Source organism: Pteronotus mesoamericanus, unplaced genomic scaffold (assembly GCF_021234165.1).
Source record: "Pteronotus mesoamericanus isolate MK-2021 breed Mesoamerican mustached bat unplaced genomic scaffold, CSHL_Meso_final contig_935, whole genome shotgun sequence".
NCBI classification, from domain to species: domain Eukaryota; kingdom Metazoa; phylum Chordata; class Mammalia; order Chiroptera; family Mormoopidae; genus Pteronotus; species Pteronotus mesoamericanus.
In genome coordinates, this window is record NW_026555283.1 from 34931 (window position 1) to 179109 (window position 144179).

Consider the following 144179-nt stretch of genomic DNA (forward strand, 5'->3'; position numbering starts at 1 on the left):
TTCCAGACTCAAGCCTGCGGCTCTCACAGGAGAGTCCTCAGAATTCTCCACTCTGCCCTGCCCTCTGCTTGAGAGCTGTGCTGGGATGGGTCTTCCCATTTTTTCCCACGAATTCTCTGCTTCTGAGTTGTTTGGTTAGCAAAGCTGCCGCGTCCCACCCACATGCACAAGCTTGCATGCCCAGCGTCCCTGCCAAGCGTTCAGTATGTCTCAGCTCCCCTTTTCAAAGAGTTTCTGTATGGCCCCCACACTGCAGCGTGGATCCCTGGGGGTCCTGTTCTCCACTCGCTCCTCTCCCCAAAAATCACATAGTCTCTCACAGTCAGGGCTGGGCACCTCCTTACAGGGCCTCCACCAATTTTAGGTAAAGTTTCTCTGTGAATGTTTCCCGGATGGCATTGGGCAGATCCCCTCAGCTCTGCTATAACACGGGGCGGTGACAGGGTGCTGGCCCTGCTCCCTCCAGAGGTCTTCAGCATCAGGCGGGCCTGCCTCTTCCTGCCCTGCTGTTTCTGAGACCCTCACCTCCCGGGCCTTCTCTTGCCACCCAGGTAGCTCGCGGGTCCTGAGTCAATCTGCAAGGCACCCCAACTCTGTGCAGCCAGCAGTGCTGGGCTGGGCCACAGTGGTGATCCGCCTGAAGAGCCTGGGCGTAGGCCCCGGGTGCTGCGGTTCCTGGGACTCCTGCATACTCCCCACTCTCTCCTCCTCCTGTGCTCTCACTCACAGACGCTTTCAGTCACTCTCCTCTCTGAGTTCTGACTGCAAATCCAGGCTGTGTCTGAGAGCTTCAAGGAACTTACTGTGAACCACACCAGCATGAAAAAAGACATAGAAAATGTCAATAAGAGACAGGAGGAAATGAAAAATATAATAAATGAAGAACACAGTAGAAGGAATTAAAGGCAGGGTAGATGAAGCAGACAATCAAATTGGCCAGCTGGGGAACAAGGTAGAAACAAAATTCCCAGAAGAGCAAAACAATGAAAAAAGACCCAAAAAGAATGAAGAGGGGATGTGGAAAATGCATGACAACATGAAATGTAATAATCCATATAATAAGGGTACTAGAAAGAGAAGAAGAAGAGCAAGAGAGAGACAACTTGTTTAAAAAAGTAACAACAAAAAACTTCCTTAACTTGATGAGAGATAAAGTCATGCAAGTCAAGGAAGCACAGAGGATCCCAATCAAAATGAACCCAAACAGACCTACAGAAGACACATCATAACTAAGAAGGCAAAATTCAAAGACAAACAGAGAATCTTAAAGGCAGTAAGGGACAAACAGGAAGTAAATTACAAGGGAGCTCCAATACAGGTAGCATCTGACTTCTCAACAAAAACACTACAAGCCAGAAGGATATAGCAAGAAACATTCCAGGTATTGAAAAGCAAAAGCCTGAAACCAAGACTACTCTACTCAGCAAGGCTCTTAATTAAAATGGAAGGCGTTTCCCAGACAAAAGAAGTCTAAAAGAATACATCTTCACCAAACCAGCTTCGCAAGACATGCTAAAGGGACTGCTTTAAGAAGATGAAGAAAAAGAGTGAGAAGAACACAGGTACAAAGGAGAAAATGGCTATGAATAAGTACCTATCAATAATAACCTTAAATATAAATGGATTAATATTCCAATCAAAAGACATAGAGTAACTGAATGGATAAGAAAACATGACCCAGTGGGGAAAGATTGAAGGAGGGAGCGGGGGGTAGGGTGGGACGGGGAAAGTGGTGGCAGGAAAATGAAGACAAATGTATTTGAACAATAAAAAAAAATTAAAAAGAAAAAGAAAAAGAAAACATGACCCATACATATGTTGCCTACAAGGGACCCACGTCAGAACAAAGGACCTACACAGACTGAAAGTGAAGGGATGGGAAAAAATATACCAAGCAACTGGACAGGAAAAAAAAATCTGGCATAGCATACTTATATCAAACAAAATAGATTTCAAAACAAAGGCCATAAAAAGAAAAAGAGAAGGACACTTCATTAAGCTTAAGGGAAGAATCTATGAAGAAGACAAAAACATTGTAAACATATATGCACCCAAGCTAGGGACACCCAAATATATAAGGAAAATCTTGGAGGGCTTCAAGAAAGACATCAACAGCAACACAGTCATTGTAGGGGATTTTAACACCCCTGGTCAATAATGGACAGATCTTCCAAACAAAACATCAACAAGGATATTGTGGCATTCAACAACACTCTAGCTCATATTGACTTAACTGATATATACAGAACCTTTCACTCCAAAGAAGCTAAATATACATTCTTTTCAAATGCATATGGAACATTCTCAAAGATAGACCACATGGTAGGACACAAAACAAGCCTCAACAAATTCAAGAAAATTGAAATCACATCAATCAGTTTCTCAGATTACAATGGCTTGAAATTAGAAACCAAGTTAAAGGAAAAAAAAACTCAAAACAGTCAAATTCATGGAGACTGAATAACTTGTTATTAAACAATGAATGGGTTAACAACAAGATCAAGGAAGAAATCAAAACGTTTCTGGAAACAAGTGAAACACAACCCCAAACCTATGGAACACAGTGAAGGTACTACTGAGAGGGAAGTTCATAGCAATACAGGTATACCTAAAAAAGATAGAAAAATTTAAAATAAACAACCTAAACCTACATCTACAAGAACTGGAGGAACAACAACAAAGCCCAGAGCAAGTAGAAGGAAGGGAATAACCAAGATCAGAGCACAATTAAATGATATAGAGACTAAAAGAATAATTCAAAAGATCAATAAATCCAGGAGGTGGTTCTTTGAAAAGATAAACAAAATTGACAAGCCTTTAACCAACTCATCAAGAAAAAAAGAGAGAGGATCCAAATAAATAAAATGAGAAATGAAAGAGGAGAAATTACAACTGATAACACAGAAATAAAAATTGTAAGAAATAACTAAGAACAACTATATGCCAAGAAATTTGAAAACCTGGGTGAAATGGACAAATTTCTAGAAACATAATATTCCAAAACTGAATCACGTAGAAGCAGAAGGCCTGTATAGACAGTTAACAGCTAGTGAAATTGAAAAAATAATCAAAAAACTCCCAGCACACAAAAGCCCTGGACTGCATGGCTTCACAGGAGATTTTTACAAAACATTTAGAGAAGAGCTAACCCCTAGGCTGCTCAAACTATTCAAAAAAAAAAAAAATCCAAGAAGGAAGACTCCAAACTCTTTTTATGAGGCCAGCATCATCCTAAACCCCAAACCAGATAAAGACACAACAAAGAAAGAAAACTACAGGCCAATATCGCTGATGAACATAGATGATAAAATCATCAACAAAATATTGGCAAACTCATCCAGCAATATATTAAAAAGATCATACGTCATGATCAAGGGGGATTCAGCCCAGAGATGCAAGGATGGTACAATATTCACAAATCAATAAATGCAACACATCATATAAACAAAATGAAAAACAAAAATCACACGATCAAACAAACAGAAGCATATACCATGTTCATGGATTGGAAGAATTAACATCATTAAAATGTCCATACTACCCCAAGTAATCTATAGATTCAACACAATCCTTATTAATATACCACTGATATATTTCACAGATATAGAACAAATGTTTCAAAAATTTATATGCAACCATAAATGACCCCAAGTAGCCTCAGAAATTTTGAGAAAGAAGAACAAAATAGGAGAACAATACCTGATATCAAACTATATTACAAGGCCACTGTAATCAAAATAGTCTGGTACTGGCATAAGAACAGACACATAGACTAATGGAACAGAACAGAGAACCCAGAAATAAACCCAAGTCTCTATGGTCAATTAATATTTGACAAAGGGGGCAGGAGCATAAAATGGAGTAAAAATAGCCTCTTCAATGAATGGTGTTGGAAGATCTGGACAGCTACATTCAAAAAATGAAACTTGACCACCAACTTACACCATACACCAAAAGAAACTCAAGGTGGATTAAAGACTAAATATAGGAAGTGACACCATGAAAGTCCTAGAGGAGAACATAGGCAGGAAAGTTTGAGATATTCCACACAGCAATATTTTCACTGATGTGTTCCCTAGGGAAAGGGGTATAAAGGAAAGAATAAACAAATGGGACTTGATCAAATTAAAAAGCTTCTGCAACGCTAAAGAAAACATCAGCAAAATAAATAGGGAACCAATCATATGGGAAATCATATTTGCCAATGATACTTCGGAGAAGGGTTCGATCTCCAAAATATATAAAGAACTCACACAACTCCACACCAGGAAGACAAACAACACAATTAAAAAATGGGTAAAGGACCTGAACAGACATTTCTCCAAGGAGGACATAGAGAGGATACATAGACATATGAAAACATGCTCAACGTCTCTACGCATGAGGGAGATGCAAATTAAAACCACAATGAGATACCGCATTATACTGGTCAGAATGGCCATCGTTAAGAAATCGAGAAAACAAGTTCTGGTGAGGTTGTGGAGAAAAGGGAACCCTAGTACACTTGGTAGGAATGCAAACTGGTGCAGCCACTGTGGAAAACAGTGTGGGATTGTAACAGGGCACAGCCAGGGCCCCCCAAAGTGTGTTTGTAACAGGGTCCAGAGATTGGGGTGTCCAAGAAAAATATATTCCCCACCCCAGGGCGGGCCCCCATGGGGGATGGGAGCCTTGAGCAGGGCCATTGAGAAGTCAGTTTGCATGTCAATAACAGGATAGCTTCGTTCCTCCTTTGCAAAGAGGATTATTGGGCATATCACCAAAGCTAATCAGGAAGGTTTAAAAGACTTAAGAGAGAGAGAGAGAGAGAGAGAGAGAAGAGACGGAGTCTTGCAGGAGAGACAAAGGGACACAGACTCTGGGGAACAGTGTGAAGACCACGCAGGAAGAAAGAGGGGAGAAAGGACTCTTGCTAGTGGGCCATGAGAAGGTGCCCAACATGGTTTTGGATTAAGAGCTGGAGATCGCGGTGATGCAGTGGATGGTGCTGAGACCCGTGTAAGGCCTGCCTAGCTGAGCCCCAGACTTCTGTTCTTTTCTTTCTTCTGGACAGTACCCTGACTGGCCTGACTGGCCTAACTGGGCAAAGGGGAGAAGGCAGGACGGTGTGTGTGCTGGTGTTTGTTTTGAAGGGATTTTGAGGTTTAAGGGTGACATTTAGCCATTAATCAAACCTGTATAACTTTTGAATAAATAGTTCCTTTCCTTTTCACCAAACTCTGCCATTCAAAGCCATAATTCCAAGGGCGGTGGGCAAAGGACCCACAACTGAGGGGTCCCGGGGAAGGAGGGTGTCGTTTCAGTAATAGCATCTGGCCAACCCCCCCAACCCCCGCCATGGGTCCTTTTGTTCGGTAACAGAATTTCCTCAAAAAACTAAAGATGGAACTGCCTTTTGATCCAGTGATTCCACTGCTGGTATTATACCCTAAGGATCCTGAAACACCAATTTAAAAGAACCTATGCACCCCTATGTTCATAGCAGTGTTATTTACAATAACCAAGTGCTGGAAAGAGCCTAAGTGCCCATCAGTAAATGAGTGGATCTAAAAACTGTGTTACATTTACACAATGAAATACTAAGCAGCAGAAAGAAAGGAGGAACTCCTACCTTTCCCGACAGCATGGATAGAACTGGAGAACATGATGCTAAGTGAAACAAGCCAGGCAGTGAAACACAAATGACATATGATCTCACGTATAAGTGGAACCTAATCAACAAAACAAACAAATGAGCAAAAAAGAATCAGAGACATGGAAATAAAGAACAATTTGACAGTGACCAGAGGGGAGGGAGGAGGAGATTAATAGGGGAAAGGAAGGGAAGGGTCAAGCTAAGGAACATGTACAAAGGACCCATGGACAAGAACAATGAGGTGGGGATTACCTTTGGGAGTGGTGGTTTGGACTGGGCAGGGGAAAGCAACAGGAGGGAAAATTGGGACAACTGTAACTGAACAACAATAAAAGAAATAATAAAAGTGTCTCCCAGTGTACACTTAACACTAAGTATTGTGTATCAATTGTAAGTAGAAAATAATCTAAGTTTTTAAAAAAGAACCAATACAGAACAATTCCTCTAAGAAGGGGGGAGGGCTCTCCATTGTCTTAAATACACAGGATAAATTAATGTATGGCAAATCCCTGTAAGCCTATCCATATAAAATATAATACCCAAGTTGGGGTAAACTGTATTGGTAGTATAAGTATCATTTATTACAACAGGAATAGCCAGTTTGATGTCCTTCATGGTAAATTTGTTGCGTGAAGCTAAAAATTCAGCAAAACAGGATGATATGTTTGCAGAAGAGAATGAGTTGACTATTGTGGTCAGGAAAGCCTCAATGTTATTGTCTACTTTTGATTGGCTAGGTCTTGCAGATGGTAATGGCCTTAAAAGAAGCATTCTGATAATCTGAGGACAAATTCCACTTTTACAATGCCGAAGGTCAGGATTAATGATATGAGGGAAGTTTAAGTACCAGAAAGGGCCTATAAAAGGTATTCTGCCTTCTGAGATGTTTAAAGGAATTGATACTAAGTTACTGTCAGCAGGATCTGGTGGAGGGTGTGAGATCCAGCAATCAGTGAAATTCAGAGCAGTAGCTATGGCCTGGGAAAAAACATACAGTAGAATTTTGTTTTCCCTTAAATGGCAGAAGAGGACCACAGCAGTTAAAAAATAATAGGATGAAGATAAGGGAGATCACATTACTGTTATCTAAGGTGTAGATAGGAAGGTGTAAAAGCGTAGTGCTAGGTAATATTAGAAGGGCAAAGAAACAAGAATGTTGAAAAAAAAACCTTGCCCTGGCTGGTGTGGCTGATTGAGTTCTGGCCTGAGAACCAAAGGGTCACCAGTTCAATTCCCAGTCAGGGCACATGCCTGCGTTGCGGGCCAGGTTCCCAGTGGGGGGTGCTTGAGAGGCAACCACACAGTGATGTCTTTCTCTGTCCCTTCCCCTCTCTAAAAAGAAATAAAAAATTGTAATAATCTCATTCTGTTATCTTAGGTGGCACTTAGGCACTTCTGAAGTCAGCAGCTTGTCTTGCTGTCTTGGGCAGGAACTGTCCACTTCTGGTGTCAGTGGCTTCTGGTGGATTCCTAAGAATTCTCAGTTTAAGGTCTAATATAATGGATGTTTAGTAGTGTGGGAGGAAGTGATGGTATCTTTTAAGTAAAAAGTTTTATATACTTAAAAAAAACCCCATGTATTAGTATCTTGGAATTTTACTAATATGTCAGTTTTTAAAGGTACCGAGTAACAAGATATTTTTTAATCGGGTCTCAAGAGCAGTTTTATTTGTGTTGCATGGTTCAGAAGACCACATCTCAAGGTGGCAGATCATGGACACGATCTTTAGGTGCAGATTTTCAAAATGTACTGTTTCTGATGTTCATATAACTGGAGATATTTTATGAGTCTCCTGAAATATTCAGTAACATTAATCTGTAATAAAGTAGATTCTGGGATTGAAATGAAGTTCCCAAATTCATGAGGCAACCTTTTATTAACATATAAGGAGATAATTTATGCCTCACCAAGAGGTTTGATTTGTCATCAGCGCTAATGTCAGTACTTTGGGCCTGAGAAGTTCAAAGATTTTTGAGAGCTCTGATAATTATAATTTTAGAATTCTATTAATTTCCTTTATTTTTTCTGAATCTGACTTGTTATAAAAATTTATTCTTATTGTCCTTTCTTTTATAGAATTGAAGAGCAAATCTTTATTCCCTAATAGCCATTTCAGGAAACCCAAAGATAGTTTAGGCATTAGAAAAATCCTTAATATTGGCTTGGTCAAAAAGTTCATGCTTTTTTCTGTAAAATAAGACATTTTTCATTTTCACCAATAACTCTATTGATTTGGATATTTTGAATATGTCGGCTATCTCCCATGTGGTATAATGCTGATTGTTCTCAATTAATGTCTTGATTACTCACTATCAACTTCGACTGGTCTACCCAACTGTGGAGCATCATCCAGTGAGAAATCTCCAGTAACAAACTTCGCAAACCTCTTTTGGCACAGTGGGTCAGTCACAGCACCTTCTCCATACACTGCACAAATCTTTTTCTGCATTTCAGTTGTGTTTTTACCTTTCTTGAAATAATGAAGCATAATATACCGAAAGTGTTGCATATTTTCTTCCATCTTCAATATTAAAATGGCTACACAAAAATTCACCAATTTTGATAACTTTTTAAAAAATACACACTGATATGACAGCTGTCACAATACAATGTAAGAAAATTGTTTCAAATGAAGTTAAGGACAATTAAGCACTACTAGAGCTATCTTACGGGAAAGACCAAACAAACTTTTGGGCCAACCCAATAGTTTTATTCTGAATTTGGAGCCTGGGTTTGGGATAGGCAAAATCAATAATAGTTATTAGAGGAAACAACAGATAAGTATCTAAAGACAAGATATATTTACAATCAACTCTGTAGATAATACCCAGGCTAAAGCTGTTGGGGGTGGGGTGGGGGAAAGTAGCAGCTGTTCCTCATCTTAGCCAGAAGAGGGGAATATTTGTTCATTTCTGAGCCTTGGACAACATTCATGTTTTGTCTGTATTCATACAAGATAATGTGGTGATCTTGTTTTTGTCTTACTTTATAACTATCACAGAGGAATCTTGTTGCATGTTGGTGTTCTGTGAATTTGTTTATAACAGGAGAACTAGAACTAGCTGTCAGTGCTAGGCCAGCTCTCACGTCTGGCCATTTGCCTCTTTCTCACCATGAATATTGGACTGTGAGAGGGGAAATTGGCAATGCTGTTTAAATGTCTTACATATATTTTATCTATCTATCTATCTATCTATCTATCTATCTATCTATCTATCTATCTATCCATCCATCCCCCGAGGATAATTTTTTCATTTTTTTATGAGAGAGAGGGAGAGAAGCATCGATGTGAGAGAGAAGCATCAATTGGTTGCCTCATATATGCGCCCCTACTGGGGACTGACCAGGGACTGAACCCACAAGCCTTCGGTTACTGGGGGATGCTCCAACCAACTGAGCCACACAGGCCAGGGCAGATGTCTTACATATATTTTAGGTCTAAGCTGTCAAGCTTTACAAGGAGCGCCATCCATGAAATCTAATGAGCATAGCACAGTTTTGAAATAGGAACCAGACAGCAAGTATAGATCAAATCTGGACCTCAAGAAGACACCTGCAAGATTTTAAAATATCTACCTGGGCCCTTTTAACTCCAGTCAAACTTGTAAGAAAGTAATCACCAGCTAAAGCATCACTTCACATTGGGGGTTTTGGGGGTTTTGCTGACTATGCTCCACCAACTAACACACAGTCAGTCTACCACTGTTCAATTTACCCTTTCTGACTTTGTGCCCCTACTAGACACAAACTTCCACTATTACACATTATTTTATGAGTATTTGTCTCCCAGATACACAACCATAGAGCTCAAGGAAAAGGATGCCTCATACATCTTATTCAGGACTTAAACAGAAGCCTGGGACAAAGCAGGTACTCAATATGGTTTAATTGATTAATTAATTATTAATGAAAACCATTTAACAGAAGACTCAACAGAAACTCTAATTCGAAAACTCCAAAGGAAGTATGTTGAACAAAAAGTGAGGAGAGGAAGACTAAAGTCCTAAGTTCTTCACTGAAGGGCATTTCACAAAGTGAGCAAAATCTGATAAATTCCTTATCATGAGTCACTGCAAGTCCCTATATCTGTTTTTATATAAAAATGTTTGACAGATACTGTTTCCCAGTAAGTGACTGTCATCTCCATTTTGTTGGGCCTTTAAGTATATCTTCCCATGCAGTGTTCCAAGGAAGGTATATACAGATATATAAAGACAGAGGTCCACTTTCCATTAAATTCACAGTGATTATTTTTGTCTTTTTTTAAAAAATGATTTTACTGTGGTAAGAACATTTAACATGAGCTCTAACCACAACACATTTTTTTAGATTGGAAGGGAAGAGAAAAACTGTCTTTATTTGCAGATGACTTAACTAATGTAGACAATCTCAAGGAATTTATAAAGAAACAAACAAAACAAAACTCCAGATAAAATGAAATACTTAGGTATAAACTTTAAAAAAGTATACCGACTCTGAATACTTAGAAGTTTAAAATACAGATTAAAGAAATAAAAAATCTACATAAGTGGGGAGATATACCATGCTCATGTATTAGAAGAGTTAACATAGTAATGATATCAGTTCTCAAATTAATCCATAGATTTTACACAATTCCTATAAAAATTTCTACAAAAATTTTTGTAGACAACAAAAAAGGACCTAGGACAGCTAAAACAACTTTGAAAAAGAAAAATAAAGTGGGAGGAAGCACTCAGCCTGAAGTTGAGGCTTATTAAATAGTTATAGTAATAAATACAGAATGCAATTGGCACAGGGATTGCTGGACTCATAGGGCAATGGAACATAATAAAGAATCCGTAAGTACACCCAGGGGTTAAGGATGAAGGGTGGTAGGTGTGGCTGTAAACAGAGCCACTAGGGAGCATGAATTGTGGTTATTGTTCCATGAAGCTACACATTACAGTTGCACAGAAATACACACGCACATAAATGAGTGCAGAGTGCATGTAAAACTGGTGAAATATGAATAAGCACTGTGGCTTGTACCAATGTCAATTTCCTGGGTTTTTCTGAAAGTAAAAGTACATTTTTCACACTGGTCCACTTTTTAAATTTTATTTTTTCATTACAGCTTACATTCAATATTACTTTGTGTTAGTTTCATGTGTACAGCATAGTGGTCAGACAATCATATACTCTGCACAGTGGTCCCCTCTCATATTTTAAGCACCCACCGGGAACCACAGTTACTGCAATATTATTGACTATATTCCTTATGCTGTATTTTATATCCACATGACTGTTTATTAACTAACAATCTGTACTTCTTAATCCCTTCCACTTTCACCCAGTCTCTCAAACCCCCTCTGTTCTGGCAACCATCAGTCTGTTCTATCTATGAATCTGTTTATATTGTTCTTTCGATTCCATATTTGAGTGAAGTCATATGGTATTTGTCTTTCTTTGACTGACTTATTTCACTTAATATAATACCCTCTTGGTCCATCCATGTTGTCATGAATGGTAAAATTTCATTCTTTTTTATGGCCAAGTAATATGCCACTTTATATATGTACCACTTACTTATCCATTCATCTATTAATGGGCCTTGGGATGCTTCCATATCTTTGCTATTGAAAACAACTCTGTGATGAACATAGGGGTGGATATATTCTTTTGAATTAGTGTTTTGAGTTTCTTTGGATATATTCCAAGAAGTGGAGTTGCTAAGTCATTAGGCAGTTCTATTTTTAATTTTTTGAGGAAATTCCGTACCATTTTCCACATTGGCTGCACCAGTCTGCATTCCCACCAACAGTGTACTAGGGTTCCCTTTTCTCCACAGCCTTGCTGGCACCTGTTGCTTGTCGATCTGTTTATGATGGCCATTCTGACCGGTGTGAGGTGGTACCTCATGGTGGTTTTGATCTGCATTTCTCTGATGGCTAGTGATGCTGAGCATCCTTTCAAATGTCTCTGGACCCTCTGTATCTCTTCCTTGGAAAAGCATCTGCCCAGGTCCTTTGCCCATTTTTTGATTGGATTGTTTGTCTTCTGGGAGTGGAGTCGTGTGAGTTCTCTATGTATTTTGGATATCAAACCTCTATCTGATGTATCATTAGCAAATATATTTTCCCATACGGTTGGCTCCCTTTTCATTTTTCTGATGTTTTCTTTAGCCATGCAGAAGCTTCTTATTTTGATGAGGTCCCCCTTGTTTATTCTTTCCTTTATGTCCCTTGCTTTAGGAGACATATCGGTGAAAAAATTGCTGCGTTGGGATATCTGAGAGTTTCCTGCCAATGTTCTACTCTAGGACTTGTATGGTGTTGCAACTTCTATTTAAGTCTTTTATCCATCTTGAGTTTATTTTTGTGTATGGTGTCAGTGGATGATCCAGTTTCAATTTTTTGCATGTAGCCGTCCAGCTCTCCCAACACCATTTGTTGAAGAGGCTATTATTACTCCACTTTATGCTTCTGCCCCCTTTGTCAAATATTAGTTGCCCATATAGACCTGAGCTTATTTCTGGGCTTTCTATTCTGTGCCACTGGTCTATGGATCTGTTCTTGTGCCAGTACTAGATTGTTTTGAGTATAGTGGCTTTGTAGTAGAGTTTGATGTCTGGTATTTTGATCCTTCCTACCTTGTTTTTCTTTCTCAAAATTGCTGCGGCCATTGGGGGTCATTTATGGTTCCATATAAATTTTCGAAATGTCTGTTCTATTTCTGTGAAATACATCATTGGCATAATAGGGATTGCATTGAATTTATAAATTGCTTTGGATAGTATGGGCATTTTGATGATATCAATTCTTCCAATCCATGAACACAGTATATGCTTTCATTTATTTATGTCTTCCTTAATTTCTTTCTTCAATGTTGTATGGTTTTCTGCATAGAGGGCTTTTACCTCCTTGGTTAAATTTATTTCTAGGTACTTTATTTTTCTTGTTGCTATAGCAAATGGTATTTTTTTTTTCTGATTTCTTCTTCTATTTCATTGCTGGTGTACAAAGATGCCTTTGATTTCTGAATATTGACTTTGTATCCTGCTGTTTTGTGAAATTCACTTATTAGGTTGGAGAGTTTTTTGGTGGAGTCTACAGGGTTTTCTATGTACACTATCATGTCATCTGCAAACAATGATAGTTTTGCTTCCTCCTTTCCAATTTGATTGCTTTTTATTTCTTTTTCTTGTCTGATCGCTGTGGCTAGGACTTCCAATACTATGTTGAAGAGAAGTGATGAAAGCGGACATCCTAGTCTTATTCCCTATCTTAGTGGGAAGGCTTTTAGTTTTTGCCCGTTTAGTATGATGGCTGTACGTTTTTCATATATGGCCTTTATTACGTTAAGAAATGCCCCATTTATTCCCTTTTGGCTGAGTGTTTTGATGATAAATAACTGCTGTACCTTGTCGAATGGTTTTTCTGCATCTATCGAGATGATCATGTGGTTTTTGTCTTTCCTTTTGTTTGTGATGTATTACAGTTACTGATTTGCGTATATTGACCCATCCTTGCATCCCTGGGATGAATCCTACTTAATCATGATGGATAATCTTTTTAATGAATTGCTGGATGCGGTTTGCCAATATTTTGTTAGGGATTTTAGCGTCTATGTTCATCAGTGATATTGGCCTGTAGTTTTCTTTCTTTGTAGGGTCTTTATCTGGCTTTGGGATTAGGGTGATGCTGGCCTCATGAAAAGAGTCTGGTAGTTTTCCCTCCCCTTGGATTTTTTTGGAATAGTCTGAGAAGGACAGAGGTTATCTCTTCCTTAAATGTTTTGTAAAATTCTCCTGTGAAAGTGTCCCCCAGGGCTTCTCTGTGCCGAGAGTTTCTTGATTACTGCTTCAATTCCCCCAGCTGTTATCGGCATGTTCAGGCTTTCTGCTTCTTCTTCATTCAGTGTTGGTAGGTTATACTTTACTAGAAATTCGTCCATTACTTCGAGGTTTTCAAATTTCTTGGCATATAATTGTTCATAGTAGTTTCTGACAATCCTTTGTATTTCTGTGGTATCAGTTGTTATTTCTCCTCTTTCATTGCTGATATTATTTATTTGGGTCCTCTCCCTTTTTTCTTGATGAGTCTGCTTAAAGCCTTGTTGATTTTATTTCTTTTCAAAGAACCAGCCCCTGGATTGGTTGATCCTTTGAATTATTCTTTTCATCTCTATGTCATTCAGTTCTGCTCTGATCTTCATTATTTCCTTCCTTCTACTTGCTCTGGGATTTATTTGTTTTTGTTTCTCCAGTTCTTGAAGGTGTAGTGTTAGGGCATTTATTTGAAATGCTTCTATCTTTTTTAGGTAGGACCGTATCGCTATGAACTTCCCTCTCAGGACTGCCTTTGCTGTGTCCCATAGGTTTTGGACTGTTGTATGTTCATTTTCATTTGTTTCCAGAAACTTTTTTATTTCTGTTCTTATCTCATTATTGACCCATTCATTGTTTAATAGTGTGCTGTTCAGTCTCCATGAGTTTGCAAGTTTTTGAGGTTTCTCCTTGAGGTTGATTTCCAGTTTCATGCCCTTGTGGTCTGAGAAAATGCTTGGCATTATTTAAATTTTCCTGAATTTGTTGAGCCTTTCTTTGTGTCTTATCATGTGTCTATCTTTGAAAAAGGTCGATGTGCATTTGAAAAGAACGTGTATTTCGCTTCTGTGGGATGTAAAGTTCTATATATGTCCGTTAAGTCCATTTTATTTAATGCGTCATTCAGCTCCACAATATCTTTGTTTATGTTTTGTTTAGAAGATCTGTCCATTTTTGATAGCGGGGTGTTAAAATCCCCTACTATCAGTGTGTTGCTGACTATATCTTTTTTGAAGTTGTCCAAGATTTTCCTTATATATTTGGGTGCCCCTATGTTGGGTGCATGTAAGTTTACAATGTTTATGTCTTCTTGATGGATTCTTCCTTTCAGTATTATAAGGTGTCCCTCTGGGTCTCTTTTTATAGCCTTTGTTTTGAAGTCTATTTTGTCTGATATAACTATTGCAACCCATGCTTTCTTCTCTTGCCCATTTGCCTGGAATATTTTGTTTCCATCCCTTTACTTTCAATCTGTGTAGGTCTTTTGCTCTGAAGTGGGTCTCTTGTAGGCAGCATATGTGTGGGTCATGTTTTCTTATCCATTCAGCTATCCTGTGTCTTTTGATTGGGGCATTTAGTCCATTTACATTGAGAGTTATTATTGATAGAAACTTATTCATTTTTTTCCCTTTGTACCTGTGTTTTTCTTCTTTTTTTCTTCTTCTTAAACCAGTCCCTTTAGCATATCTTGTAGTGCTGGTTTGGTGGAGATGTATTCTTTTAGCCTTTTTTTTGTTGGGAAACTCCTTATTTCCCCTTCTATTTTAATTGAGAGCCTTGCTGGGTAGAGCAGCCTTGGTTGTAGGCCCTAGCTTTTCATTACTTGGAATATTTCTTCCCATTCCCTTCTGGCTTGCAATGTTTCTGTTGAGAAGTCAGCTGCTAGCCGTATCGAGGCTTCCTTGTATGTTACTCCCTGTTTCTCCTTTTCTGCCTTTAGGATTCTCTCTTTGTCTTTGATATTTGCCATTTTAATGATGATATGTCTTGGAGTGGGCCTCCTTGGGTCCCTCTTCCGTGGTTCCCTCTGTGCTTCCTGGATCCATGAGACAGTTTTTCTCCTCAAATTGGGGAAATTTTCCATCATTACTTTTTCGAAGAGGTTCTCTATCCCTTGCTCTTCTCCTTCTCCTTCTGGTATCCCTGTTATGCGGTTATTATTCCTTTTCAGGTTGTCCTGCATTTCCTAAATGCCTCTTCATTCTTTTTGAGTCTTTTTCCATTTATTGTTCTTTCTGGGAGACTTTTTCTACCTTATCCTCCATCTCGCTGATTCGATCCTCTGCTTCATCTAGTCTGCTTTTGATTCCTTCTAGTGTGCTCCTCAATTCAGAAATGGTATTCTTCATATCCTCCTGTGTCTTCTTGATAGTTTCTATGTCCTTTTCCAGGTTGATATAGTTTGCTGTAAGTTCCTGATAGTTTCCCTGTAGTTTCTCATAGTTGTCTTTGAGCGCGGCATGCTCATTGAGCTCCTTGGAGCCATTGTTTTGAATTCAATATCTGATAGTTCACTTGCATGTATTTCATTTAGCTCTGTCTGTGGGGATTCTTCTTTCCCCTCATTTGCGGGGTATTTCTTTTCCTTCCCAGTATTTGTGAGTCTTTTTTATTTTCCCTTTTGCTTCAGTTGATCCGTCTAGATTTCTTGACTTTGTGGATGAAACTTCTATGGTAATAGGTGGGTTATTTATTTATTCATTCATTCATTCATTTTCTTTTCTTTTCTTTCTGGGTCTACCTCTGATGATGTTAGTTATTGACCCTGTCTGACCTTGGGCCGTTTGTTTGAGCCTTCTGGGAATCTAATGTCTATGTCTACTGCAATTGTCAACTTAGTCACTCTGCCCTCAGCTGTCAGACTTAGGCACCACAGGGCGAGGCAGTGCCTCTCGATGGCGGGACTATTGTGTCTTTACAGGCTGCTGTCACTCAGGGGAATGGTCTGCCTGAGCAAGATGGAGACCGTGGAATGGGGAAGGAGTCAGCACTGGGATCCCGCTTGGCTACTCACTTAGTTCTCTCCCCAACACCTCTGCTTCCAGTGTCTCCTCAAGTCTCTAGGAAGCTTTGTGTCCCTTTTAGCCTGGGGTCTACTATCTCTGCAGGCAGCTCTGCACTCAGCATCAAGTCCCACATGCAACTCCTGTCTGGGTGGACTGTCCTGAGGGCAGGGCTATTATTTCTGCTACTACTGCTGCTTCTTTGGGGGATGGCCTGCCTGAGCAAAATGGAGCCTACAGAAAGGGGGAGTCAGATCCGGGAATCCCGGCTACTTATCCCGTTCCTGCCCCAATGCCTGTGTCTCCAGTCTCTCCTCAAGGGTCTCTAGGCAGCTCTGTGTCCCCTTTGGCCAGGGATTCTCTATTTCTTGCAGCCAGTTTGCACTCAGCCCCCAGCCCACGTGTGCGGAAGGTCTGGGTGGAGCACGCAGAAGGGAGGTTTATTGATTCCCTTATGACTTAGCGAGATGGTAGCTGCAGAGTAGGTGGTGAGTTATTACTGGGGCTCCGCTGGCCACTGTCTCAGTTCTCTTCACAAAGTTTTCCTCACCAATCTTTCCTCAGGCATCAGCCCACTCTGCTTCCACCTCTACCCAGAGATCAAGGAAGGCAGCTGCCACTGCAAATTTCTGCATTGGTCCTTTAAACGTCTCTGCGTTTCCAGCCACCTGTCTCTAGCAGAGAGCACTGCTAAGCTTTTCCCGGTTGTGTTTTTGTCTGTGCTTTTCTGGTTAAAGATGCTGTAGTCTAGGGGTCCCTGCGTATGATTCAGACCCTGTTCTTCTCAGGGCGCTCCAACTGGCTGTTTCAATGTCCCTCTGGTGCTGGTGTCCGTGGGCACCCAGCCCACCCTCTCGAGCCTCCACCACACTTCTTACCTGTTGGGATGTGTGAGAGTCGAATCCACTGTCCGCAGCTCCAAGGCTCCTCTCCCACTATAGTTCCATTGTTTTCCAGGTGATTTCTCCACAATTTAGTCATAATTCCAGTTTGTTCTTGGGAGGAGGTCAGCGTGACTTCCACTCACTCCTCTGCCATCTTCCTAATCCCCTCCTTTGCCCATTTTTATAATGGAACTTTCTCTTTTATAGATTTGCTAAACCTCTTATTATTAATTTTAGTCTATTATTTGGAGGAAGGGAGAAATGGTGTGTTTAAGCTGATTGCTTTATACAAACAATTATCTTGTACACAAACATTTAAAGTACAGCTCTATAGACTGTAGGCCTTGTACAGTGAGCCACCAAAGGAATCAGATCCCTTTTAGAAGAAAGGGGAAGATGGAACAACCTTTTCATATCTTGCTTCAAAGGCATTAGCTTGAAAGCAACAAATGAACAAGAGAAACAAACAAAAATTTATGGGCACAGACAACAATATGGTGGTTACTAGAGGGAAAGGGGGACGGGGAGAGGCAGTAAAGGGTAAAGGGGTTTGAATATATGGTGATGGAAGATTTGACTTTGGGTGGTAAACACAAGGCAATATACAGGTGATATATTATAGAATCATATACTTGAAACCTATATAATTTTATCAACCAATGTCACCCCAATAAATTTAATTAAAAAATTTAAAAAGGCATTAGGCCCTAGTTAGTTGTAGAGAAGAATCTTTGTACTTGGAAAGGGACAAATGTAGATGAGCACAGACAATACAAGGTAGAAGACAGGTCATAAAATGTGATTGCCCTCCCCTCATCAGCTTCCCTGGTATGTGTATGTTTGCAGAAGACTTGTCTTTTATTTATTTATGAACTGTTTTTATATTAGGAAAAGTAGTCCATTATATAGGTACTATGGACCATATGTTTCTATCTTCTCCAAAATTTCTATGTTGAAACCTAATTTCCCATGTGATGGTGTTAGGAGGTGGGGCCTTTAGGTGATTGGGTCATGAGGATGGAGCCCTTATGAAGGGGGTTAGTGACCTTATTCAAGAATCCCCAAAGAGTTCCCTTGCCCTTCTGATATGCTGGGTTATAGCTGGAAGACAGCCATTTATGAATCAGGAAGTAGGCCTTTACCAGACACTGAACCTGCCAGCACCTTGATCTTAGACTGCAAAACTGTGATAAATACATTTTTCTTGTTTATAAGCTACCTAGTCAATAATATTTTATTATAGCGCCCAAATGGACTTAGACAATGGTACTAAACTTTTGTCTTGGTCATCTATATTTTTACTTTATTTATTGTATTTATATGCATCTTTGCAAAAGCAAAATTGTCAAATTTATCATTCTCTTATTATGTCTTTGGGGTTTCTACCATACTTACAAAGGTCTTTCTTACTCAGATTATAAATACAAAATATTCTATAACATCATCATGCTCATAGGACTGCATTTCATATTACTCATTCACAAAAGCCTTAAAATGGTACCATAAACCACTGGTTGTCAAGTAGGGATGCTTTTGCCTGCCATGGGACATTTTGGCCATGTATGGAGACTTATTTGGTTTACACTCTGAGGGTTGCGTACTGACACCTAGTGGGTTTAGAGGCCAGGGATGCAGCTAAATCTCCTGCAATGCACAGAATAACCCCCCACGCCCACTAACAAAAAATTATCCAGCTCAAAATGACAGTAGTGATAAAGTTGAAAAAAACTGCTATATACCATTTCTCTTCCCTGGTTGTTCAGCATCGTTTTTGTCTTCTGAATATCACAGAACATTAAAAAGGGTGAGTGAGATGGGAAAGAAAGAAAAAGGGAAGAACTGGATAGATTTTTGTAAGTAGGAGAAAACCATCTTTCCTCATTGGTATTATCTTTAATGCAGTCCCTGTAATTCAGCTTCAAAAGCTTAAATCTAACAAACATTATTTTATACAGCACTCCAGAAAAGAGTCAAAATATTAGAGGAAAAAAAGCCTGGCAAATATTATTGGCATAGCGCTAAGGGACAGAAGCATGAAGAGACTATTTATTGTGTAAATGCCTTTATTTGAACTAATACACTGCTATCAGATTACATCATTTTTCAGATTACAGTAATATTATCATCTTGAAAGCTATAGCAAACAGCTTGACAAAGCAAGAGTACATAAGTCCTACATACGTATTTTTATTTTTTAGTGACCTATTTCCTTGTCTTAGGTGTAAAATTAGAAAATCTATTGTACACTTAGCATACTTGGCCTACTGTATCCCACCTCAGTTCTGAGCATACTCTCTCTTTGAAAGTGTCATATGCAATAGCATTTTACATCGAAAGAGAGAGTTTGATGATACAGGTTTTAAAGCAAATATGCAGATATTGAACTAAGTTTTAAGACAAAATATGTCAACTGTTTACAGCTTGCGTGTGAGGGGGGAAGATGCAAATTTAAGGTATATTTTCCTCTACCTATAATGTAAATTTTTTACTTACTTGAAGACCCCTTTAAAAAAGTAGCAAAATCAGCAGTCTTATTTAATGTAATCAAAATATTCTTGAATGTACAAAAAAGGATCACGTAGAAAGAATACTGTAAAAAGATACTGATTTTAAGAATAAAGGAATATGAAAAGCTTCTATTACATTCTGCACAGCCAGTAACTCCGCAAATTTTCAGTACTAGAAAGATAAGCAAAGGATACTCGTAACCAAATACCCTCAGACAACAGTTCTCAATTAAGAACTAGCATACTGGATAGAAAGCAAAATTATTGTCTAATAATACTCATATCCAATCGTCTAAGCAAGTCCCGAGAGGGGGACAGTCTAAGAGGGAAAAAGATACATAGAGAGAAATAACATATAGCAATGGGAAATATGGGCAGCAATCTAGAAGAAGAGTAAATGATTTGGCTATGAGCACATTTTAGGTGTGCCTGATACATCCAACTACGACTATGGGAAAGAGTTGTTTTTATGAAAACTCTTTCCCCTGAGGGCTCTCATGAGGAGCTAGTCTTGTTAATCAAAACTGAAAGTCTTTTAAATGACCAACAGTTCCTTAAACCGTAAGCACTTCACCTGGAAATAGCTGACCTGCTAATCATGCACCTGGGAGCAAGGCTGTTTTTATTCAAATTGGTTCTTTTACACTCTCTTCATTCCCCTACCCATCAAGCATGCAAACACAGTCATGACCATCTTGGGCTTTACTTCCACAAGGTCTTCAGGGAGAGCGTACACCCTGGCTCCAATTCTTCTAGCCATTGACACTGCATACCTATTTTTTGAGGAAACAAAAATAAAGAAGAAAGTCTTGTCAGTCAAGCACACAATACAATGTATTTATTTTCTCTTATATAATCATTTGGCTGGGATATAAAGCTTACATATTGTAAGTTCAAATCGAAACAATTTCACTTTTCGTTGTTTTATTTTGTTTTTGCGGTTACTCTTAAAAGACACTAGGTTTTCAAAGCTCTACTATTTGGGACTGATAGTGTTTATTCACTCCTTTTATCCAAAATAACATGAGAATTCATTTCGGAACAAGGACTTGATATGAAAATGAAAAAAAATTATGTATACATATAATCACCCAGATTGGCTATACAATCAATGTTGATATTCTTGTTGAGCATGACACTCATGAGTAATAAACACATGACACTCTCATGTGATCTTAGAGATATGGGGTAGAAAATTATGCCAGATGCAAAATCCAAATTGCTTTGGTAGATGAGATGAATACTTCCAAATATTTAAGGGAGGGGAGAGTGACTACATGGCACATGGCCAGAGTGGCCAGAGCAAGGAACAGAAAGGATACACAGAGAAAGAAAAGAAAGAACTGACATGTCCAGCTAGGGAAATTTACAGGAGCACACTTCAATTAATACATGAAGAATTTCTAGGTGTTTCACTAACATAATTTTTTTTGCAGTGATGCTCCTTAGTTATCCTATGAAGCCCTGCTCTGGGTGGATTTTCAGTGTGTACTAGGTTGTCCACAAAACCAGGTCACAGTCAAAGATTTTGGTGGAGAAGGGAAGAGATAGGTTGAAAAGACGTACTCGATATTGTTCAAATGGAAGATGCTTCCAAAGCATATGTTCAGCTGAGGGTAAAGCATCCTGCCCATGTAAGGACCAAGGTAATAAGCTCAGCATAGGTAGTCAGAGTGATCTACAGTAGAAAAGCCATCAGAGAATAATGTGCTTAAAAAATAGAGCCAGAAGAATACTCTCGTCTAAGGCATGATTATCCTTAACTCATTTTCCTCTAGCTGTATTGTAAGTTTGTCAGTGAGTTGCATTAAAGTATGCACTGCATTATATCTGTAATCCACTAAAGGAACAACTGATTGAGCATTTACTAGGTCAGGCACAATGCTAAGCTCTTAGATATTTTATTCATTTCAAAATCTCTAAGGTAGTTATTATTGTTCCCATTTTACTGATGAGGACTCTTGGGCTCAAAGAGGTTTCCCCCGGGTGACACGATTTTTAAGTGGTAGAACCTGAATGAGAATGATATCATGCAGTATCCCTTACTTGGCATTATTGTGCTTGTCATCTTCTGTTAGATTGCCACTCTTAACAAGGTCATAATTTATGCAGCCTGGCTGGATGGCGTCAATTAAATCCACAACTGCCAAACTGGAGCTGATCGTCTTATCCTAGTGTAAAAGGAGAACAAGTCTGAGAATTTTATTATGTACAAATTTCAACATGTAAAACATGTGATTGCGTACTTATGTAAAGTTGCCACAACAAAAGCCCACAGAATTAAAACAGAATCTTGCCATTAGCCCATGATAATTCTCACTAACAAAGAAACTGAAGGCTGTCCTTCCAAAACTCTAGATACTTTCTAGTGAACATAATGTTTAATAATTACACAAATGCAAATTGTTACCTTAAAACTCTGAATGGAAGTTGATTTGCCAGCTTCACTCAATGTTCTGTTCACCCAGCTTACAATGATGTCGTCATTAGCTTTCTGACCATCTCCAAGATCTTCCAGGACATTGAGGGTGTATCTAAAAGAAGAAACAGAAGAAAACGTCCCAATCTATCCCATGAAAAAAAATGTAAACATTAGGAAGATGCTTTATCTTCCATTTCTTTTATTCCTTAGGTTTGAAAATCTAAAGATTTCATGGAAAGAGAGTCACGCTGTATGAAAAAAAATATTTCAAGTAGAAGTGGCTTGCTACTGATTTACCGTTTGCAGTAGTGGTGGTGCTGGCGGTGCGGTTTAAGATGTTCAAGCCCAGCAGTCTACAGCAGGCATATTTTGTACTAGCCCAACAGTGGTAATGTCTTCAAACGGTTCAGTGGTAAACTGTGCTTTGGCTGATACCCAATCATAATAAATGCTTTTTAGTATGATAGTTTTAAGAGATCTTTTCCAAATGGATACATGGGATGTTCATAATTTTTGCTGATTTTTTAAAATTCACCGACACTAAATGAGGCTCAAGTCTATGGGTTTGGTTTCATATGAGAAACGGAAATATTCACAGTTCTGTTGCCTACCTTTCAAGGAGGCATCATCTCCCACAGAACATCCAACATGTATTCATTACTTAAGCTCATTTCAAAGTCTAAATACAAAAATTTCAAAGATGCAGTCATTGACGTGGTTGCTTAGAAATAGTAAGGACAAGATCACAGACCTGTATAGAGTTGAGCTTAAACAGGAGAATTGTGTATCATACCTTCTCATGAGCTGCCAGACTAAAGCTAAAGTCAGGGTTTGATTCCCATCATTCAGGTCTTGCCCTCCAATGCCAACCAGGGAGAATTTGGCAGGATGCTTCCCCAATTCAACAGCATAGTTGCAGTTTTCTAGCTGCAAACACACAAAAGTAAATGGTTAAAGATTTTCATTTGTTTAATCTGTATATGTGTATGATGCCAGATGTTTAGCACACAAGAATAATAAGACAGAATTTCTGTCCACAAGAAGCTCAGAGTGAAGAGATTTTCAAAGAAAAGAAACAAATTTAGACAAGGAACAGTCTGTAGGAGAGATATGTGGCAACTTAATTATCTACCTTTTTCATGTTGGCTCCAAGTTTTGGGTATGGAGGTTTATTAACCTTACTCCAGTCAACAGGGACTTTAATTCGTTCATACAACTGTAAGATTACCAGGGCGTCTTGCAGGTCACTAATGATTTAAAAATAATTTAATTAGTGTTTTCAGACAGCTTGGCTTTTGTTTCCTTAAAAACAATAACATGACAGTGTCAAACAAGATATATAAAACCATAGATAATACCCAAAACATGTATTCTATCACTCTATGCTGAAAACAGAGCTAAGACCATCTGATTCACTTAAAAGTATTTATTGAGCGTAAGGCACTGTTTAGAAGCTAGGCACAGAGGAGAAAAATCCCTGGCTTAACATTAGAGTCAGAGAGAGAGACATTAAACAAGTACGTGGATAAGTGGATATGATTTGGGGGTGCCTATAAGTAATACGAAGAAAATAAGAGCTAAGGTTAGGGGTCAGAGAGTGGCAGGTGGTGGTCAACACCTGAATCAGTGTTGATCTGAATCTGTGGTTTGAATGTAGTGAGGAAGTAAGGCATGAGATGTGGAAAAGAACATCCCAGCCTGAGAGCATAGTGAGCACAAAGGCTCCCGGACATCATGGGTGGTCTGCTTAAAGTGTTTCCTGATCTTTGTCTCAAATTCTCCTCCCCAGAAAGGCATTTATGCATTCTATCACTTATAGTTGATGATAGTGTAAAGAGATAATGTGGGCTTTTGTGTATTTGGAAAATGATAACACAAGTCATGACTCAACATTTTGTAATATAAATAATCACTACAAACTAACACTTAGAAAATGTTTAGAGCTCTAATTATTTGTGTAGCCCTCATTCATGATGTTCATTACTGTTTACAATAGCAGTAGGAAGACTTACGCATAGAGATGGTTTACGTGGGGATTAACACCAAGAGAGTTCATCCAGTTACGGAAGGTTCTTTCTTCACGAGTTTCTCCTATTAAGAATATTCACAAATTTTATATATTCATTAGAAACCTTGTATATGTGCATATAATGTCAATGAATATGTAAGATTATTTCCTCTCTACAGATCTAGAAGTGTTCTTCGATATGGATTTCCAAGCAGTCTCTCTAAATACATTTTCTCTGGACATATGCTTACTTTTGCAATTTGTTAATTTACTTTAAAATTAAAGAATATAACCTTATTATAACCAGTTAAGCAATTTTGACCTTTAGTAGCTTTGTATAATTTCCTACCCCCCTCTAATTCTTCTCCAATATCTCCCCAAGTCCCTATACTTCAAAGGAACTGATGTTATCAATTTGCTCTGGTCATACAAACATACCCATTTTTATTTTTTAATTTTTATTGAATTTATTGGGGTTACATTAATTAATGAAATCATATAGGTTTTAGGTATGCAATTCTACAATATACCATCTGTATATTGTATTTGTGTTCACAAAACTACACAAGTTCTGCTTTTACATGCCTATATTAAAGCAACAAATTACTTGAAACTTCAAAAGTATACAATTAAAAAATTTTATAGTAATGCCAATGGATATTCAACTACTATTTATATTTGTTAATTTCTAAGTACTACACTTTATACATATATAACTTGGAAAAGGTAAACTGCCTTCCTCAAACTTAAATAAATAATTATCACACATTATTACTACTGTTTGAGTAAGTAAGTGTGAAAGGAACGGGGGGCCAGTTCCAGTTAGTCTGACTATGGAAGAATGAAACAAATACTGTACATTTATAGGTCAAATTTTACACAGATGTGCACTTTTCTGGTGAGAGGTCTAAAAATTGATCTAACATAAAATATTAAAACAAAACATTGGTTTACTAAGGGTCCTTAAACTTTAAAAGTTCCCTTGTATCATCCCTTTCTTTAGCTGCCATTTTTCACTCAGTCCTTGAGTCTACTTCTAGTAGGTGTTTGCTAAAGGAAAGTGGATAAGAAAACTTACTAAGTCAAGATTATGAAATCATTGTGGCCTGTATATTATTTCTTCTCTGTAGTCCTACTCATTCAAATTCGAAAAATCTTTAGTTACCTTCTAATAGAGTCCAGTCAATATCCTGGTTCTCTGGCTTGGTTAGTGCTGGATACTTATTAAACAGGTTAGCCACAAAGGCTAAGTTCAATTTGGGGTTTCCACTGACAACATCAGCAGGAGTAACAAACTGTCTGCAACCTAATTTGTCTGCTTGTTGAAGCATACTCTCAGCTCTCTTCAAATCATCTGTTTCCTGTTGAATTAAAAGAAGACATTTTTAAAGAGACCATACTAAAAGTATAGAAATGTTTCCTTACAATGATAGGCTGGATATACAATTCTACCTTCTCTTAGCCAACATAGATACTTATAAAATTGTGTTGAATAAAAAAAAGTTGGCTGTGCTGGATTTGCAGTACCTTGAAAATACCATAGATGGCACCAGACAACAGCTCTAAGGGCAGTACAGTAAGCTTCAAGGGGCAGCTAAACCCTAAGTTAAAAGCTAGAACTGCTTAGATTTTTAAATTAGGTCCTAAAGAAGATGTAAGGCTAAAAGATGAAGGGCACTGAAAAACCAGGGGGAAGTGTGAGCAAAGGCTCCTAGATAAATAAAATGAGCATTTGCGGGGTACAGACCAGTGTGAAATAACACTGTCTAGGAAAGATAAAGTAGCCTTAAAATGCTCTAAGCACATTTCAGACAGAACTCTAGAGTCAATGGGAATCATAGAAGGATTCTGAGGAGGGAAGAAAGAAAGGAGTGTTTTAAGAGGACCAATCAGGGAGAACTGACAGAAGAGCTTTATCAGAATCAGAATCAGTCGGTAGACTGGTGCTGTTTACCGAGGCACCTGACTCCCTTAGTGCACAGGATGATGCTTATTTGTACCAAGAGTGACCTGAGCCGAAGAGTTTCATATTTAACATACAGACAGAAATATAAGCAAACAAGTCTGTTACAAATTCATTTCTAGTAAGAGCAGTATAAACAGTTTAGCTAGTGTAATCCACTCAATCCTATTGCATAATAGGGTAGAAATATCAATTACTAAGGTTAGTAGAAAGCATTCCATATCTAATGGGTATAAAGAATGACAGGATCCTAGAAAGTTGATGCTGATCAATCTAGTCCAACTCCTTACTTTGTGGATGAACAGTGATTACCAATTTTGGGCAGGAACTAGCCCCAGATCAATGAACAAATTAATAATATAACTAGGGTACATAGTCCATGAGAGTAATTCCCCAAATTATTATTTCATGGATCATGAGTGTGTAAACATAACCACATTATTATTAACACAGGAGTAACAGATGCATGTATAAATATGTAGTCATTATATCTATCACTGTGATTATAATCTAAGTATTCAAAGGTCAGTCTCTAGTACTTATTTACTCATGCTTGCTTTGAATATTTTATGCCATCATTATAAGCCAATACCACCATAACTATGGAACTCATTAATGAACTCAAAATAAATCAAAGCTAGTCTTTCTGCCTCTGAATGACAAGTAGACCAATTTTAAAATAATTTTAAAGTAATACTTAAAACTGTCAATTCCACTACATATAATTATGAAGATTCCTGTAGTTATAAGAAATTGACAATAATTTTGTAAGATTGTAAAATTTAAAAGAAACACTTATACTTACATTGAAACCTGACATGTTAATATCTATCCTTGGTTCACCTTCCTTTTGTCCTTTTGGTGCAATTTGATTGAGAAGATGGAAATAGGCTTTGGAATCCTACAAATGAATTGAAAATGTTAGTGAGATCACATTTACAAAGAATGAATGTATCCTATTGTCCCCATTTTTGGAAGGATATTTGCATTGAATTTTATGAGAATACATGACACAAATCTCTGTCTTTTAACAGATCCTTTCCCCAGAAAAATTCATCTATCTGGTCTTATGTCTGCCTCGACAATGGATAAATTGGATTTTGTCATAATTTTACAATTTATTAAAGTTATCAATACAATAATGCTAGTAAACACATAACTAGTTCTGTACCTTTACTGAATTACTGAAGTCAATAAGCTTGGTAGATAAAACAAACAAGAAAAATCAGTGGGAGAGTAGGTATCCAGGAAGCACAGGAAAAAGAAAAAAAAAACCACAGGTTATATCATTACACAGCACAATACATAACACACCCTAAGGAAAAGAGATTAGCTGTGTTAAAAATGTATGTAATTGTAAATCTAAATGAAAAAAAATGTTTAACTAAGCAACACTTCAGCTGGTGAAATAACATTTAACCTTTTATGATCTGAATACACTTAACCAAAAATAAGCTGCTCTTTTTGTTTTGAGCTCCTAAAGTCTTTCAGCTCTTGAACATTTTTATTTTTTAATTGTTTTTAAATTTTTTTTAGTGTTATAAATAAAATTTATTCTTTCAAATTAGAGATGAGAAATCTAAACCACAAAGAGACTGCATAATGAACAAATGCCCAGTTTATTTCAGGAATCAATAGTACCAAGATTTAATCTGACTTATTCTCTTAAACGTTATGAAAGTCAATGAAACAGAAACTTATTTCCCTTCGTAGACATATGATTTTAAATAATCTAACAATATTTTAGGAGTTTTCTTTTTTTTTGAACATTTTTAATTGTAATCCCAATTCCTGAAACAAAGTGGCACTGCTCATATAGGGGGCAGGCTGGGTGAATTCAGGCTGTGTGGATACTGTACAGAACACAGCTTGAAATCCATATACTAGCACAAACACTTAATAGGGGCCTTCAAACACACATATCAAGTAAACTCTGCCTCCCTGGAATACAAGATGCCTTAATCCTGCTATGTCTGAAGACTACTTCCCAACTATGACAGTTTGTTATTACTGGGCTTTGACAGTCCAGACAGCCTATGAAGGACTACCTCACAGTAAACTCTGCAGATCATGTGCATCCTGATCCTCTGGGATGTTATTTAAAATGCAGATTACTGGATCCAACCCCATACCTACAAAACAGGATGACTCTCTGGGAGCTACTCAGAAAAGCTTCATCTTAAGCAAGCTACCCAAGTGAGTTTGCAACCCAGTTCCCCAAATTACTCTAAGCATGGGGATAATCAGGTGAGTCAAAGCCATTTCAAAGCAATTCATGAAAAGCAAACCCAGATCCTACCATTAATGGGCACAGGATTTTCCTCTTTCTGGTTGTCTATGATAGTTATAGTGCTTTCATTTATAGTTACCTACTGTGGGTGCAGAAAGAATAAAGAATCTAATCCTATGCATTTGAGAAGAACAGATAAAGAATAGACCCAGCAGAGTCTGTATTTACTATACTGAAAAGTGCTTTGCAGGTGAAGATGGATAAATTGTCAATTCCTTTTCACATTACTGAACAATTCTTTGCTTTTAAAAATATTCAATGCAGGCCTCATTTTTAAATAAGATTTCCTTTTGTACATTTAAAATACATCCCAGAACATAACATGTACTTACAAATGGTCTTTAGAAATGCATCTAATGCATAAAGCATCATATACTGGGCCAACATATTGTGTGAGTTAAAAGAAGGGGTGGAGCTTACTGGTCTGATAATTTGGGGGCCATCTGTAATTTTCACTTATAAAATCCGTAGTACAAATAGCCCATGACTTCCTCTCATCACTGAACAAATTGATATGATCATAGCCTATTGTTTTCATAGCCCTGTTGGTAAGTGACACCTGGTAAAGATCCTTGAGGTTTTCCTTGTGTCCCAACATCTGGATTTGGGAGAGAGTCCAGTGAGTTAATGAGAACTCTATGATATTTGCTATGACAATTTCTGCCCTCTCTCCTTGAGAAACCAAGGACACCATGCTACCAAGGTCTCCTTCCCTTGCTAGTTTCCTCCTACTGCTCATGGTGAACAGTGAGCTCCAGAATTCTGTTCAACACAAGGAATCTTTGTGGGCCGTTTATGTGCCAGGCCTTACGTCAGAGGTAGACTTAGTAGGAGCGCACTGGGGCAGGGGCTGAGGTAGAAGACAGAGACATATATATATAAGAACTCATCAGTACACTCAAGAACTCAATGTCTATTTTGACTGAGAGCACAAAACAGGAGAGGAGGTAAATAAGAAAGGGGAAGGGTAATCTTGAGGCCCTCTCTCTTCTAGGTCTTTACTAACAGGTGCACTGATGCCCGGGAAAGGCAGTTAAGAATAGAATAGTCGTGGCCCATTTGTTTTAATACTCGATGTTTAACAGTAAGCAGGATCTAAAATACTAGGACTGTAATACTTTTACCTTTTCCCACAAAAGAGAAGCTAGATTTGGTGCTCGTGCTCCTTACTTGGCTCCATCCCTCTACTGGAATCTCCCAGTGGGGCCAAGAGGCAAGAAGACTTGGTGATAAACTGGGAGGATTTTCCCTCTGTTAACCTGGGGTGAAATCTCTCATCATTGTATCTCCCCAGTGTGTTATGGTTCTTGGCACATTACCTTGATGTCAGCACTAAAGTTGTTGATTTTTTGCCAGCCCGAGTTTTCCAAATGAAAGTTTGCCCATCTAAGCAGAAGCTCTTCTGGAGACAATTTCATAAGTTCCTCCAAAGTCTCACCATCTCGAAGTAAAGCAGCCAAAGCTGTAAGAAACAAAAACAAACACATGGCCAATATATCATATGATAATGGTCATTACAAGCTCATTTTGTTAAATAATAGAGGTCCAAAATCCAGCATGACCTACTTTCAGATTTTCAGGTACTCAGAGTCTAATAAAAGATAAGTATACAAGCAGATAATTACAAGATGATACAGGTAAAGACACTGTCTTCTGAGAATACACAGCAAATAAACAATATAATTCTCCCATCTTTATTATTCTTCACACTCCAAATACCAAATAAATTATAGCTTTTAAGATTAGTATTTTCACATTATATCACATATTTACATAAATTGTCTTTGTTTAATAATATTAAAATCACAGATTTGGGGGATGATATTTAAAACAGTGGGAACTTTTTACCTAACTTTTTATTTAATGGAGCATAGAAACATTATGGTATTTATATTTAAGTATAAGTAATTAGCTCTTGAAGGGTTAAACCTATTTTTAATGGAATATAATTCAACTTTACATTTTCTATAGCATCTAATATGTAAAGGCTGCTCAATAGTTTTTGTTGTTGAATGTATGGAAGAGGCAGAGGGGTGGTTTTTTGGTAAATATTCCTACAGAAAATAAAGAGAGCTTGGATGTTTGCAAAGACCAGTGACTTTCAACCTTTTTCATCTCCTGGCACACATAAACTAATTACTAAAATTCTGTGGCACACCAAAAAATAGTTTTGACCAATTTGACAAAAAAAATAGGTATAATTTTGACTCATTCATACCAGATGGCTACTGTTGTGTTGGCTGTGGTCATTATTTTTATTTGACAATCTAAGAGACAAGAAGTCATTGCTCCTTACGAAATAGGTATTGCATGTTTTAAAGATTCTTGTTACACACTGGTTGCAAATTGCTGGCATACAGGACTGTTTAAATTTAAGCATTGTTTTATGAAGAAGTTGTGCAATCCTTATGCAATATTAACTTCCAATAAAGGAGATTTATATTGAACAAGATTGAAAGTGCCTGATTTCTGAAGAGGTATAAATGGTACGTATATCAGGGAAATTTCATCTCTCATGGACTCCACCTCATGCCATACCATTTGGGCACTGGGATTTAAACAAGGAGAGAGATGGCATGATCACTTGTATAGAACCCCCCTTCTGTTCCTCATCTCAGCCAAGTCAAAGGCTAGAAAGGATCAAACGGCCTGATGTCTATGCACCTGAGACGTTGTCCAAGATAAATCATTTGATTTATTATATGAGCCAATGTAATTTTATTTTGTTGTCTCCTTTTCCTTTCTCAATAGACTTCAACTCCTTTAACAAGACAAACACCACTGTGGAGAGGGCCAACACTGAGAAAAACTGTATTTGTTCAAATATAGGTATCTCTGAGTCGACTGAAAGTGCAATAAGTTCTTGAAGTGCCAAAGTCTTATAATGGATAAAAATGTACAAAATAAGACTCTTGACAGACATTATGATACCTTGAAATACTGAGAACCCCAAATATATATTCTTTCCCAAAAGTAACTGAGGATTGAAATGGTGATTTCTGGAGTAAAATATGAATATTTGCAGTGGTGCTTACAGGGAAAGGACAATGCAGTACTTCCTAGAACCCTATGACAATTGTATTGCATATGCTTATACAGTCTACAAATCCATGATGTGATTTAAAAACTTATGCTATAAGAAGGATGATGCTTCTGCTGGTGCAGGAAATATGAGACCATCAAGGGCAGGTTAGAATATTTTTAAGAGGTTTAAAGCTATGAAAGAATATAAAAGGAATTAAAAATGACAGGACATGATGCACAGTGGAAGAACTGAGTGTGAAGGGGTGAGGTCTGTGTGGGCAAAGGAGAAAAGAATACATATTAAGTTTGGGGACCTTAGGAAAGTTCCTTAAACTCTCTGTGCTTTTGTGTCTTTATGGCAAAATGAATTCTAAAGTGCCAAATGTTAAAGAAGAAAGTTACAATCAGGCTGTTTTCCTGAATAACACTATAGCATTACCTTATATTAAATTCTACTAATCATCTAATCACCTCAATTAAGTGAAAGTATGACAGTCTACATGACTAGAAAAAAACTCCATTAAACAACTTTCAAAATAATGAGTATGGTCCATTACCTTCATTTCTGCTTAATTCAATGTCAGCGAACAAACCGATCTTAATGATCTGCCAAAGCAGTCCCAAAACCAGATGAGGTTTCCCAGCCCGCAAATCCTCTGCACCGATGTTCACAACGTGACACCCAATGGCAGAAGCGGAGTTCAGTGCCAAGTTCAAGTTTTCCTGCAAGATAGCCAATTTACACACTTGCTTCTTGACCTTTCCTTTTTAGGAGTCTACCTCTCTTTTCACTAAAAATAACACTCAACACAGAAATTAAAATCCTATATTAGTTTCAGCCACACGTGATCAACAGAAAACAAATTCCAGACATTGGTATTAAAGGCAAACCTAAAACAAATCTCAGCCTTATTGCTATTGTCTTTTCTAGAATCCCATGGGAAGTTAACTTGGTATTTTTATTTGGTCACTTTGGAAATACTAAAGAAAAAGGCTGAGTGACTAAGGTAAGTATATCCATATAGGTTAAGTGTAATATTTCTAAAAATGTCTAATGAGAGGTCTATTGCATGTAGTTGAAAGAGTTCTAGAAATTCTCAACCTCCACATCCTAAGAGGTGTTCTTGCCTGAGGAAATTTTGCTATCTAATAGTTTAATACCCACTTAATGGAAAAGACATATGTTCCATTCCTTAAATATACTAAGAGTCTAAATAGAGGGTGGGACAAAAGTATACTTACAGTTGTATGTTTACAGTTTATTCCTGTATTAATTAATTAATTAATTACTTAATTTATTCAAAAGATTTTATTTATTTTTTTAGAGAGGGGAAGGGAGGAAGAGGGGGGAAATATCAAAATGTGGTTGCCGCTCGCGTGCTCCCTAGTGGGGACCTGGCCTGGAACTCAGGAATGTGCCCTGACTGGGAATCCAACCCTGGACACTTTGGTTCACAGGCAGGCACTCAATCCATTGAGCCACGCCAGCCAGAGCTATTCTTGTATTATTGTTTACCGTATTTTGCTGTGCATAATGTGCTTCTGTGTATAATGCGCATCCACGTTTTTGCGTTCACCATACACGGGATTATTATACCTATGTATAATGCATACCCTTATTTTTCCCTAAAAAATTTGGGCAAAAAAGTGTGCGCATTATACACAGCAATATATGGTAATAATTGTATTATTTTCCATAAGAACAACTGTAAACCTACTTTTGCCCCACCCTGCAGGCTTGCTGATTTTTGCATATTTGAACCACAATATGTAATGAAAAGAACATAGGGCTTTGGAATTAGACCTGGATTTGAACTTCAGTTTCAATGTTAACCTCAAGCAAGCTCAAAAACCTTGCTGAGTCCCAGCTGTCTTCTCTGTAAAATCTGGATAGCAATCCTGAACTCAGGGTAGTTGTAAGAATTACACGAGAAGATACAAGTACAGAGCCTATGGTCTGCAGAACAGGTCCTCAAATAGTAGTTTCATAGAAGACAGTGGGGAGAACAATGCATACCTGAATGATGAAGGGTGTAAGTTTCTTCTTGTTGATTGCTCTTTCATCAATTGTATCAGGAACTGAAAGGTTGATCATTTTACTGAAACAAAATTTTAAAATGAGTGGATTTCTTTTTTCTTTTTTTTATTGAATTTATTGGTGTGACATTGGTTAGTAAAATAATATAGGTTTCAAATGTACAATTCTATGATATAGAGTTGATTTAGTTTTGAAGAGTCTGTAAATATTTACAAATATTTTAAGGCTTATTATATCACTCATATAATCTGAAAAATACAATATATGGATGGCTTTTATCATGTTTATCACCAAATATATATATATGTGTATATATATAGTAGAAATTTAAAAAAGACCAAAATGTTTACAGTAGTTGGGTAACTTCTGAGTTGGGGATTGGAGTGTATTTTCTCATTTTATTTTATTTTTGTATTTTCCATATTCTTTTATAAAAATGAATGTGGATATTGAAAAAAACTTTATTGAATAAATGTTAAAAACAGATACGATCCCAGTGAAATTGAGTCTCTTCTAGATTATATAATTCATAATTAAAAATTCCATTTATCCACAAAGAGGCAAAGTTAGTTAAGCGTGAGATTCCTTCATCTACCAAATATTTCTTGAGTGCCTAGACGATGAGCTAAGAACACTATATTTGATGCTGGTAATGCAGTGGTGAGAGAGAGAAAAGTTATGTTAATTAGGCTAGAATCTATAACTTATTAGGAAGAATCTCATTTGGTAAAATTTGGAGTTATACTCTAAAATTTTAGCCGTTTATAACATTGTCCTAAAACATGTTTTTCTGCATAAGAAAAGTGATGTTGCTTTCCATGCAAAATTTAAGTATTAAATAAATGGTACCATATTATTAGTTCTCCCTATTAAAACACATGGGGAATTACTTCTTTAGCACTTCTAAAGGACCAAATAGGGAATATCTTACATTTTTAAAATCATTTTTCAAACAAGCAAAATGACCTTATTACAAAAAAGAAATTTATGTATTGTATAATGTCATATAAAATGTATCTATTGCACTGTTCTAAGCACTCTATATGAATGTAATCACTTAATGCTCACGACACCCCTGTGAGGAAAATACAGTAATAGAGATCATAATAGATGAAAAGTGAAATACAAAAGGGTTGCAATCTTGATTATAGCTCCACAGCTACTGAGTGGCAGAGCCTGACTATGACTCCAGGAAGACTGATTATATAGGGTATGCTTTTAACCCCTATGCTACACTGCCTTTATAAATAGGAGCATCATCTCACAAGGTGTTGATAATCTTATTTCTACCAAGATACTACTGGATCAGGGGCAGCAGCAGTGACAAATGCATTTTGCAGAAATAAGTAATTGGAGAGTGAGAACTGAAAAGTAGCTTTTGTTTTTTCTTTTGGAAGCTATAGTGCTTTAGAATAAAAAGATACTGGCATACTCAAATTCAACAAAGTCGTCATGCTCTACTTGCTCAATAATGAGAAGAAATCTGAAGGTGAGCGCTCCCCTATAAAAAGGCTCCCAGGCTAAATGACTGCATTTTAGATTCATGTTTTGATGGTACTTTCATGGATAGACCTAGAGATGAAATGAAATAGGCAGAACCGAGATAATTTTCAATTCTAACTATTTCCCAAGATGACGCTGTCAAGCATCCAGAAACAAATAAATCAATTACATGGAAAGTAACTTAGGAGACTTGTATATAAAATAAGCCAACATTTTACCAAAGCACAATTCCATCACCAACAGCTTTGAACAGGTCATCGGTATTTGGGTTCATTGGTATAACATGTCGGCAATCGGGATCATTTTCCAAAGCTTTGTTGATCCAGTTAACAAAAGCATATTTTTCTTCCTCTAAAATTATGTTGAATAACAAGAAATTAGTTCATACTCTAGGTTAAATATGACCTTAAAGCCTAAAATAGTTGTTTAGTAATGCTGAATACTAATGTGTCACAAGCATGTAGTTACCCTCTTTGGAAACCCAGACATTTGAATACAACCCAGTGGTTATTAGGAATTATAAAGTTAACCACAACAATAATTACAAAAAAAAAAAAAAAACCCAACAAAAAAACAGCAGAGTTAACTGACTCTTAGAGAATTTAGTCACAAAACTTAAAAAAATATTTTTATATTACTGTAGAACTCTATTATAATAAAGCTTGTCATTGTACATACTGTATCATGTCTCTTGCAAGCTACCAAAGCCATACAATAAATATTTACAAATGCCTTTAAGGCAAATATTAGTTGCAAGTCCAAATACATGTCACAAAGGACTTGTGTGTTCTTGATTAGGAGGCGATGTTTTTCTAGTGACCCTCCTTGACATTATAGCATGCACCCTACTTAATTCATTGTGTTAACTTAGTGCACATGAAACTCTTACCTGAGTAAGAATGCTGTGTTCCTTCACTGGAGAGCTCTGAAGTTCCTCCCAGAGCACAAATCCCTTCTTTCCTGTTAATTGCTTTGCGGAAGGTTTTAGCAATATCACTGCTTTTTACCTCTTGGAAAATCTAGTAATTAAAATATGTTGTCAATTCACAATTAATTTTACATCAGGCCGAACAATAAGCATGTTTATCTTCTTTTATACTCTGATCACTTAAGTTCCCCGCCCCCCTTTGTGATGAGCATTAAAAAAATATGGAGCACTGGGTTTGAGTTTTTCAAATGGCAAACAAGTGCTATTGGTAAACAATAAATGGTAAACAATACTGCTACTGAAAATGAAGTGCCAGAAAGTCAACTGCACACACTTGTCAAAAACATTAAGTGCCACATGCAGTGAATCTGCTTTAAGCTGAAAACTAGTGTGGTTCAAAGGCATAGGTAAATCTGTTAATTTTCTATGAACAAGGGAAGCTTTGTTCTTTTCTGGGGAGAAGAGGTTGAAAGATCCCCCTTCTTTAACCACAATTCTTAGTGCAAAGAAAGATGAAAATTTATGACTCAACAAAAAAACCCCCATTTATTGGTATAACAGGGGCTCAGTAAGAGTTTGTTCAATCAAAATGTATAGAATAAGGTGAAAAAATGTGTTAAGTTGGCAGTAATCAATGACTATTGAGAATAAACACAGAAAAGAGGCTTTTCAGTGATTGTCTTGTTTGTGCATTTATGAAGTTCAGCCTCTCTGCACAACAAGGAACATGGCTAACTAAATTAACTCGCAAATTTTAATTGTCCAAGAGCAGGCTGTAGCAAAGCAAATGTCGCACCCTACTCTAACCACTTGGTTGAATGAATTGACATTCTAAACGTCTTCCTAAACACTGGAATTTGCCTAACCCTAAATTTGTTCCCGATCTACTAATGTTCATGGCTAAATTAACCACTGCCAGTAAAACGAGAGCAGGATGTAGCATCTCCATAAACATTTATTTAAAAGGTGTTTAGAACACTTAAGTGCACTTATCAAAAGAAACTTGCAGGCCTAATGAAAAAATTGCTGAACCCATAAAAAATAACTTGAAGGCCTTTAGCGTTACTGATAAGTACATTCTCTTACATATACTCATTCCAGAAGTGCAGCCTTCGTTTGAAATTCATAGAACAGGGTCAGTTCAGGTTGTATCTGGGAAGGCAAGCATGAAATCCAGGCCATGCTCCACTAAACCAGGCCTGCCTTACATCTTCTGCTAGCCTGTGGAAGGCAGAAAGCGGGAGTGCCTTTTCACATTTAGTTTTTCCAGGGGGGCACCTTTTTGAAATTAATCCACCCAGGGAGCAACTTTTTATAACAGAAAAGTTGCTACTGGTGTTATCAGTGGCCCTATCACAAAGTCATCTTTTGCTGTTACCTTTCTTGTATCTTGACTTTCCTTGGATTTATAAACCCAATTTTATATAGGAAAATAGTAAGTTTTACAAAATCAAGCTTACTCAATTTCTATAGCTGGAATTTTGTGCTATACCTGTAATTTCGAAGGCAGAATTTTAGAATGGATGTGGGTGTGTATGTAGGGGTCTATATCTGTACATGTATGTCGATACCCCCAGACACACTGACTACTCTAAATACTGCACACAGCCAGTGAAATCTCTCTCCTTTCTCTCTGGATTCCTTGACTCCTGTAGTGTGAAGCTGCCTCATGCACTCTGGGTAACTTTCAAATTATTAAAATTATTTTTACTTATATTCTGATTTTTTAGTCCTTTAATTTTATTCAATTTACCATACTTCCAGTATTATAAAACAAAATGGTTACCTGGGAATGTACCATTCTTAACTGTGATGCATTTTGTTCCCATAATTCCTCTTTTTACAACTATTATTTTGGTTCAGTGAAAAACAATATTCAGCCCTGACTGATGTGGTTCAGTGGGTTGAGCATCACCCTGTGAACTGAAAGGTCCCCGGTTCAATTCCTGGTTGGGGCACATGCTTGGGTTGTGGGCCAAGTCCCCAGTTGGGGGCATGCAAGAGGCAACCGACTGATATTTCTCTCATGCATCAAATCGATGTTTCTCTCTGTCCCTTTTTCCCTCCCTTCCCCTCTCTTTAAAAATAAATAAATAAAATCTTTTAAAATATTTAAAAAAACAATATTCACTATTCTACCTCATTCTGAACTTTATTTCATTTAGTGAACACATTGTCCAGTAAATTAAAATCTAAAATGTGTACATTTCCTCATCACTAACATACCATCAATCACTGGAATGACAAAAAGTGTCCAAATTGTTACTGCTTCAGAATGGCATCTGAAAAGTTATTTTTCTTAGTACAAACACTTTTACATCAAGGATCACTTTGTTTTAAAAATTAGGAAACAACCTAATTTTTCCATGATCACAATTTCAGCTGAAAAATCTAAATTTATATACATCATGGAAAAGAGGAGTGATATATATATAGTGGCAGTGGTCATAATAATAATAAATGCTGTTCAATATTGTAATGCTATTACTTAACACAGGTCTAGTTAAATTCCCGATGCTCAGGAATGACATTCAAGCTTGTGATGAAATTAGTTAATTTTTAATTGTCTTAGAAAAGTTACATGACCTTCATTTTCTTTTTTTTTAAAAGATATTTATTCATTTTTAGAGAGAGGGGAAGAGACGGAGAAAGAGCGAGAAAGAAACATCTATCGGTTGCCTCTCACACACCCCCAACTGGGCACGTGGCCTGCAACCCAGGCACGTGCTCTGACTGGGAATCAAACCTGCAACCTTCCAGTTTGCAGGCTGGCACACAATCCACTGAGCTCATTTTCTAAATATTTTTTAAAAATTATTACAGCCAAGCTCATTTTTTCATTTCTATAGTATTTTCCTCTGTTCTTTAGATTTAAAACATTAAAAGATGTAAATGAATTGCAGATTTACACATGTCAAATTGATTCACTACGCGAGAATCTGTATTTTGTTTTGCTATTTTAGAAAAGAAATTGCTGGAGTAGGTGACAAAGCTATTTGAATATAAGCCTAGGCTAAAAAGAATCTCTGAAATCAGAGATAACACAGGTCCAACTACTGTGCTAGACTTCTCAGTGAGTATTTTCAAAGCTGCCCATTGTGATTCTAATGAGCTCACTGTTTTGTGCTATTTTCCCTGAAGAGGAAGAACTTGTTTTATCATGTGTGAACAAACTCTTGGTGTGCACTGCTCACTCTGAGTCTATACATCTTTTCCAGTCTCTTTTATGGAATATACAGGGTCTGGCACAAATAATGCCCCTTCTATTTCAAAATCTTTTATTACAAAATCATAAGCATGTAATTCTGTAACATAACAATATCACACTCAAGCACACCATATGACATTTTAGGTGACACGTTCAAATTAAAACTATGCATTATTACACCCATATTATTACCCTACCAACCACACTCAAGCAGGCATTACTTCAGCTGGACCCTGTATATGTTTCTTATTCCTTTTAAAAGTTTCATCTCCTTTCTAGTTTAGCACAGAGCTAGTGGCCAAACCAAAAAAAAAAAAAAATCCAGAGGCACAGAACTTAAGAAGGAAGTATTTCAGAAAGACTTGCAAAATAACATTGACTGGCTTCCAGTGTTTGAGGCTTGTTTTCAAAGTAGGTTTAAATGTGTACTTTTGGTGTATGTGGGGGTGGGGTGGGGGTGTAATCTGTTGTAGGCCTAAACTTAGTAATAACATGAAAAGAACACTGCTCTTAAAAAAAAAAAACTACCAACAACTAACACCTATATAGCATTTGATATATGCCTGGCACTGTTCTAAGCACTTTATTTGCTGTTGGTACTATTAGTAAAAGTTCTCAAACAGGTCAACGACTTGTTACCATTAAGCAAAAGCAAGCTTCTCACTGTGAAAATAAGAGTTTAATGCACACGTCTCTGTTGGAAGAACTTATTGCCAAACCAGTCTTTTCACAGATGCAAGAAAAAAACCCCCAATATTATCTTCTTAAAAGTAACTTTTTAAGTATAAAAGCCTAGTAATTTAATTTTGAAATACGAGAAACAAAATCAGCGCATCAAATTTAATTTTAACATTTGAAGTTTACATATACTTTAGGGACTCTGCCTCATATATATTCTCCAAAATAATATGGGCTATATTGTTTGTAGCCTGGTTTGCAATTAACACCCCTTAAGCAGCAATTTAAATGAAAAACAAAATGCTAATATGCAACAACAAGTTTATTTCTATTTCCTTATGTTAATACCTGACAAGAATAGCTTCCTCTTTCTCAGATACCTAAGATCTACCCATATGATGACTTGTGAGCTGTTTCATTGATGACAAAGCAGATGAGAGTGAACAAACATTTGGTTAAACGCCCATCTTTTTTTCAGTACAGTCATGGTGGTATCATTCTGAAACTTCAGGCAGGTTATTTTTACTGTCCTTCACATTTCAAATCTCTTGAACAGAAGAAAGACAACTGGAAAAAGCCACTAATTCCCTGTGTAATGTTGGGCATGTCACTTCCTTCTTCAGGAACCCAGGTTATTTCTTTTATTTGAAAAATAGAGTATAAATAGATTGTTTCCTTCCTATTCTAAAATGTACATTTAAACAAAAATGTCCTTATTAATATTTTACTTTAAAAATCCTTGGTGATGTCAAAATTATTATGCATGTTACTTTTTAGGAATGTTAAAGTAATTAATCACACATCCTCTCTGAAAGGCCACAAACAGCTGTGCAGAATGTGCAGCATTTCAAAATCTATAAAATTGTTTCCCTAAGATCATTTTTCTCAAAGACACTTTTCATAATTTTATCTTTAACAATACTGGCATACTGTAAAGCTTAATGACTTAAGTCTGTTCTTTCTAGATTCAAAAATTCTAAGCAGCAAATTATATTTTTTTAAAAACCCAATCACAGTTATCTACCACTTTAAACTGCTTTAAATTCACAATTAAACATGCAGTTACAAGGTGAGCAAGTTATACATCAAAGAACATGCAAGTGCTCATACTGCAAGTCAACTGCAACTTACTATTGAACACAGAATTCAAAACAAAAGGCTTTGGCAATAACTGGAGACAAAAACTGTGGGGAGGAAATCAGTATTTCAAAAGAAGATGGCAAGAACTATATCATTATATTTATGACACATGTTTGCATTTTTAAACAGTAACAACACCCCTCCCCAAAATGCTGTCAGCTGAGTAGACATCATTCCTTAATCCATTTGCGTCTTGAACTCTTACGGTGCTCTTAAAAGGGGTTAATTCTGATTGGAGAGAACTTATCAGAATTTCAGTTACCGATGGGATATATATTATCATTTCAGGTGTCTTGGGGCAAAAATAAACCATGAAAAAAGGAGGACAGGAAAGCTAGGAATTTTGTGATAAGTATTAGGCACTAATTAGCTGTTTGCAAATATTGTAAGGGATGCCCAATTAGATCTAGTCAAATTCAGTCTTAAATTAATAATAAAGACAAAATCCCTAAGAGTGTTCTTTTCTGATATTCAATATTGTTTTATATTAGTTTCAGATGTACAGCATAGTGGTTAGACAATTACAGAATTTACAAAGTGATCCCCTGATAATTCAAGTACCCACCTGGTATCATGCATAATTATTACAATATTCCTGATTATTCTTAAGGATGTTATTAATTGAGGAAAGAGGCAAAAGCTATTCTTTTTTTATTTTAGAGAGAGAGAGGAAGACAGGTGAGAGAGAGGAATGGAGAGGGAGAGAGACAGAGAGACAGAAACATCGATCTGTTGTCCCACTTATTTATGCACTCATTGGTTGATTCTTGTATGGGCCCTGACCAGGGATTGGCTGTAACTTTGGTGTATCTGGATGATGCTCTAACCGAGTCCCCAGCCAGGCAACAGCTATTCTTGGCCCCATATCTCAAATACTTCGTCAGTGAATATGGACCGAAAACTAGCACATGTCCAAAAATCTAGAACTCACTTGCTAGCACGTAAAATCATTAAGCTTCAATAGTGAGTGCTGCCCTGATCTATTGGTCTGGCTCAGTTGGCTGGGCATCTTCCCGCAAAGTGAAAGGTCAGTGGTTTGATTCCTGATCAAGGCACATGCCTGGATGCCTAGGAGAGGCAACCCAGTGGATGTTTCTTTCTCGCATCGATGTTTCTTTCCCTCTCTCCCTCCCTCCCCTTTTCTCTAAATACAAGTACACAAAACCTTTTAAAAAAATAGTGAGTGCTACACATAACTCTCCAAACACTGGGTATAGAACAAGAAACCAGGTGCTCAGGGGGCAAAAAATTTAGAAACCAGGCCCTAACCTTGAAGAATATCATTCTATGATACTAAAGAACAGAAACTTTTTAATTTATTTTTTAAAAAGATTTTTAAAATTTATTTTTAGAGAGAGGGGGAGGGAGGGAGAAAGAGATGGGAAAGAAACATTGATATGTGGTTGCCTCTCACATGCCCCCCCACACTGGAAACCTGGCCGGTGACCCAGGGGTTGCCCTGACTGGGAATCGACCTTTAGGTTTGCAGGCCGGCACTGAATCCACTGAGCCACACCAGCCAGGGCAAGAACAGAAGAATTGTTAAATGCCTCTTCCAATGAACTAAAAAGATATGCTTCTAACTTTTAATTATCAAAATTATCATCCTAGAGAAAATAGTACAGCTAAATACTACTGCAAGAGTAGCAAACATCTTTTTAATCAGAATGTTCAACTCAGGAAACTTCCAAGACTGTGAGTCAGGGTGTATCATTAAAATTTGGGAGCATACCGTTCACCGACGGAGAGAGAAAGGGCACTTCAAGGATTTCATTTAGCACTTTGAAATATGCCCTTTAATGAAGCCCCAAAGGAGATTGTTCACCTTGCAAAGTGAGCAGTGTGTTATATCTTTAAGTCAGTACTCTTTTTTTCTCAATTCTTTTGTTAAGATAGTCTAATGGCTAAAAGAACTAACTAAATTTAGTGGATAGGATGAGATAAATTTTATTAGTTGTAACAGTACTAATACGATATATTTAGGAACTTAAGATGGTACCATGACTATATGATCCCACTAGACAAAGGAACAATCATTACTTGTAAAAATGGTGGATTTCCACATACTTACATAAACAAATTCATCAAAACTTATCTTTCCATCTTTATTTCTGTCACCATCCAGCATGAGTTTCTGAATAATTTCTCTCACTTTATATCCTGGTAACGGCATATTAGCTTCCTTGAAAAGCTCATGAAGTTCATAGTCACAAATGAATCCATTGCTGTTGAGATCTTTGTAAAAGGGAAGAGCAAACAAAAAAGGATAAAAGTTTTAAAAGAAATAAATTAACTTATTATTTTTCTTCATTTGAGGCTCAGTTCGTGACCTCACCTAAATACAATTTTCCCCCCTCTTACTGTTTGGTATCTAAGGTTGTTTGAAAGGGAAAACAAATTTTAACAGAAAGAGCAAGGTTTTACATCATGTGTCCTGTATGTTAAACAAACAGTGTATAAGTAGCTTTGTTTAAAATAGCAACCCAAATATTAAGAAAGCATAGTTGTTTAATAAAATCAGTATTAGTCTTGGCTGGTGTGGCTCAGTGGATTCAGCGCCAGCCTGCGAACCGAGGGGTTGCCAGTTCAATTCCTGGTCGATCGGGGCATGTGCCTGGGTTGCAGGCCAGGTCCCCAGTGGGGGGAGCACAAGAGGCAACCACACATTAATGTTTCTCTCTCCTCCTCTTCCTCCCTCCCTTCCTCTCTCTCTAGAAATAAATAAATAATCTTAAAATAATAAAATCAATATTAAATCACGAAGCTAATAGAACTTTTTAAAAGAATTAATAGATTGGCTCTGGCTGATGTGGTTCAGTGGATTCAGTGCCGGCCTGTGAACCGAAAGGTTAACGGTTTGGTTCCTGGTCAGGGCACATGTCTAGGTAGTGATGGGCCAGGTCCCCAGTTGGGGGCGTGCAAGAGGCAGCCAATCGATGTATCTCTCGGACATCGAGGTATCTATCTCTCCTTCTCTTTCTCCTTCCCTTACCTTCTCTCTAAGAAAATAAATAAAGCCTTTTAAAAAAAGAATTAATAGATTGTACACCAATAAAACAGTGACATGGTGTTTAAACAATTTCTAATGTAGCTATTTGGGTCTCTTATGTTCCTTATTCCTCCATTAGTCTAATAGAATAGTTTTATGAATTAATGCTGACTGTATTACAAAGCATACCTGAAATTAAGCTACCATCTTTAATGTCAATTTCTTACGAGTTAATGTGAGTAAACATTAGTCCAAGACAAATATAGAGTTCATAAAAATAATTGGAGTTCTGAGTAATGCAAGTGCTTAATATGACTCTATAAATAACCTTTTGTGTGTGCGTGCACTACTAGAGTTTTAGCAGAGTATGTATATCTCAGTACTGATGATGCTTAATCTGAAACTGTTAAATGAAAAAAAAACTGATCAATGATGAAAAGTTAGTTTTATGGGAAAGAGGGCTAATGTACTGAGGGTTGTACTCACTTAAGAATATTTTTTTTTAGTAAAGGAAGTTGGACTTTCACCAGCAATTTCAAATACCTACTCTTCAACAATGCTTTTTATTCCTTATTTTCCCAGTCATTTTCATATATAAATTTAATTATTATAATAAAAGGAAACTATCTGAATAGAGAAATGACCCGAGATGATCATGGCACTGTTCAAAAAAAAAAGTTTTGTGAATAGTTAATTTATTTGATACATTACTTTAAAACTCTGTACCATGTGCTATTAGGATTGGGGATACTGCAACCAATGAAAATCTTGCTGTCAAAGAGCTCACATTCTAAAGACAATAGGCAAAAATAACATGAGGTATGACTATAAAATATAATATAAGCGCTACAAAGAAAAACAAAGCCAGGGATTAGACTGGGGGCTAATTTGCACCCCCCCTCCAGGGGGCATTCAGAAACTTCTGGAGACACTTTTATTTGCTACTTTGAGGAAGCTGTATTTGAATGAAGACTTACATGAGGTAAGGGAGCAAATCATGTGGCTATCTGGGGAAGAAATTGCAGGAGGAGGAAATAGCAAATGCAAAGTCTGTGATATAGAACAGTATCTGGTGTATTTAGGGAACAGAAAGATCTAGTATGACTTGAGCAGAGTGAGCAAAGGGGAAAGTGAGAGATGAGATTAGGGAGGTGATCATAAAAGCTCTTAAAGGCCCTGAAATATACTTTGGACTTCATTCTAAGTATTATCTAAGTGTAATTCATATTTGCTAAATTTTTGCCAATTATTAAAATATTAAATATCCTATATGAAACTTTTTCGCCAATGCTTTGAAGGCTGAAGAAATTCTGTTTAATTTTAATGATATATATTTAGAGTAAAAAAAACATTCTTACAGATGATTACATTTCAAATCTATCAGTTAAAATCTCTATGCTTTTAAAGCATCATCCTAAACTACTCAACACTTCTGAAAATCACTCACATTTCCTTCAAGGTAAAACACTTAATTCCCCTAGGGCACATCTTCACTTTCTTTGATTTGAATTTATACAAAGGTGATATATCAAACACTACATTAGTAAAGTGTTTATGTGTAGAAATCAGTCCAGCAACATCTGCAGTTTCTAAAAAGAACAAAGTAATCCACAGGGCACTGTGGCAGGATTTTAGCAACTTTTGATGAATGAAATTCTTGGGTTTTAGTACACCTTCTCCCATGCATATACTGATCTGTTTCTCCCATTTCTTTCAACAGTTAACACCGAGTTCACTGTTAGTGCATCACAGTGAAAGATACATAACATAGTTGAAAGGACACAGCAGTGGGAGAAATGCGGTCCAGGACAGAATTTCATCTTGGCTACTAATTTGCACAATTTATCTCTCCATGTCTTAGTTTTCTCATCTGTAAAAGGAGTGCTTTGGATCAAATGAGCTCTTTTTGGCTCTAACACACTCTGGTTCTAAATTCAATATACATAGGACTTCACAGACCACAGACACACACACACTTTTTGAAAAAATGAGGTAAAATCCTAATACATATTAAAAACAAATAAAGAGTAATATTCTGGTCATTGCTATACCTCATTATCTAGATAAATAGTCTTTTATTTTTCTGACACCATTATTTAAGGAGATAGCTTATTCCTTGCAACTATGAACACCTTGTCCACTGTAACAATTTCTTATAGAAAATATTTTAAAATGTAGTTTATTTTTCTCTGACTTCTGTAATGACATATCTGAGCATAATTTAATCTTGTTATTGACTCCAGTTTAGACCTAGGATGTAACAGGTACTTAATTGTTCTTTTTGTATTCTCAGTGATATAATAGAAGTAGAAGGTAGAGATGTTTAAGAATAAATATTGGAGAACTACAATGAATTCAAAGCTACATGAAAACCAAGGCCCTGAGAGCCTAGTCTATCTGGCAGTTTATTTGCAATAGAGGGGTAGGCAATGGGGAGAACCACCACTTGTGTGAATCCCCCCTGAAATAACCTCTCATGGGCATTAATTAGAAGCTCACTGATGTGATTAAAAGATGCTAGGAAGTAGCCACCTGAAAATATAACTGACATAAAATAACCACATGTGGAAACTTCATTTTGAAGGAAGAGTAGTAATAACAAATGCTTTTAGTAACTGACAGGAACATTTTAAAGGGGGGGTAGGGTTGGTGGAACAGGGATTTGTCATTACATGACAATCTTACTAGGTTGCAAATCCCTTGATAAAGGTTCTTCTAAATATTTTTAATCTCCCACCCCCAGTATGTCACACAGTACCTTGCATATAATAAGCAATGGGGAAAATTCTTTTTGCAGAATCATTGATTCTCTAGTATTAAGGAAAAGAATGTTTTAATCTAATGAACATTTTAAAAACAAAATTAAACAATGACCAAAAAAACCAGAAATAACACTACAAAACTGAATGGCAATTCCATCAGGAAACCATAACGACAGAAATATCCCTTAAATAACATTCAATCTCATTCACTTTGTTCTAATCCTGTCCCCACCCAGCAGCCTTCAGATCTGTAATTTGGTTTTCTAAGTGAACACACCCACCCAGGAGTACCCGAGCAGATGACCAGTGATGGTTGTCAGGTCAGGACCTCTTTCGTGTTCTTAATGTAAAAACCAGCTTTACTGTATAAGAAAGGCCAAGTGACAAATTGAGTAATGTATTTTGCAGTGTATAATGCATACTATTTTGCCCAAATTTTTGAGGGAAAAATAAGGATGGGCATTATACATGGGCAGTTCCTGAAATACCTTGAATCTGTTCTTGTGTTTTGTAATATTTGTCACATAAAATTTCTTGTACCATAATATGTTAAAAAATAAATGCTGAAATTCCTTTACAAAAAACAAGTATCTAAATATAAATAAATAAATAATTGAATTAAATAATTAAAACAAAAGATCCTCCCCCCCGACAGTTTGGGCCAAAACCATGGGTGCGCATTATACATGGGAGTGCATTATATAGGGCAAAATAGGGTACCTACTCTGTGGCACGCACTGGGCTAGATACAAGATACAGAAATTAATTAGATAGAACATCCTGGTTTTTACCTGAAACCATGGCTTTAAAATGCAAAATTTTTGAGTCACCTGGAATACCTATCCTATTATTTTTCCTGAGATAAGAACCATTGAACATGTGTCATTTAGTTTTACAGATATTAACAGTTTTACCTATTCTGCTATTTTTCTCCTATTTTATCAGCAGATCTAGCTTTTACTACATCCTGTGAAAGTATTTTTTTCTGTTCATATTTTAGTTTTTTAATTGAATTTATTGGGGTGGCATTGGTTCATAAAACCATACAGGTTTCAAGTGTACAACTCAAGAAAATATCACCTGCCCACCATATTGTGCACCACTGGATCAAAGGCATTTTAGTGTTAGTCCTAGTTAATTATAGCAAGCTTTTTTGGGCTTTAAATTGTTTTATTTATTCATTCATTTATTTCTTTACTTTTAATTAAATTTATTGGGGTGACATTGGTTAATAAGATCATATAGGTTTCAAGCATGCATTTTTATGATACAGGATCTGTACATTGCATTGTGTGCTTAAGCTCTTAAATCGTATCTTTTGAAGAAAACGATTTCAGTAAGAAGGCAGAGGGAGACTAAAAAGGCAGCTTCCAATTAATTCTACAGTCTCCCAGCTGGGAAAGTACTTGAAAGACAAAATTGGGTGCAATTATTTTTAAAGAGTTTTATGCTAATTTTATTTCCAATCTCCAGCCAACGCATGCACGCGTGCACACACACACACACCCTTAAACAATATCTCAGATCTAGTGTGCTGTGCTTTGAAAGGACAGAAAATGAGATAGCACAGAGACATTTTAGAAAGCTTCCATCTCATAAGTGACATTATTAAGCAGGATCACAAAACTATGTTTGATGATGAGCTTTTCCTTTCCTGAGTTTGACATAAACGTAAGAATTAAATAAACTGACCCAAAACACAGAGACCTAGATTGAAAACAGTTTTAACAACTGGAAACTCAAATCACAACCTCCTGTCAGGATGGCAGTCCTTGATTTTCTCAAGGTGCAAATATTCTGGAATCCCTTTCTGACTAATTTGCCACTTCTTCATTAACTATACATTGGCATGGGGTGGGACAGGTTCTGCATTTTGAAGACTTTTGTTCCAGCAATATATATTCAACCACCTGATAAAGAAGATATTATCATACAAGCTGAATTCTCTAGAGCGTTCTCAATGTTTCTGCAAGCACATGTCTTAACTTACTGGTCCAAAAAATAGGAGCAGTATGGGTAGACATTAATGGGAGACAGGAAAAAAGAAACTCCGGCCCATCTGCTGAACAAAGTTTCCACAGAAAGTGGAGCTAAATTTCAATAAATTGACTGTGTTCTTATTTTTAAAGAAAAATCACTATCCTTAAAAAATGATCCCTAAGAGGCTTCCAACGCTGCACCAGAGAGGCCCCGTTTCTCACCCTGGTTACTGCATTATCGGGAGGGAACCAACTGTAACAACAGGTTCTCTCCCAGGCGTCTCTTCTTGCTCTCATGACACATGTAGGTTCACATCTGCATTCTGTTTTAAAAGAAACGTCATTATGCTCTTCTACCGAGTATTATTTTAAATGCCAGTCAACCCTCCCAACGCCCTCCCCCAAGTAACCTTAAAGTAAATAAACTTATTATGCAGCCATGTTCCTGCAGAAGTTTGAATCACACCAAGAATGCATATCCTTAAAAGGAAATGTTTTCCCTCCCCTTGCATCCTGTTATTTAAGCTATTTTAAGTACTTGTCTGGAGAAAGCTGAGCCAGAATTCAAGTGGTTTTGATTTTAGCTGCTGTTTTACACTGCCCATGTCCAGGTGGCATGTGGAGCAATCTATCACTTCAAAAGCATCTTTTGGGGTGCTACTTGCTCTTACAGATCTGATAGTAAGAAAGGCTGGGATTTCCTTTGACCCCCCAGGTTGTGTGTGTTTGTGTGTGTTTTGCTTTAACCACCCTTCAATCTGTCTAAATCTAGTATTTTTCTTTATACAGAGGTTGCGTATGTTGTGTCCTCATCTGCAACACAGATGCAACCTCTTTACTAACCCACTCTGGACAGTGCTCATTAGGACCTTAAAGAAGAAAACAATCAAGTGCAGATGCACTTCCTTTCAGAAACTGTGGTTTAAAAGTTCCATTTAGTTTAATCAATATATTCCGCAAAATTTTTGCCCTAAAAAAGACAAAAGGAATTAACAATAATGGATTTACACACATACACATATGATCTTGAATGCCCATGAAAGCACACAATATACTGATTTTTAAATACTTGGCCAAAAGACTTCTGCAGAAGAATTTAGATTATATTCCATCCTAAGAACTAAGCAGTAAAGTCAAGCTTTCACTGGCATTAAAACTTTAGAAAAGGCAGCTGCTAAACACCTCCAGATGCTTAGCTCAACATGGATTTTGCCTTTCCCAGTTTATACCTTTTGAGGTAGCTCATTCTAGCATATATTAGATGCACTTTAATAGGTCCCAGATAAAGGTAGAGTGAAGGTTGCTAAGAGTTCATACTAATAGTGGATCCCCTGAGGTGGAGGTCAAGTACAGCTGTAACAGCTGAACAAGGTTAGAGAGCTGAGACCAGGCAATCAAAAATGTCTAGCAACCCGTTTCCAACTCAAAATTTCCAGCAGTTGGACAATCATTTTCCACCTGCTGCTGTTTTTCCCACCTTAAAAATACAGGTACACACATGCTCACATGAACGCATTCTCATACACATGTGTGCTCTTGCTGTCCCCTGACACACCCACACTTACTCCATCTTCCACCCCATCAATACATGGTTTTCATACTATTTCAAGACTTCCATTTCTAGTATTCCATCCATAATTAACCAGATGGCACAGTGAAAGGGCGCTGGTCAGTGTATTTTCTGGGGCTAGAGTTTTTATTTTTAAGTCATAATTAAACAAATACACACTAAACCACCATGCTTCTTGTGGCATCACCCTGATGTGGTTTTTTATATACTACAGAATATCAAGTAATTTGAAACAACTCAACTTCCTGAGATGAGAAAATCTGGTACAGCTGCAATTATCATAACCAACATTTTTTGGCTTAGTTTGGCAGGCAACCTCAAAGGAATATACTCACACCATTCCTAGTCATTTGAAAAACTCTGTTATTCTTTCATTTCAAAACTGCTGGATTTGTGTTAAAAAAATAAGGGAGGGGATGGTGGAAAGAAGGGGAATGGAATAGTCAAAGAACATGTATGAATGACCCATGGACATGGACAACAGAGGGGGAATAGACTGTGGGAGTGGGGGGTGGGGTAGATGGAGGAGGGAAAAGGGAGAAAAATTGGGACAACTGTAGCAGAATAAATGAGAATAAAAATAATAAAAATAAAAATATAAAGTACAGTAGTGATTGCTTAGGAGAGAAAAAAGTCAGATATGCTTGCAGGACTAAAGACCAATCTGAAAAGACTTATGTTACATAAATTTATCTTTATTACAAGTAATCATCCAAATGATCACTAGTTTCCATAACCAAGATTAGAATGTAAAAGTTATATTCTAGTTGGTAGATATTTACTTCCTAAGTTTTCTGAAAGTTTCATTTATTCTACTTTAGACAGAACTCATGAAGCATTGCAGCATTTAAATGAAAAGAGAAACATTATGAAGTAAGGAAAAAAAATGAGAGCCAAGGCTTCTGCTTTCCCAGTGGAAAATACTGGAAACAAATGTTAAGAAAATTAAAATAATTAAACAAAAAAATATTGCTTTGAGCTTAACATTAAGCAGGTGCAGAAAGTGAGTGAAGGAGAACTTTTAAATCTTAATACTCATTTATTGCTAGTAAAAGAGAGTTTCAAAGCACTATTAATTGATTGAACAAAACCTATGATTAGTGGTAATTACAGAGATTTCTCTCCACATACTATGATTTTGCTGAATTTTTAAAGAGAAAAATCTAGGCTATCATTGTTAATAGATGGGAAAAATCCTATACTGATTTCTATATTTTGTCACAATTGAATTGGGACCAAGTAGTCCTCACTACCCCCCAAATAAGAAACAATTGTCCTTGACAGGAAAATAAGTTATGGAGCTTGTTTCAAAAATCAAGTTTCCCAGAATGAAGAAAAAAATTTAAAAGGATTTCCATAACACCTCTGACAGTTGCCTGAGGGCTCTGTAACTAATAACAAGTAAAAACTACAAAGATTTTAAAAGAAAATTAAAAGATTCAACTGGGTCTTTAAACACTTTTCTAAAGACTACACATTAGCCTTTGTTACGCTGAAAAAAATATATAAATTTTATGTGCTATAATGTAATGGCCAAAACCTTTAGTAATAAATTCCACCATGATGAAAATCTTTGTAACAAAGGCCTTTTTGTGTTTATAGTTGATAATGACAAAGTCCTAGTACATGAAAAAGCTATATAATTCCTTGGGATTCAATCAATCAAATACCTATTGAAAACCTAACATGCATGTAACACTGAGCTAGATACTGAGGGAGGAATACAAAAGAGCAAAATGCAGAACAGAAAGAAATTTTGTATTAACAGAATTCCTATGTACAGGATATAGAGTAATAGGAACCTGCATGCGTTAGTAATATATGCCTGATTGGGACTCCAGTATGTCACAGGTCCAATCTACTGCCTTTGGGAAGCCTTTTACCAACCCTAAACCCTCCAAAATGTATGGTTTAAAATAAGACAGCAGTTCTAACAATGATCCTTTCTCGTAGTCCAAGCTCCAATCAATCCCTCACTTAGTGCAATTTAACCCTGTTCCCTCCATGGAGGTAACTGGTGAACCCTCTTTGTATCATTAAGCTTTTAAGGAGCAATTAACCTCTCCTACTGATAAAAGTATTCCAGTCCTATCAGGTAAACATATTTCAATTATCTTTAAGTTAAAAAAATATTATTCACACAAATATTTCCAAGATGGTGCACATGAGAACAGGGCCTGTATTCAACAATAAACATTTACTTGAGAAAGCAAGACTTTGAAGATTAAAAAATAGCAGTAATAAGTCATGGTCTCTACCCCAAAATTCTATTCATAAAGAAACAAACTAAGCTGTCCGCAACAGTGAAAGATGAATTTAAATAAAACAGAAGGTTCAAAGGAAATGTAATCCTTAAACAATTATAAGGCTATTTCTACAGAATGAGATTTAAAAAATCTCACAGCCAAGAATTCACCTGCTCTTTTTTCATAACCATTCTAATATTAGACTGGGTAGCAGTCTCACAGTAAGTGTAATCTATGGACTGCGTTTTTACACACACACACACACACACACACACACACACATACACACACACACACAAAATATCATGTTAGATTCTGGAGTATTTGCTTTTTTTTTCCTAGTTAGAATTCTGATGGGATTATGAATAGTCACTCTAGCTGGGACTCATTATTCTTTCCAAGGCATGCCATTATTTATAAAGCCTTCATAGAAAATGTTGATCAAAAATGTATGGGAATAAGGATGTACACGTTCTCACTTTTCACTAATGGGATTTTCAAAATAGGTCAAAGACTAGATTCTGATTTAAATAACAAATCATTATGATCTAAATTTATATCCTTTAATCAAGGAGATATCAAATAGTAATACTTGACTTCCCTAAGCACATGTTGACTCAGGTGAGCACATATATCAATAATCAGCTCTTAACCGTTTTCTCATTATCTCTGCTGACTTGACCTGAGCACTGAAATTTGGAATGTAAATACTGTAAACTGCCCCGGTAGCTGCTAAACTCTAAGACTTGTTATATAATATTAAGGATAAACCAAATGGCATGTTATACCTTCCCATCTTATGCTGATGCTATAATTTAATGTGAAGGTTGAACAGTCTGCATTATGCAAAGACAGTAAACATAAATGAAAAAAAACCGAATAAAGCCAAGCTAATGAGGGAAAGCAAAAACAGCATCTACTAGTTCTTAACATTTTCAGGGATCACACATCCCTTTGATAATATGGTAAAAGCTCCAAATCTTCTCAGAAAAACGATTCACCAAATACGGTAACATCATAAAATTTGTCTAAAAATTTCAGGAGCCACAGCAATACCAGTTATGGACTGAGTCCCTTAACCAAAAACCTTTGATCACATTAAATATTAGATATAATTAGAAACAATACGGTTTAAGTGTAGCTTTTAAAACTTTATCCCATCAATTTTAACTGTCTCACCCTAAGGTTTGTAATTAACCACTCATATGATTTTTAAGAGAAATAACTTTGGTTAGGGCCGGATAAGGGTTGCTTTACTATAGTTATATTGCAAAAAAATACTTACCAACTTTTGCAAAGGCCTCTTTGAGTTCATCAAGCTCATCTTTGGAAATCTGAGTGGTGGCCATCTCATCCATTTAAAGAAGATCTGAGGAGAAACCCAAAAGGTTTCAGACCTTAAAAACATTTTGTGATAAATATACTATAAGCACTCCTGTGAAATTCTCATCTTAGGAATAATTTAAATAGAAAACCAATGTCATCTGAATAGGTTCCTGTATTAGTAGCTACAGCCAAAATAAAGAAAACAAATAAATGAGAAGTCATCATTTACCAAGTTACTCAGAAAAAAATATTCCTGAATCTTATTTTCAGAGTATAAGAGCCTAAGTATCTAGCAATGACAGGAAACAGATACATTAATAGAAATTCTTAGTTGTATGTGACCAAAGATTCACGTAAAATATAACTTTCCTAATGATTCACTTATTTTTTAAATTTATCTTACTGTTTATTTCCATTTTCCAGCTGTACTGAGATATAATTGGCATATAATATTATGTAAGTTTAAGATCTACAACTTGATGATTTCATATGTGTACATATTTGCATTATGATGGTCGGATTAGCTAACATGTCTTTTACCTCACATTCACTGTGAAAACACAAATTTTTAAAAATTTTACTGATTTTAGAGAGAGGAAGGAAGAGAGAGAAACGTTGATCTGTTGTTCCACTTATTTATGCACTCATTGGTTGATTCTTGTATGTGCCCTGACTAGGGACTGAGCCTGCAACCTTGGTGTATTGGGACGGGACCGGGAAGGTGCTATAACCAACTGAGCTGATCAGCCATGAAAACACTGATTTTTAAATAGCACACTAATACCTACCAGTCACTTTCATTAAAGGAAGAATCAATTAAAACAAATTATATTTGCCCTTGACATAGAAATATACAATTGTGTGCTAATAAACATATCTTTATGCACATAACATTTGAATTTATACCTTTTCAGATTTGGCTCTATTTTACCTATTTCATCAATACAGCAAGGGTTGGCAAATTATATGACCTTGGGCCCAATCTGGGCCAAGTATAGTTTTTGTAGATAAACATTTGCAGTCAATTCTGATGATAAGGCAAATTAACTTTGAACCCCTATTAAGTGAAATGTTATCCCTCACAAAACCCATTCCTCTCAGTTTCTACCATAATAATGCAATACACATTTATAATCACTAATTTTTAAAAATTAAACAAAAACAAACTTTTTAAGAACATAAAACAGAACTTGCCTATTCATAAACTTTTCTTACCTGTGATGTTAAGATGTTACAAAAGACAGACAACTTCTCTGTAGATAATAAGTTGGGTAAAAACACTTTTCAGAGTGGTCTCAGGATCTATAAGTTAAAGAAAGATCTTTAGTTAGACATGAAGTCAAGCATTTTAAAGATTAAGAGTAAAAAGCAATTTTTCATAGGTTAAGCTGCAATCCAATGATAGTACTTTTTAAAAGTATTTTATACTTTAGTAACATGGTGTTCAGTGCTTCTGATTACAAAAATACTATATAAGATTTATTCTAATTTCCTTTACACACATTTTAAGTAATCATGTTTTCAATACAGAATTACTACCCATCACCATGAATTGCACCTTAAAAAACAATGGCACAGAAAGTCTGAAAGTAAAACTGCCTCAGAAAATCCCAAACATGTGGCCTCTCCTTTTCCTCCAAAACTTTTCCAGTTTGGGCAGCTTGTGAGTCAGGAGTAATCTAAAGTATGTGAGTTAAAAAAAGACATTTGATTTTATTCTCATACTACCATGTCACTTCTATACAAAAGAAAATTAGACAAAGATGTTCACATAACCTTGCCTGTCCCACCCTTCATTCCTGCTGACCAATGGGTTCTGACTAAATCCTTCTATTTCTTGCCTTTGCAGGCAAGACTGAAGGAGGCAGAAATCTCTTCCCCTCTTTTTCATACCCGTTCCCAACACACATAGACCTCTATCCTCACAACATTTTAGGCATCCGTTAGATGCCTGGTTCCTACCCTCAACGTATTTACAATCTAGGGAAGGCAAGGATGTAAATAATTATAAATCAACACAAAGTGAATTAGTGGCAACAATAAAAGATCTAGAAGGAGAGAGGCTCAGGAAACTGTAATGATTATTAACTCCTCACATAGGCCAGGAGAGCAGTACTTTTGTTAGGAAATCAGGGATATTTAGACCTCATAGAAATGATTTGAAGGCAGTCATATACTTAAAAATACATCAATACAATGCAGCATTTAAATACCCTAAATATACTTTCAACTTTTCTAACTTCTTATTCCTGTCTAATTGTCTTCATGAAAGCCTAAAGTGACTTCTTACATCTGTAACTCAGATTTTTTTCTACAGGAGACATTAAGAGGCACACCTGAATAAGAATAAAAAAGAGAACTGAAACATCTATACATTCTCCAAAGAACATTTCCAGGCAAATTTGGTACAGAATAACAAAATACTTTAATTTAGTAGACTCTCACATAAATATACTCAATTTCATTTATTTATAATTATTTTAAAGTAAATAAATAAATGCTACTCTGAAGTATGTGAGCTAAAACTAAAAAATACAAAGTCAAATTTAAAGGCTCCTAGTATATGCGTTAGTTGATAAAAATTAGTTTTTAAATTAGGTGTTTAATTCGGGTGTCCCCCCTATGATTTTTTTTAAAAAAGGCTTATCCTTTAGACTACTCATAGGTATTTGATGGTATCTTTAAGGAAACTGAGTAACTATCTTGAGAGAAAACATCACATTACAATAATTGAGTAAAGACTGCCAGGTAGGTAGCATCAACAAATTCTTAAAAATTAAAATCTCAGAAATTACAGAAGCTCTGTTGCTTTTCTTGGGGCATTGTAGTTCTGGGTCTTTTCCTCTCAAAGCAACGAAAACATTCCAGACTGGGGCTTAGAAACAAGACATGATTTGACATGGTTATTGCCCTTTAGACACTTCATTCAATCTTAAGCCCCTTAGTAAGCTGTTGTTCCTCACCCAAGGATGTAGTATGTTTTCATGAAAAGACAAGTGGTTGTGAGATCAGAAGACTTCAGTAGTGCCCTGGCATTATTTCCTATCAGTGTGTCTATGAGCAAATTTGTTTAATCTCTCTGAGCTTTAGTTTGCTCATTTGAAAATAGTGATAAACAATATCTACTTCCCCAGGGTCCTTGTGAACATTAAAGATGACATACGTGAAGGCACATTGTAAATGATAAAGTATTATACAGCAACTGCATGTCTTTAATGAAAGAAAATGGAGAATAAATGAATTTTAAGAGGCTATATAAATACAGGGTGGGGCAAAAGTAGGTTTACAGTTGTGAATATGCAAAACACAAAGTTTATGCTTATATTATTATTGATTAATCATTGTATTATTTGCCACACAAACAACTGTAAACCTACTTTTGTCCCACCTTTTATAAGTCATAAGTTCTAGTAAGACCCTTTTAAATGGAATATATGAAGTTATCTCATTTGCTCTATGATTATTGACTACAGAGTATAACAGATCTCCTTCATATATATAAATTATAAACCTTTTTTGTCAAAGTAATTTAAGAAAGATGGGCCTAACGAAAACCTGTTAGCTACTTTTTACTCATGACTCAATTTGGCTCCTTCATCAAGTGTTTCTACACACAACTTGAAGAGCAGCCAGGAGAGAGTAAAAAATGTATAAATTTTACTTTAAATATTTCAAGACTACTTTTAAAAATAGCTAATAGCTTGTCAACATTGTCACACTCCTCGTAATTTGCACATTTTTCCATGAGCTATGAAAAATAAAAGATGAAGAGGTAAAAAGTAAATATTACTCGCCGAATTAAAAAGTTCAACTTCAGCCCTGGCTGGTGTAGCTCAGTGGATTGATTACCGGCCTGCGAACCAAAGGGTCGCTGGTTTGATTCCCAGTCTAGGGCACATGCCTGGGTTGCAGGCCAGGTCTCCAGTAATGGGCACGAGAGGCAACCACACATTGATGTTTCTCCCTCCCTTCTCCTTCCCTTCCCCTCTCTATAAAAATAAACAGATAAAATCTTTTTAAAAAACTTAAAAAAAAAGTTCAACCTCAAATTCACAGTATGTGATTTACAAGCAAAAAGAAAGTCTGATTTTCGCCCTGTCTTCCCATAAAAGTGAACTTTATTTATATTTACATGGAGAGAGAGGCACACACACAGAGAACTGATATTAAAAAAAACCAGAAACATATTTTTCCTCCATTTAAATGTACCAAACGAAATAGTAATCAAAAGTAAAAGCTCTCAGGGTCTCTGCATTTTTCTGAATTCTCTCATCTACAAAGCACTTTAGTCTGTCTCTAGCTCCTAAGCCTAGCTCCTCCCTAAAGGGAAAAGCAGCAGGGAAAGAGCAAACCCTCTCTCTCCTAACCGTCTGCGGCACAGGATAAGAGATTTTCAAATAAGGGAATAAAACAAAAGCAAACAAAACCTTGTTTGTTTTTTTCATAAAAGGATATGGTGTACAACAGGGTCTGAATTCAGGGCGTCACCCATAGAGGAATCTTATGCCTATGAAGTCATCCCTAATTACGGAGTTTGACTAACAATATGGCAATTATGAAACCACTCCACTGCCTCATTTGACTGCGCTTAACCCTGAACACGAATCTTTGTTGAGAAAGGTGTACCTGCAAATAACTATCTGAAACTATTACTCAAATTCTGAAAGGTATTTGTCGGGGATGAGGAGGGTGCCTGTTTTCATCCCTTAAGATGCTTCACTTTAGGAATGGAGCTGACTGAAGAATGTTTACCAGTCCGTGTCACTCAATACCATGTGAGCCACGAGGCAGGGCACACACATTGGAAACGTAATCTGTGGGTAATCAAGAGTTGATAATGAACTTTATATATTTTTTTGCTAGAAATTGAAAGGCAACCAAAAGAAAATAGCAGGGGATGTATCACCATAGACTATCCCAGCCATCAGTATGCCAGATAAGTAGAATTGGGAAAGCAAGGCTGACTACTTAAATCAGAGATTTGGCAACACATACTTAAGCCAGTATAGTGAAGAGAACAAAAAAGTGGACAAAACATGGAAGAATATATTATTTTATACTGTAATGAAAAGAAAAACCACCAGAGTCACTGCTGTGTGTGAAAATCCAACAGTGATCAACAAAAAAAGGTGTGTCTTTATCCCCTTGCTCCATCCAAAACAGGCAGGGTTTTGGAACGCCTACACTTCACATACCTACCTGTACAACAGAAACTGCCACCCTGCCTCCTCCCTAGTTAGGCAACTCAACAGCACTAGTCTCCAGGTCAGATGGGTGTGCAACACTCTGTGAGCTACAGCTCACCTACTCGTACTAGGCTTACTAAAGCTCCAATCCGATGTTTCCGAATGACTTTAGAACTAGATTTCAACTTGAATGTTTACTGCATTCATTCGCCCACTTATTTATTTATAGTCAAGCCTTAATTACGGGCTTAGTATGTACCAGGCAGTGTTGGGTGCTACAGATACAGAAAGTTAGGACCCAAAGTCCCCTTTTCTCAAAGAGCTTACTGTCTAGTGGGGGAAACAAGGAAAAACAAGACAGAGTGTTAGTGCTATCTGCTGTTACAGTCTTATTTACTGAGTGGTAGGTGTCAGAGAAGGTAACTTGTGAACTTTATCTTCGAAAGTAAGTGAGACTATCTCAGACAGATATCACTAGTAAAGGCATTCTAGGCACAGAGACATAAAAAGAAGAATATATTCGGGAGCTAGAGAAAGACAGTGTGGTTGGAGCATTGTGCCTAGGGCTTGTGAGAGACAAAACTGGAGCAGAAGGTCAGGGTCCAATTCAGAAGGACTACAATCAAAATCTGGACTTGAGACCTGACTGGTGTGACTCAGTGGGTTGGGAATCGTCCAGCAAACCAAAAGGTCACTGGTTCAATTCCCAGTCAGAGCACATGCCTGGGTTGTGGGCCAGGTTCCTGGTTGAGGGTGTGCGACAGGCAACCAAGGTTGATGATTCTCTCACATATCCATGCTTCCCTCCCTTTCTCTTACCCTTCCCCTTTCTCTAAGAATAAATAAATAAAATCTTACAAAAAATCTGGACTCGGCCCTCTGGCCAAGGGAGAAGGAAGCTTAGTGAGCAGGATTCTGGTCAGGAAAGTCTGAGTGTTTGCAACTGAACTTATTGCTACATTATTTCCTCCCCATTCAAATATCTCTCCTGGTAAATCAGGTCTTCTTTTCAACTTCCTCATCTTCCTTAGTCTTCAGGTTTACAAATTTGGGACTGAAATTTGGCCACAAGAAACAGATGGAGAGGTGAAGTCAATCACTAAGCATTCTGGATCATACCTTTTATCATCTCGTGTCTGGCCTCCTCCAAAAGCCTTTTATAGCTCATCTATCTAGTTTTGTCTCCCCCTCCAATGCATTCTTTACACTGCTAATTTCCTGAACAGCAGACCTATGATATAGTCCATAGAAAAGAAAGCCCCAACTTTCTTTTTCCTAGAAAAGGACATTACAGTTTTTAATCACCACTGTATTCCCGTTGTGAACTAAGAGTAGCAGATAAAGTTTTTTTAAAAATATTTATTTATTTACTTTGTTTTAAAATTGCCTATATTTTTATTTTTTAAAATTTTTTATTGTTCCAATACATTTGTCTCCATTTCCCTGCCACCACTTTCCCCTGCCCTACCCACCTCCACCTCCTCGCCTCAATCCTTCCCCACATTGGCTTTGTCCATGTGTCCTTCACACTTGTTCCTTGATCTGATTCTTCCCCTTTCCCTCCCTTTTACCCCCCTCCCTCCTGTCCTTGTCAGTTTCTTCTTTCTTTCAATGTTGGTAGTCATATTTTCCTTGCCAGCTTGGAAAGCCCCAACTTTTAAGCACGACATTCAAGGCTCTGCACTCTTCTACATTGAATTGATACCTGCCTTTCTGATGTTACTTCCCATTACATGCAATGCACCCTTAAATTACACTCCACAAAGATACACTATTCCCCAAGCAGGCCATGTATTTACTTACTTCTAGTCCTCTGTGTAATGTTCCTCATCCACCTCCTATCTATTCTTCAAGGGTGTTAAAAAAAAAGATTTTATTTATTTATTTGTAGAGAGAGGGGAAGGGAAAGAGAAAGAAAGAGAAACATTGATCTGTTGCCTCTCACACATGGTCCGACCAGGGACTGAACCTGCAACCAAGGCATGTGCCTTGACTAGGAATCAAACCGTTGACCTTTAGCTTTGCAGGATGATGCCCAACCAACTGAGCAACACTGGTCAGGGCTTCAAGAGCATTTTTCAAAAAGTCTCTTCAGGCTGTCCCCATCTGAGACAAAAATTCTCTCCTCTCAGTACTGTCACAGAACTGTGTGTTTTCTTCTACTACTGTCTGGTAATAGAGTAACTTGTATAAAGTCACATAGTGAGAGAGAGGTAGAACCTGGTCTCAAACTTAGATCTGCCTGACACCGAAAGCAGTATTCTTAATCATTAATGCTATTATATAGCCTCCTCAACAAAGACTTACTGAATGAATTTTCTTCACCAACAAAACTATAAACTTTATTAGAGTAGAAACAGCTTACTCATCTCTGTTCACCTTGGCACTTGGTATACCACATGGACATAGTGCATTCTCAATAAACATCTTTTGAATTAAAAATAACCTACAACTATTTTGATCATGTCAGGCCCCTTTTAGAAAGCTACAATTGCTTATGCCTAAACAGATTTCTAATCTCTGCCTGATATTCCAAGTTCCTCTAAGGTGGTCCTATTAGTCACATCTAACCAATTTTACCTTTCAACAACACTCAGTACCTTTTGTTTCATCATACCCCTCCTTATTTCCCTCTCTCCTAGAAAGAACTCCTTCTGTGTATCTAACTCTCACATTTATAATGCTTTCTCCCCTCTTCTCTTCCTATCCAAATTCTACTTAATCTTCAAGGTTTAGCAGAAGCCTCATCCTCTCCCAAACCATGTTTCCCAATGACTCCACCTCTGCTCTTTTTCTTCAACTCCCACAGCGTTTAAAATCTTGCCACAAAACTTAGCAATTTAATTACAGACTCCTGCCTATAGTTATATAAGTGGACGTGAGGACAGTTGAGCTGGGACATCCACCGTCCTATCTGATTCAGTTCATCTGCCTCCTCCACACAGATCCTCAAACTTGGTCAAAGAGAATCATCTTCCCCAATAAAAGAGAACCATTTTTTATTAACAGCTCACAGATATTTGTCTAACCACTTTATCTGTAAGTCTTACTTCAAAAATGTTTCTCAAGAACAGAGTCTAAACTTAATTCTCCTCTCTTGCACTCCCATAATAATCCATTGCTGGATGCTGAGTACAGAGGCATAGCTCAAAAAAATATTCCAACTACCTGCCACATTTTGAAAGTAGGAATAATTCCCAACATGCCCAATATCCAATGATTATTGAAATTGTATTAGGGAAGAAAGAGCCTAGGGTAGTTAAGGGAGTTTGCCCAGGACAGAGCTGTGTAGCATATGTAAAATTAAGAGTGTGTGTGTGAGATGGCAATTAACTACTCTTACCATAAAAACAAAGAGGCTACCTATATATTGCTTTGTAGAAAGAAGGGTCATGCCTATGAGGGCCTTTGGAAGGTCACTTCAAAGCTCCTAACAAATGTGACCATGCTGTTTAGAAGTATGAATGGTTGCTGGAAAATAGAATGACCTCTCTCTAGCTAATACTAACCTGTTCTCATTAAAGGATAAGGGATTCACTTAATCCATGAACTGAAATCACCAAAATTATAGTTGTGCAAAACAGACCAAATGTAGGCAACAGATTCAGTAAAGATTATACGAGATCTGTCTGGGAAAGATCCAGCCATTACTAATATAATGAGAATGGTTTGCGTGACACTGATGTAACCTGGCATCCAAGGAGACTGGACTGGAAGTATGCATGTGTGAACAATGACGACTTCACTGTACTAGTCAGTGGGGGCAGTAGATGTCATTGAGTGAAGATGTATACTGTGTGGCTGTTGCATTCAAAAGATCTGAGTGAGTAGATTAACGAATATGCATCAATTTTTGCATTAAGCTTGAACATTCCTCCATGGAAACTATTCAAATGATTCAGAAGGCCGCAGCTATGGGCAACTGGTGATTGGCAGCTTCATCATGTCTTATGCATCAAGTCTCGTGCAGAGTTTTTTGGTGGAACATCAAATCACCCAGGCGATTCAGCCCTCTATAGCCCAGATTTGGTGCCCTGTGACTTCCAGCTTTTCCTAAAACTAAAATCACCTTTGAAAGGGAAGAGATTGCAGATCATCACCTGAAGAGATTCAGAAAAATATGATGGGACAGCTGATGGCGATTGGGAGAACTGCGTGAGGTCCCAAGGTACCTAATTTGAAGGGCACTAAGTCGCCTTTGTCCAATGTACAATGTTTCTTGTATCTACTTCAATAAATGCCTCTTTTTTCATATTACATGGCTGGGTACCTTCTGGACAGACCATATATATATTTTATACACACACACACACATTTCAAAAATTCTTTCTTTAAAACACTGGTGTTAAGTGGGTACTGACAATAAAACAGGCCATACTTCTTAAAAATTAGGACACAAATGCTTACCTTCCCTTGTTGCACATTCATTCCTATATATGACATGCTTCTGCTTCACTGTATTTAATATTGCTTCATCAGACTCTTAAATGCTAAGTACCATGAATAACCACTCCCGCTGTATCAGAGTAAGTAATTTAGTATAAACATAACCAAACACTCAGGTATCTATGTGGTTTGCTTTTTATTTTAGAATTTTTCTCATGCATAAGCCATCGCTATGATACCTGTAGTTTTTTAGCCATTAGTTACGTATCTTTCTCCATTTAACGATTTGTTATTCCAAGTCAAAACAAGTTAGTCAAACTCCAAATGCCTTCAAATGTGCCACAGGTTCCTAGTCCTGAAAGTTTAGGAAAGGTTAAAGCAGGAGGAAGAAGTGGTAAAGGATTTTACTGTTCACTACTCTAGCACCTCAGCACTATTAAAAATTGCTTGTTTTCAATGTAGGCATCAAACCTCTATGAAATCAATATTCAATACGTACAGCACACTTTACTTAGCAAGGTTGTTTTTCAAGCCTAGATCTGGTCATTCTACTTGACATTTGAGCTGGAAATTGGTAAAAGTAAACAGGGGACACTGCTAGATACTCCCAAATAAAACTAACAGTATTTTCCCAAGAGGCACTGTTATATATGATGTTAGATTATACAGTATCATGACTGAAAAAATAAAGCAACTGGCCCTGATTGGTGTGGCTCAGTGGATTGGGCATCGTCTCGCAAGCCGAAAGGTCACTCAGGTTGATTCCTGGTCAGGGCACATGTCTGGGTTTTGGGCCAGGTCCTCAGTTGGGGGTGTGCAAAAGGCAACCGATGGATGTTTCTCTCATGCATCAGTGTTTCTTTCCCTCTCTCTAAAAATACATTCATGCATACATATATAAAATCTTAAAAAAAAAGAATAAAGCAACTGGCTGATGAAACATAAATCTAGATATATTTAGCAACAGTGCTTCTTCTACAATGAGATTAAAAGAACACAAACACAAAAACATTTCAAATTAACATAGCATACCATTTGAGAGATATTTGTGAAGTGACCTGAAAAACCTTAGGTACTATTTCCATGATAAAATATGTTTCAAATTCCAAATCAATTGAGAAATAAACATTGGAAGACTCTATCCATGAGTGAAGGCTAACTCTGTCCTTTATCCAAACACAAGTAGCAGCCTATCTAAAACTGTAATTTTGCCCTGGGTTCATCTAAGAACTTGAAGGAGACTCAAACACTAGCTTGCTATTGAATGTGAAGAGGAGATTCCCATCTCCTGCATGTATGCTGCTAACAACCCGAGAGGATGCATGAGAGAAGGATGAACAGTCATAATTGTAAGAAGGGCAGGGGAGCAGAGATGGCTGTTATTTGTAAAGTCATACGTAGGGGACTATGTTGAGTTAAACCAAGCTATGTTAGTCCTCTTCCTACCTCTCTAATATCTACAGTTAAGTCACCTCAAATTTTCTGTTTGTATTGTTTACAAGGAGATGCACCATAAAGTCACAGTTGCTAACCAGTAACTCCCCTTCCCCAATTCCTATAGCCTCTTTCAGTGCACGAAGACCATCTCTTTCTCTATCTCCTCCATTAGTCTCTGAGCCCCTTGAAAGCAGGGTTGGTACCTTATTTGACTTTGTATCTTGGCTCACAATAAGCACCTATGAAATGTTTCTGATGGAAGCAAGTAGAGAAAGTGAACTTAAACATAATGCAGGCTAAATAGTTGTCCATGTGGTTTTAAAAATGCATGCTCTATAAGAGAAAGCTATGAACAAAATAGTCAAGAGATTATAATGTTCCCACATTCTTCACATGCAATTGGCCTGTTAGTGTGCTTTAACTATCTACTCTTGATTAATACTTCAAGATACTACAAAACTCTTCAAGATGTTTGCAACCTGTCCTTTGAATTTAGTTGAAAGTCAAACAAAGGTTGTTTACAGAAACAGTTTTTATGTGCGACAATTTTGGCAATCAAGCAGCAGCTTTCACCTTTACAATACACATCATATACAAATTATGTTTTGACAAACCTGCAATTCATAGATAAAAGTAACATTTAGAAATAAATGTAAATTTCCTCAAACTGAAGTTATACTTAAATTTTTTATATGAAAATTTTTAATATATACAAAGGTAAGAGAAAATATTACAACAAACGCCCATAAACCCATCGTCCCGAGTCTGCATTTATCAGGAATTTCCCACAACTGTTTAATTTCTACTCCTTCCTGTTCCTTCTCTTATTTTCCCCTTCCTTCCTCCCACTTCTCTATCCTGAAGTATTTTAAAGCAAACCCCAAAGACCCCAGGATTTCATTTTCTAGAAATACCTCTATTCTAGTCCAGACTCTATCATAAGCTAGATTCTAGCTAATCTTTTCTTTTTTTTTCCAAGCACTGATACCTGTGAGTCACTTAAATCCCAAAGGGTGCCTAAGTCTGTGTCATTTCCTGGAGGAATATCCAGTATCTCCATTTTAAGTAAAAGTTTCCTTTCCTTTTTTTTGTACTTTATTAAAAAAAAGATAAGATCTTAAAGCAATGGCTATTTAAAAATAAGTTAGTAACTCTTCCAATAATAGAAACATTCAATTCACTTTAGTCAGATTGAAGACATTCTTCAAATTCTTAGCAGACAATTATTTTGTAGATATTTAATGTATGTCTTAATTACATTCTAAAAGCCCCTTTGCTTGTGATAAAGAATACTGTATCAAATGCAAAGACAACAAAATAACACCACTCCTTCCCCCTTGTTTACAAAGCTAAGGTGTATTAAGTGCTTGGATTGAAATAGCGCACTTTCTTTTTTAAAAGGTCTAATCCCTTCCGTATTTGGTAAGTAAACCTGGACATGTTACAAAAATATCAGAATAACTTATGAAAAAAACATCTGCTGCTAATGAAATTAATTAATCTTCACACCTGACTGGTATTTCCATTCTCTTTTCCTTAGAAAATTAACATTGAAGCTAAAGGCAACCTATACACACCCCCCCCCACAAGGCAAGATCAGACTAGTTAACATGCTTCAACTCAAACTAAATATTATGATGTACAACAAATGGTTCAGTAGAGATACCATTTCAGCTTAGACTTGGAGTTAAGTTGAGAGATTATTTATTAGGCAGTAAAAGTATGTTCTGCAGTGTTACAAACCCTGCTAATATGGTTCTCAAATATAGTACTTGTTAATTGAAAACTAGATTCTCTTGTTTCATACTTCATTTTTTACTTCATACGGGTGTACCAAGTGCAACCACTCCAAGACATTATCCTTAACTCAGAGTCAGGATTTATATAACTAGCTATACTGAAGTATGGAGAAATAAAATTTATAGGATTGTCATATAATGGAAAACCCTGGTGATTTTGTGAGCAAAAAAAATCACTTATCACCACTATATTCTTACAAAACAACACTACCAAAATTTCATCACCAATGGTTTTCATTTATTTTGTAAAGTATAAATAAACATTAGGACAACAGTTTGGCATAGGTCATTTTGTAAGAGTAGAATACCAATCTAATAGGACATGTTGTCTTGACAGCTACCTCACCTTTTATTTCACAGAATATAGAAAAACCACTTAACGAGGTTCGAAGGCATTTGAAATTCTACCCTACCCTACCCCACTACACCCCCCCCAACAAATATAGAGTAATAGTTTCTGTTATTTAAACCTTTGGTCACCTAACTCAGTACATATGGCTATATAATTAGGATTTCAAAACCAATTTTTAAAAAGTACAAAGTTCCTAAAATATTCTCCCAAATAAAGAAAAGACAGACTATATAGAGAACAGGTTAGATCTTAACTTCGAAAATTTCTCTTAAATTAGATTCTACCAGAATAAATAGTCTCTAAATGTTTAACTACTTTTGAAGTAAATTTCTGCTTAAATATTCAGTAACCTAAAAGTTAGAGCCTAACGAAATAATATTAAAATAGTTACCCTTCTGCGAAGACGAGAGCAAACCTGTTTCTTTCTGGCAGCACTAACAGACGGAACCTCCCACGCTCAGAATGCCAATCTGGAAACCCAACATTCTTCTTACAATTGCAACTTTAGAGAGCAAGTCATAACACTTCCTGCTAGAAAAAGAGAACACCCTGACAAAAGAATGATATAATACTTACAAATCCCCTTCCTGTCTGCCTCACAGTGTTTTTGCCAAGTATTAATGAATTCTATCTTCGCAACATTTAGAGAAAAGTTAATTTTTTCATTTTGGCACCACTGAAATCATGCAAGAACACTAGGGAATTTAAACTTGGTTCAGGTCAAATAGCTACAACCCACATACCTATTTAGAGTTTGAACATTAGCCAAGTAACCTGCTTATTTTAGAAGACATGGATGGAACCAGCTTCTCCCCAGTGCCCAAGTCACTAGTACATTACTTAGAAAGGAGATCTAACTCTCAGACTGTTTATGTTCTCTATTATTCAGTTTGACCCAAACTCATTCATACTTTTGTACATTTACCCGCCATGAGCTAGGTTGCAGCATTTATTGCGAGTATCTACTTCACCTGTTTTCTGTTGACATGTAACTGTTAAGTGCAGGAACTCTCTTTTCTACCAATGTTGTGTATGGGAACTAGGCTGATACTTCAACTGAATTTTCTATTGAGAGGCAAGACTGTAGAGCAGATAAGAGCTCTAGAACCAGGTTGTGTTCAAATCCCGGTTTGACAACTTCCTAGCTGTGCGTGTTCTTAGGCAAGTGGCTTAAACTCCTGTGCCTGTTTTCTCATCCAGGAATGATAATAGTAACTACTTCACATAACAGTAAACTACTTTGTACATTGTTGTGATGCTTAAATGATTTAATGTCTGTTCAAAATTTAGATCATAGCCTGGTACAAAGTAAGCACTTGATATGTGATCACTGCTATTTTTATTATTATTATTATTTTTTTCGGTTTTAACATTTATTTTTTAAAAGGTAACAAGTGCATATAATAGGAGACTGAAAAACACAAGAAGCAAAAGACAAAGTCATCCATAACCACAAGCAGTTTACAGTTTCACATGTCCTAAATCCCCTGTGTATTAACACAATGAAGCTTCCATTTTGGTGTAATTAAGATCCTAAAGTTATTAATCATGCTTTTTCACACATCATGAATATTTACCATTTCAATGTTTCAAAACTATGAGTGTTCTGATAACCAAGAATACACTACACCAACTGAATCTGGAAGAAAATAATGTAATCCTCCCTTTCTGTTGACAAGAATTTCATAAAGGACAAAAATAGCAAAAGACCCCTAGATAAAAGCTATTGGCAAAGTTACCATTAAAATACGGCATTCTCTTAATGTTCAATTAAAAATGAGACAAAGTAATGGAGTACACAAAATACAATGCTTCTAAGAGAATTCATTATTATCTGTACTTTTAAAATATTAGCAAGGAGGCAAAGTTTTGACTGACTTTATAATGTATTCTTACAGTACAACCAAAAGAGATGTATACACATGAATGGCTATCACAATGTAACTAGGAACACATCCACATACAGCCCTCCCTCCATCCTTCTTCCTGCCCCTCTGCTGCCAGCCCAGTGAAAGTCCTGATGTCCGTTTCTGAGATGGTTTAACCATTCCTTGTCCAAGATGCCTCTTTTCTATCAATTGTAACAAAAAGCTATTTACAAATTGGTTAATTCACTAGCTCTACTTTTTATCATATATTGTCACCTCAGGACATCTAAAAAGCTCAAGATGTTGCAAAATAATGAAGCTTGTCCACAAAAAGCACAGGTAGTTTACAAAAATGCACATATAGACCTATGGTTATAATCTAAAACTTTCTTCTAGATATAGATACTAGCAAAGAGCCCTTCCCTTCACCCTTCCTCTTTCCCCCTCCACCACGTCAATGACTAAATACAGGACAGTCCTTCCTAAAAACTAACAAATGGGCATTTTTAAAGGGATTATTTTACTACCTCTACTTTTAATATACTTTGGGCATTAAGACTTGTTTATCCTTGAATACATAGCAATATTAACTAAAATGCACACATATAGCTATGGTTAAGACAATCTGAATTTGTCAAAAGACTCGGGCACAGAACCCTTCTCTGTACTTTCTTACCCCCCCTATGAACAGTCAGCATACTCTCCAAGACATCCAACTTTGACAATTTCATTCCCTAAATACAATCATTCCTATGAATTAACAGAAAAAAAATACTTAAAAGATGTTACTTTACCTTTTAACACATGTTGTATACTTTCTAACATCTAGAAAGGCCAGATGTTTCAAATAAGGATCTAAGTTTGTTCACTATACACATAGTAGCATTGAATAAGATGCACAGAGGCTCTAATCTGAATGTCTTCTAAGTAGGAAGGAATATTTTCACCTAGAACTCTCTCCTTTCTCATCTCAATCAATCTGTGGTCAAGTACAAGAAGCATCTATAATGCTTAGAGGGTATTTTAACAATTTCACTTCAAGTTTTCAGAAGTCTTCCCTAGGAATTTAACACAAACTGTACACAATGTATTTGTTTACTAACTACTTCTGTCATACACTGGCAACCTCTATAACATCTAGAAATACTAGATGTAATTAGGACGTTTGTCCTTCATATACACTATATACCCAGCCAAGTAAAACAAAATTCACAGGCACACGGGAAGATGGCTAACCTTGTCTAACTATAAACATATTAGTATAAAGTCCTTGGACTTTCTTCTCCTTCCTCCCTAAACCAGCACAAATATAATAATGTGTACTGCTCAGAGGTGGCTTGATCAATTTTGATCATCCCTATTTTTATTATTGAAATTGTCTTTTTAACTGCTGTAGCAATTGCATTCACTTGATTGCTAGATTAAGCAACTAGTGTGTGGGGAGTGCCCTTTATGGGAAAGAACAGAAAATCAACAGAAGTGATGCACTGGACTCAGGAGACTATGTCTAATACCAGAAAAAAAATTATTTGGAAGGAAAAGGAGTGCAATGGAAGCACTGGAATCTTAGAAAGCTGACAAATCTAAAGTCTGTGTGACCCTGAACAAATTACTTACCTTCTTTGAGCCCCGTGTTCATATCTATGAATGTGGAGCTAATTCCACATCCTTGACAAGATTGCTATGATGATTAAATGAGAGAATACAAGAATAGAAGAGGATCTGGCACCAGCAAGGTGCTCAGTAAGTGGCAGCCATTATTATAATCTACGTGGGATGTAACACGCATAATATCATCTGCTCTATCTGCCTAATAGGAATGAAAGTGAGATAATAGCTACTCCAGTCCTTTATAAATAATATAAAGCAAACACAGTGAAACATTTTATGGTAATATATCGATTTCCCAGAATAAGGAGGCGACTCACACTGCATCCACTTGTAAAAAGGATCTGATAGTCCATGTTAGGAGGCAGAGTGTTCTCCTGTCCTCATCATTAACCACCATCAGCAGAGACTGGATTACATTTTATCTCCTTAACAGAACAACTTTAACTTATTTCATCAATCACAGAAACCCCATAAAATATCAAAAGGCAACACAATCCAGAACAGAAGGAATACAGCAGCAGGAGCCAGAGGACGTGTTTTTCCATGTCTTTGCTGCTGACTCATTCACTGCGTGAAGCCTGTTCAACTTTCCCAAGTCTCAATTTCACCATTTCTAAAACAAGCATAGCAGTATCTGACTGAGGCCTATCAGGGAATATATGAGATAATAAGTAATTCCCAAGCACTTGAGCTACCTGGAAGCATATACATGTATGTATTATCATGCATTTTACAGAGGAAACTGGGGCACAGGCAATTGCCCCAGGTAAGAAGGCAGCATCAGCATTAGACCAGAGTCTTTGGGTTTTTCCAGACTTATTTTTTCTTTTACACACACACACACACACACACACACACACACACACACACACACACACACCCCTGATTATGCTGTTACAGTTGTTCCATTTTTTTCTCCCCTTTATTCCCCTCCGCCCCCCAGCCCTTCCCACCAGCATTCCTCCCCACCTTAGTTCATGTCCATAGGTCATACATATAAGTTCTTTGGCTTCACCATTTCCTATACTATTCTTAACCTCCCCTGTGTATTTTGTACTTACTATTTATTCTTATTCCCTGTACCTTTTCCTCCATTCTCCACCCTTGCCCTCCTCTGATCTCTGTTTCTGTTCCTGTTCTAGTTGTTTGCATAGTTTGCTTTTTTTGTTTTTTAGGTTCAGTTGTTGATAGTTGTGAGTTTGTTGTCATTTTACTGTTCACAGTTTTTGATCTTCTTCTTTTTCTTAGATAAGTCCCTTTAAGATTTCAAATAATAAGGGCTTGGTGATGATGAACTCCTTTAACTTGACCTTATCTGGGAAGCCCTTTATCTGCCCTTCCATTCTAAATGATAGCTTTGCTGCATAGAGTGATCTTGGATGCAGGTCCTTGCCTTTCATAACTTTGAAGACTTCTTTCCAGCCCCTTCTTGCCTGAAAGGTTTCTTTGGAGAAATCAGCTGACAGTCTGATGAGAACTCCTTTGGAGAGAACTGTCTCCTTTTCTCTTGCTGCTCTCCTCATCTTTAATCTTGGGTAATGTAATTATGATGTGCCTTGGTGTGTGCTTCCTTGGGTCCGACTTCTTTGGGACTCTCTGAGCTTCCTGGACTTCCTAGAAGTCTATTTCCACCGCTAGACTGGAGAAGTTCTCCACTATTTTTTCAAATAAGTTTTCAATTTCTTGCTCTTCTTCTTCTCCCTCTGGCACCCTTAAGATTAGGATGTTAGATGGTTTAAAGTGGTCCCAGAGGTTCCTAAGCCGCTCCTCATTTTTTTGAATTCTTGTTTCTTTATTTTGTTCTGGTTGAATGATTATCTCTTCCTTTTGCTCCAAATCATTGATTCGAATCCCATTTTCCTTCCCTTTATTGTTGGTTCCCTGTATATTTTTCTTTATTTCACTTTGCATAGCCTTCACTTTTTCCTCCATTTTGCGACCATACTCAACCATTTCTGTGAGCATCCTGATTACCAGTGTTTTGAACTGCGTATCCGACAGGTTGACTATCTGTTCATCGCTTTGTTCTATTTTTGGAGCTTTGATCTGTTCTTTCATTTGGGCCATATTTCTTTGTCTCAGCACGCCTGTTATGTTGGAGGGGGCGAAGCCTTAGGTATTCGCTAGGGCGGGGCAACCCAGGTTGCTGGGTTGTGATGCTCTATGTGGGGGAGGGGTCAGAGAGGGAACAGTGCCACTTGCTCAGCTCTCACTGCACTTTCAGTCACTTTCCCCACTACCCACAAGCAGATTGGGACCTTCTAGTGCTGATTCCTGGGTGGGTGGGTTTTTGTACATTCGAGGACCCTGAGGGTCTCTCCAATGGACTTTCCTGTGACGCTGGGAGTTTCTCCTGCTGCCACATCACCCACAGATTTTTATAGCCAGAGGTTTTGAGACTTTCTTTTCCCATGCTGGAACCCTGGATTGAGTGGCCTGTCTTGCTCCCCAGCTGTTCCTCCTAGTTTATCCACAAGCAAATGTGGGACTTCCCAGCCCACCAGCCTCCACCTCGCCCTCCTAGTCCTCTAGCCGCTGCCTTGCCTCATGTCCTCTCTGCCCCAGCTGCCCATCTCTGCCCCTCCTACCAGCCTGGATGAATGTTTCTTCAACTCCTTGGTTGTCTGACTTCCACACAGTTTGATTTTCTGGCAATCCTGGTTAATTTTTGTTTTTAAATTTGTTGTTGTCCTTCTTTTCATTGTGCAAGGAGGCACAGTGTATCTATCTATGCCTCTATCTTGGCTGGAAGTTCAGCCTTACTTTTTCTTCAGCCACACTTGTCACTTCAAACCACTTAGATAGGTATGTCTCAAGTGCCGTTAACTTCCTCAATGATAAGGCTACCTAGAAACGGCTTCCCTGACTTTCCCTTTCTTGTTTCTCTGGAATATATATGTTTTCTAGCTTTCTGAACTTGAAGGCTCATCTTTGATTATAATGAAACCTGTCAACACCATGTCACTGATTTTAAAATCTATTCACCATAACATTGAATTCATTTAAACTACAAAACATTGTGGTCAAATTTCTAGGAATGTATACCCCTTCAAAAACACATAGCTTCTACTTATTAACCTTCTTCATTTCCTAAAAGACTGTTCTGTCACACCAATAGTTTAACCAGTTTTAATCTTTGATTCATTTTGTAACCTTCTAAGTGTTTTACTCATCATCTGAGGTAATGTGTGCTATGCGGGGTGGGCGGGAGGAAAAGGAGTGTTTGTGTATGCAGATATATATGACTGTGTATGAATAGAATTTGTATTTTTACTACGGGTAATGAGAATTCGTTTTATAATGGAAGATGGTGGCAAGGGTTGTGTAATACGTTTCACATTTTTATAAGTAGGACACAAAATGAAAACGACGTTTACACTTCATTTCAAATTCATCATGATGAATGCTGAGGAAAGCCAATGGAAACAAACTTCTGTTTTATCTGTACACACAACGCTCTCAATCTCTCTCTCTCCCCAAACAAATCTATAACGTTAAAAGTTCACACACACACCTGTGGGCACACATGCCCCTCAGGGTGGGAAGGAAAGAAAGAGGTACACCTATGCTGCATGAGTTTCACAGACATATCAGTGTAATGTACAATTGGAACACAAGATCCAGATATAGTATTTTTATGTCTCTTCCAACTTTCATTCAAACGTCATGCTCTCCACCACACCCAGTACCAGGTACAGTCTTTCCATGTGTGACAAGCACAGTGGAGGCCTTTCCCACTGGGCTTAAGGACACACCTCAATAATACTGACCTATTATCCTTTAATGAAACAGGATTTTACCCATCTTCCTAATTTATAAATCAAATAAACAAAGAGATAACACCCACAGTAAGTAAAGAATTGGAGCAAAGAGATCTAACATAAAACAGGTACCAAATTAACATGCAGGAAATTACTACTATAACTTTGGACTATACTGGAAAGTTCAGGAAATTTATAGTAGGAACAGTATTAGGTTCACAAACTTCCTGTTGCAAGGATGTGTCAGTGTTAATAATCAAGTAGATCTGGTTTATGTAATCATCTTTTTCATATTGGGCGTGGGAATAAACCACAAAATATCCTAATTTTAATATTCTAAGGGCTGTCTCCCCAGTAAGTCCCTATTAACTCTATATTTGTATAACAAAGTAATCAAATCTGTCAACATTTCAGAATAGGATACCTTATTATGTATTAAATTATAAACCTTGTCCAAATTATTAACTGAACTACACATAGGGCAAGGAAGTAATTTTAAAGATACCTGTGGTGACTGTAGTTCACTCTGTATGAGGCACCACACTACAGGGCATCAGGAAATACAAAGATTTGTGAAACATGTCTTTCACACCCACGGGGCTCAGAGTGTGTATCCGCATATGTAATTGATTCCTTAACATAGGTGTAATGCCTCCACAATGGCCAACCTAAGGGGTGCTTATATTATTGCAAAGCACAGCTTGTACCAACTAAATTGCAAATCTTTACAATGCAATTTTAAGAGAAAAAAGAAAGAAAAAATGGCATGAAAATACAAAAAGGAAACAATAAATAAGAAATGAGGCTGTCTTCGGTTCTCCTCTATAAAAGGAAACAAATAAAAGATGTGAGCAAATATGGGCATGATCACATCATTTTCCACCGCAACCCATCATCTCATTTCACTTCAGGACAGGAACCATCCTGTCATGTCCTTTGAGTCAGCTCTTGTACTATTCACACAGACAAAAATAACTGTGCAGTACATTCATTCATTTTCCACAGTGAACATTAAATACGTTAAGTATTGTATAATTCTTCAAATGACAGAAGACAAAGTTTACAAATGCCATACATTAACACCAATTTCCAGGGCTACTACATCCTTTCACCATCATCCTCTCCCCAAATTAAGCACATCTAAAGAATAAACCCATAAGTTCACCTCATAACATTCTTCAGTTACTTAAGGGGTCTAATTATAACACTGATCACTGATAAATAAAAAATAAAAGAATCAGAAAATCAAACTGTAATCGAAACATAAAATTAAAAAAATCAAACTAATTATCAGCTCCTGGCTTATTTCCATCTATTAAAAAAACTGGCCGTTTTTCCCTATTCAAACTTCAGATAAAATGTGCAACAGTTCTCAAAACTTGTTTGATGAAGGTTGTTAAAAGCTGAGTTAGTGCTCGCTTTGGCAGCACATATACTAAACTTGGAGAGATACAGAGAAGATTAGCATGGCCCCTGTGCAAGAGTGACACGCAGATTTATGAAATGTTCCATAATTTTTGTGTGAAATAGGGCTCTATGTTTGTTTTATTTCAAGCAATAGGGGTCCATGCACCTTATTTGTTGAATAAGCCTTATTTTCCCCATTGATTTGAAATATCAACTTAATCATATATTATATTGTTAGATATATAGTTTGTTTCTAGAATGCTCATTTTTTTTTCATTGATCTATTTGATTATTTCTGTGGTGGTGTCAGGTTGTTTTAATTGCTGAGACTTTATAATGGCTTTAAATTTAATATTTTATAATGCATTTTGACATTTAAAAAATAAATAAAATCTGCATTTAAAAAAAGAAGGAACTCCTACTTTTTGCGACAACATGGATGGAAGTGTAGAATATTATACTAAGTGAAATATGCCCGTTGGTGAAAGACAAATACCACATGATCTCACTTGTAAGTGGCATCTATTCAACAAAATTAATAAACAGAATAAACCAGAGGCAAGGAAACATGGAGCAGACTGAAAGTGACCAGAGGGGATGGGGAAAGAGGACAGTGGTGGACAGAAGGGGAAGGGACTAAACAACATGTATGAATGACCCATGGACATGGACAACAGAGCGGGAACTGACTGTGGGAGCGAGGGGTGGGGTGGGTGGAGGGGGGCAAAGGGGGAAAAATTGAGGCAACTGTAATAGAATAAACATGATTAAAAAAATAAAATAAAATAAAAAAATAAAAAGAATTTCTTTAAAACCCATAAGGAGCCATGGAGAAAATAGTCAATAATACCATAATTAATTTTGTATGGTGACAGATGGTTTATTAAAAAAAAGCTGAGTGATAGCATTAAATGATTTTACATCGCTCTGTCTTATTATTTTCATTTTTAAGCTCCGTGAAGGCAGTGATTTGTCTGCTTTGTTCACCAGTCTATCTCGAGCATCTAGTACAGTGCCTGGCATAGGGTAGACACTCAGTATCTATTAAATGAATACATGGTAATGACATTGCCTCCTAAAGGAACTAAACTCATTGTTATTTGCTATAGTTGTTCATTACATAATCAAGAGCAAACATTTAGCACTTTTAATGCAAATAAAATAAATATAAAAGGCATCTACTCTTGTCCCACTGGATAACTCTACAAAATAGGATGATTTCTGAGAGCTGATCAAGCCCAAAACATTAGAGATTATGTTTTTCCAGTGATACCAAATCCATAATATTTGTCAGTTAAAATGATTTTTAGAAATTCTTCACTTTTAGAAAATAAAAGCATTTCTGAGAAAAGAAGTGGGGTGGAAAATATAAAGAACTTAGAATTTTATGGAGTTTCCCCTCAAATTTGTTACACAGAAAAGAAAAAATTCTCAGTTGCCAACACATCACTGCCTTGCCTTTCTAAACTTTAAAACGGATACTTTTTGACCTCATAAGGAATAACCAAATCTTCAAAGGAAATCCACTTTAGCATTTCCTGCCTGCCTGCCCTAGTCCAAAATTAACCTTGTCAGTTCTTAGGAAGATATATAAAACCCCTTTAAATGACTAATTCAGATGAAGTGGTAACATGAAGCCATAGTTTATAAGACGCTGGTTTCTACTTGTTACCAGATGTTGCCATCACTTCAAAGTGTTGAACTTTGCATTCATGAAGAGATTGAGATATGTTTGCACGTGAAATATTTTCCACTGCTATTACTGTGGCAACATGTTCCCAGAGAAAAATTGTTGCCTCATTGTTTAATAAAACCTCCTTAAGATTGTCGATATTCACTTTAAGAAACATCGAGTACTCTGTTGGTCTAATTCTTCCATGTAACTCTTGCAAACACATATATACACTTTCAAAACACAACATGAATTAGTACCATTTCATTAGGAATATGTCATGAACAGCTTGCTTGAAGTTCTAGCTAAAAAATCGAAATTTGTGTGTGTATGAATAGTTTAGGGTTCCTTTGTCAGGTATAATTCAACAGTCGCACTGTTTTCTACTTTTACCCATTCTTCTCTGGTTATGTTAATGCCTTTGGTTATGCTGCATTAAGGCTTTTTTTAAGCTTAATTTAAAAAATTTTAATCTCAAGAGAGTTTAATTCAACAACAACACATAATGGTCATTGTTAAGTTTGCCCCAACACAGAATCCTGAACACAATGTAGATTTATCCTTAAGATTGACAGACAAAATAATGTAGCATCATAAAGTGTTATATCCCTTCTCTATTCAAACGACAATGCCCACGTGGTAAGATAATATGCCTATGTGATGAGATGAAATGAGGTGAATGACAGAGGCACTGTGATATGGTGTTAGGCTACCTACTGTAAGCGTTACTGGAACACAGGCACTGTAATCCTGAGATAGTTGGTATGATAACCGAGATGGCTACTAAGTGACTAGCAGGTGGGGACCATATACTGCATGGATAAGCTGGACAAAGGGATGATTCACATCCCTGGTGGGATGGAGTGGATGGTGCAGATTTCATCATGTTACTCAGAATGGTCCACAATTTGACACTTATGAATTGTTTATGCATGAATTTTCCATTTACTGTTTTCATATTTTGACTGACTGCAGGTAACTGAAACCACAAAAAGTAAAACTACGAATGGGATGGGTACTGTACAGCTAATAAAGTCACATTATAATGAATTCTGCCAGAAATCAAATAGCTTTTGTGGTCTTCACTTACTAAAAATCATATTGTTTACCAAAGTCATCTACACAAGAGTAACTTCTTACATTTCCCAGTTTATCCCACTCCCTGGTACTAAGTTATCTCAGAATTTGGATGGAGCCATTAGTAGGGTTCTTTTGATGACAGGCCGTCCTAAGCTCACTGGCTCTAAGAGTTCAGTGCTTTAGAGAATGAGCTTTTAAAAGTCTCTCATTAACAAACAGTAAGTGCTGGCAAGATGTGGAGAAAAGGAAACTCTGGTGCACTGTAGGTGGGAATGCAGACTGGTGCAGCCACTGTGGAAAACAGTATCGAGTTTCCTCAAAAAATTAAAAATGGAACTGACTTTTGATCCAGCAATCCCCCTTCTGTGTATATATTCTAAGAATCTCGAAACACCAGTTTGAAAGAATATGTGCACCACATGTTCTTAGTAGCATTATGTACAATACCCAAGATCTGGAAACAGCCCAAGTGCCCATCAGTAGATGAATGGATAAAAAAGTTGTGGTACATTTATACAATTGAATACTATGTGGCCGTAGAAGAAGGAAATTTTACCCTTTGTGACAGCATGGATGGAACTGGAGACTATCATGCTAAGTGAAATAAACCAATGGAACAGACTGAGGGCTGTCAGAGGGAAAGCGGGGAGCGCTCTGCATGAAAGGAGGTGAAGGGATTAGCCAATGAACATAGACACAGATAACTGTGGTGACGGTCAGGGGACAGGTGTGGTTGGGGGCTGGGTGAAAGTGGGAAAAGTAGGGGGAATGGGGACAATAGTATCAACAATAAAAACAACAGAAAAGAGTAATGTATATTTAAACAACCCTTGGGGAAAAAGAGCAAAAGTCATTTATTAGATCAAATAAATGTAAAAACACAGATAACTCGTATGTGAAGAAAGAAACTGAGATACTTGCTTATGATAAGTATCGTTATACAAGGGTGGGGAAAAGTAGGTTTATAGTTGTGAGAACGGGAGACACAGTTTATTCCTCTCTTTTTATTAATTATTGTATTATTTTCCATGTGAACAACTGTAAACCTACTTTACCAACGCCTGTATTGCTTTCTCCCTTAAATTACACTTTTTTCAATCACAGGATAAATAGCTTTACATTTGCTATAGCTGTGACCAATACCTAAACAAAGTTAGCAGTAGGTGGAGAAGAAATTGCTGATATTTTTTGTTTATTTAAAAAAATCATTTTAGAATAACAAATCACTGATATTAGTGGTAGCAAATTTCACTGTATTTATTACACTTAAACTATGAACCATAGACTATAACTTAGGGAAGTTTTCATTATTGAGAAGTAATTCTGCCAACTGTATTTAAGGAAGTGTAACTAGACTGTGATTTTTTAAATTCCTGCTTTCTAAGTCTAAACACATAATACCATATTTACAATGTTATAAGCTACCACTAATATACAGGATGGGGCAAAAGTAGGTTGACAGTTGTGAGTATGAGAAACAATTTATTCTTGTCTTATTTATAAATTATAGTATTATTTTTCCATATGAACAACCATAAATCTACTTTTGCTCCACTTTGTACTTTATTAAAGCAATAAAGGCCAATTTATAATATAAACAATAGGAAAAACCCAAAAGGGTTTCTTTGAGGGGTGCCTTAACCCTGAATCATTTAACAGTTACTTTTACTTTTTCTAATTTTATACCCAATAGTTAGTTTCCAAGAATGTTTTTTAAATTAAGAGATTTGTAATTTAAAAAATGTTATTTTGCATAATCAAAGCATGAGAATACACAAAATTTTTAATTTAAAGCCTTTTATTTACTGTTCATCAATAACAGATGCATCTCAAACTCCAACACCCTAAATCCCAATGTTAGTGGCATATTATGTTTTGCTATTTGAGGAAATGCATTTGTTTTAGACAACAGAAGAGTAAACCATACTTTTTCAAGGCAGAACAACAGGTTTAGGAATCTTGTAAACAGAAATCTAATGGGTGGTCTTAAAAATTTGTTAGATGTAAACCTTTAAAAAATTTAAATTTAGAAGCAGATCAATAATTTAGAACTTGAAAGTTATATACCTAAATCAAGAATGTGTCATTCCTTTGGAGAAAAATGCTTCCATTTTGGCAATTAAAAGAAGACATCCAAGTTATATCTGAAGAGGAACAACCCCTTAAAACTCGTTCAGTGATTTAAAAATCATAAAAATAGGCATGACTTTAAAAAATAAGACCTATGATGAGACCATAGAAGAAATTAAATTGTCCTCCCTAATGGAATTACCATTTTAACTTAATTAATATTAAATATGTAATTGTAAAATTCTAATTTATTAATACAATTCCTAGCAACACCCTGGGACAGTTTTTTCTGGTCATACACGAGTTTATTCCAAAAATTTTATGTGGAAAAAAACAGGTCCTAGAACAGGTAAAATATATTGAAAAAAAAAGTGAGTAGAATCCCTCAGTTGTAGCTACAGCAATCAGGACAGTGAGGTATTGGCAGAGCAACAGACACAGAACAATGGAACAGATCAGAGAAGCCAGAAATAGACCTACACAAATATGCTCAACTGTTTTTTCACAAGGATGTGGAAGCACATTAATGGAGAAATGGTGCTGCAGCAACTGGACACCATTAGGAAAAAAATAACTTTGACCTAAACCTCATACCTTTACCCACAAATAAACTCAGAATTAGGTCCAGACTTAAATGTGAAACATAACACCATAAAACTTTTTCTAGAAACATTTTTAATTTCTTAATTTTCCATTTTTTATGGATTTGAGAGAGAGAAAGAGAAACATACATCAATTTGTTGTTCCATTTATTTATGCATTCACTGGTTGATTCTTATATTTGCCCTGACCAGGGATTGAACCTCCCACAACCTTGGTATATGGGGACAATGCTGCAACCAACCAAGCTACCCTACCAGGGTTAGAAAAAATTTTTGAGAAATTCTTAAGGAACCAGGTTTGGTGAAGAAGTCTTAGACAGAACACCAAAAAGATAGTCCACAAAAGGAAATACTAATTTGGCCTCATCAAAATAAATACTTTTGTTCCATAAAATACCTTGTCCAGAGGATTGAAAGACAAGCTACAGAGTAGGAGAAAGTAGCTGTAACACCACATATCTAACAAAGAATTATTATCTAGGATATATAAATACCTCTCAAAACTCAACATTAAAAATAAACAATCCAATTAGAAAATAGGCAAAATAGTCCTGGCCGGGAAGCTCTGTTAGAGCGTTGTCTTGATATTCCAAGGTTGCAGGATTGTTCCTAGCGGTCAGAGCTCATACAGAAAGCAACCAAGGAATGCATAAGTGGAACAACAACTTGATGTCTCTCTCTCCCCCCCTTCCTCTCTTTCTCTAAAGTCAATAAAAATGAAAAAAAAAGAAAATAGACAAAATACATGAAAACACATTTCAAGAGATGGGAATTAAACACATGAAAAGATGTTCAACACCATTAAGCATTGGACATGCAAAATGAAACCAAAATGAGATATCACTACACACCTATCAGAATGGGTAAAAGAAAAAACAATGAATATCAAATGTTGACAGGGATGTGGAAAAAGTGGGCCACTCCTACATTGCTGGTGGGAGATTAAATGATACGGTCACTGTGGAAAAACATTTTGGCAGTTTCTTATGAAACTAAACATGAAACTTGCATACAACCCAGCAACTGCACTCTTCAGGCATTAATCCCAGAGAAATGAAAACTTACATTCACACAAAAACCTGTATACGAATGTTTATAATAGCTTTATTTTTAATAGCCAAAACTGGAAATGGCCTATATATCCTTCAATGGATGAATGGTTAAATAAACTATGGTATATCTATACCATGGAATACTATTCAGCAATAAAAAGGAAGGAGGTATTGATATACACCACTTAGATGACTCTACAGAGAATTATGCCGAGTAAAAAAAGCCAATCTGAAAAAGTTACACATCCTATGATTCCATTTATATAATATTTTTGAACTGACAGAATTATTCAAATGGCAAACAGATCAGTGGTTACCAAGGGTAAAGATGGAGGAAGGGGAGGAAGCAGGTGTTTGTTGTTACAAAAGGGTAACAAAAGGGATTCTAGTGGTGATGGAACTCTTCTGCATTTTGACTCTACCAATATCAATATCTTGATATTGATATTGTACTATTATTTTGCAAACGGTTGCCATTGGGGGAAACTGGGTAAAAGGTACACAGGATCTCTCTGTGCCATTTCTTATAAGTAATGTGTCTAAGATTATTGCAAAGTATAAAGTTTAAATAAAAAATCCTATTTGGAATTAAATACAGAATATACTACAATTAAGTTAATGGGGAAAAGAGAAGAAAATCTACTTGCACTAACTCCATGTTCTGTTTTAAACATTATTCCCATTAATCTTTCCAAAACATTATTGACATAACTCCTGTCATAGTATCCTTAGCCTATACAATCAATCCATGATTGCACTAGAGTATCTGATCTGGGTAAAACATATTTCTCTCTGTTCAATACCAAAATAAAAAGCTAATATAATGGAAAATTTCAGGACTAAAACCCATCAATGCAATCCAATTTAGGTATTTGTTATTAGAAATATATTTTACTTGTTCAGATGATCCTTCTCCCTATTTACATGGCTCCCTCCCTGATCTCCTTCGTGTCTTGCCTCAAATAACTCCCTCTCAATGGAACCTTCTGAGACCACATGATTTGAAATGAAAATGCCCTTCTTTCCACCCCCTATTCTTTCAATCCTGTTTTTAATTTTCTCCACAACCATTACCAGCCAATATGTTATATCACTGTTTACTTTCTATTTCCCCCTAGTAGGATGTAAACTTCATAGAGTGATAATTTTTGTGGGTCTTTTCTTTTCAGTCACAGGTATAATCCCCACTGCCTGGAGTAGTACCTGGCCTATAGTAGGCACTCAGTAAATATTTGAGTAACTGAATGAATGAATGAAATGGAATAAAATTTTTTTTCTTGGTGATAAGTAATACAAATAGTGGTTCTACAAGAGAGGAACCAGTTCAGAAATAATTGAAAGTGATAAACCTTATAATGTATACTCAATATACTGATATTAAGAGTTTTCAAAATCTTTTGGATGTTATTACAATATAGGAAACTTTAAGATCGATAATTAAGACTGTAGCTTTGTTAGCATAAGGAGAACTTTGGATTAAAGATATGACCTAGAAAAATAATTGACCACTACAAAGCTATTGCTAAGGAATTTGCATTAGCTATGGAAGAGCTGGAAGCTGATTAAGTTACAGGTGAAGTGAATTTCAGAGTTCTTGTCAACTTTAATCACATGGCACCTGCCATTTTGTTACCATCTCAAAGAAAGCACCAGTTAGTACAAAGAGATTCAGGGAAGAAGGGTCATTCCTATTAAAGAAAGTAGAACCCTGGGTTGGTGTTTAAATTTATACTGAGAACAGTGATGGGTCCGGCGTCAGGAGACCCCATCCTCTACCACCATGTGCTGACGCAAATCAAAATCAATTAGACCTCTGTTGCCTCATCCGTAAAGCATTAGTGGACAGATTAGACGCTTTATTTATCTTAGTGAGACCGGTGCCTGGCATACTGTTAATAACTAATACAGGCTTATTAAATGAATTAAGTAATTATATAGAAAGTTCTAATTGGGTCTCCCAGAAATTGTATCTTTTCTTGATTACACTACAGCCCCCCTCTCTCATGGAAGCTTATTCTTTCCTTAACGGCCTGCAAGGTACTAACTGCCCATAAGAGCAAGAAGATTGGGGCCAGGAATTTCTCTGTGTGTGAATTCAGAAGATAATGGCGGAGTTGGGTTGTAGATATCATTAGCTATTTTGACCTAATGCCGTGCAGGTGAGTCTGGGGCCAAGGGCACTTGAAACAAAAGCTGTGACTTGAAACTGAAGGTGATTCTTTTCACCATCCTTTGATAATTTCTCACTTATATTCTCCCCTAAAAAGTCTAAAGGTAAATACTCCTTCAAACTTAATGCCACAAGTTCTAAATGTCAAACACCAAACTCTTCTGAAAATGTCAAGTGCTATATGTAACTCAGTATCATTTCTGAATGGATACGTAAGAGACTAGTACTGGTGGTCACCTCCTGGCAAGGGAAATGGGGAATTGGGGTCAGGGGCATGAGGATTACTGTCTTTTCTTTAGGTTCATTTATATCTTTTTAACTTTTTCATATATTTCAACATATTTCATATTTCAAAAGTAAAGTTAAAAAATAAATATTTTAGATGCAGTCAGCAATGTTTCAGGGGTGTCCAACCTGTGGCCTGTGGGCCACAGGCAGCCTGTGATGGCTATCAGTGCAGCCCAACACAAAATCAGAAATTTACTGAAAACCTTTGTTTTGCTCATCAGTTTTCATTAGTGTTTGTGTATTTAATGTGTGGCCCAAGACAACTCTTCTTCCAGTGTGGCCCAGAGACACCAAAAGGTTGGACACCCCTGCTTTAGATCAACTAAAACCATTGTGTTTAAAAGTATTTATCATTTACTTCTGCACTTTAATACTGCTTACCTTTGCTTCTAGAGTAGGTGTTCAGTAAGTGTGTTTAAACAAGAAAGTTTGTAAACATCTACTATACAGTAAGTTTTAAAAAGGTGATTATACAACTTTTACAGGCTTTCCATTATCCAAGTAAAAATAATACTAAGGACAAAAGTACTGGGAACAAGTTGAAGATAATAAGCTAGTAAACATCAGAAAACAAGAAAAAAATAGCTATTCTTAGATATAGAAATCAATATTGCTCAGAGTCAATCAAAACATTTACCTTAATAGCATAGTGATAAATGAAATGTTATCTTGTCAGTACCACCTCTAACTTATTAGCTGATCTGTGATTAGACATTTAATATTAACATGTTTCATTATTCATAGTAGCCAAAAAGTGTAGACAACCCAAATGTCTATCAACAGGTGAATGGATAAGAAAACATGGTACATCTATACAATGGAATATTATCAGCTATAAAAAGAAATAAAGTATTGATACATGCTCTAATGTGAATGAACCTTGAAACATTATGCTCAGTGGAAGAAACCAGACACAAAAGACCACATACTATTTGGTATATTCATATGAAACTCCAGAATTGTGAAATCTATAGCGACAAAGTAGATTAGGGGTTATTTAGAGCTGAGAAGGTAGAGGGCTGCTGGAAAGGATAATAGCTCAAGAGTATGGGGTTTCTTTCTGAGATGAGGTAAATGTTTGGAAATTGCGGAGATAGTTGTCCCTGTCTGTGAATATATTGAACTGTACACTTTATATGGGTGGTATGGAATGTGGACTGTATCTCAATAAAACTGCTTTAAGAAGTGAAAAATGGACTTCTAGATGAGATGAAAAAGTAGTTAAATGATCTGTTCACCTCATCCCATGCCTACATCAAAATTACAACTAAATTGCAGAACAACCACTCTTGAGAACCATCTGAATAGAACCCCTATAAATAAGGAAATAAAGAAGAAGCAAAGCCATGTCAAGTCTGTAGAAGGGGCAGGTGATGAAATGGGCTGGTCCAACATCCACATGTGGCGGTTAAGAATTGAGAGGAATGTCTCAGCGGCAGAGGTCTCTACTGAAGAGCGCGGGGTTCCAGCCCCACACTGGGCTCCCAAGCCCAGACCACCAGTTGGGGAAGAGGAGTCCCCACCACAGCTGGCTGTGAAAATCAGCAGAGACGCAGTGTGGGTGAGGTAGAGGGCTGCTGCAGACCCAGGCATGCTCTTAAAGGGCCCATGCACAGACTCAGTTGCTCACAAACACTCATCCTAAGCTCCAGCTAAGGGCACCAGGGACACATAGAGAAGAACTGAATTTTCTGGAGGGGCAGCTCTCTCTGGTGCCCAGGGTGCCATTGTTCCTTTGTTGAGCAACCCACCCCTGCCACACCCTACAGGGGCAGGCAGGTGCCAAATCTGTGTCTTCATTAACCAAATTAACACAGCTCTTGCTCTGACCTAGTGATCTCTGAGACCCAGACCCACCCAATTGTTCAACCGGCCAGAATCTCTTTTGAAGGTTAAACCACACAAGGGGCCAGCCTGGACCCATGCTGTGGACATTCCTAACAATCTCTCAAAAGGCCGTCAAACCCCAAACAAGCATCGGCTGACTGAAGCATGCACTATACCTCTTGCAAAGAGGCCCCATGCTTGGCACTAGTGGTATTTGGCCTTGGTTTACAGTATAACCGCTCGTGGTGCCTCTGAGCCCTGCATAGGCAGCCACCAACCCAAGATCACTTTCTAGGTCCTATCAGGTGGGCCCAGGCTAGACACAGGCAGCAGCTGATCTTGGCCTGCATAGAAGTCCCTCCCAAGAAGCCCCAGAACCAACACACCAGGTGGCTGGCTTCAGACAACAGAGAACTACCTGATTAGCACCACAAAAGACACACTCAAAGGGTCAACTGGGCAAGCACCTGAGCTCCTGTAAAGCAAATTCCACTCTGTGGGGTCAGCCCCCACAAAACGGCTTTTCTGCTGAAGTCATGGCCAGCCCTCACAGCCAATCAGCCTGAAAGATCAATCCATCCACTGACATGCTAACAGCAATCAAGGCTCAACTACAACAGGAGGACACACACAACCTACACAATGGACACCCCTGGAGCACCAGGCTCAGGTGACCAGTGAGACTGTGACTCTGGGCCCCACAGGATACCTACTATATAAGGCTACTCTGCCAAGACTGTAGCAGATATACATAATACATGGGAAAAAACACAGGGATGAAGCCAAAATAAGAGAACTAAGAAATATGTCCCAAATTAAAGAACAAGACAGAATTCCAAAAAAAAAAAAAAAAAACAAAAACAAAACCCGAAACAAAATGGACGCAAGTGATCTACCAGATGTAGAGTGCAAAACACTGGTTATAAAGATGTGTAATGAACTTAGGGGGAGAATGGATTGTTTCAGTAAGAACTTCAACAAAGAGACAGGAAACATTTAAAAAAGAAAATAGAAACCATAAAAAAGAACCAGTCAGAAATGAAGAATATATTAGATGGAACCAGCATCAGATTAGAGGAAGCAGAGGGTCAAATCAGTGATATGAAAGATAAGGTAGCAGAAAACACCAAACTGGAACAGAAAAACAATTTTTAAATGAGGATAGCTTAAGAGGCCTCTCGGAAAACATCCAGCACAACACCACTGGCATCGTGGGGTGTCCAAAGTATAGAAGACAGCAAGGAATTAAAAACGTACTTGAAGAAATAATGACTGGAAAACTCCCCTAACCCAGTGAAGGAAATAGACATACAAGTGCTGGAAGCACAGAGAGTCCCAACAAGGATGAACACAATGAGGCCTACACCAATACACATCATAATTAAAACGGCAAAGGTTAAAGACAAAGAGAGAATCTTAAAAACAGCAAGGGAAAAGCAGTTAGTTATCTATAAGGGAGCTCCCATAAGGATGTCAGCTGATTTCTCAACAGAAACATTTCAGGCCAGAAGGGATTGGCATGAAATACTCAAAGTGATGAAAATCAAGGATGTACAACCAAGATTACTCTACCCAGCAAGGCTATCATTTAGAATCAAAGGAGAGATAAAGAGCTTCCCAGACAAGAAAAAGCTAAAGGAGTTCATCATCACCAAACTAGTATTACAAGAAATATTAAAGGGACTTCTTTAAGAAGAAGGAAAAAATATGAATGAGAAAATATCTCAAAGAGGAATATTTTCAAAGACAAAGGCGAACACATAATGAAAGTAGTGGATCAACCAACACTAAAGCTAGTACAAAGGTCAAAAGGCAAAAGTAGGACGATAATGTGTAATTACAACAGGAAATTAAGGGATACATACAAACACACACACGAAAGAAGTAAAAAATAATGACAAAAATATGAGGGGCTGAGTAAAAATGGTAGTGATTATAGAATGTTTTTGAACTTAAGCGACCATCAACTCAAAATAGACTGCTAAAAACATAGCTTGGTATATATGAAGCACATGGTAACCACAAACCAAAAATATACAAGAGATATACAAGAAATAAAGAGAAAGGAATTCAGCCCTGGCTGGTGTGGCTCAGTGCATTGAGTGCCAGCCTGCAAACCAAAGGGTCGCTGGTTTGGTTCCCAGTCGGGGCACATGCCTGGGTTGTGGGCCAGGTCCCCAGCTGGGGGCATGTGAGAGGCAACTGATGAATGTAACTCTCGCACACCGATATTTCTCTCCCTCTCTTTCTGTCTCTCTAAAATAAATAAAATCTTTATTAAAAAAAAAAAGAGAAAGGAATCCAAACAACACTACAGTGAGTCAAACAACATAGAGTAAGAGAATAAGGAACAGAGAACTACAAAAACAATCAGAAAACAAATAAAATGGCAATAACTACATACCTATCAATAATTATTTTAAATGTAAACAGATTAAATGCTCCAATTGAAAGACAAATGGATAACGTGGTATATATATACACAATGTAATATTACTTGGCCATAAAAAAGAATGGAATCTTACCAGTTGTGACAGCATGGATGGGCCTAGAGAGTATTGTGCTAAGTGAAATTAGACATCGAAAGACAAATACCATATGATTTCACTTTTATGTGCAATATATAAAACAAAATAAACAAACAAGCATGAAGGAAGCAAACTCCTAGATGAAGAGAAAAAGCTGAAGGTTGCCATCGGAGAAGGAGGATGGGTAGCTTGGGTGAAAATGGTGAAGAGATTAAGAAGTACAAATTGACAGTTACAAAATAGTTATGGGGATGTAAAATACAGGTTAGGGAATATAGTCAATAATATTGCACCAACTATACATGGTGTCAGGTGGGGTACAAGATGTATGGAATTACTTTGTAAGTTATACAAAAGTCTAACCACTATGCTGTGCAGCTGAAACTAACACAATGTTGAATGTCAACTGCAATTGAGAATAAAAAATTAAAAAATAAAAATTAAAAAAATTGTAAGTGAAAAAATATTAGTATGTCCCAATTTCATCTTTAACTCTAAAGTCAGGCAGTTCTCACAGTGAGGGTGCAATCCGTAACACTTATTCATGACCATTCTTCTAAAATAACTAAAAGAGAAAGAAAACCAAGGAAGCCACTTGCTGTCTCCTTATAGGTTTGCGTTGTTATGTACTGTATTCAAGATGACTCACAGGTTACTAATTTTCCTTAAAAATTATTTATTTATTTATTTTTAGAGAGGGGAAGGGAGGAAGAGACGGAGAGGAACATTAATATGTGGTTGCCTTTCACACGCCCCCTACTGGGGGCCTCACCGGCAACCCAAGCATGTGCCCAAGACTGGGAATGGAACCAGCAACCCTTTGGTTCGCAGGCCGGCACTCAATCCACTGAGCCACACCAGCCAGGGTGATTTTCTGATTAGGATTTCATAATTTAATCTTTATACACTGAAATATTATTCATCCATAGAAAGGAATGACGCTTATTATTCAGCAAGAACTATTCATGGCCATTTATTTTTCATTCTTTCAAATGTATACATGGAGACCTGCTGTGTGTCAGGTGCACTGCAAAGAACTAGGAGAATGGGGCCTCGCCCTCACGGTTTATTTTCCTTTCTCCCTAGAAGTACAGTTCTCTCTATAGTACATGGCAGGAATATAGCACTACTGCCTTTGAAGAAAAGCATATAGTACATTCATTTAATTCTCTCCCACCAAAATGAAACAATGATCAGACTTGGAATCCTGGGTTTTTCTGCTCATTTTAAAGTCTGTGACATTCAAGAAGCTCAAGGCAGGAAATTAAGGTATCAGCTATACCTATAGTTACTTACTATTATTCTTGAGTCAGATAAAACTTAATAGAATACTGAACTACAGAAAGTAGGAGAGCTGTGTGTACAAGTTAACAGTGAATCAATGTTTTTTACGGCTTCTGCATGCATGGATATTTCCACAGCTGCAGAACAAACTACTGCAGAAGTACATGCTGAGCACAACATCTACAATTTAGTAAAGCTGGAAAGAATTTTATTTTTGTAAAAACTAAATGGGGTGTGGCTCATTTTCTTGCCAAAGGGCTATTTTATTCCAAGACACTGGTGTCTGCTGACCTTCATTTATAGGCTGAGCAATGTTCTATTTAAGTAAAATTAACTCATTGTGGGCACTTTTTTAGGATATAATAATTATTGCGAAGAAATAACAATGTTTAAATTTGATTTGTTCTTAGTTTAGATTTGATTATATTGGGTTAAAAATGAATGTCTGTTGGCACAAGGTTTAAATTTAGAAATTACTTTATGTTAAGAATAAAAAAAGGCCATATTTAGGTTAATTTTCTACATGTGAGTATACTTTCAGGTTTCATGAAATCAACTAGTACTTTTGTGTTTTTTTTCTTTTACTAGACTGCAGGAGTATCTTATCTATCTTTGTAGGTCTAGTACTTAACAGTCTTCATTAAACTTCTATTTAGTTGAATGAATGATGAAATCATTCCACAAACAGACTAATTAAGTTATTGCCCATGTTACTCTCCTTGGCTATTACACCATTTGTAGTTTGTGCTATCTCAGTATACAACATTTCCAAGTTTTCCTGAGTTTTACATCTATTTAGAAATGGCTTATAAGCCTTCTTTTACATAATACTTACATATTTCAAGGTACTTGACTTGACTTATCAAACTTCTCCTTGGCTTTACAGAAATTTTCTGTGGCTACGGAAGTTTTCCCCCCTCTGCCAGCCCCTATGAATATATTATAGTTTGTTTTTTCTCAGAGGTCCAACTAATGCTGCAACACTTGGATTTAGGGTAAGATACCAAATACCTGGGTTGGCTTATATTTTTAAATGTGTAAATCTGTCAATATTACTGTTTTGTGATCTACACTTAATGATAATTTGGCTATCTTTGTTTTTTAATTATAATAAGACAAAACATAAAAATTTAATTGTTCATAAGCACTTGCAAAAATAATTCGACTGTAGCTTTAAACTGGAGACCCACAAACTGCTCAAAATATTTGTTGAATGTGTCAGTGTCCTTTATCATTTCCTGGTTTTTCCTTTTGAAAACTTCCACTGGAAGAAAAACAGGCATCATAAATTTAAGATTAATATGTTCTGGACTCACCCATTTCTAAAGGCTACAAGTCACCTTGGAAAGACAGAAATTTAATATATAACCTTCTTCGATCCCCAGCATTTTATGTTTTCACTTATTTATTTTTCCTTTTCTCCTATTTTTGAAAGATAAACTTTCTAACATTCACATGCCTACTATTTCTACTATTGTAGAAACACTGAAGAACCTGAAGAACCTGAAGCATTTTTTTCCTCCGCCCCCCAAAATCCGGCATCAACATCACTTCCTACCTTTCATCCTGATCTAAGCTATATTTGTTAGTGGCAATAAATTTATAATGATGTCTGCAATGTATTAAAAGAGTCGTATGTCCAATTTTCCTTTGAGACCTAGTCCTTTAGACTCTTAGATGGCATATTCCCACAAAAGGATAAATTAAGTGGTAAACAGGTTTTGTAGGTAAATCAACCCGGAACTTTGTTAAAAATCCCTCACATTCGGCCCTGGCTGGTATGGCTCAGATTGAGCGCAGGACTGAGAAGCAAGAGTCGCTGGTTCGATTCCTGGTCAGGCATATGCCTGGGTTGCAGGCCAGGGGCGCACAAGAGGCAACCACACCTTGATGTTTCTCGCCCTCTCTCCCTCCCTTCCCCCTCTCTAAAAATAAATAAATAAAATCTTTAAAAAAAATCCCTCACATTCACAATGAAAAAAAAAAGCAATCAAAAGCATTATTTTCACAATGCCATTAAATAAAACAGAAAAAATTAATCCCATTTATCTGGGTTGGTGATACTCAAGGAAAAAGGGTTTAAATGAGAGGAAAATGAAGAGGAGATAGATGTGCGTACCTGACAAAGATCATCTGACGCAACATTAACTGAATTTGTGAATGGGAATATTTAATTAAGTACCTACCATATGCTCGTTTCTTTTCTTTTTTAAAAAGATTTTTAAAATTTATTTATTTTAGAGAGAGGGGAAGTGATGGAGAAGGGGAGAGAAAGAAACATAGATGGGCCGCCTGTGGCATACACCCTGACTGGGACAGAACCCACAATCCAGGCATGTGCCCAGACTGGAATCAAACCAGTGACCTCTTGCTTCGTGGAGCAAAGCCCAACCAACTGAACCACACCAGTCAGGGCATATGCTAGTTTCTTTATAAACGTTCTCATTTAATTCTAAGGCCAATGATGTAAATAAGAGGTATTATCACATTTTATCGATGGAGAAGATGAGATTGAGGACTTAAAGAACTTCCCCAATGTCACAGAGATATAAAAATAACAAAGCCATTTTATGCTAAAATCCATTCTGACTGTGAAACAGCATGACTATGAAACACACAATCCTTCTGAAAAGAAAAGGAAAAAGGAGTTATGAGGTCAAACAAACCTTCCAGTATGGTCCTCAGTGAGACTGGTGAACTGAGGGGAGGAAAAAACATCAGGGAAGGGTCTATGAAGTAGCATGGGATAAACTTAGAGAGACATATGCCATGTACAAGGAACCATTCAAATAAACAAAATATTTAAGTCAAGCATTTGTAATTTGGAGAGTCACCATATACTGACACTAGGCACAAAGCAAGTGGAAGCATCAGAATTTTTACCACACTTGAATCTCTGATTAGTAATATTATTTAAGCAACCTGAATGAAATAAAAAATTTTCTGTTTATTGAGCGCTGTCAAGGTAATTTAAGAGACCAATAGCCTGGGATTAAACAAACCTATCAACAAACACCCATTTAACCAACTCCAGGATTAAAAGTTTCCATAGGATACTGAAGGTTTATGATCACAAATAAGCTCTGTATACTTGAACTGAGTTTTATATTAACATGAAATCTACAGGCTACTTAAAAACAAACCTGTCTCCCTTCCTCCAGTAACAGTTCCGTTTCAAAAAATAGAACTTCCTATGATTGTATACCGTACAGGATTCTACTTCATCCTGCTTTGCACCTGTTAACTAGATCAGAGGAAACCAAAGTATTTCCAAGACATATACTTTACCTAAACCAGCTCCAGTTTAAATCACGCACAATACGCTATATAAAGATCGGCTTTCTTTTCTTTTTTTTGATTGCCACTGTTCGCAATCAAGGCTCATTTTGCCGATGTGTAACTTTCGAAGATTGTCAAAAGAAGTCATCTTTAAAAACAAAACTCCTTGACATTTCTACGTATTTATCTCAACGAAATAATCAGTTGCAAAATGGGTCTTGCCCAAGGAAGTTCTCTGAAGCACTTTCTATAAGATATGAAAATAACAAACTTCCAACGACCTGGAATCAGTAAAATAGATTATGAAATATCCATCACACAGACTATCATACAGTGACTTTAAACATTTTCAAAAATATTTGATCACATGAAAACATGTTCAGAACATAGTAAGTGAAAAGAATAGGATACAAACTGTATAATCCTGCTTGATCCCAACTGTAAAAATATCTAACTTTCTCTTGATTCGGGAAATAGGTAAAACATGTAAAGAAGTGGTAGGTGGTACAATTTTGAGTAATTTTAATTTTCATTTTTATAAACCCGTTTATGGCCCTGGCTGGTGTGATTCAGTGGATTGAGTGCTGGCCTGCGAACCAAAGGGTAGCGGGTTCGATTCCCAGTCAGGGCACGTGCCTGGGTTGCAGGCCAGGTCCCCAGTAGGGGGCACGTGAGAGGCAACCACATATTGATGTTTCTCTCCTCTTTCTCCCTCCCTTCCCCTTTCTAAAAATAAATTTTAAAAAATCTTAAAAAAAACCTGTTTATGTTTTCCTTTAAGATTTTTATAATGATCTTGTATTTCTTTAATACAAAGTCAAGTGATTAAAAGCATCCTAAGTATGCACTACTTAAGACAGTTTTCCAGTGTCTTAGATTACCTTAGCAACCTTTAGATTACTAAATCATACATATGGGCTTTTATAGCAATAGGATATACTCCAGGCACCATTTCCTACTATTTTCACCTCTGAGAAAACACTTTGCAGTCTATGATGGTAATTCTCCCTGACCTGAAAGACATACCCCAAAATACCAAAATGGACCATAAGAAATGGCAAAATGGGAATACAGAGGCAAATTAAGAAATACAGCGAAAAAAGCTTAAAAATTATACTCATCTATGACATCACTCAGTGTCAATAACAGAAGATCAATTCTGAGCGCACACTATGTAATCAGAGCATGTAATATAAAACACAGTGATACCTATAGTCAAAGCTATGATGCTACCCTCACAAATTTTATTTTATAGATGGTAAAAACTTTATATAAATATATATAAAACAGTTTAAGAGAATCAGAGTTGTATTTTCAGTGGACAATTTACAAGGTAATAAAAAATAATTTGCTATTGACATTTTAAACCAGAAATGGTGAAAATAAGAGCTCAGACTTTACAAAAGAAAATGATTTCTGTTAGCAAAGAGAACCCACTCTTCAGAACTGGTCCTATGATACCAGGTTAATTTAAAAGTCCTTTAACCCAAGGCTTTCTGCTTATTTCATTTTGATTGACTATTATCACTTTACAAATGATATTTTAATAAATGTCTTCAAACATAAGTTTAACCAATGAGAAAAATACACGATAACTCAAAAGAACTGCAGTTAAAAAACCACATATAATTGGCAAGATAATAATAAACATTAAAAATAAATTACAAGTTAATAGATTTGAGGGTAGGGGGTTAAAATGACCCATCTAAAAAAAGAACAGGAAAGTGACCCATAGCCCCACACTTTGTTTTTCAAATGAAGATCTATATTAACATCTTGCCTTTTCTGCGTTAATGACTGGCATGCCACTTAGATAAATAGATTATCTCCTTCTTTATGTACTTTTGCATACCTGCAAGTTGTGCTCCCTTAGAACGCAATTATAAGGAGAAACACTTGATTTTTCATGAGTAATTTTGCACAAAACTTCTTACTACAGGCAATCACAAAACTAAGAATGAAGTATGATAAGCCAACATATTCTGTTATAATTAATAATGAACATCAAAACACTGGTCAGTAGTTACTTGAGAAGGGTAAAAAAATCCCCAACCCACCACGACATTAATGGCTTTCCCAGGCTATGTGGCACAGCCGAGGGGATAAAAAAAAGTGTAAGAAAGTATTACGTATGGGTTTTTATTCTTGTGTTATCGACCATTTCTCTTATTTTTCATTATATTATGTCTGGCTTCATTTTTCCTTTGCTTGTGAAATTGGATGGCCGGAGAACATTTACAGACAAGTAAAAATGCGGCAAGACTTAAGTGAGGAGAACTCTACCATTTTTATAAACTCTTGTTAAAGCTCTAGTGTTTCTATGATATACTACTACAGCACTTTGAATTTATATAGCACCTGTCTGCTGAAAAGCCAAAGCTTACATAGCTCACTTATCCTTTCTGCATGCCTGTGAAATACATAGATTGGAAACAGATGGCTAACAAATACAGTGAAATCCATATGAACAGATAACTTCCATGATTTACTTAAGATGGGTTATCCATCCAAACTGTAGAGGACTAAAAGCCCTTGCATTCTACACTCAATGCCTTTTCTAACAAACATTACCTCCTTACCGTCAAACAAATTTCTAGATCGGTAAGAAAAATTAATTTCTCATAATATAAAATCAGTAGGTTTAATGTGCCAAAAGTCTTTGTAAAGAATGATATACTTGGTACCTCTATATTGAACTAACATTAGTCCTGGAATAAGCCAGTGGTGATCATCAATTTGCCCACAAGGTATTTAGCTTGGTTTAACAGAGTTGCATGAAAAATTGAAAAATCAACTGATAAATATAACTGAAATAATTCAGAGTGTAAGTATTTGAAAAAAAGTTCCCAGGAAAATAAAAACCTTGATCCATGCCCTCATTTTATAAATGAGAAATTTCCCGGTGCCTGGCACATGTATGTACTCGATGCTAGTTATCAATATACTAACTTTAAGTGGCTTTCTCAAGGTCAAAGTATGAGTCAGTTGCAGAGCCATGTCTAGAACCTAGTTCTTATGAAGCCAATTTCAACAAACTTCCCTCTTAGTATTTTAATTTTCGTTTAACCAGCAATGCTTTTTCATCCCCATGAGTTTATTCTCACTAATTTGTCTTTCAAGTACTAAATAAAGTAAATTCATTATTAAAAATGTTGAGTTTTTTGAAGCTGCCTCACCTTTACAATACAAGTTGGCCCAAGTATTATCAGATCTTTTTCTGAAGCTGACATTTCATGATTAGACAGTTTTTTGTATATCAAAGCCATAACTTTAACCAAAGCTCTCTCATAACTAAAAACAGCTAGTCGTGACCACTGGTATCTAAAAGAGCTTCCAACAAGTGTAACATATCCAAAAAGTTTTGAAACTTCCAACACATTTAACATACGTTACATGTTACATCACTCTTTAGAATAATTTATACAGACTTAGAACATGATCTAGCTGTTTTCTTCTAAAATGAGTTGTGGATTACTTTCCACCAAAAGAAAAATTACCATATGAGCAAGTACAAAATGATTCTAAAAACAGATACCCAAGTTGTCATGTATAGATAAATGTTTGTTTGCAATTTTATACCAGCTAATTTTGGAATCTGTACTAAATAGCAAAAACAAACAGTTTGGCATACATATTCCACCTAGATTACACTACCTCAAACACAATAGCAAACTCATGAATTTATCATATGTGCTAAGAATATTATGTCAGCAAATTTCTTGGAAAAGCAAGTAGAAATAATGCTTAAAATAGAATATGGAATCATGAATGGCAAGTGGACTTTCTTCTTTTCCCGTCAGTTTCTCCAAAAATAATCACTTTAGTGCTCAAGCACCAGGGCCTAACTACCCTCTTATTTCAAGCAAAAGTCATGATGTTTGCCTAGGAGCAAAATTTTATTTGGTTTCTGATAGTGCCCTTGATACTGACATTCTGCCAGTATAAATAGTCATGCTCAAATCTGATGTGCACATAACCATTTGTAGAAGAGACTGAATCTCAAACAAGTAATATTCATTAGTTATAATTAACCCTTCTACCCAAAATGCCATAAACCTACAGTTTTAGCAACTGAATCTCAATGGTGGCATCAGAGTAGAGACCACTTCAATGTTGATTGTACTAAGTCAATGCAGAGCATAACTTGTTTGGCTCCCCACCCCAAGTAAACAAAGAGGTTGATAACTTGATAGATCTAACAATAGAAATGAAGAATTAGATTTACAAACCCCTAACTTTAATCATAAATTTGGGTTCATTAGATCATACCACTAAAAAATGAAGTCAGCAATGTAGTTAGTGGTTTTAAATGAGTGGACATCTCAAGACAAAATGCCATGGACTAACAGCCTACTGATGATCCTATTTTGACATGAGTTAATAATATTGTAAAGAGTTTATCTTCCTACCACTTTACCTTAGTTGGATAGTTTACTCCCCTCTTTTGAGGTTAAATATTTATTACAAGTTCAGTCTAAAACTATATTATCACCTCATTTCCACTAGGGGGGTCTGTAGACCAGTGTAGTTAACTCCAATAATTCAGGTGCAGTTTAAAATCCACTTCCAGCTAATGTGTGCCTCAAGGCTAACCTCAGGGTCAGAACTACTGTGCTTTCAAGCAGTTCTAGTTTTTAGGCCCAGAAACCCCTGCACAGCAGGAAAATGGAGTGGTAGAATCAGTCAGAGGTTGCAGCAGTAGACAAAAGGTTTCTGGCTAATGCATACAAAGCAGGAACATCTCTTAATGTTCCCAGTTTCATTTTTAGCTGCCTTAGTTGGTTTCAAGGTTGAATTTATGTATCAACTACATCCATTTTTGTGAATAAGTAATGCTTTTAAACTCGTGACCTCAGAGATTCCTCTGCCCATTTCTATACTCAGCAATATATAATCTGAATAGCAAAACTGCCACGTTTTTCCTACAGCAACCCCATCTTGGGCCACAAGGGCGGGTATTGGTCACGATGGGAGTTGTTTAGTGTCCTCTCATTATTTTACCAAAATTTTGATTACAGGCAAAGTCCCAACTAACTTGATTTGTCAAATTTTGTGTCCACTGTTTTTGTACCTAATTTCTGATCCAATTAATTACAAATCACAAACAACCGATTGTTAATTTTATTGTTTTTTATTTTTCAACGGCATCTGACAGTCAATATTATTTTGTATTAGCTTCCGTTGTACAGCATAGTAGTTAGATAATCATATACTTTACAAAATGTTCCCGCCCCCAATATTTCCAGTACCCACCTGGAACCACACATAGTTATTACAGTATTATTGACTCTATTCCCTGTGCTGCCCGCATGACAATTTTGTAATTACCAATCTGTACTTCTCAATCCCTCCACCTTTTTCACCCAGTCCCTCATACTCCTCCACTCTGGCAATGAACTGATAGTTAATTTTAGTGAAGAGATGATCCACTACCTTCAAACAGATGCCTAATATAGAGAACACTACAATTAGAATATAGGCCAAATCCAGGAATATGGACAGAGCCTTATTTTTTTAACACTATCTTATGGGATATAGCTTCAGATCTATCATTTACGAATGAGAGAAGATGTGAATAAAAGTACAATTTTCCTAGAAAATAATTAATAACATATTTTTAAAATTAGAAAAGCCTTCACTAGAGTGAAGGTCCATATGTCCCAGCACAAACATATTTCAAACCCTTATTTTAAAAACAACTCACTCCTCTTTTTATTTTTGATAAAATCTGACGACTAAATTCTCTCTGTTCCTCTCATCCAATCCAAGTGAATCCCCTTGAGTAGAAACTAAGTTCACACTTCCCTCCCTTTATTTATTTATTTATTTTTGCCCCAGTAGTTTTTGGAATAGGGACTTCAGCCGTTACTTTCCTATCTTAAAGTCAAAAGAGGTCACGTGACCATTACCCTAGAGGCATCGGAGACTTGAGGCACGTGATGCCCAAAGGCATGCATTAGACTTCGGCCACTTCGTTGGAATTCACTGTAAATTGCATCTTCAGGATCAGACTCAGGCTCCCAAATACATCGTGACATGCAATTAAGTGTAATACTTATTACCTCAGTTTTTAACTTCACATATGTTTTATACCTACTGTGTGGCCAGCCAGACTCTCTTCTCTGTCCTGCACCCCTCGTAGCAGGTCAGGCACCCCAAGCATCCCGTTTATCTGGTCCTAAATGGCCAGGCTCTGCAACCCAGTTAGCTGTAAGCTCAACTTTCCGCACCACTACGGATGCGGTACATATCAGGAGAGGTGCAAGAAGCATCGTATATGACATTAACCTCACTCCACCTTCCAGGCTGGGATCATCTCCTGCCCTGGAGCGAGGCAACTGAAGTCGCCTGCACAGTAGAGCAGCAGCAACATAGGCGGCGGCGGCGGCCAACTTTAGGACTGGCGAGAAGCCCGGGCGGGGTGGTCGGCGTCCCTTAGCCTCTCATTAGAGCGTTTAAGGACTGCGGGTAGAGGAAAGTAAATGCCGGCAAGTGCAGCTGTGTGGGGGGAGGGGGATAGCACTCGCTCTCCCACTGCCCCTAAGGCTCTGCCTCCCAGGGCGACCTGAGAGGTCCCCGGTAGTCTCAGTGGCCGCGCGCTCAGGGCTACAGAGCCGGAAGGGCTGTGAAGGGAGCGGACTGCCGGCGAGAGTCGGGGGAGAGAACAGAAAGGTACTGCCCCATTGGCCTGGGAGATGTTCGGCTGCTGAAAGGAAAAAAAGTGCTTACTCATAGGGAGACTCGGTGCGATCGCGACGCTCTCGCTAAGGACAGGAGAAGCAGGCGGACGGCTTGCCACCCGAGCCTCGTTCCCTCCCAGGGACACGGCGCCCCCAAGGGCCCCGGGGCGGCGGGGACCCGCGAGGTCACCCGAGGCGGGTGAGCAGGAGCTAGAGGCGTCGCAGGCTGCGGGATCCGGGATTTCCTGAATCCGGAGCGGGGAGAGGGGTGAGGTGGGGGTTGGGGTGGCAGTAGCTGGAGAAGGACAACAGAGGGAAGTTTGGGCGCTCGGTTTACACTTCGGGGCCGCCGCCACAGAAGGGAAGAAGGGCAAGGGTTGGCGTCAAGGACTCCAGCTCAAGGTTGGCAACAAGTTAAAAGCAACTACTGGGAAAGCACCATCTCTATAGTGAAGAGCAGAAAACGTACTTGCGGCGGGTGCTGGTCGTGAAGAACACTGTCAGTCCCACCCGTCTCTGATGGTAACGATCGCTTTTGGCTCCCAAGGACTAAGGCTGAGATTTTTCCTGCCCCCACTCTCAGACCGCTGCGCCCGCCAATCCCCCCGCCCCCTTCCAGCAAGGCACGTTCCTACTGAGGTTCTGGGAGATGCTCTGCCCAGGACCCACTCCAGCCAACGCCCAGGCACACCCCCTACCTTCGTGCCCTCCCGTGCTGACAAAGCACTTACCTTAAGTCACAGAGTACCGGATCTGGCCCGACTGCCTTCGACCGACGCGCTCAAACAACTTCTGCCTCTCGGAATCTTTGAGGCTGCTTTTCTAAAGCCAGCACTCCCTCCCCTCCGGCAAGCCCCTCCGCCCCTCGGCCGCCGCCATTGGTTCGGGTGGTGCTTGCAGGCGGCCTGGGAACCAGGAAGCGGATTGGGCCGTGAGCCTGTCATATCAGCTGGGTGGGGACCTCGGAGAATAATCACTGGGAAAGGCGCCCGGGCTGGAACAGTGGGGCTGGGATCTGACACTGGTCCCCAGCCCCTGCTTCTTCCTCTCTCTGGTTAAGAAAAGATTAGGAAAGTTCACAGTGCCCGACTCATAGTACATGGTCAAAAAAATCTTGTGGAATAAGTGAAAAGATGGGAATGTCGAGAATGATGGTTTGAATGCCACCAAGCCCCTACTTAATTCTATGGAAGATACAGTTTCTCCCTGAAATCTTTAAGAGTACGGAAGGGACTTTCAGGTACGGAAGGGACTCCAGTAGTTTCACTGGCTCCAATCAGCTCAGGTAGGGAACAGCTCAGTGGGAGAAACCGCAGCAATCCTCCCTTTCCTTAGGAAGTCTGGGAAGTAGACAATGCACAGGATGGGGCTCTCAAGTCTTTGGCTTTATGCCAAGTAAACTTGATCAAAATCACCTGTCTAGTATATATTCCACGCGGAAAGAGATGGAGGTCGGCAGGAATGATGGGACGTTTGAATAGAAATGGACATCAATTCTCATCAGTCTCCCTTCACCAGAGAAAACTTGGCGACAGGCTCCTGTTCCCAAAGTAGCTTTTCTTCTTCTTTGCCCATGAGATTGCCTCCAACTCCTAGCTGACCTCTCTCATTAACACACATGGAGGTGTCCCCTTCTTATCTGCATTCCGATCCTTTGACTCATTGTATGTCCAGAGGGCCAGAGAGACTCTCCAGGGTCAGGTCAAGAGATTGTCTTGTGGGACAGCTGTAGAAGACAGTGCCTAAACAAAGCCTTCCTGTTCCAATAGTAATCATTTTGTTCAGAAAATGTGTGCTTGAAAATTTTTAAAAAAGAATTTAAAATTGGTTCAATTACATCTCATTTTACATGCATTTTAAGAAAAATGTTAAATTAAGAATGGCTTAAAAAATTGAATGCTCTTGTAAAGGAACCCCCACTTCATCTACTGTTACTAATTTCTTTAGAGAAATTAACCTGTATTCAGTGCCAGGGCTTCTTAAATGGGAAGGAGTGAGGCAGTTCATATAAGGCCTAAAGGCTAGACAAGTAGAAAAGGGCTTGGTGCTGGGAAAAAGCCTTGTTAAATATTAATTAATGATTAACCAACTGGAAAACCTTATGAAAGGCACAGGAAGGTGAAAAATAAATGAGAAGGCAATCATGCTTTCAAAAACATTAAATTTCTGTTGTGATAGATTTTGCACTGGGTCAAGTTTGGGTCAGCGCAAAAATAAGTTTCAACAATACTGATTTCAACATAATGGTGTTACATTAACTAAACAGTGCATTGCCGCGAACATTTACAATAGGTCCCCAAATGAGATTACTGGTTTTCAATAATTGGCCCAAGGTATTGTTTCTGTAATTCCTTACAGAAAATTTCTAGATACACTAAATATAATACTTCAGTTTTCTACCCATTTATGATGTCTGTGAGTCATCACTGAAGAGCTTCCACCTGCTTTTAAATTTAAATTTACAGACTTATGAAGCAACTCTGCAAATAAAGTTTTCAAGGATGGCTATATTTGTCTCAATTATTTAACTAAATATTCTATTTAAGTTTATTTTTTAATTTGTAGAATTAAGAATAAGTCAAAACATTAAGAAGCCTATACAAATGCTATTTATGCTTTCTTGTTTATTATTCAAAAACCTTACATAAAAACTTTAACAAAAGTCTTTCCTTATCACTAACAATGAGGATGTCTGAATTCAGCCTGTTTTTTTGGTTAAGAAATGTCCCTTTAAAGGGAGTGAGCTGGTACATAGTTTCAAAGCCTGCAGGGTGCAGCGGTGGCACTATGTCTATTTTTTTCTTGCCAGTGACTTTAAAATGCAATTTTATTTAAATATTCATATTTTTGCTTTTATATTGTCATTTCAATTTTTTTATTTTTTAAATTACAGTTTTTATTCAATATTATGTTGTATTAGTTTTAGGTGTATGGCATAGTGGTTAGATAATCATGTACCCTACAAAGTGTTCCCCACCCCATTATTTCCAGGACCCATCTGACACCATACATAATTATCACAATATTATTGACTATATTCCCTATGCTGTACTTCACATTCCCATGAATATTTGCTAACTACCAATCTGTACTCCTCAATCCCTTCACCTTTTTCAACAAGCCCCCTAAACCCCCTCCCTTCTGGAAACCATCAGTCTGTTCTCTGTGTCTATGAGTCTGATTCTGTTTCGTTTGTTCATTTACATTGTTCATTAGATTCCAAGTATAAGTGAAATCATATGGTAACTGTCTTTCTGTGACTTATTTCAGACAGCATAATGCTCTCTAGGTACATTCATGCTGTTGCAAATGGAAAACTTTTATTCTTTTTGTAGCCAAGTAATATTCCATTCTATATATGTACAACACATTTTTTATCCACTCATCTATTGATGGGCACTAGGGTTCCTTCCATAACTTGTCTACTATAAATAATACTTCAATGAACATAGGTGAGCATATATTCTTTCAAATAGTGCTTTGGATTTCTTCAGATATAAACACAGAAGTGGAATTGCTGGGTCTTAGGCAGTTCCATTTTTAATTTTTGGAGGACCCTCCATACAATCTTCTACAGTGACTACACCAATCTGCATTCCTACTAACAGTGGACAAGGGTTCCATTTTCTCCACATTCCTACCAATACTTGGTGATGTTGGTTCATTGATGATAGCCATTCTGACAGGTGTAAGGTGGTATCTCATTGTGGTTTTACTTTGCATTTCTCTGATGATTAGTGATGTTAAACATCTTTTTATGTCTATTGGCCATCGATATGTCCTCTTTGGAGAAGTGTCTATTCAGATCCTCTGCCCATTTTTCAATTGAGTTGTTTGTTTTTTGGTGTTGAGTTGTCTGAGTTCTTTATAAATTTTGGATATTAACACTTCTTAAATGTATCATTGGCAAATACCTTCTTCCATTCAGTGGGTTGTCTTTCTGTTTGGTTCATCTTTTCTCTACTGTGCAAAACTTTTTAGTTCGATATAGTTCCATTTGTTTATTCATTTATTTTTGTTTCCTTTGCCCAAGGAGATATATCAGAAAAAAAATATTACTAAGAGAAATGTCTGGGAACTTACTGTCTATGTTTTCTTCTAGGAGTTTTATGGTTTTGAGTCTTACATTAAGTCTTTAATGCATTTTGAAATTATTCTTGTATATGGTCTAAACAAGTGGTTTAGTTTCCTTTTTCCCCCCCATATATCTGTCCAATTTTCCCAACACCATTTATTGGATAGACTGTCTCTACTCCCATTGTGTTTTCATGCCTCCTTTGTCAAATATTAATTGACTTTATAGGTGTGGGCTTGTTTCTGGGCTCCTTATTCTGTTCCATTCATCCATATGTCTGTCCTTATGCTAGTACCATGCTGTTTGGATTACTATAGCTTCATAGTATAATTTGATATCAGGTGGTGTCATACCTCCAACCTTGTATTCTTTCTCAAGATTGCTGTAGATATAGGGCATTTTCATATAAATTTTGGATTATTTGTTCTAGTTCTGTGAAGTACACCATTGGAATTTTGATAAGAATTGTATTAATTGCATTAAATCTATAGATTGTTTTGGGTAGTATGGACATTTTAACAGTGTTAATTCTTCCTATCCATGAGCATGGTAAATGCTTCCATTTATTTGTATCTTTTTCAGTTTCTTTCTTCAGTGTCTTTTAATTTTCCAAGAACAGGTTTTTTACCTCCTTGGTTAAATTTATTCCTAGATTTTTTTTTTCATGCAATTGTAAATGGGGCTGTCTTCTTAGTTTTCATTTCTGATAACTCATTATTTGTATATAAAAAATACAACCAATTTCTGGATATTTATTTTGTATCCAGCTATGTAACTAAGCTCATTAATCATTTCTAGTAGTTTTTTGGTGGAATCTTTATGGTTCTCTATATACAGTATTATATCATCTAAAAATAATGATAGTTTTACTACTTCCTTACCACTTTGGATGCTTTTCATTTCTTCTTCTTGTCTGATTGCTGTGGTTTGTACTTTCAGTACTATGTTGAATACAAGTGGTGAAAATGGACACACTTGTCTTGTTCCTGATGCTAAAGGAAATGCTTTTAGTTTTCCACATTCAGTATGATGTTAGCTGTGGTTTTGTCATGTATGGCCTTTATCACGTCGAGATATGGTCCCTCTATTCCCACTTTGCTGAGAGGTGTTTTTTTTTTTATCATAAATTGGTGCTGGATTTTGTCAAATGATTTTTCTGCATCTAATGAAATGATCATATGGTTTTTTAAAAAAGATTATTTATTTACTTTTAGAGAGGGGGGAAGGGAGGGAGAAAGAGAGGGAAAGGAACGTTGATGTGTGAGAGAAACATTGATCAGTTGCCTCTTGCAAGCTCCCTAACCAGGGACCAGGCCTGCAAACCAGGCATATGCCCTGACCAGGAATCGAACTGGTGACCTTTCAGTTTCAGAGATGTGACCTTTTGGTTTGAGAGACAACACTCAACCCACTGAGCCAAACCAGTCAGGGCTGACCATATTGCTTTTTTTACCTTCATTTTGTTTATGTGATATATCATATTAACTGATTTGCAGATATTGTACCAACCTTGCATCCCAGGAATAAATCCCACTTGATCATGGTGTATGATCTTTTTATTGTATTGCTGGGTTCTGTTTGATCATATTTTGTTGAGGATTTTTGCATCTATGTTTATTATGGATATTGTCCTGTAATTTTCTTTCTTTGTAGTGATTTTGGAATCAGGGTAATGTTAGCCTCGTAAAATGAGCTTGGGAGTCTTCCCTACACTTCAGTTTTTGGGAATATTTTAAGATGGGTAGATATTAATCATTTTTTGAATGTTTGGTAAAATTTACCTGTGTAGCCATCTGGTGAAGGGCTTTTGTTTTCAGGCAGTTTTTTCATTATTACTTCAATTCCATGTGTTATAATCTGTCTGTTTAGATTTTCTGTTTCTTTTTGATTCAGTCTTGGAAGATTGTATGCTTTTAGGAATTTATCCGTTTCTTCCAGATGTCCAATTTGTTGGCATATAGCTGTTTGTAATATTTTCTAATAATCCTTTGTATTTCTGTGGTGTCTTCTGTGATTTCTTCCCTTCCATTTTTCATTTTATTTATTTGGGTCCTCTCTCTTTTTTTTCTTGTTGAGTCTTGTCAAAGTATTATAAAACTTGTTTATCTTTTTAGAGAAGATCTTCATTGCATTGATCTTTTATATTGTTTTTTAGACTCTATTTTATTTCCAATGTTATCTTTATTATTTTCTTTCCTCTATTCACTTTGGGTTTTGTTTGTTGTTCTTTTTCAGGTTGCTTCAAGTGTAAAGTTAGATAATTTATTTGAGACTTTTTTTGTTTGTTTCTTGACATAGGCCTGTAATGCTATGAATTTCCCTCTTAAGATTGCTTTCCCAGTGTCCCACAGATTTTGACTTGTTGTTTTCCCATTTTCATTTGCCTTGGGGTATCTTTTGATTTCTTCCTTGATCTCATTGTTAAGCCATTTGCTGTTTAGTAACATGTTATTTAGCTTCCATGTATTTTTCTGTTCTTTTTTTTTGTAACTGATTTGTAGTTTGATACCATTGTGGTCAGAGAAGATGCTTGATTATGATTTCAATCTTCTTAACTTTATTGAGACTTGTTTTGTGTCCTAACATGTGGCCTATACTAGAAAATGGTCCATATACACTTGAAAAGAATGTATATTCTGCTGCTTTGTTGCAAAATGCTCCGAAGATATCAATTAAATATATCTGATCTAGTGTATCATTTAAGGCTGCTGTCTCCTTGTCGTATTCTATCTGGAAGATCTATCCATTAATGTCAATGGGGTTTTAAAAGCCCTTACTATGACTGTATTACTGTCAGTCTCTCTCTCTATATCCATCAAGATTTGCTTCATATAGTTAGGTGCTCCTTTATTGGGTACATAAATGTTTACAAGGGTTATATCCTTTTGTTGGAATGATCCCTTTATCATCATGTAGTGTGCTTTGTGCCTTATTACAGCCTTTGTTTTAAAGCCTATTTTGTTTGATATAGGTATTGGTACCCCAGCTTTTTTTCATTTACATTTGTATGAAATATCTTTTTCCATCTTCCATCTTTACTTTTAATCTGTTTGTCTTTCATTTGATGTGGATCTCTTATTAACAGCATATATATGGATCTTATTTTCTTATGCATTCAGCTATCCTATGTCTTTTCTTTTTCTCACCCAAGGACATGCCTATTGATTTTAGAGAGAGGGGAAAGGAGGGAGAGAGAGAGAGAGAAAGAGAGAGAGGGAGAGAAACATGGATGTGAGAGAGAAGCATTGATTGGTTCCTTCTCATACACACCCCAACTAGGGATTGAATCCACAACCCAGGCGTGTACCCTGACCAGGAATAAGTCCTGTGACCTTTCAGTGTACAGGACAACCCCCTGAACCAACTGAGTCACACCAGCCAAGGCATACCCTGTCTTTTGATTAGGGCACTTAAGTCATTTACATTTAAGGTGATTATTGATAGTTATATATTTATTGCTATGTTATTCTTTATGATTACATTCCTCTTTTTCTTTCTTCTTCTTAAAGAAGGCCTTTAAATAAGGGCCTTCTTGTAATACTCTTTTGATAATGAAATTATCTGGGAAGCTCTTTATCTGACCTTTAATTTTAAATGTTTTAAAATTAAAATGATAGTTTTGCTGAGTAGAGTAATCTTGGTTGTAGGTCCTTGTTCTTCATCAATTTGAGTATCTTGTGCCAATACTTTCTGGCCTGAAATGTTTCTGTTGAGAAATCAGCTGACAATCTTATGGGAACTCTTTTGTAGGTAACTAGTAACTGTCTTTCTCTTGTTCCTTTTAACCTTTAACCTTTGACATTTAACCTTTAACCTTTGATATTTTCATTATGATGTGTGGTCCTCTTTTGTTTCATCTTGTTCGGGACTCCCTGTGCTTCCTGGACTTGTGTGTACCTTTTCCTTCATAGGAAAGGTTTTAGTCATCATTTCTTCTAATAGGTTCTCAATTTTTGCCCTCTCTTCTGGTACTCCCATGATGTGGATATTATTACACTTCATGTGGTCCCGGAGGTCCCTTAAACTATTCTCATTTTCTAAATTCTATTTTCTCTTTCTGCTCTAATTGGGTGTTTTCTGCTATCTTGTCTCCCAAGTCACTGATTCAATCCTCTGCTTTATATAACCTACAGTTTATTTTTTCTAGTATATACTTTATTTCAGGTATTGTATTCTCCATTCATGACTGGTTCCCTTTTTATGGTTTCTATGTCCCTTTTTATGCTTTTGAAGTGCTCACTAAATTTGTTGAGCATTCTTATAACCATTGTTTTGAATTGTATATCTGGTAGATTGCTTGCCTCAATTTCATTTAGGTTTTTTCTGGAGATTTCTCCTTTTCTTTTATTTGGGGCATGTTTCTTTGTCTCCCAATTTTGGTTGGCCCTCTGTGTTTGTTTCTATGTATCAGGTAGATCTGCTATGTCTCCCAGTCTTATACTACGGTAGCCTTTTTTTTAAAAGTCATTCTCTTTTTAAACAAATATTTATTTATTTTTAGAGAGAGGAAGGGAAGGAGAAAGAGAGGGAGGGAAACATCAATGTGTGGTTGCCTCTCAAGCACCCCCTACTGGGGACCTGTCCTGCAACCCAGACTTATGCCCTGACTGGGAATCAAACCAGCTACCCTTTGGTTCGCAGTCCCTGCTCAATCCACTGAGCCACACGAGCCAGGGTTACTTTGGTAGCTTTATGTGAGGTGTCCTGTGGGACCTAGTGGTGTAGTCTCCCTGGTCACCAAGCTGGGTGCTCCTGGTATGTCCCATGTGTGGTTTATGTGGGCCCTCCTGTTGTAATTGAGTCTTTTTAAAAATTGTATTGAGTTGAGGGGGGAGGGAGAGAGAGAGAGAGATTGATTTGTTGTTCCATTTATTTATTCCTTCATTGGTCGATTCTTGTATGTGCTGTGATCAGAGATCGAACCCACAACCTTGACATATCCAGACGACACTCGAACCAACTGAGTTACCCGGTGAGGGTTGTAATTGAGTCTTGATTGCTGTTGGTTTGTCTGTTTGTTCATGGGTTCGACTCTCAGGCTGGCTGACTGTGAGGATCAACCTCGAGCACAGTGTATGAGTTGCTGTGCAGGTGCTGACCATATGAAGCAGAGCTTGCCTTAGCAGGGCCTGGTGCCTGCTGAGCTTATTCTTTGGATATGCCTCTTGTGAGGTTAATTAAATCCTGTTCTGATGTCTGGAGCTCACTTCTTGATGTGTTGGTTCTGGGGTCTCTTGGGAGAGAATCTGGTGCAGGCCAATGCTAGACACTGCCTGTGGTTACATTTTTGCAGCTACAAAATCATCAAGTTTGTGGCTGCCTCTGGTGGGCCTGAGTGTGTTGGGGAAGGACCAAGCTGCGCACTAAGGCCTGGCTTCCTCCAACACTGAGCCAGGCGACAAGTCAGCAAAAGGTCCAAAGCACCCCAAGATCTGCCTGCACCTGCCTTCACCCACCAGCTTCCTCTTAGGTTCAGTCACTGAACAAGCACCTGGTAGTATGCAAGTTTTGTGAGGCAGGTTCTCAGTGAGAGCAACCAGGTAGGGAATGCGTGGTGTTCACCAGGCTGATACAAATTTAAACTTGATGTCAGTCCTAGGTCTAAGGCCACTTAGCAAAAGTACCAGGGTATACCAAGGCCTGCTGCCACCCACTGGGTGCTCATACATCTTTATGGTGGGACAGGAAGAGGGAGCTCAGAGAGTTGTCAGGGGAAGCCAGCAGAGTTGGTGAGGTCCAAAGAGACCAAGATCTGGCTGTGTGAGGGGAGGGCTCTGCGCAGGTGGGGCATCTGAGGGAAAAATGGATCCCATCCTAGAGCCACACAACTCAGTCTGTCCCAGATACTGGCCTGACCTCCCTGAGAGCTCAAGCTCAGCAGGGTCGACTGGCAGATGTCAGGAGGGTGCGGCTAGTGGATCTTCCATAGCAGTACTTTTCATTGCCTCAGTAGTTTCCAGCAGATAAAAGATGCCTTAAACATGGAAGCACCTATTTGGATGCTAGTTGAGATTCCTATTTAACAAACTCAAGAAATGTAATACAGGTAGAACTCCATTTTAATGATTACTATTAACATAGGCATTTTCATGTAACTAAGCTACCTTTGTGCTGCTCGAAATCTAAAGGCCTTTCAAAAGATTAACATTTTCTCTTAAGAAAGGAACCTCAGTCTCAAAGCTGTATTCCAACTGCATTTTCTCTCTGACCTTTCATACCCTTTATTCAACTCATATAAGATCATTCACAAAGTAGACTAAAGTTGGTAGCTTTTCCTATCCATACAAACAAGGCTTACACAGATGATCTTCAGAGTCCCTTCCAATTGCTTACACGCAGAGTATAGGCTCTAATTCATCTTAACAGCAACTTGCATAGCACCTGGCTCATAGGAGCTCAGTACATGTTTGTTGAATTAATGGTGATTTTATGGCTCTATTCTTGTAAAAATAAAAAACAAAAAAAAAAGCTATATGTATTGGTCTCTCACAAACCCTATGAATTAATAGCCTAAAACTTTTCATCCTTTCTTTCCATCTTCAATTTTCAATCCCGTATGTCTTTGTAATAAATAAGTTTAAATCAGTATCACAAAGTTTTGTAAACCATTTCTTCTTCCTGTACTCCTCTGATGTCATAGGAGGCTCCAGTTTCCACTTTAAGTTGTATCTCTGTCCAATCCATTTTTAAAATTTTATTTGTTTATTTTTAGAGAGAGAGGAAGGGAGGGAGAAAGAAAGGGAGAGAAACATCAATATGAGAGAGAAACATCAGTTGCCTCTCACACACTCACTGACCTGGGGACTGAACCCGCAACCCAAGCATGCGCCCTGACAGGGAATCTAAGCCACGACCTTTTGGTTTGTGGGACAACACCCCATCAACTGAGCCACAGCAGTCAGCGACGTCCAGTACATTTTTATTTCCTCCTTTTTACAAGCACATCTTTCCTTTCTTTGCTCTTTTTGCCGTAGCTCTGCCCAACACTCTCCCTAATCTAATTCACAGTTTATCATTTGCATGTTGTCTGAGTTTTTCCCTACAATTTTGTTAAGGTAAATTATCTGTTTCCTTTTCATCCATTTATAAAATCATCCTTTTTATAGTCTATTAAAATGTGATTTTGCTACACAACCATTATATAATAGAAGTAAGAAATCAAGAATCTTGATCAGTTCAATGCTAAATAATTTCTTCTAGCTTAATTGTTTCCTCAATGTCTAAATATATAATTGTGTACCAATCTATTTTAATTAATTGCTTCTTAACTTGTCAGTTTATTTCCAGGAGGCAATCTATTTTTCTTTTATGGTTTATATGATAATTCTATTTCATGTAACTATATTTGAGGTTCTGGGAATGATCCTCAATTGCTTATTTTAGTAAACATGTTACATCTTGTTAAAAGTACAGATTAAGAGCCACAGCAAATAGTGACACAAATTTTTTTAAATTAAGTATAATTTTAAATGTTTCTTTAATCCTTAAAATATTAGGCATAGAGGAAATCTTGGTAGACTTGGAAAATTTTCAAAATTTTTTGATCCAGGATATAAATATTTAAACAGTTATGTCCATTGTTTACTGAGTGAAGGATGTTTTCATGTTTCTAACTTGAAATGTACACATGTGTAATACAGGAATGTTAATTTCTTAAATAGGTACTTTTAAATATCATATTTTTAAAGCCTCAGTGGTTAATATCAATCTGAATGTCTACTAAAACATTCAAACTATTGTGACATGTCAAAAAGTATTTTCATATTTTCACTTGTTAAAAAAAGAATAAAAGTTAAAAAATGAAATGTCTTTCCTGGGATTAGGATATATTTGATTAATATTAATTTTCCATTATGCAGATCCAATGAAAGTCACTTTCATCACTAGAAATGCTCAAAATTAAAATATCTCTTCCTAAGTTTTCTGTCTGTTAAATATGTAATTAGTTGACAACATTTTTAAGTGCTTTTTATGTTCTCATCATTGAATTAAGTATTATATGCAACATAGAAAAAAAGTATGATCCCAACACACATGGAATTAATAGTGTAATAATTAAATAGCAAAACCAACATATATGAAATAATGAGAAAACATTTCAAGATAGAATATATGAAGGATGCTGTAGGAATTCTGAAAAAAAATGAAGATACTTAGGCTGAAGCAGAGAAGTCATGAAGGTGGCTTTGATCTCATCTCTTTAATATATTTTAAAAATAAAATATTTATTGTATTTTACGGATTGAAAAGACTTCTGAATCTTGTTTTATAATCATTAAACTTCAACTTACAGAAAGAAAGTCTTATTTTTGGTTATAGCAGTTCTGACAGTTACTTTACAAATACGCCATATTAATCACTCCACCCATAAAGTTGATGTAACCAACTAGCACATGTGACATTTTGTTTTTAAAGGAAAAATGAACATGCTTTTAAATTACAGGACAAGGTAGGTGAGCACACTGTTCTACATACATATCTTGACTTCAACATTTTTAAAAAAGATTTTATTTATTTATTTTTTAGAAGGAGGGGAAGGGAGAGAGAAAGAGAAGGAGAGAAACATCAATGCACAAAGGAAACATCAATTGGTTGCCTCTCGCTTACCCCCAACCGTAACCAAAGCATGTGCCCTGACTGTCAACCTTTCCGTTTGTGGGATGATGCCCAACACACCAGCCTGGGCTTGATTTCACTTTTGTTTGTCTGGATTTTAATACCATTTTTTTGGAGGAAATATTCACTCCCAACATTCATCAGAATGCAATTTCAAATATTGGAGGTGTCCTATGAGGAGGAGCTGTTAAAGATATACTGAAGACCCTTTGGAATAAAATCTAGAGCATATTTCAGAATTCATAAGGATTATCCATAATTTCCACACCACTAATCAAGCTCCTAAAGAAACTATCATGTCTAGCCTATTATGCTTGTTTGATTTCCAAATATGTTAGGCGAGATTTTGGTGAAGACAGGGAGGGAAAAAGAGAGAGTGAATATATAATCAAATTTAAAAATATAAATATTTGAGTTTATATCTACTAAATATGCAAAATGTTACTTTAAAAAGAGAGTGACAGTGTTACAACATGGATGAACTTTAAAAACATTATGCTAAGTGAAAGAATTCAATTACAAAAGACTGCATGTTATATGATTCCATTTATATGAAATGGACAAAAAAGGAAATACACAGAAACAGAAAGTAGATTAGTCGTTACCTAAAATCGGGGGCAAGAAAGGGGGCACATTTGAAGGAAAAAGGTGAGTTACTGCTAATGGGGTTCCCTTCGGGGGTCATAAAAGTGCTCTGAGATAGATTGTGGTGATGTTTGTGCAATGCTGTGAATACATTAAAAACTATTGAATTTTACCACTTAAGCAGGTGAATTGCACGGTATTATGAATTATATCTCAATAAAGCTGGTATTAAAAAAAGATATACACAATTAGGCACTTTAGCACAAGAATACCATACTTATGAGGATTTGATGTATGATGGCAAAAAACACATATAGAAAGTATCTCTACTGTAAGAGACAAACTAAACTCAGGAGCCGAAATGGCCTTAGAAGATAAAGTGCCCTATCTTTGGCCAGCATGATCCCTTGTTGGCCATTCTGGTTGCAATGAGGACAAGGTGCTTCAATGTGCCACAAAAGAGACTTAAACATTACAAAACATTTTAAACAAATCAAATGAAGCCAGAAATGCAACCTGGATAGTAAAAGATGATATATTTTTTCTTTGATACTTTTAGAAAGGTTTAAGTAATCATGTGCCTGTATTGGTTTATGGATGAAATCATGCTAGGTTTGAATAACTAATTGCAGTAAAAATAATTGGATATTTGGTCTAAATAATCAACAGGTTCCTTAGGGTCACAAAAGGGTTGAAGACAAGAAGTTTCATTTTGAATGAACAAACATCTCTTTGGTAAATCAGAACCAAGAATGTTTCTTTATCAGTGCCATAGAGTCACCTGAACAAGGGTATAATAGATATTAAGTTATCTGCCCTTAGATTCTAAATGATAGCTTTGCTGGGTAGGACAATCTTGGCTATAAGTCCCTGCTTTTCATGACTTTAAATATTTTTTGCTAATCCCTTCCAGCCTGAAAAGTTTCTTTTGAGAAATCAGTTCACAGTCTTATGGGAACTCCCCTGCAGGTAACTAACTGCTTTTCTCTCACTGTTCTGTGGAGTAGGCCCCTGCACGGCTGATTTTTTTACAGAGGGCAGAGGTTGGTGGTCAGTGGGTCACAGCCAGTCCTTGCAGCTGACTGGTCTGGCTAAATCTCTCCCATTGACCTGCCAACAGCAATCAATGCTCAACTGCAAGAGGAGGGGTTTACTCAGCCCAACAAAGGGCACACTTTGAGTACCCAGCTTGGGTGATAGGGGAGGCTGTACCACTGGACCCTATAGAACACGTACTACCTTAGACCACACTACCAAGACAGGAAGTCATAGCAGCTCTGCCTAATACATAGAAACACACACAGGGAGGCTGCCAAAATGAGGAGACAAAGAAACATGGTCCAAATGAAAGAATAGATCAACTCCAGAAAAAGAACTAAACAAAATGGAGATAAACAATCTATCAGATGCAGAGTTCAAAACGCTGGTTATAAGGATGCTCAGGGAACTTAGTGAGGACCTCAGCAGCACAAAAAATATCCAGTCAGAAATAAGGGATATGCTAACTGAAAGAAAGAACAGCATAGTTGGAATCAACAATAGAGTTGATGAAGCTGAGAATCAAATCAATGATTTGGAATGCAAGGAAGCAAAAAGGAGCCAATCAGAAGAGCAAAAAGAAAAAAGAATTAAAAAAATGAGGATAGTGTAAGGAACCTCTGGGACAACTTCAAGAGTACCAACATTTGTATCATAGTGGTGCCAGAAGGACAGGAGGAAGAGGAAGAAACTGGAAATCTATTTGAAAAAATAGTGAAAGAAAACTTCCCTAATATGGTGAAGGAAATAGACACACAAGTCCAGGAAGCACATTGAGTCCCAAACAAGATGGATGCAAAGAGGCCTGCTCCAAGACACATAATAATTAAAATGCCAAAGTTTAAAGATAAAGAGAGAATATGAAAAGCAGTGAGAGAAAAGCAGTTAGTTACCTACCAGGGAATTCCCATAAGGCTGTCAGCTGATTTCTCAAAAAAACTTTTCAGGCTAGAAAAGATTGGCAAGACATATTCAAAGTCATGAAAAGCAGGGACCTACAGCCAAGATGGCTCTACCCAGCAAAGTTATTATTTAGAATCAAAGGGCAGATAAAGAATGTCCCAAACAAGAAAAAACTAAAGGAGTTAATCATCAGCAAACCATTATTATATGAAATGTTAAAGGGACTTATTTAATAAAAAGAGGAAGATCAAAACTATGAACAATAAAATGGCAATAAATACATATCTATCAAAAATTTAATCCAAAAAAACAAACTAAGCAAGCAAGCAGAACGGAGACAGAATCATGGGTATGGAGAGCATTTTGATGGTGCCAGATGGGAGGGGTGTTTGGGGGAATGGGTGAATAGGTGAGGGGATTAAGAAGTAGAAATAGGTAGTTACAGAATAGCCATGGTGATGTGAACTACTCATACGGTGTAGGAAATGGAGTGGTCAAAGAACTTATGTGTGTGACCCATGGACATGAACAACGGTGTGGGGATTGCCTGAGGGAGTCGGGGGTGCTGGGTGGAGGGTGACAATGGGGAAAAATTTGAGACAACTGTAATAACGTAATCAATAAAATATAATTTTAAAAAACAGTATCTTTTTTAATGCTAATAACTATTCCAATAATGGAGGCATTATTATTATCCCCATTTTCAGATGAGACAACTAAGGCTTAAAGAATAAATAATTTTTGCCCAATGTCATTTGGCTTGTAATGTAAGAGCTGGGGAGGAGAGAACACTATCTCATGTCTGACTCTGCAGCCTGGTATTAGAACCAGAGGATCTTACAAGAAGTGTTCACTATAATTTTATTCCAAGAAATAAAGCACAGGAAAACTGCTGATGATTTCATGTTTCTTACTTCCATGGAAAATTGCTTAGCCCTGCTGGTGGTAAATCTCACAGATAAGCAGGCATGTTTATTATGCCTAACTTAATGTTAGCTGTGTATAATAGCATGCATTTATTTTCACAAGTATACACATGGTGTTTTCTTTCAACCAAATGGCACTGTCAACTTTGAAGGGTAAGTCAATGGACCCACGTAATAGCAATTCATGCCAGTGGCAGCAGGAAGAATATAATTCTCTTTTTTTAGTACTATTTTTAGGTGGTATCCAGGATTAACAACATAGTTATTTTAGTACTATGAAGATTGGAATCAAGGGGTGTTTTATCTCCAGGCTATATTCTATAGGATATTAAATTATAGAATAATTTCAGTGATAAATTTAGTCAAACCAGTTGTTTGTTACAAATATAAAACAACAGATTTTCAGTTTATCCTCCAGGCAGGATATGCCTTGTAGACAGAGACATAATTTATAAAAAATTCCAGAAAATACAACACAAGTTGTCCTACCTATGAAATCTAAATTTAAGTAAAACAAATATATTCTAAAATAAATGATGATAACAGAAACACCCATAACATATAGCTGACATTTTCTTTAATTTTATATTATAATAATAAGGTCCCTGAAGCATCAAATTTAAAACTAAAATAATTTGATTTTTATTAGAAGGAACATTATAGGCCATCTCCCTCACATTACAGATAAGTAAAACTGAGGCCTACAGGAATAAAATGACTTGCCCTAATCTTTTGGTTCTTTTAAAAGCCTTCTATAAATTTATTTGTACCATTTGGCATTTGGGGGATTATAATTTTTTTCTATGTAATTCAATTTTAAGTGTGGATTTGCAAATAAGTTAGGTCATGTTCCAGTGACATTGCCATAACTTGTGCCGTGTAGTAGGGTAGAGTCCCTTCCAGCTGTCAGTTTCCTGGAGAAGGGAAGTCAACAAAAGGGTATTGGCTGAGGTCAAAAGACAGGTAGGATCTAAGTTAGCCTCCAAAGTCTCACATCTAGGTAGCAATAGTAGGGCCAGGACTGACCAAGATCAGGAACTCAGCCAACCAAATGAAACAAAATCCAAGCTCTCAGGACTTGGTCCAAAATGAGGGCTTGAAAAGGAGACAAAGGAAGGCAAGGGAAACCTGACACTCAGCAGAGTGATGATTTGATCGTTTTGAGACAGTGCCTCCCAATAGATCACACCAGGCAGAGAGCCCTTATTCAGACTTCTCTTTGAGCCTGCTCTCTAATCATTTACTCAGATCCTAAGAAGCTTAAAAGTCACTATACTATTCCTTGGAAAGCTGGAGTAAATTATTCACATCATTAGGAACAATTCAGTGTCTGCAAAGAGGTCACTTGTCAGGTCATTCTGCCACACAATGGAAAGAATTTATCTACTTTGCTTCCTTAATTCTCCTTTCTTCCTTACCTTATTATGGAGTCTACAAAATTCTTTATCTTCTGTTAAAGGCCAATGAAGCCCTTTCTTTTCAAGTCTGAGAAAGATTCTAGCTTTATTTATCCTTTCCAATTTTTAAGATCTTGATTGAAGCAGGTACTGCTCATTAAAATGGCATAATAATTCTGCATCGGTATAAGGTATAATTTTAGTAGAGCAGAAAACCCCTCAAGGAGAGAGGCATAGATAACAGATATCAAAGTGTTGGCTGTACTTATTTAAAACCGAAAGATGAGTACCAGCCTCTTCTACTTCCCAGCAACATATGACTATGTGGTGGAGCTTCCCAGCTGCACAGACTGTATGTGCAGGGCTAGAACCAGTTGTCCAGCAATCTTTCTTTTTTAAAATTTGTCTTCACAAATGATCCAATCAAAAAATGGGCCAAGGACCCAGGCAGATGCTTTTCCAAGGAGGAGATACAGAGGGCCCAGAGGCATTTGAAAGGATGCTCAGCATCACTAGCCATCAGAGAAATGCAGATCAAAAGCACCATGAGGTACCACCTCACACCGGTCAGAATGGCCATCATAAACAGATCCACAAACAACAGGTGCTGGCGAGGCTGTGGAGAAAAGGGAACCCTAGTACACTGTTGGTGGGAATGCAGACTGGTGCAGCCACTATGGAAAGCAGTGTGAAATTTCCTCAGAAAGCTGAAAATGGAACTGCCTTTTGATCCAGCGATTCCCCTGCTGGGACTATACCCTGAGAACACCAAAACGCCAATACAAAAGAACCTATGCACCCCAATGTTCATAGCAGCACAATTGACAATAGCCAAGTGTTGGAAGCAACCTAAATGCCCATCAGTAGATGATTGGATCAAAAAGTAATGGTACATATACACAATGGAATACTACGCAGCAGAAAGAAAAAAAGAACTACTATACTTCACGACAGCATGGATGGAACTGGAGAGCATCATGCTAAGCGAAATAAGCCAGGGGGCGAAAGACAAATACCATATGATCTCACCTATAAGCGGAACCTAACCAACAATGCAAAGATGCAAGGAAAATATGACCAGCAACACTGAAAGGAAAAGAAATCAACAGAGACAAGAGGGAAGCGGGGGGCAGGGAAAGGGAAGGGAAGGGGAAAGTCAAGGAACATATAGCAAGGACTCATGGAGAAAACCAAAGGGGAAGAGCTGAGGGAGGGACGGTGGGAGAGGGCAAGGGAAAGAGGTCGGGGGGAGGCAGAGACAAATGTATTTAAAAAGTAAATAAATTAAAAAAAATTTGTCTTGAAATATTTAAAGTAGTAATACATAGCATTTTTTTTTTTACCAGAAATGATTCAGAATATTGAGGTCTTTTCTACAGCTTATTTTCTATTTTGAGTCAAATATAAATTTTTCAAAAATGAATACTTGTAATATAGAATCATATACTAGAAACCGATATAATTTATTAACCAATATCACCCCAATAAATTCAGTAAAAGTAAAAAAATTCTAATAATAGTGGAGTTAGTAGATACCCTTTTCACAAGAGACATACAATTTACTTTTGAACTGAGATTAATCTACTTTGTCAAATTAGGTAATTCTTTCATTTCTGTTTTATTAAAATATTAAAAAATAAATCAGTAGTTTTTATTAATTATTTATATCAGTCCAAATTTTTTGTGGAAGAAAGAAGGTTTGGAACAGCTCAGCTTCTAAAGAGCAGGTAAGAAACTTCGGCTAATTGAATGCTTATCAGTAGTGCTATAATTTTTTCCAAATGTCTCATAGTGTCTTATACATAATTAGAAATACAAGTTCTGTTTCTAAAAGTGAAGTTGGTTCATAATTTATGACAACGTATATGAAAGAGGACAGCATTATACAAATTCAAGAAATGCATAAGCATTAGTAGTTTTTTTCAATTATTTTAAATTATATAAAATGAAAGTACCATGCTCAGGGCTAATTTGTTTTTAGTTTTCCTATCAAAAGCCATTAAATTAATTATAATGCTTTGGTGCTCCATGGCAACTAAATATTTGCTTAAACATAAACATCTACAAAGTTAAAGCCAGTAGCTTAAATCTCAGTACAGGTTATAATTCTTTTTCCTCACCACTGAGGTTATTTTAATTATTGCCCTGAAGGTGTAATAAAAATCTCATAAAACGACTATTGGTTTGCACTACTCAACAACTCAATCTTTATTGCAAAATGCTTTCTTTTATTTTGTAACACAACATATTTTTAGAGCATTTCATGAGATTTAATTTGATGAGAAATACATTCTCAAGGTACATGTAGATTTGGGCAATGTTTTTTGGAATACAAAAACAAATTAACATAAACAGAATATTTTTAAGATGCAGCCAGAAGGTTGTCAATTTTGTTTGGTACTCTTCTCCATATTTGCTTCAGGCAGCTGTTCCCTTATCATTGCTTGGGTTCTGGGTATTGTCTGGAAAGCTAGGTGATACATATTCATGATTTGCAGTAATTACAAGTAAAAAATGGTTGCATTGAGAATCAATATTAATTTCTTGTGTTTTTCCTCCTCAATATTGTGGGGTCATAAGTTTCTAAAAACTTTAGAAAATTATTATTGTACCCATTCCAACATCTTCTTGGAAAGGCACAGAAAAGAAATTATTTCTCCTTTTTTAAAATGGAATGCAAATGATCAGATATGTAAACCTTAACATGTAAATTAGTGAAACACTCCACAGATTTTCTGTTGCCACTTCTCACCCCCTCCCACGTTCCATTATATTGTAGCCAAACCAGATATTTCATCATTTCTCAAATATGCCTGTATACCTATGTAACCCAATTTGGAGAGTGGAATGGAAAATATGTATGTTTAGTAGATAGTCAGGACTTGGTTTGAATGTCTCTTACTATCTGTGTGGCTTTGGGAAAGTCTCTGTGTATCCTCATTAGAAAATTCAGAGAATTCTTACTTCAGCATAGGCTAGGTATAAAGCATGTAGTCAATTAAGTGTGATTGGATGAAGGATTAAATATAACATATATCATAGTATTGATAAATAATACCTATCATTTATCCTCTGCTCCTATTTGAGGTCTACTTTCATGTTTCTTTCTAACCTAACAAATCCCTAACCATTCTTCAATCCCCACATCAAATGACAGGTCTTTGGAGATGACTTCTCCAGCCCCTCCAGGCAGAGATAATGGTTGGTTCTATCTCCCCACTCTCATAATATTTCATACCTAGCTTTTGAAGCATGGACTTTCCCTTCGACTAAATATAGTTGGCAGTGATTCTACCTTAAAAGATTTTGAGGTATAATAGAGTAAATAAATGTTTGATGAAAGATGAAGAAGAGACTGTCTGCCAGAGTTTTTTACTAGAATATAATATTTGACTATGAAATCTTTAAGGGAAGTCCCTTTTCCTTATATTTGCAGTGCCAACGCAGTGCCTGGCTCAATAAATGTCTGTTGAATTAATGCAGGCAAAAATCTGTCTTTAAGACTCTTTTGCCCATTCTTTTCCTTTGAGTAACTCTCCTCCCCTGCCTCAAAGAATCATTACAATATCTGCTTTCCCATGTTCACTCTCAGTCTCTGCTTTCTTTTGCTAAGTATCAAAGTATAGGTTTGAATTAATAAACTCATCTCTGCTGATTGGTTATTTACTAATTCCTTGCTATCCCTCTTAATATTGTAAATGCCCTGGCAAATATTGGTTTATTGGGCATCATGACAGCCTGTATGAGAGGAGTGGGGAGGGGAGATTTGGATGCATAATCCTTAAAATATCTTTCAAATTATATTGCATACAGTGGCCACCCAGTATGTTAGTTGGTGTGACAAGTTAGATACAGTTCATCAACCTGTGAAATTTGTCAGTTTTGAACCTGTCCTTTTAAACACAGATAATTAAACTCACCAAGTCTAATTCCTGCTTTGAGTGTGGGAATGCTCAAGTAATGACCTCCTACGGAGCTGGGAAAAAATTCCGGGCTCTACCTCCCTCCCAGATTACATGAAGTGACTCCGACTTTGTTTTCATTTGCCCAGCAACTAAGAGGAACCCATTTTCCATGCTGATTTTAATATGAAGAAATTTGGGTTCTAGGTGTGTATTTAGCTAGCAGGCAGTATACTAGAATTAGCTCTGTGTCACCAGTTTATCAAGTATGATCAATGTAAAATTAATATGGATGCCTAAGATTCTTTGGTATTTTCTCAAGCCAGGTTGGTCTTTGATAGGGTGGATTAAATATCCCAGCATGTGTCTTCTTCCTTTTCAGTCTTTTAATTACCAAAATTAACCCCTTCCCAACCATCCAACAACAGTCATGGAAGGGATAAGGCATTTCTGTTATAATTACAATTTCAAATTCTTGAAGGAAAGTCTTTTCTGTTAAGAAAACATTAAAAAATATTAATGGTGTTGTGTTGATCAGTTGGTATATTGGATTGTATAAGGAGAAACATTATAGTCTAAGAATCTTAAATTAGAATATAGTTAGACTAAGGAATGCTGGTAAAATGTTCATTTTACTTTATCCTGATACTTGTTTTATCTCCTTTCAGACATCTGTTCTCAGAGGCTGTTGTCTTTACTCCATATCCCTCTTTTTCAATTAGGGAGACAGATAACAGTTGTCTTGAGAATATAAGGTCACTGGTATTCCATAAATGGATTCCAGTGGCTGCTACAGAAACAAGTGGTGAGTGTTTTCTGTCACTTGCAAACTATAAATTAATTAAGCTGACATATTTTTCTTCTTTATGTTATGGTTTCAGAGGGACTTTTGAAATACCATTTGTTGCATTTTTTTTATTATACAAGTAACATATGGTCATTGTAGAGAATTGATAGTACAGGAATGTATTAACAGAAGAATAAAAATCTCAACACTTAGAAATAATGGTTGCTAGCATTTTGATGTATTTATTTACAGTTTTTAATGTGCATATAAAATATTTGAAAATTGAGATATATTATATATAACATGCTATATCTTAGCTTTTTAAAGTGTCCTCACATCTGAGACATTTTCAGGTACCATTAAGTATTTGAAAATAGGATTTTAAAGTGTTATATAACATTTTGCCATATGAATACACCATGAGTTGTTTATTAAAAGTAACATGCTTTCGTGATTGGAAATTCACTTTAATTCCAATGTTTCCATCTTAAAAATAATTCTGTATTTAAACTTTGTCTGAATTTCTGGTTGTTTTATTACACTAGAATCCTACAAAAGAACTTACTGTGTCTAAGTGTGTGATAAAAAAAAACCCATTATGATATTAATTTTTAAATTATTTTTTAAAAAGTTTGTATCACCCTGACTGGTGTGGCTCAGTGGGTTGAGCGTTGTCCCACAAAAGAGTTCATTGATTTAATTCCCAGTTAGGGAACACAGCTGGGCTGTGGACCAAGTCACCAGTTCGGGCACGTACGAGAGGGTTCTCTCACCCATTGATGTTTCTCTCCCTCTATTTCTCCTTCCTTTCCCCTCTCTCTAAAAAATAAATTAAATATTTAGAAAAAAATAAAATTTGTACCAATTTATCCACCCACCCTCAGTGTTTGAGTGTGCCTGTCCATTTCATCGAACCATCTCCCAGATAATCATTTAAAAGTGTTTCATTTGAATGACAAAAATGGTGTATATCAGTGCCATTTTAAAATATTGAACATTTATTTATTTTTTATATTTTAAATTTTCCTATTTTAATAAGTCATTGTAAATATCACATAATTCACACAAAGGAAACAGATTATGCATATCTATCCATACAGGGTTTATATGCTCACTTAGGATCTAAATAGGATTTTCCCATATGCAGGGAGCTTTATAAGTTTTAAAATTTAAGATCATTCAGAATTATTTAACCATTAACTATAAATAGAATTATTATTATTTTTTACATTTTTTTTATTTTTTCAAATACATTTGTCTCTGCCTACCCCCCACCACTTTCCCTTGCCCCCTCCCTCCCTCCCTCCCTCAGCTCTTCCCCTTTGGTTTTGTCCATGAGTCCTTGCTATATGTTTCTTGACTTTCCCCTTCCCTTCCTTTTCCCCCACCCCTGCTCCCTCCTTCCCTCTTGTCTCTGTTGGTTTCTTTTCCTTTCAGTGTTGCTGGTCTTATTTTCCTTGCATCTTTGTTTTGTTGGTTAGGTTCCCCTTATAGGTGAGATCATATGGTATTTGTCTTTTGCCCCCTGGCTTATTTCGCTTAGCATAATGCTCTCGAGTTCCATCCATGCTGTCGCGAAGTTTAGTAGTTCTTTTTTTCTTTCTGCTGCATAGTATTCCATTGTGTAAATGTACCATAGTTTTTTGATCCAATCATCTACTGATGGGCATAAAATATTGAACATTTAAAAAATATATTCTTATGTTCTTGAAATTGCCTCATGTGTATTTATGTCTATCTGTGTTCTTTATTTTCCTTTTTGATTTTTATGAGCTTTAAAAAAATTTCTATTTATTTTTAGAAAGAGGGGAAAGGAAGGAGAAAGAGAGGGAGAGAAACATCAATGTATGGTTGCCTCTCACGCACCGCCCCCCATTGGGGACCTGGCCTGCAACCCAGGCATGTGCCCTGACTGAGAATCAAACCAGTGACCTTTCCACTCACTGGCTGGCACTCTACCCACTGAGCCACATCAGCCAGGGCAAATTTTTCTGAGCTTTTTAATATTTCAAATGTATCATCCCTTTTTAATATTTGCTGCAAGCATTTTTCCCAGTTTATGCCCTCTTTTAAGTTTTCTTGTTTAGTAATGGCTTTAAGCTTCATTTTAAAATTTTTTGTATAGTCCAAATCTATTGAATTTTCCATTTTTCATTTCTTCCTTTGCTTATATGCTTAAAAATCTATTCTTACTCACTAGAGTTTTACTAGGGTTTTTGTTAGTTTTAATTAGTCAGGCTTATAATTTTTACAATCAATTTTATTATTTTTATTGTTGACACAGTCTTATAATCTTGAAGGCAATGGATTTGTTCCACACAACTGCAAATATAGCTATAGCTGCACTTTGTTCATTTGTAGACAGACTTGAAAGTATGAGTGACAAAAGTGGGAGCAGCTGTAATTTCTTTTAAACATGACCGTGAGTGGAAAAATGATTCTTAAGAAGTTTTTTGATAAAAGACTTGAAATGTTGACATTTTATTGCAGTGAACAACTGTGTTGATCGAATGTTTCACATTGTTCAATTTACATTGTGTGAGAGCTCTGTAATTCCAGGCAACACCACACTCACACTGACGAATCCTCCAGCAATTTTCACTCTGAGGGTTATCTGATTGTAGCTGTATTTCAGAATAGTTTAAACATTTCTTAAAGGGTGGTCTTTGGACTTCTTGTATCAAAGTGACTTAGATTACCTGTTAAAATGGAGATTCCTGCATCCGCCAATCCAAACACAATAAATTAAATTGCTTGGAGTTGAGTTCTTAAGAAGCATCACAGATGATTCTGTTGTATTCTAACATTTGAGAATTTCTGGGCTGGGAAGGAACATTAGTTTAAGAACTAGACCATGGAGGAAAAGAATAGAAACAACCATGTGAGAACTTGCCGTCAAAGAAAGATCTCAAAGTAGTATATCACCCAAAAGGCAGAAGGAACAGTCAGAGTGCAACACAGAATACATGGAAGAGCATTGGTATATTAATTAGAACAAAGGGATCTTCTACTTAATACCCTGTGTCCTAGGGCAAGTCACGATTCTTCAGGGTTCTGAACCTTAAAATGAGGATAAAAAAATACCTGTACTCAAGATCCAAAATGGTGGTGGAGTAGGTGGAATTTACACTTACCTCCTCACAGGACTAAATCAGAATTACAACTAATTACAGAGCAATCAACCTCAATAACCAACTGAAAACTAGTGGAACAAAAGTCTTAAAACCAAATATGTGCAGAAGAAGCCACCTTGAGACTGGCAGAAAGGACAGAGATGTAAAAAGGGCTGGCCCTACATCCATGTGCAGCAGTTGAGAATCCAGAGGAATAACTCAGCTTTCAAGGACCTCCTGAGAAGCACAAGGTCCCAACCCCATGCCTGGCTCCCCAGCCCAGAGTATCAGTGCTGCAAAGAGGAGCCCACCTAACATTGGCTGTGAAAATCAGCAGGGATTCCATCTGCTAAGATGACACAGGAGACTGCTAGAAACCCAGATGATCTCTTAAAAGGCCAGTACACCCTGGGCTCCAGTGGCAGGAAGGTGGCTCAGAGTGGACTGGAGTCATACAGGGAGGTACTGGGTTATATGGCTTTGGGGAGAGGACTGGAGGGATAGCCATAAATGACCCAGTGCTGAGTCTCCCTTCCACACTACAAACAGATGCCATTTTCCTGGGTTGACCACTCCCCTCCAAATGGCATCAGCCTAAGAAGATATACTAGAGGCTAGACCTACCTAACCGACACCCTGTGGCACAGCCCTGCCAAACTTGTGCCTTGAGAAGGAATCAGCTAGCAGTGGCAATGCTGCGCTGGTAGTGCAGTCTTTCTTAGAAGGTTCTTGAGGAGATCTGGGTAGACTTGGAGGATGTTGGAGACACAAAGAGAGAGACTGAGTTGTGTCATTTCAGAGCAAGAACCATCTTCCCACCATGTATTCTGACCAGGGCCACAGCACCATGGCATCTGCCCGAGGAGATACACTAGCCTCACCTTGCCAACACCCTGTGGCCCAGCCCTGTCAAGTTTGTACCCTACAAAAGAATGGGCTAGCTGCAGTCAGCCTGGGCCCCCAGTGTAGTCTTTCTTGGAAGCCTCTTGAGGAGGTCTGGGCAGACTCAGAGGGTGCCAGAGATGTACATGAAAAGACTGAATTTTGTGGTTCTAGGGCAAGGGCCATTTTTCCCACAAGCCCCAGCTGATGCCAACGTTTCTGTGAAGTGCTCTCCCTCCACACTGCCAACTTTTAATTTCTCTTAGCCTGATGTACTCTATGGCCTCACTCTAGATGACTAAGTGAGACCTCATCCCACTGGAAAGGTCTGCAGAACCTAGAGAGGTGACAGCCGGTCTTGGTGTACCCTGAGATTTCTGCTGAGTGGCCTCAGGCCCAACGTTGGTGCCAAGTTTGGTCTGTATCAACTTGGTGAACACCACTCACCCCCTACCTGGTGACTCACTGCAAACCTACCTCATGCAAGTGGCATACCAAAGAGGACTTGCAGTGACTGAGACTTACAGGAAACTGGTAGGCAGAGACAGACCTCAGAGTTCTTTGGCTCTTTGCTGACCTGGTCCTGGCTTGTTACTGGTAGAAGCTAGCCTTGGTACACAGCTTGGGCATTCCCATGTACATCCAGATCCAGCAGAGGTGACCACCAACCATGAATCACTCTGTAACTCTGAACAGGTAGCCCAGAGCCAGGCACTTACAGTGTCTGACATTGACCTGAACCAGAGTTCCTCCTAAGAGGCCCCAGAACCAACAGACCTGGTGGCAAGATTCAGACCACATGAGAGCACTACTCAATTACCTCCACAAGCAGTACACCAAAAGGGAGATCTTGACAGGCAACAGAACCCCCTGGAGCTAATAACTCTTTTTGGGGTCAATCCCCTCACAAGAGCTTGTACACTCTTGTCAAGGTCAACTCTCACAGTCAGTAAGTCTGAGGGTCAACAGAACCCACAGACAAGCCAACAGTAATCAAGATTCAACTACATCAGTAGGGTTCACATAACTGACACAAGGGGCATTCCTGAAGCACCCAGCTCAGGTAATCAGGGAGACTGCACCAATGAGCCCCACAGGATACCTGCTACATAAGACCATTCTACCAAGGCTGAGAGATGTAACATATTTACCTAGTACATAGAAACAAACACAGAGAGGAAGCCAAAATAGGGAGACAAACATGTCCCAATGAAAGAACAGGAGAAATCCCCAGGAAAACAAATAAGGAAGTGAGGCAAGCAATCTACCAGATACAGAGTTCAAAACAGTGGTTATAATGTCTCTCAAGAGACATAGGGGAAGGGTGGGTAAACTCAATGAGAACTTAAACAAAGATAGTAAGCTTTAAAAAAGAGACATACAAGCCATAAAAGAGAACCAGTTAGGGGAAAAAAAAAAAGAATACACTAGAAGGAATCAACAGCAAATTAAATAAATCACAGGATCCAATCAGTGATTTGGAAGACAAGATCGCAGAAAACACCCAATGAAATCTGCAAAGAGAAAAGAGAATTTAAAAAATGAGGATAGTATAAAAAGCCTCAGAGACAACTTCAAGCATACCAACATTGGCATCGTGGGCATGCCAGAAGGAGAAAAGAGAGACAGCAAGGAATTGTAAACCTATGTAGAAAAAAAATAATGATGAAAAACTTCCCTAACTAGTGAAGGAAGTAGACATATATGTCCAGGAAGGGCAGAGAATTCCAAAGAAGATGATCCCAATGAGGCCCACACAAGGCCCATTTTACAATGTTGAAAGTTAAATAAAAAGAGATAATCTTAATAGCAGCAAGGGAAAAGCAGTTAGTTACCTACAAGAAAGCTTCCAAAGGATTGTCAACTGATTTCTCAATGGCAACTTTGCAGGCCAGAGGGACTGGTAAGAAATATTCAAAGTGATAAAAAGCAAGGACCTCCAACCAAGATTACTCTACCCAGCAAAGCTATCATTTAGAATCAAAGGACAGATAAAGAACTTCCCAGACAAGAAAAGCTAAAGTAGTTCACTACCACTAACCCATTATTACAAGAAATGTTAAAGGTCTTCTTTATGAAGAAGAATAAAAAGATTAAAAAATATGAATAATAAAATCATAATAAATGCATATGTATCAACAATTACTTTGAATGCAAATGGATTAAATGCTTCAATCAAAAGACATACAGTGGCTGAATGGATAACAAAAAAAGACCTTTATATATGCTGTCTAGAAGAGACTCACTTCAGATCCAAAGACACACAGGCAGTCAGGAGAGAGTGAAAGGTGAGTTAAGGATCAGTAGGAAGAAGAAACAAGATGGAGAGGTAAAGGAACATAGGGCTTGTCATGGCAATGTGGTTTGGAGCAATGGTCAGATTAAGAAACTTTGTGGCATTCATTAAAAAGTGGGTGTTTAACATGGAGAGGATATAGACTGAAAACTCAATAGTTTGACTTGGAAGCTTGGTTTTGGTTCCATTGACCTTATCTGGCAAAAAGGACATTCTGTGGTACTAAATTGATAGAAGAAATAAAACTCATCTTTGCTTTATGTCATTATAATGTGAAAGTATTTCCAAAGTTGAGAGACAACCTGGATCCACATTAAAACAGAAAGTTTTGACTTTTGATACTTCCAGCCAAGATAGGGGCATAGGTAGATGCACTTTGTCTCCTCAAACAAACAAAAGAAGGACAACAAAAAATGTAAAAATAAAAAATAACCACTACTTCCAGAAAATTGAACTGTATGGAAGCCCGAAAACCAAGGAGCTCAAGAAGAAACATTCACCCAGACCACGTCACAACGCGGTGAGTAGAGCTGCTCCTTCCTGGAAAATACTTAAGACTCTGTCCCTCCCAACATAACAGGTGCGCTGAGACAAAGAAACATGGCCCAAATGAAAGAACAGATCAAAACTCCAAAAAATAAAACTAAGCAATGAACAGATAGCCAACCTATCAGATGCACAGTTCAAAACACTGGTAATCTGTATCCTCACTGAATTGGTTGAGTATGGTTGCAAAACGGAGGAAAAAGTGAAGGTTATGCAAAGTGAAATAAAGAAAAAGATATAGGGAACCAACAGTGAAGGGAAGGAAATCAGACTCAAATCAATGATTGGGAGCGGAAGGTATAGATAATCATTCAACCAAAACAGAATGAAGAAACAGGAATTCAAAAAAACAAAAAACAAAAAACGAGGAGAGGCTTAGGAACCTTTGGGACAGCTTTAAACATTCCAACATCCAAAAAATAAGAGTGCCAGAAGGAGAAGAAGAAGAGCAAGAAATTGAAAACTTACTTGAAAATATAATGAAGGAGAACTTCCCCAATCTGGCCTAGGAAATAGACTTCCAGGAAGTCCGGGAAGCTCAGAGTCCCAAAGAAGTTGGACACAGGGAAGCACACACTAAGGCGCATCATAATTACATTACCCAAGATTCAAGATAAGAGAGAATTCTAAAAGCGGCAAGAGAAAAGGAGACAGTTCCCTACAAAGGAGTTCCCACAAGACTTTCAGCTGATCTCTCCAAAGAAATCTTTCAGGCAAGAAGGAGCTGGAAAGAAGTTTTCAACATCATGAAAGACAAGGACCTACATCCAAGAATACTCTATCCAGCAAAGCTATCATTTAGAATGGAAGGGCAGATAAAGTGCTTCCCAGATAAGGCAAAGTTAAAGGAGTTCATCATCACCAAGCCCGTATTATATGAAATGTTAAAGGGACTGTTCTATGAAAAAGAAGAAGATCAAAAACTCTGAACAGTAAAATGACAACAAACTCACAACTGTCAACAACTGCACCTAAAAACAAAAACAAAAAGAAACTAAGCAAACAACTACAACAGGAACAGAATCACAGAAATGGAGATCAGAGGAGAGGGGGAAGGGAAAGAATGGGGAAAAAGAGAATAAGCAACATACGTAGTAGGTACAAAATAGGCAGGGGGAGGTTATGAATAGTTTAGGAAATGGAGAAGCCAAAGAACTTATATGTACAATCCATGGACATGAACTAAGGGTGGAGGGGGAATGCTGTGGAGAGGGGCAGTGCAGGCTGGAGGGGAATAAAGGGGAGGAAAAAATGGGACAACTGTAATAGCATAATCAATAAAATATATATTTTTAAAAAGAGGAAAATTCATAGCAATATGGGCCTATCTGGAGATAAAAAAATAGCATATAAACAATCTAAACTTACACCTAAAGGAACTAGGAAGAAACAAACAAACAAAGCATAAGTAAGCAGAAGGAAAAAATGGTAAGGATCAGAGCAGGAATAAACAAACTTATGTCTAAAAATAATACAAAACATAAACCAACAGCTGGTTCTTTGCAAAGATAAACAAGACTGATAAAACTTTCATCAGAGTCATGAAAAAACAAGAGAGAAGACCCAAATAAAATCAGAAATGGAAAAAAAGAAGTAACAATTGACACCAAAGAAATACAAAGGATAATAGGAAAATACTATAAAAATTATATGCCAATAAACTGTACAACCTGGAAGAAATAAATAAATTCCTAGAAACATACAACCTTCCAAGACTAAAGAAGAACCAGAAAATCCAAACTTCTATGTACATACACATTGTGGAATATTACTCAGCCATAAAAAAGAATGCCATCTTACCACTTGTGACAGTATGGATGGACCTAGAGGGTATTATGCTAAATGACATAAGTCACCCAGAGGAAGACAAATACCACATGACTTCTCTTATATGTAGAATCTAAAACATAAAATAAACAAACATAACAGAAACAAACTCATAGATACAGAGAACATTTTGACGGTTACCAGATGAGAGGGGTGTTGTGGGTATGAATGAAAAATGGGAAGGTATGAAGAAATACAAGTTGGAAGTAATGAAAATAGTCTCGAGGATACAAAATATTGCACAGGGAATATAGTCGATATAATTGTAAGAAGTATGTATAGTGTCAGGTGGGTACTACACTTTTGGGGGTAATCACTTTGAAAGTTATATAAATGTCTAATCACTATGTTGTACATCTGAAACTGACATAGTATATTGTATGTGAACTGTAATTAATTTTTTTTAATAAAAACAAAGTTTTTACTAAAGTGTCAGTGGCATTTAATACTCATCAAATTAGCTGCTGTGGATCTGTGTCCTCGTGTAGCATTTAGGTCCCCAACAAAGAGTTTACAACAATGTACACTGAAGACCATCAAGCTAGATCTGGGAGGGCTGTAGTGCCCTCTGAATATGTAGTGATGGGGGACAGGCTCCTCTGTGCTGAAACAGGTCAACAGCTGACTGTTGGGGATGTGATCTGTGCACTCACAGCAGACATGCTGTAAGTGAGAGGGAATCTGTCAATATTTCACAGCCCCGCAGATACTGCTCCCATAAGAGAAAATAATATGGCCCCAAAACTACACACACTTCCATTTTTACAGGAAATTCAGCTTCATTATAATCTTATGAGATCACCATCCTATATGTTGTCTGTTGTTGACTGAAATGTCATTATGTGATGCATGACCATATATAGGATAGTGAGGACCAGGTGAAATAACAAATGTAACTGCTTTGTAAAGTTCATAGGTTTTATTGTTAATAATGAAATAAAAGGAAGTGCTGGTACTGGTTAGCATCTGGACAATGTGGCACTAGGTACCAGTGACTGAATGTTGACAAGTGTTAGAGTTCAAGGTTAAGAAATCCAGTCCTTGGGACCTTACCAGTGTGGCTCAGTTGGCTGGGCATCGTCCCACAAAGTGAAGGGTCATCGATTCAGTTCTCAGTCAGAGCGTATGCCTGGGTCGCAGATTTGGTCCCCAGTTCGGGCACATGCAAGGGGCAACCAATTGATGTTTCTCTCTCACATTGGTGTTCCTCTCCCTCACTTTCACCCTCCCTTCCCCTCTCTCTAAAAATAAATAAATAAATAAAATTTTAAAAAGAAATCCAGTCCTTGGAAGGACTTGAAGTAGGGTTAGGGGTAAGGGAAGGAAGAAGGCAGGACATCAATTGAAGGGCTGTAGTAGAAGGACCACAAGTTATTGGAAGACCTGTAGCAGAAGGAACAAAGTTGTAAGGCTCTTTTAATGGTCTCAGTTTTACTGAGATGTGTGAATAACAACCACCAACTACCTTTACGAAACTTTCCATCACTTCCCGCCCCATTTAGAACCAGCGTTGGGTCAGGTATGAGGTGAGGACATACCTGTAAGGGGTTCATGCCTGTAAACTGGTTCATAGAATTAGAGGGCTGAAAGCTATGAGGGGTTGAGGGGATGTGGAAGGAGTCCAAGTGTATACTTTTTCTTTTGTCACAACCTTAGGAAATGAGAAATATGCTTCTGAACATCTAACTTCCCTTTGACTTCTCTCCTCTATAGAATTCCAGTTGCCTCTATTGCAAAGTTAATATATCACAGTGTTATTAAATTTGAGGGGATAAGAAATAGATTTCATAGCAATAAATATAAATATACACAGTTATTTGAACCAGCCTAATGCCAGCTCTATTTATTAAGTATAGTGGAAAGAGCATGGACTTTAGTCTGTCAAGAACCACCTGAATAATTCATGAGTTACAATTATTTTTCAATTTATTACTATCTCTGTGATCTTGAATCTGATATATATGACCCACCATTTTTTAAATCTGGAAAATGGAGATAAGAATTTTTAGTTATTTGAGAATTAAATGAGATATAATAGTAAAAAAAAAAAAAAAAAGGAAAAAAAAAGGAAAAAAAAATCCGGTACAATGACAAAGTGCTTGGTATCCTTTTTAAATTGATTGGTCAGAAAAAGATGGCGGAGGAGTGAATGGGAGTCACGCTGACCTCCTCCCAAAACCAAACTGGAATTGCAACTAAATAATGGAGTAATCACCTGGAAAGCAGTGGAGCGATAGTGGGAGAGGAGCCTTGATGCCGCGGACAGTGGATTCGACTCTCACACATCCCAACGGGTGAGAATTGCGGTGGAGGCTCGAGAGGGTGGGCCGGGTGCGCACGGGCACTGGCACCAGAGGGGCATTGAAACGGCCAGTTAGCGTCCCCCCGGGAAGAACGGGGTCTGAATCATAAACAGGAACCCCTAAACTACAGCAGCTAAAGCCGAGAAAATACAGACAAAACGCAACCCCAAAAAGCTTAGGGGCGCTCTCTGCCAGAGACAGGTGGCTGGGGATGCAAAAAGACATTTAAAGGGCAAACGCAAAAGTTGCAGCGGCAGCCACCCTCCTTGATCGCTGGGTAGAGGTGGCAGCAGGGTGGGCTGGTGCCTGGGAAAAGACTGGTGAGGAAAACTTTGTGAAGAGAACTGACACTGCGGCCGGTGGAGCCCGGGTGATAACGCACTTCCCACTCTGCAGCTACCATCTCGCTCAGGCATAAGGGAATCAATTAACCTGCCTTTTGTGCGCTCCGCACAGAGCTTGTACGCCTGTGAGCTACGGGGCTGAGTGCAGACTGTCTGGGAGAGCCTTGAGGAGAGACTGGAGACGGAGGCATTGGGGAAAGAACGGGAGGAGGAACCGGGGAGTCCCGACTCCCTCCCTGTTCCGTAGTCTCTGTTGTGGGCTGGAAAGGCGCGACCCCAAAGAGGCAGAAGCGGGGCGCGCATGAACCAGACTGCCTGCGATTGAAACGCAGTCCGCACAGGGGTTGGATCCTCGGCCGAAGGGGTCACAGAACTGCCCAGAGGCCCCTGAGGGGAGACTAGAAACGGAGGCACTGGGGAAAGAACGGGAGGAGGAACCGGGGAGTCCTGACTCCTTCTCCTTGCTGAAGTCTCCATTGCGCGGGAAGAGGCCACACCCCCAAAGAGCCAAAAGCCGAAAAGCAAACATAGACACCCCCAAAACACCCAGAGCAGGCGCGCACACTTGCGCCGAGTGACTGGCGAGGGTTGGCGAGCGTGTGTGTGACCCACGCGGGCTGGCGAACGCTTGCACCTGCCGGCAAGGCCTCACACAGACTGGCACCCATACGGCCTGCGAGGGATTGCACAGAGGGGCAAGCGCAGGCGTAAATTGACCTACCCGCCGCGATTGCGGAGCAGCCCACAAAATAAGTAGAGCTGCCCAGAGTCCCTGGAGGAGAGACCAGAAACAGGATTAACCGGAGAGTCTTAGAGCTGATTTCCTCCCATTTCCGTAGTCCCCATTTGGCGAGGGCAAGCAACGCACCCAAAGAGCCAAAATCGGGGAAAACACACAATAGAAGACCCTAAACTGACCAGTGCCGCGAAGCTCGCATGCCAGGGAGGTCAGATGAGCACGGGAGGTCGCGAATAAGCCCCCTGGTCTGGGGCAAACACATGCGAGCCCAGGCAGGTGGGGGACCCTGCCGCGCCGGGAACGCGCTCAAGGAGCCCGCGTGAGAGCGCAGAGAGATCCCAAAAAATAGCCCAGCCCTGACCGAAGGGGTCACAGAGCTGCTCCAAGCAGGAGTCAGACACAGGCATTAGACTCCTGAAAGGCTCAAACAAACAACCCAAGGCCCTATAGGGTCAACAACTGCCATCATCAGAGGCAAGCCCAGAAAGAAAAGTAAAGGACAAAAATACTTAACAGACTCTCACAAAAATGGGAAGAAAAAGAAGTTCCCCCGAAATGAGTGGAAAAGGGGACTCCCCACAGAGAGAGCTCAATGAAATAGAGGCAAGGGAACTATCAGATATGGAATTTAAAACAATGGTTCTAAGGAAGCTCAATGAGCTCAGCCAGCTCAAAGAGAACTATGAGAAACTGCAGAGAAACTATCAGGATCTTACAGCAAACTATATCAGCCTGGAAAAGGACATAGAAACTATCAAGAAGACACAAGAGGATATGAAGAATACCATTTCTGAATTGAAGAACACAGTAGAAGGAATCCAAAGCAGGCTGGATGAAGCTGAGGATCGAATCAGTGAGATGGAGGACAAAGTAGAAAAAAGCTCCCAGAAAGAACAAGAAATGGAAAAGCGGCTCAAAAAGAATGAAGAAGCATTTAGGGAAATGCAGGACAACCTGAAACGCAATAATATCCGTATAATAGGGATACCAGAAGAAGAAGAAGAGGAGCAAGGAATAGAGAACCTCCTCGAAAAAGTAATGATGGAAAATTTCCCTAATTTGAGGAGAGAAAGGCTCTCATGGATCCAGGAGGCACAGAGGACCCCACTCAAGAGGGACCCAAGGAGGTCCACTCCAAGACACATCATCATTAAAATGGCAACTGTCAAAGACAAAGAGAGAATCCTCAAGGCAGCAAGGGAGAAGGAGAAAGTCACATACAAGGGGGCCCCGATACGCCTAGGAGCTGACTTCTCAACAGAAACTACAAGCCAGAAGGGAATGGCAACAAATATTCCAAGCCATGAAAAGCAAGGGCCTACAGCCAAGGCTGCTCTACCCAGCTAGGCTCTCCATTAAAATAGAAGGAGAAATACGGAGTTTCCCAGACAAAAGAAAGCTAAAAGAATACATCTCTACCAAACAAGCACTCCAAGATATGCTAAGGGGACTGGTTTAAGCAGATGAAGGAAAAGAATGAGACAGAGAGGAACACAAGTACAAAGAGAAAAGATGAGTAAGTTTCTATCAGTAATATCTCTCAATGTGAATGGACTGAATGCCCCAATCAAAAGACACAGGGTAGCTGAATGGATAAGAAAACATGACCCACACATATGCTGCCTACAAGAGACCCACCTCAGAGCCAAAGACCTACACAGATTGAAAGTAAAGGGATGGAAAATAATATTCCAAGCAAATGGACATGAGAAAAAGGCTGGCGTTGCCATACTTGTATCAGACAAAGTCGATTTCAAAGCAAAGGCCATAAAGAGAGACCCAGAGGGGCACTTTATCATACTTAAAGGAAGAATCTATCAAGAAGACATCAACATTGTAAACTTATATGCTCCCAATATAGGAGCCCCCAAGTTTATAAGGAAATTGTTGGATGACTTCAAAAAAGATATAGATAGCAACACACTGATAGTAGGGGATTTCAACACCCCACTGTCAAAAATGGACAGATCTTCCAAACAAAACATTAATAAACATATCGTGGCGCTGAATGACACACTGAATCAAAGAGACTTAACTGACATATATAGAATCTTACATCACAAACAAGAAAAATACACATTCTTTTCAAATGCTCATGGCAGTTTTTCAAAGATAGACCACATGATAGGACACAAAGCAAGCCTCAGTAAATTCAGGAAAATTGAAATAATACCAAACTTTTTCTCAGACCACAAGGCCTTGAAACTCGAAATCAAACTCAAAGAGAAACTTCAAAAACTTGGAAACTCATGGAGACTGAACAGTACACTATTAAACAATGAATGGGTCAATAATGAGATAAGAGAAGAAATCAAAAAATTTCTGGAAACAAATAAAAATTAACAGACAACTCTTCAAAACCTATGGGACACAGCAAAGGCGGTCCTGAGAGGGAAGTTCATAGCAATACAGGCTTACCTAAAAAAGATAGAAACATTTCAAATAAAAGACCTAACACTACAACTTGAAGAACTGGAGATACAACAACAAATAAATCCCAGAGCAAGTAGAAGGAAGGAAATAGTCAAGATTAGAGCAGAACTGAATGACATAGAGACAAAAAGAACAATTCAGAGGATCAACCAATCCAGAAGCTGGTTCTTTGAAAAGATTCATAAAGTTGACAAACCTTTAAGCAGACTCATCAAGAAAAAAAGGGAGAGGACCCAAATTAATAATATCAGAAATGAAAGAGGAGAAATAACAACTGATACCACAGAAATACAAATGATCATCAGAAACTATTATGAACAATTATATGCCAGGAAATTTGAAAATCTTGATGAAATGGACAAATTTTTAGAAAAGTATAATCTTCCAACACTGAAGGAGGAAGAAACAGAAAGCTTGAACAGACCGATAACAGTTGGGGAAATTGAAGCAGTAATCAAGAAACTCCCAGCACACAAAAGCCCAGGGCCAGACTGTTTCCCAGGAGAATTTTACAAAACATTTAAGGAAGAGCTAACCCCTGTCCTTCTCAGACTATTCCAAAAAATCCAAGAGGAGGGAAGACTGCCAGACTCCTTCTATGAGGCCAGCATCACCCTGATCCCAAAACCAGATAAAGACCCTACAAAGAAAGAAAACTACAGGCCCATTTCGCTGATGAACATAGATGCTAAAATCCTCAACAGAATATTGGCAAACTGCATCCAGCAATGCATTGAAAAAAATATCCACCATGATCAAGTGGGATTCATCCTGTGCATGCAGGGATGGTTCAATGTACGCAAATCAGTAAACGTGATACACCACATAAATCAAAGAAAAGACAAAAACCACATGATCATCTCGATAGATGCAGAAAAAGCATTTGACAAGGTACAGCACCCATTTATGATCAAAACACTCTGCAAAATGGGAATCAATGGGGCATTCCTCAACGTAATAAAGGCCATATATGAAAAACCTACAGCCAATATCATACTCAACGGGCAAAAACTGAAAGCTTTCCCACTAAGATCGGGAACACGACAAGGATGTCCGCTCTCACCGCTTCTTTTCAACATCATATTGGAAGTCCTAGCCACAGCGGTCAGACAAGAGAAAGAGATAAAAGGCATCCAAATAGGAAAGGAGGAAGTAAAACTATCATTGTTTGCAGATGACATGATAGTGTACATAGAAAACCCTGTAGACTCTACCAAAAAAACTCCTCAACCTAATAAGTGAATTTGGCAAAACAGCAGGATACAAAGTCAACATTCAGAAATCAAAGGCGTTTTTGTACACCAGCAATGCAATAGAAGAAGAAGAAATCAGGAAAAATATACCATTCGATATAGCACGAAAAAAGATAAAGTACCTAGGGATAAATTTAACCAAAGACACAAAAGACCTGTACACAGAAAACTATACAACATTGAAGAAAGAAATTAAGGAAGACACAAATAAATGGAAGCATATACCGTGCTCATGGATTGGAAGAATTAATATCCTTAAAATGTCCATACTACCAAAAGCAATTTATAGATTCAACGCAATCCCTATTAAGATACCAATGACATATTTCACAGAAATAGAACAGACATTTCAAAAATTTATATGGAACCATAAACGACCTCGAATAGCTGCAGCAATTTTGAGAAAGAAACACAAAGTAGGAGGGATCACAATACCGGACATCAAACTCTACTACAAAGCCACTATACTGAAAACAATCTGGTACTGGCACAAGAACAGACCCATAGACCAGTGGAACAGAATAGAAAGCCCAGAAATAAGCCCAGGTCTCTATGGACATCTAATATTTGACAAAGGGGGCAGAAGCATAAAATGGGGCAATAACAGCCTCTTCAACAAATGGTGTTGGGAGAGCTGGATGGCTACATGCAAAAAATTGAAATTGGGTTATCTGCTGACACCATACACAAAAATAAACTCAAGATGGATAAAAGACTTAAATATAAGTTGCAACACCATCAAAGTCCTAGAGGAGAACATTGGCAGGAAACTCTCAGATATCCCACGCAGCAATTGTTTCACTGATATGTCTCCTAAAGCAAGGGACATAAAGGAAAGAATAAACAAGTGGGACCTCATCAAAATAAGAAGCTTCTGCACGGCTAAAGAAAACATCAGCAAAATGAAAAGGGAGCCAACCATTTGGGAAAATACATTTGCTAATGATACATCAGATAGAGGTTTGATCTCCAAGATATACAAAGAACTCACTCGACTCTACTCGAAGAAGACAAACGATCCAATCAAAAAATGGGCAAAGGACCTGGGCAGATGCTTTTCTAAGGAGGAGATACAGAGGGCCCAGAGGCATTTGAAAGGATGCTCAGCATCACTAGCCATCAGAGAAATGCAGATCAAAACCACCATGAGGTACCACCTCACACCGGTCAGAATGGCCATCATAAACAGATCCACAAACAACAGGTGCTGGCGAGGCTGTGGAGAAAAGGGAACTCTAGTCCACTGTTGGTGGGAATGCAGACTGGTGCAGCCACTATGGAAAGCAGTGTGGAATTTCCTCAGAAAGCTGAAAATGGAACTGCCTTTTGATCCAGCGATTCCCCTGCTGGGACTATACCCTGAGAACACCAAAACGCCAATTCCAAAGAACCTATGCACCCCAATGTTCATAGCAGCACAATTGACAATAACCAAGTGTTGGAAGCAACCTAAATGCCCATCAGTAGATGACTGGATCAAAAAGTAATGGTACATATACACAATGGAATACTACGCAGCAGAAAGAAAAAAAGAAGTACTAACTTTGCGACAGCATGGATGGAACTGGAGAGCATCATGCTAAGCGAAATAAGCCAGGGGGCGAAAGACAAATACCATATGATCTCACCTATAAGCGGAACCTAACCAACAATGCAAAGAAGCAAGGCAAATATGACCAGCAACACTGAAAGGAAAAGAAATCAACAGAGACAAGAGGGAAGGGGGGGGCAGGGAAAGGGAAGGGAAGGGGAAAGTCAAGGAACATATAGCAAGGACTCATGGACAAAACCAAAGGGGAAGAGCTGAGGGAGGGAAGGTGGGAGCGGGCAAGGGAAAGAGGTGGGGGGAAGGCAGAGACAAATGTATTTAAAAAGTAAATAAATTAATTTAAAAAAATTGATTGGTCAAATTTCAGTTGTTCTTACCTGATTTTCTAATATTGTGCCTAAGCTCATTACTTTAGCTCTGATCCTACAAGATCTGTATTTTTTCTCCCTTAGTTTTAACCGTTTTTGCTTGACTTATCTCTTTGGTTCCCTTTCTCTTTAATGTTTTCTCCCTCCCTTTCACCTTTATTTCTAAGGAAGTGAGGTTCATTTGTTCTGGAATCTAGGTCCAATTCTCTCTAGATAAAAAATTGTGTCTTTAGCCTCCTGAATACTGAATGTATTTCCCCGGTCTACTCAGAGGAATGAATCTCTCTAAACTTATCTGCCACGTGTTTGTGGCCCCTTTTAACAGTTATTTTGCATAATTTATCCTGGTATTGTATAAAGCTTTCTTAAAAGAAATCCCCGCCCCTTACTTCAGAATAACTTTTCCTGCTCTTCAGTGTTTATCATCCTTTTGTGGTCACATTCCGGTCTCTCCACAGATGTACAAAAACACACTGACCTAAACTCCAACTAATGATGTCTCAACCAAGCTGTAGTTCAACATCTGGCTTTGAGAGTATGACAAAAGACTTCTTTCCAGACTCTAGAATACACTGCACTTATAGTCAATACCCACTTCAACTAAACCTCCCTTTTTACCCAAAAGGCTCAATAAGTTATTCTATTTGCTGTATTACTTACTGTTTGGACTTCAACAGTGGGGGAATGGGAATATCTTTCTCTTCTTTCTGCACTCAAGTAGTTCTGGATAACAGAACTGCAAAATGCTTTATTTAGAGTTATCAAAAGGGAACAAACTCATTTCTGAGGTACTTGCTTGGAAGCCTCACACATCTGGGTGCTATAATTAGTACAGAATGAAAACAATTCATATATTCATTTATTTAACAAATACTTATAAAGAACTATGTAAACTATGTAAAGTTCTGGATGAGGGGATTAAGATGAGTAAACAGAGACCCTGCTGAGAACTCACAGAGTTTATCATTGAATAAGGGAGTTATGCCATTGACAAATATAATACACCGCATAAAGGGATAAATGTCATGTGAGTGGTACAAGTGAAAGAATGTATCTTCAGAGAAGGAAGAGATTCCTCAGGCCAAAAAACATCATGTGATTAGTTTCCCTCAGTGGCTGACCAAACTACATGTCAGTCTTATGAAGCAAGCTTTAGCAACAATATCTTTTTTCAAGATTTTAACTCAATATAAGGAAAAAATGAAATTCAGTTGTGTCAACAATGAGAATAGTGTCATTGAATGAGGGCAGTCTGTGGGCACCAAAAGACCCTGACAATTACAGCGCTCCATTTGTAAAGCTTTCTTTCTTTTCCTCAGGTTGTGGAAATAGAATAAAACAGTCCTCAAAAAGAGCAAAGTGGAGAATTTTCAATTTTGTCCTTTTACAAACGGTTTGTTGGCATTGAATAGAATGAAAATAGTGATAGGCCTTTTGCCACCAAAGCATAATGACCCCGTGGCCTTTCTCCTTGCTGTGGACCCTGTACTTTAGATGGTAAACAGCAATTTGAGTGTCAACATTTAAAGAGATTTAACCCTCCATGGCTCAGCAAGTGTGAAGCAGACACAGAGCCCATGCTGTGCTCACTGTGCCAGGACTACTAGCAAAGGGGTGTTTCTGAATTTACCCCTTTCTCCCAAGCTCACTGAACCAGAAAGTGTGGTAGTAATAGCTATAGAACTCTGCTTAGAAGGCAGAGAATCCAAACTTATCAGCCTTGAACTTACTCTTACACTAATATTGGCACTGCATAGGAACCTAGACTCCACATTCTGTTGATGAAATTATTGCCACCCTAAACATTTAGACAAGTAATGTAACAGATAGATTTCCATTTTTTCACAGTCAGGGAAAAAGGTTATTATTTTTCTCCACAGAGCAATGTAAAAACTCTGACTGTTCTTAAAAGAATGTTAAATTATAAAACCTGACTCTGAATTTTAAATGCCACAGATGTGATGGAGTAACACCTTAATAGGCTTGCCAGATGTAGCAAATAAAATTGCAGGATGCCAACTGACTTCCGGCCAAGATGGAGGCGTAGGTAGAAACACTTTGCCTCCTCGCACAACCAAAAGAAGGACAACAACAAATTTAAAAACAAAAAATAACCAGAACTTCCAGAAAAGCGAACTGTATGGAAGTCCAACAACCAAGGAGCTCAAGAAGAAACATTCATCCAGATCAGTAGGAGGGGCTGAGACAGGCAGCCGGGGCGGAGAGGCTGCGCCACAAGGCAGCGACTGGAGGACCTGATGGAAGAGGCTGCGGCTGGCACCCGGTGGTCCCACATTTGCGTGCAGATAAACTGGGGAAACAGCTGGGGGGCGAGACAGACCGTGCAATCCAGGGTTCCAGAGCGGGAAAAGAAAGTCTCAAAACCTCTGGAGGTAAAAACCTGTGGGGGTTGCAGTGGCAGGAGAAACTCCCAGCCTCATAGGAGAGTCCATTGGAGAGACCCACGGGGTCCTAGAACATACACAAACCCACTCACCTGTGAATCAGCACCAGAAGGGCCCAATTTGCTTGTGGGTAGTGGGGGAAGTGACTGAAAGCTGGCTGAGAGCCCAGCAAGCTACTTTGTTCACTCTCGGTCTCTTTGCCAACATACCGTGTCACAATGCAGCGACATGGGTTGCCCCACCCTGGTGAATAACTAAGGCTCTTCTCCCTTCAATATAACAGGAATGCTGAGACAAAGAAACATGGCCCAAATGAAAGAACAGATCAAAACTCCAAAAAATAAAACTAAGCAATGAACAGATAGCCAACCTATCAGATGCACAGTTCAAAACACTGGTAATCTGTATGCTCACTGAATTGGTTGAGTATGGTTGCAAAACGGAGGAAAAAGTGAAGGTTATGCAAAGTGAAATAAAGAAAAAGATATAGGGAACCAACAGTGAAGGGAAGGAAATCAGACTCAAATCAATGATTGGGAGCGGAAGGTATAGATAATCATTCAACCAAAACAGAATGAAGAAACAGGAATTCAAAAAAAAACAAAAAACAAAAAAACGAGGAGAGGCTTAGGAACCTTTGGGACAGCTTTAAACATTCCAACATCCAAAAAATAAGAGTGCCAGAAGGAGAAGAAGAAGAGCAAGAAATTGAAAACTTACTTGAAAATATAATGAAGGAGAACTTCCCCAATCTGGCCTAGGAAATAGACTTCCAGGAAGTCCGGGAAGCTCAGAGTCCCAAAGAAGTTGGACACAGGGAAGCACACACTAAGGCGCATCATAATTACATTACCCAAGATTCAAGATAAGAGAGAATTCTAAAAGCGGCAAGAGAAAAGGAGACAGTTCCCTACAAAGGAGTTCCCACAAGACTTTCAGCTGATCTCTCCAAAGAAATCTTTCAGGCAAGAAGGAGCTGGAAAGAAGTTTTCAACATCATGAAAGACAAGGACCTACATCCAAGAATACTCTATCCAGCAAAGCTATCATTTAGAATGGAAGGGCAGATAAAGTGCTTCCCAGATAAGGCAAAGTTAAAGGAGTTCATCATCACCAAGCCCGTATTATATGAAATGTTAAAGGGACTGTTCTATGAAAAAGAAGAAGATCAAAAACTCTGAACAGTAAAACAGAGGAGGGGGAGAATGGGGGAAAATGTACAGGGAATAAGCAGCATAAATAGTTGGTACAAAATAGGCAAGGGGAAGTTAAGAATAGTATAGGAAATGGAGAAGCCAAGGAACTTATATGTGCAACCCATGGACATGAACTAAGTTGGGGGAATGCTGGGGGTTGGGGCAGTGTAAGGCGGAGGGGAATAAAGGGGAGAAAAAATGGGACAACTGTAATAGCATAATCAATAAAGTATATATTAAGAACTTACAGATGTCTAGTTGAATTTGAATTCAAGATACATAACAAATAATTTTTTAGTGCAAGTATGACCCATGCAATGTCTGCAACCCTAACCTTAGAAAGAATTGCTTGATTATATAATATTCCATTGGGCTGCTTAAATTTAGGAGGTAGGTTTGCTTTTAGTCCCTGGCTTTTCATCTTTCCCCATTTCTGCATGTCTCCTGAGCATACAAGATTTCTTTTAATGAAAGCAAAGATCTGTGAAGAAGACCATTCATTTCATAAATGAATTATTTTAAAGATCAGCACCCTTCTGCAAAAAATGAAAGTGAACAAAAAGCTTCTTTTTGGTTGCCTTTTGTCCTGTCCCAATTGATCTTCATTTGCAGATTTGGGTTGAATTATTCAGACAAGTGTCTCAACTATAAACTGCTTCGACCCTCTACTGTTGTTGTTATGAAGCC

At 37.6% G+C, this 144179-nt stretch overlaps 1 protein-coding gene and 1 non-coding gene across 4 annotated transcripts; one reads left to right on the forward strand and one right to left on the reverse strand.

The window, feature by feature from the left end:
• Positions 1-19134: 19134 nt before the first annotated feature.
• On the reverse strand, positions 19135-100982 carry LOC129080842 (plastin-3). 3 transcript variants are annotated; one of them, XM_054586292.1, is made up of 17 exons: positions 100741-100982; positions 54886-54972; positions 53630-53713; positions 42870-43033; positions 35734-35863; positions 35063-35195; positions 33321-33402; positions 31861-32026; positions 29599-29741; positions 26795-26890; positions 25192-25387; positions 24031-24109; positions 23151-23265; positions 22812-22945; positions 22007-22130; positions 21643-21767; positions 19135-20369 (listed from the first exon to the last, which is right to left on the reverse strand). In XM_054586292.1, exons 3-17 carry the CDS (start codon positions 53700-53702, stop codon positions 20237-20239), a joined length of 1893 nt encoding a protein of 630 aa, XP_054442267.1. In that variant the 5' UTR covers positions 53703-53713; positions 54886-54972; positions 100741-100982; the 3' UTR covers positions 19135-20236. The 3 variants fall into 3 exon arrangements, with proteins under 3 accessions (XP_054442267.1, XP_054442268.1, XP_054442269.1); XM_054586293.1 differs by lacking the exon at positions 100741-100982 and adding an exon at positions 100479-100515; XM_054586294.1 differs by lacking the exon at positions 100741-100982 and adding an exon at positions 100059-100157.
• Positions 75482-75588, forward strand: LOC129080845 (U6 spliceosomal RNA). Its single transcript, XR_008530235.1, has one exon. It is a non-coding gene; the product is annotated as a U6 spliceosomal RNA (small nuclear RNA).
• Positions 100983-144179: the final 43197 nt, after the last annotated feature.

Bases quoted from the DNA above. Each gene is read 5' to 3' on its own strand.
- LOC129080842 (XM_054586292.1), bottom strand. From the start codon at position 53,702: ATGGATGAGATGGCCACCACTCAGATTTCCAAAGATGAGCTTGATGAA. The intron at 32,027-33,320 runs GTATGCATTGTT...GCTATCTTGCAG, and splicing joins TTACACCCTTCATCATTCAG to GAAAACTTGAACTTGGCACT. The intron at 25,388-26,794 runs GTAAGTATAAGT...TTAATTCAACAG, and splicing joins TTAACATGTCAGGTTTCAAT to GAAACAGATGATTTGAAGAG.